Source organism: Erigeron canadensis, chromosome 1 (assembly GCF_010389155.1).
Source record: "Erigeron canadensis isolate Cc75 chromosome 1, C_canadensis_v1, whole genome shotgun sequence".
NCBI classification, from domain to species: Eukaryota; Viridiplantae; Streptophyta; class Magnoliopsida; order Asterales; family Asteraceae; genus Erigeron; species Erigeron canadensis.
In genome coordinates, this window is record NC_057761.1 from 51,655,160 (window position 1) to 51,794,884 (window position 139,725).

The 139,725-nt window shown below is 33.1% G+C and overlaps 19 protein-coding genes and 1 pseudogene across 20 annotated transcripts; 3 read left to right on the plus strand and 17 right to left on the minus strand.

The window, feature by feature from the left end:
- The first annotated feature begins 9,209 nt into the window (after positions 1-9,209).
- LOC122601538 (protein high chlorophyll fluorescent 107) lies at positions 9,210-13,350 on the plus strand. Its single transcript, XM_043774295.1, has 8 exons — positions 9,210-9,870; positions 10,576-10,719; positions 10,842-11,147; positions 11,225-11,284; positions 11,426-11,671; positions 12,236-12,346; positions 12,491-12,667; positions 12,784-13,350. The coding sequence occupies exons 1-8, from the start codon at positions 9,373-9,375 to the stop codon at positions 13,090-13,092; spliced, it is 1,851 nt and encodes a 616-aa protein (XP_043630230.1). The 5' UTR covers positions 9,210-9,372; the 3' UTR covers positions 13,093-13,350.
- Positions 13,351-20,962: 7,612 nt separating this feature from the next.
- On the minus strand, positions 20,963-30,492 carry LOC122594558 (annotated as a pseudogene).
- Positions 30,493-32,034: 1,542 nt separating this feature from the next.
- LOC122585466 (inactive protein RESTRICTED TEV MOVEMENT 1-like) lies at positions 32,035-33,584 on the minus strand. Its single transcript, XM_043757593.1, has 4 exons — positions 33,539-33,584; positions 33,373-33,445; positions 32,715-32,912; positions 32,035-32,568 (listed from the first exon to the last, which is right to left on the minus strand). The coding sequence occupies exons 3-4, from the start codon at positions 32,904-32,906 to the stop codon at positions 32,179-32,181; spliced, it is 582 nt and encodes a 193-aa protein (XP_043613528.1). The 5' UTR covers positions 32,907-32,912; positions 33,373-33,445; positions 33,539-33,584; the 3' UTR covers positions 32,035-32,178.
- A 1,017-nt stretch (positions 33,585-34,601) lies between these two features.
- LOC122606729 (aldehyde dehydrogenase 22A1) lies at positions 34,602-40,578 on the minus strand. Its single transcript, XM_043779591.1, has 14 exons — positions 40,270-40,578; positions 39,132-39,172; positions 38,882-38,974; positions 38,511-38,638; positions 38,268-38,390; positions 37,915-38,068; positions 37,723-37,826; positions 37,526-37,604; positions 37,347-37,442; positions 37,133-37,270; positions 36,716-36,931; positions 36,210-36,401; positions 35,813-35,956; positions 34,602-34,939 (listed from the first exon to the last, which is right to left on the minus strand). Exons 1-14 carry the CDS (start codon positions 40,379-40,381, stop codon positions 34,787-34,789), a joined length of 1,773 nt encoding a protein of 590 aa, XP_043635526.1. The 5' UTR covers positions 40,382-40,578; the 3' UTR covers positions 34,602-34,786.
- Positions 40,579-49,831: 9,253 nt separating this feature from the next.
- Positions 49,832-53,978, plus strand: LOC122594569 (nudix hydrolase 15, mitochondrial-like). Its single transcript, XM_043767010.1, has 4 exons — positions 49,832-50,216; positions 51,435-51,577; positions 53,029-53,148; positions 53,402-53,978. The coding sequence occupies exons 1-4, from the start codon at positions 49,832-49,834 to the stop codon at positions 53,624-53,626; spliced, it is 873 nt and encodes a 290-aa protein (XP_043622945.1). The 3' UTR covers positions 53,627-53,978.
- Positions 53,979-54,429: 451 nt separating this feature from the next.
- On the minus strand, positions 54,430-55,950 carry LOC122584726 (probable bifunctional TENA-E protein). The gene is made up of 3 exons (XM_043756777.1): positions 55,573-55,950; positions 54,916-55,133; positions 54,430-54,833 (listed from the first exon to the last, which is right to left on the minus strand). The coding sequence occupies exons 1-3, from the start codon at positions 55,705-55,707 to the stop codon at positions 54,518-54,520; spliced, it is 669 nt and encodes a 222-aa protein (XP_043612712.1). The 5' UTR covers positions 55,708-55,950; the 3' UTR covers positions 54,430-54,517.
- A 1,135-nt stretch (positions 55,951-57,085) lies between these two features.
- Positions 57,086-58,146, minus strand: LOC122586179 (DELLA protein GAI1-like). The gene is made up of 2 exons (XM_043758285.1): positions 58,023-58,146; positions 57,086-57,873 (listed from the first exon to the last, which is right to left on the minus strand). The coding sequence occupies exons 1-2, from the start codon at positions 58,132-58,134 to the stop codon at positions 57,236-57,238; spliced, it is 750 nt and encodes a 249-aa protein (XP_043614220.1). The 5' UTR covers positions 58,135-58,146; the 3' UTR covers positions 57,086-57,235.
- A 5-nt stretch (positions 58,147-58,151) lies between these two features.
- On the minus strand, positions 58,152-58,944 carry LOC122594580. The gene is made up of 2 exons (XM_043767020.1): positions 58,219-58,944; positions 58,152-58,172 (listed from the first exon to the last, which is right to left on the minus strand). Exons 1-2 carry the CDS (start codon positions 58,942-58,944, stop codon positions 58,152-58,154), a joined length of 747 nt encoding a protein of 248 aa, XP_043622955.1.
- Positions 58,945-61,710: 2,766 nt separating this feature from the next.
- LOC122594590 (DELLA protein GAI1-like) lies at positions 61,711-62,319 on the minus strand. The gene has a single exon (XM_043767029.1). It carries the CDS (start codon positions 62,317-62,319, stop codon positions 61,711-61,713), a length of 609 nt encoding a protein of 202 aa, XP_043622964.1.
- A 365-nt stretch (positions 62,320-62,684) lies between these two features.
- Positions 62,685-63,413, minus strand: LOC122594598. The gene has a single exon (XM_043767039.1). It carries the CDS (start codon positions 63,411-63,413, stop codon positions 62,685-62,687), a length of 729 nt encoding a protein of 242 aa, XP_043622974.1.
- Positions 63,414-64,676: 1,263 nt separating this feature from the next.
- Positions 64,677-65,521, minus strand: LOC122588175 (DELLA protein GAI1-like). Its single transcript, XM_043760330.1, has 2 exons — positions 65,498-65,521; positions 64,677-65,400 (listed from the first exon to the last, which is right to left on the minus strand). The coding sequence occupies exon 2, from the start codon at positions 65,339-65,341 to the stop codon at positions 64,760-64,762; it is 582 nt and encodes a 193-aa protein (XP_043616265.1). The 5' UTR covers positions 65,342-65,400; positions 65,498-65,521; the 3' UTR covers positions 64,677-64,759.
- Positions 65,522-65,973: 452 nt separating this feature from the next.
- LOC122594610 (DELLA protein GAIP-B-like) lies at positions 65,974-66,876 on the minus strand. Its single transcript, XM_043767049.1, has one exon. The coding sequence runs from the start codon at positions 66,874-66,876 to the stop codon at positions 65,974-65,976; it is 903 nt and encodes a 300-aa protein (XP_043622984.1).
- A 965-nt stretch (positions 66,877-67,841) lies between these two features.
- LOC122594620 (DELLA protein RGA-like) lies at positions 67,842-69,682 on the minus strand. Its single transcript, XM_043767057.1, has 2 exons — positions 68,749-69,682; positions 67,842-68,479 (listed from the first exon to the last, which is right to left on the minus strand). The coding sequence occupies exons 1-2, from the start codon at positions 69,680-69,682 to the stop codon at positions 67,842-67,844; spliced, it is 1,572 nt and encodes a 523-aa protein (XP_043622992.1).
- An 8,970-nt stretch (positions 69,683-78,652) lies between these two features.
- On the minus strand, positions 78,653-80,341 carry LOC122594631 (DELLA protein GAI1-like). Its single transcript, XM_043767066.1, has 2 exons — positions 79,432-80,341; positions 78,653-79,287 (listed from the first exon to the last, which is right to left on the minus strand). The coding sequence occupies exons 1-2, from the start codon at positions 80,339-80,341 to the stop codon at positions 78,653-78,655; spliced, it is 1,545 nt and encodes a 514-aa protein (XP_043623001.1).
- A 1,348-nt stretch (positions 80,342-81,689) lies between these two features.
- Positions 81,690-83,519, minus strand: LOC122594641 (scarecrow-like protein 18). The gene has a single exon (XM_043767076.1). It carries the CDS (start codon positions 83,517-83,519, stop codon positions 81,891-81,893), a length of 1,629 nt encoding a protein of 542 aa, XP_043623011.1. The 3' UTR covers positions 81,690-81,890.
- Positions 83,520-93,221: 9,702 nt separating this feature from the next.
- LOC122594653 lies at positions 93,222-96,879 on the plus strand. The gene is made up of 4 exons (XM_043767085.1): positions 93,222-94,054; positions 95,630-95,777; positions 95,929-96,006; positions 96,073-96,879. Exons 1-4 carry the CDS (start codon positions 93,222-93,224, stop codon positions 96,877-96,879), a joined length of 1,866 nt encoding a protein of 621 aa, XP_043623020.1.
- Positions 96,880-100,567: 3,688 nt separating this feature from the next.
- Positions 100,568-102,744, minus strand: LOC122608290 (UPF0481 protein At3g47200-like). Its single transcript, XM_043781381.1, has 2 exons — positions 102,667-102,744; positions 100,568-102,000 (listed from the first exon to the last, which is right to left on the minus strand). Exon 2 carries the CDS (start codon positions 101,985-101,987, stop codon positions 100,767-100,769), a length of 1,221 nt encoding a protein of 406 aa, XP_043637316.1. The 5' UTR covers positions 101,988-102,000; positions 102,667-102,744; the 3' UTR covers positions 100,568-100,766.
- Positions 102,724-107,543, minus strand: LOC122608299 (protein SREK1IP1-like). The gene is made up of 2 exons (XM_043781393.1): positions 107,368-107,543; positions 102,724-103,676 (listed from the first exon to the last, which is right to left on the minus strand). Exon 2 carries the CDS (start codon positions 103,616-103,618, stop codon positions 103,034-103,036), a length of 585 nt encoding a protein of 194 aa, XP_043637328.1. The 5' UTR covers positions 103,619-103,676; positions 107,368-107,543; the 3' UTR covers positions 102,724-103,033.
- Positions 107,544-110,179: 2,636 nt separating this feature from the next.
- Positions 110,180-112,497, minus strand: LOC122586172 (outer envelope pore protein 16-2, chloroplastic). The gene is made up of 7 exons (XM_043758279.1): positions 112,340-112,497; positions 112,153-112,204; positions 110,972-111,043; positions 110,839-110,870; positions 110,663-110,696; positions 110,512-110,579; positions 110,180-110,415 (listed from the first exon to the last, which is right to left on the minus strand). Exons 1-7 carry the CDS (start codon positions 112,466-112,468, stop codon positions 110,272-110,274), a joined length of 531 nt encoding a protein of 176 aa, XP_043614214.1. The 5' UTR covers positions 112,469-112,497; the 3' UTR covers positions 110,180-110,271.
- A 648-nt stretch (positions 112,498-113,145) lies between these two features.
- On the minus strand, positions 113,146-115,973 carry LOC122610653 (60S ribosomal protein L29-1-like). Of its 2 annotated transcripts, none has more exons than XM_043783626.1 (3): positions 115,863-115,973; positions 115,646-115,760; positions 113,146-113,402 (listed from the first exon to the last, which is right to left on the minus strand). In XM_043783626.1, exons 2-3 carry the CDS (start codon positions 115,745-115,747, stop codon positions 113,322-113,324), a joined length of 183 nt encoding a protein of 60 aa, XP_043639561.1. In that variant the 5' UTR covers positions 115,748-115,760; positions 115,863-115,973; the 3' UTR covers positions 113,146-113,321. The 2 variants fall into 2 exon arrangements, with proteins under 2 accessions (XP_043639561.1, XP_043639569.1); XM_043783634.1 differs by having other exon boundaries at positions 115,646-115,755; positions 115,863-115,965.
- Positions 115,974-139,725: the final 23,752 nt, after the last annotated feature.

The following is a 139,725-nucleotide window of genomic DNA, read 5'->3' on the forward strand; positions in this document are numbered from 1 at the left end:
AACAAATTAATATAAAACAAAATAAAAGAAAAAAAACAAATATTATGACCACACCAAAGGTGAACATTTTCATTTTCTTCCTATCCTACTCATTTTACTTACATTCATTGATAACTCCCTTACTTTACATTTTCATTTTACTTCTCTTATTCGATTGCCTTTAACAATGGTCTAAGTGTAATAGGTAGCATTGAATGATTCATAAAATATTTAGATTACAATATACTTAAAAATTGTAAGTTTCAGTCAGTACATGCGTCAAAAGGTAATCGTGGTTGATAGTCGGCTTTCACCGATTGCAGGTTATGGATTATCTAACACATGGGTATATAAAAATTGTTTCTTATTATTGTTTGAATATTTCAAAATTGAAAATGATTATGTAAATAAATTAGTAAATATACTCGCGCAATGCGTGGTATCAGATGAATTTTAAAAGTTTATATTTCATTGAACATGAAATTTATTACCTTCGTATAATACATTCATAAAAAGGGATGATGGCTAACAAAGAAATTACTAACTAGTAACTTTGGGGTATTAGCTGGTGTGCATTTTATGAGGTAGTATCGAAACACCAACTTATCAATGCATTGTATGGGGATGGATTTATGCGGACATGATTTCAACAACTAGAATCCTATTATGAATATAATTAGAAATTTGGAATGAAAAGTTTAGATTTTAGAAAGTGAGTAAAGAATAGATGGCAAAATTTCAAACTTAAACAACAAATGATATAATTATTTATTCAGCTTTTGTTGTAATCTTTTGACCTTAAAAAAACACCTGCTATATATTTAGTAAACTATGGATAGTATATATATTGAATTTAGTATTATTTTTTCAAACCATGTTGACTGGTCACTGGTGGCTACGCATGTAGATAAACTCATAAACAAACAATTTAGGTGCAAGCCATCATCTTCCAAACTTCTTTGATCGTCATTATTTTTTTAGATTAGGACCGTTGCTTTTAAATATCTTTTATTACTATTACACTATAAAACATTTGTTCTTTTAAAATTTTCAAGCAAGTAATTTTATTTATTTATTTATTTATTTTGAACAGTTAGTCAGTATTCGACATCAGAAAACACCTTGATAACCACAAAATACCTCTTTTTTTATTCATTAATTTAAACATCTTCACTTAATATATCTAAAATATCCTTAATAAAATTTAAACATATCTCCTTGAACCTTTAAAATAACTATATTACTTTCTTTTATATCAATCATTTTTACATTAATACGTACATCACTACTACCGCCACCACCACCATCACACCCGTCGCTAACACCACTATTCGTTGGCGCCGTTATCACAATGCCATATATTTTTTTAGTAAAGACAAAAATCAAACATGCACACGCTCTACTTGACTTAATTAACAGACAAAATGACTTCCTTTTATGTCTTGGTTAATGTGAAATTATTTTCATTGAAAACTATTTACACAACAATTTGCCTGCGACTCAACTTTTCATTCTTGCTGTTACTAATTTGGATTTGTTGGAAGAGTTACAAAACACTTAAATATATTATGATTAAATAAATTCCATCCGTAACCTACCCTCACAGTCAAGAGTTTTAATTGTAATTCCATTGAATTAAAATATATATAAATATATGTAATTAACTTAATTTTTATAAATGGTTCATTCAAATTTGGCGTTTGTGTATATATATTTCTAATTTCTCTTTGAACTCCATGCATGAAGGTTAGAACAAAAATAAAATAAAATAACAAATAAAAAAATTATCGGGATTTATCGTTGCACATGAACGGCTCAACAAATTTCACCATATGCATTAATCCAGGCGAGCATTTCTTAAACTCATTTCTCATTAGATTTACTATAGCTTTAACTTGTTGCTTGTTATATATAGATTTTTGCAATTGTTTGTTTAAGTTGATTAAATTAAATGATTTTAGTAGCTATTACTAATCACATTTCTTTAAATTCATTTCCCCCTTAGATATACATACTTTAAGTACCGTCAATATGAAATATATGTATTAAATAACCTTCGAATTTTGTTTCTAATTTGGAATCCTACACATATACTATTAGTTGGAAAACGATTTGAATTTCTCAAATAAATATGACCATTTTATACTCCATTACTTAATGAATGAATGTGTAATAAACATGATCCCTTAAATGAGGTTTTTTTCCAAACTGATATATGAGTAATTTATTTACGAAATAAGTTTAATTTAAAAAATACGAGCATAGTGCCTGCGTGTTGCGGCGGCTAGAAGGTGATAGACAATGTAAAAGGGAGGCGATGGAGAAGGAGGACAATGGCGGAGGGTGATAGAAGGTCGATAAGAGTGTGTAATGTTATAGAGAATGGAGAAAGGAGGGTATATAAGGGTTTTATGTTTAAGTATAGGTATTTTGGGAAGAAAAAAAAGTGCTGAATTTTAAGAAATCCAATACTCTTTATAAAGGAGTATAGATATATTAAAGGCTAGAACCTTATTTAAAATTTTAACTATTAAATATAAAAATTAAGAAACATCCTAATTCAAACTTTTAAATTAGAGTCTACTTAACTTTTCTGAGGGCCTTAAGATGGACCAAATTTAGGGGCTTAATTCATTGGCATACAAATTAATTGTATTAGGTTTTAACGTTCAACCTTGAAAGCCGTTTCATAACATCGGCACATAGGATTGATTAGAAAAATACCTACAATATGTGTTTCAAATAGTTACATATACAATACACAACAGAATTTGTATGGTTTTGTAATTCTAATTTCTAAATACAAAATACAGTATCTTGTTTCATACTTTCATTTAGCTTGTTTCTAAAAAAAATATTTTGTTGAGATTTAAGGTTATTATAAGTATATTAAGTAGAGATTTTTAAATTAATGAATAAAGAATAGGGATATATTGGGTAGCTCAAATCATTTTTTCTTAAAAAAAAAAAAAAGACAAAATAATTTATAAGATATATTACGAATAAGAATGGAGAGAGTTTCCTCACGAGTCCTTTTTTTATGATTCTGAAAGACCGCATTAGGCAAAGATCGAAAGAATATATTGGCTCAAGATTATTAGGACGAATTACATGAAAGTCTCACCACATTATGAAGGAAAATATTTAGTAACTCTCCAAAGCAATACGCATAACCTTGATGCCATTTTCGCCCGTTACAAAAAACAACATTAAATGAAGATGCGAAGAGTATATAAAAAATATTCACTAGTGAATTGATTTCGAGAGCATTCCGCCACTTTTTTGCGACAATCAATGCCACTAAAAATGAAAGAGTACATAAAAATTATCATATTAAGATAAAAAACATTATTTGATGTAATTTGTCACAAGAATTTTAATCCAATGTACTATTATCTTTAGGGGTGATCAAAATGCGGATTGACCCGTGAAACCCGTTGAACCAGTCCGTAAAAAACCGAACCCGGCCCAACCCGTTAAGTATATGGTCCGGTCTATGAGCTTATATTTTATAAAATTTCGGTCTTCCGGACTAACCCGATAAACCCGTACACCAATCCAAAATTTAGTTGGTATATACGATATTTGTCACATTATTAAGATATACACTTATATATAATATTACTATTACTATTACTATTATATTACTATTACTATACGGTTACTATTATTATTAATTGAAGTTTCCTACTCAATTAACACTTATAATCCCATCACTAATGAAGAGTAGGTGGGTTTGGAATATATAATATATTGGTATATAAGAATATAAGAACACGTGGGTTTATGGGTTTTATAGTTTTATCAAGGGAAAAATCCATAAAAAAGTAACGTTTTTACTTAAAATTCCTAATAAAGGGATCTATTTAACTTTTACCTATTAAAAGGGTCTTATTTCTAAATATTTCACGATAAAAGGAATGTCGTTAGTTTTTAACGTCAATTTTTTGTTAAGTGACATGTTACCATACCATGTCATTAAATAATACGAGTAAAATGTAAGTATTATTCTGACTTTCATCATCAAATATCAACAATCTTTTCTTTTCCAGAGTTGCTACAAAACTAGTATGGAAAATCATCAACTACAACAAGTTTTTCAATAAACTAACATCATATACAAATCTATACATCTCAATAAACTAAAATCTTAAGCAAAAAATATAGAAATCGATTTATCCAACCATTCATCTATATCTATATTACTCGTATTATATATATGATAAATTATCACAAATCGTCCTTGTGGTTTGCTCGATTAGCATTTTCGTCTTTGGACTTTTTTTTTTTTATCAATAAGTGTCCCTGTGCTTTTTCATTTCATTGTTAGACGTCCCTGCTTCAAACGTCCGTCTATTTTGAGCCGTTAAGCCCTCACGTGCTTGCCACGTGAGGGTAAAATCGTCCAAACCTTATAGTTTATAACTCACCCCCATCAACCACAAATCTACATACATATTCACACTAAATCGATATAGAAAATGAACTCACAAGATCCAAATTAATTTAAGTGAAAAACTTAAGAGTTACACAACAATCACTACAAACTCCCTTGATCATCATCCTCATCATCATTTAACCTTTAACCGCAGTCGACCACCATAAAGCCACCACTATCGTTGATTGAGAACAGTTGTCATGTAGTTTCTTGAACCAGATCCACGCCATCGGCCCACCACTATCGATTACCAGATAAGAAAATGAAGAAATTGTAAGAGAATTGGGCGTATATGTATATGATTGTTCATATTCATTTTCATCATTTTGCGTATATAGATGTATGAGTATTAATAAAAGAAAGTGATGGTTCGACGTAATAATTCACTTTGTCAGACCTTTAATGATGTTTGATTCGTTTTGGTAACATAGTAATTGATTAGTAAATTAACTTTATGCATCCTTTGGGTACAAAAACAACTAGTGTAACAATAATATGTACCTTATGCTTGTTTACTCGCATGTTGTTCTTTGTCAAGATGTTTAGATTTTTTTGAGATTTATTATCATAGATAGATACATATATTGATAAAAAAAAAAGATGAAGATGATTTGATGTTAGTGTTTTTTAATTATGTATTAGTTAATTTGTGATATGAAATGCGAATTTGATGAAATTTATTGATGTTATAAGTTATTGTAGGTGAATAAAAGTTATCAATGTAATAAATATATATATATATACGGCTTTTAATAATTTTTAGTTAACTGTTTTATTAATGAATAATGGGTTGAGAATATGAAAGCATGAAGAAGAAGGTATGCAGGAGAAAGTAAAGGCTAAGATCAATTGGAGAGAAGCAAAAAGAGGAAAAAATAAAAAGTGTTTTGGGAATGTATATGATTTTTTTTTTGTTGGATCTTAAAAAGAAGAGGAATAAGAAGAAATAAGTGTTGGAGAGGATCATATGGACCATTTTTGACATTTTCTCATATATACTATAAAGTTTGGACGATTTTACCCTCACATGGCAAACACGTGAGGGGCTTAACGGCTAAAAAGAGACGGCCGTTTGTAGAAGGGACGTCTGACAATGAAATGGAAAAGCCCAGGGACACTTAGTGATAAAAAAAAAGTTTAAGGACGAAAATGCGAATCCTAGCAAACCACAGGGACAATTTGTGATAATTTTTCTATATATATTTATATTTATATGTATCTATATTGAAGTATGTCAGCAAATATATATGCATAAATCCATCTATCTTTTTTTAGATGAATTTTTCTTTCTTTGAATTCAACATATAATGGGAGAAAAGGGTAGCACCATCTAAATTAATTTATGACTCTTCTCTGTTATGCTTCCGATCACACCACCGTATAGATATAGTCATATACTCATATAGATCTAATAAATACAGATATAGATCGACATATCGAAACCGATTGGATTTTGACCGGAAAATCGATTTCATGGATGATTTAACTCGAATAACATACAAATTGGAAGAAAGACTACCAAAAATCCCGCAGCCAAGCCTTTTCTTACCACAGTAGCAGCAACCGCCGCCTCCTAGCCGGAATCGGTTAGGTTTCCGACGACCTCAAATCTTAAGCCACAATAAACTTCCATATTTATTATTCTATTTTATTGGGCCTTTTATACGAACAAATCATGAATAATAGTGCAAGGTATTAATGTTGATATTGATTTTTGATCTATGATATATGGTGGTGGTAGATCTACGAACAAAGATCTGTTTTGGTTTTTGAAGTTATATGGTCAAAGTCATTTTCAGTATCATTTTCATTTTCAATCAAAGTATCAATTTCAATTTCAGTCCAAGTCCACAAGCAAATTTTAACGACATGGGTGACCTTTAACACATGTTTGACGTTAAAAACTAACACAATTCCTTTTATAGGGAAATTTTTAAAAATAAGATCCTTTTAATATATGAAAACTAAATAGGTTATCTTTATAAGGAATTTTGAGTAAAAATGTTACCTTTAATGTATTTTTCCCTTCCATTAAGGATGATGACGGCTATATGGAACATGTTGCTATTTGCTAGCTACTGAACTTGAATATGTGCTGCATGTACATGTCAAACTTTTCTTCCATTACTATTTCATTGTCGAATTATATGTCCTACGGGTTGGTCTGCAAAAACTCGAACCCCACTATAACCCGGACCGGACCGGACCGACCCAATGAAATATGGGTCGGTATGCGGTCCACATATTTGTTAATTTTCGGTTCATGGGCCGTGCCGGGTTGGGTCGGGTTGAGCCCATGATCACCCCTAATTATCTTGTCATACGTATTTTTAGCGGAATTTGAATGTAATTCATTCTTAAATTATTTTATTAATGGAAACTGAAAAAAGTAAAAATTATAAACATCTAATGAAATTACAAACTTTTAGCAACTTTATCACTCATGGCCTAAAACATTCCTAGTATTAATCAAAATTAAAAATTGCATTGCATTATACTGTATCATTTTATGTTTGTTTTTTTTACTTTGAAAACACCATGTAACATGTTTTTTTAGCACGTGGATGTCGACCTTCACATGTCATCAATCTATAAAGCAAATGGATGATAAGAAGAATGGTAACTTCGACACCCAACATCTGGATGACATTTTTGTGTATCAGATAATTGAGGGAAACTCAACATATATGTCGTGACAAAAAAATTGTATGTTAGTTAATGTCACATGAATTAGTGTTTGTGGATGTCATAAGAGAGAATGAATGACTTACTCGAAACGATAATCAAAAACATTTAAAAAAATGACTCATGAAGAAACTCTCAATTCTTTGCTCCTAGTATATTATATATGTTTTCTTATTCGCTAATTACTTTAGAAAATTGAAATATAAAATGTCGGTTATATAAACAATAATTTTTTAAGTCAGGTAATTGTTGCCAATGGTTTCTTTTGATTTTGATCTTTGCCTAACGCGATCTTTCAATTTGAATAAGCTAATTGTTGGCATTAACTTAGAAAATATAATTTAAAATTAGATTTCAAAACATAATGATAAAAATTTTTAAAACTATATTAATTGGTAAATACATTAGTTTGAAAAAAAAAACTAAGAGTTGTATAACAAAAGAAATTAATGGTAACAATTAGCTTAGTCAAATTAGAATATCGCAATAGGCACATATCAAAACAAACTAATGCCGACAATTACTTTACTTAAAAAGTTCTTGTCTATATAAACCACCATTTAATCTAGTAGTTTTCTTATATAATTAGCTAATAGTAAAAAAGAAACACATACTACTAGAAAGAAGAATGGAGAGAGTTTCCTCAGGAGTCGCTTTCTTTATGCTTTTGGTAATCGTTTCGAGTAAGTAATTCATTCTTTTTTTTGACACACACAAACACATTTATTCATGTTACGTTAAATAGTACACGTTTTTTTTCGTGACAGATATGTTGGGTTTCCCTCAATTATCTGGCGCACAAAAATGTAATACACATGAGTGTCGAAACGACCATTGTCCTTATCATGGCATATGTTTTGTAGATCGATGGCATGTGAATGTCGATATCCACACGCTAAGGGAAACTTGCCACATGGTGTTCTCAAAGTCCAAATCAAACTCAAATAATGATATTAGTATAATGTAATGTAATTTTAATTTTTATAATTACTATGAATGTTTCAAGGTGATGGATAATAAAGTTTCTAAAAGTTCTTTCATACTTTTTTTCTCTTCTCATTGATAAAATAACTTGAAAAAAGTGTGACATTCAATTCTCAATATATATATATATATGAAAAAGTGAATATAAGGTTGTTTGACACCTAAGCTTAGTGTGGAATCTCTCATATACTAATTTTTTATTAATGAATAAATGTTTGACCCTCTATGAATTTTATGGATTAAAAAAAAATCTATGATTATTTCACACATAAGTTTAGTTACCTAATAACTTTATATTATCATTCTCTCTCTCTCTCTCTCTCTATATATATATATATATAGAAAAGACAAGAAAATGAATATATTGGCTCAAGCCAACAAGGTTGATGACTAATTGATAAAGTATTTGATTATAAGATATTATAACACAGTTTAAATCTTACCTTATATATTTATAGGGATGAATTATTAAAAGGGGTTGGACTGGTGGAGGGTTGTTAAAAATTCAAGTTAACCAAGATATAAGAAAATATATATACATATATAGGCTTAAAATTCTTATGACAAATTACATCAAATAATGTTTTTGGCTTAATATAATGTTTATCATGTATTCATGTCTCTCTTTATTTTTCAATGACATTTGATTAGTGAATATATTTTCATGTCGTAAGTCAGATTGTTGAGCATAGCATCTGAGTCTATTAATATTTAAAATTTTTATGCGATGAGTTATAGTCATTGAAGGTACAAGCACTTTTTATATGTTGTTTATGATAAATGATATTTTGTAGAGATTAACTCTGTTACTAAAAATATTTCAAATATAGTTTTAACGTATATTTTCTTTTATATATAATTGGAGTGAAAGTTTTATGAAAAGTTTTCTCAAAAAAAATCTACACTAATTACTTTGGAAGATAACATATTAATTTTTCAAAATTAGAAAAAACAAAAACTTGCAAAAAGTGAACAACTTATCCTTCTATTCTCCAACCATCCATAATTTGACACGTGTAGATGAAAATCTATTTGTCCATATCACCCTCATCTCAATATCTCATCCACCAACTTCCCCTCAAACAACGTGGCTCATAACTAACCAGTTACTCCACTCTCTCTATAACACTAAAATGAGCACTTACCAAAAACACCCTCATCAAAACACAATCCCGTTGAATCTTGTCAAGGACAAAACCGTCATTTGACCCCTCACCCTCACTCCAAATCCCGCCAACTAACTCGTTTGTGGGGGTGTGGATGTGTGTAACAGAAAAAAAGAAAACATGAAGCTATCTTCTCCTTCAACACAACACATTCCTCTGTTCAACACAAATCTACACTTTACTACCCTCATCAAACCCTCATTTTCACATTCGCCCCTCCATTTTCCTTCCTTACCTGCTCTAGAATCTTCTCCGTCATCAACATCCTCCGCCGCCGTATCGTCTCCGGCGCCGGTAGCCCGAGATGATACAGATCCAGAGGAATACGAAGATTCCAGAAGGATCGATGAACTGCTTGTTGTTAGAAGGCCGGTGATGGAAGATGGCGGTGAGGATGATGATGACGTGGAAGTGGATGGAGGTTCCACGTCATCGGCAATTGATGATGAGCTGTCGAAGTTTGCGAAGAAGATGCCGATATTCGAGCCGATGAGAGTCGGTGGTGGTTCGGGGGAGAAAGAGAAACCTTTGGTGGTTAATTTGGATTTGGCATTGTATAAAGCTAAAGTTTTGGCTAGGAATTTTAGGTATAAGGAAGCTGAAGAAGTTCTTCAAAAGGTATTCAATTAAATCATTGTCATTTGTTATCAATGTTATTATTATTGCTGTTATATCTATGTGACATGTTATAACTAGCTAGTAAATTGTTGATGTGGTATGTTATTAGTTGAAAATGTGATACACACAATAGATGGCCCAATCGATTTTGCCTCTATATTATTAAATATCGAGTCACACTGAATCTATTGCCTCTAGGTTTGGTTCGAGACTGATCTCCCAAGCCTTGTATCTATGTTGGATTAAAGTAGTTAACCTGCAGACCTTTATTTAACTGGACTGGGTCGCACAAATCACAAATTGGTACACGAGTACATATGAATCTGATAGGAAAGTGATTTCACGGGCTAATCGGTACGGTTTTAAGCGAATATGGATTATACCACCAGTGTAGTCTATTGTCGATCTAGTTGAGTAAATAGACTTAGTGATATGCTTAACACATGTATAGTTTCTCTTTTGAATTTACCTTTTAAGAAGATCATAATGTTAGCTGCAATTGGTTTGACTTGATGAGCTTACTTGGCTTTGGTTGTGGTCAAGTCCATGCCACCTTATAGGAAGGAAACTAATATAACCTAATTTGTCAAAAAATGAGATAAAAGGCTATCTTAACTGCTATTGATCTGTTCCCGTTGTCAGAAGCTTATGTATTTATATCTGATGCTTCTAAGAGGTTTTTATATAAAACTATGTGGTTTGAAGTGCATAGCTTATTGGCCTGAGGACGGGAGGTCATATGTGGCGCTAGGAAAGATATTGGGTAAGCAATCAAAGGCAAATGAAGCAAGGGCAGTGTATGAGAAAGGTTGCCAGGCAACACAAGGTGAAAATGCCTATATTTGGCAGGTTAGTCTTTTTTTTCAAGCTGTAAAAAGTTCAATCTTTTCGATCTCGGGTTATATTTATACTCATTGGCAATCATTATCGTACACATCTGACCTTTATAAGTATTTGCTATCATAAATTAGTGCTGGGCTGTTCTGGAAAACAGAATGGGGAATATAAGAAAGGCTAGGCAGTTATTTGATGCTGCAACAGTTGCCGACAAGAAACACGTTGCAGCCTGGCATGGATGGGCGGTTTTGGAGCTTAAAGTTGGAAATGTGAAGAAAGCTAGGGCTCTTCTTAGTAAAGGTTTAAAGAATTGTGGTGGAAATGAGTACATATACCAAACACTTGCAATGCTTGAAGCCAAAGCCAACCGAAATGAGCAAGCTCGATACTTGTTCAGGCAGGCTACTAAATGTAATCCTAAAAGTTGTGCCAGTTGGCTTGTAAGTTATCAAAGCTCTTGATTTTTTAAACATAACTGTACTTTATATATTCAAATGTCTCGTGATCTCGCTTGCAGGCATGGGCTCAACTTGAGGTCCAACAGGAAAATTATCGTGTTGCCAGACAGCTTTTTGAGGTGCGACATTTGGGTTATTAATAGAGGTGTTTTCTATATGATGCACTCATTTATTGTAGTTTAACACGGATCACAAAATCCTCTACCAGAATGTTTCTGTTTGTGTGTGTGACTGTGATATGCTTTTTTGCCATGAATCAGAAAGCTGTTGAAGCTAGTCCAAAAAATAGATTTGCATGGCATGTATGGGGAGTTTTTGAAGCTAATGTTGGAAACATTGATCAAGGAAGGAAGCTGCTAAAGATCGGTCACGCATTAAATCCCAGAGATCCTGTTCTACTTCAATCACTTGGCTTGTTAGAGTACAAACATTCAGCTCCAAATCTTGCTCGAGCTTTGTTCAGAAGAGCTGCAGAGTTGGACCTGAGGCACCAGCCCGTATGGATTGTACGCATCTTGAAATGTCTTTGCTTCCATTTGTTTAGCACCCCATTCTATATTTCCTCTTACGGAATGTTGCATCAAAAATAACTCGCTTTGTTCAACTTTATATATTGGGCAACTAACTTCTACGCACCATGCCTGGAAAGTTATTTTTTCAGTATTGTCATATGAGTCAACTTTCAAGTTACCATAAAATGTGATGATTTTGAAAATTGATTGCCTTAAATTAAAAAATTTAAAACTTCAATAGTTTCAGCTTACCAAAAAAGTTGGTTACCTTTTCAACAATCATCCTTTCATTATACTTTGTGAGTCATTATAATCATGACAACATTTCCCCTCACAACACATGCACTCTGCCTATAAACTGTGTCTAAATCTTTGTTTTAAAGACATAGAAAACCATGGCCCATGGGTGACTTCTCTGTTGTAGGCCAATACTTATCTTGGTAATTTATTGAACAAGAGATATATGTTCTTGAGGCAGCAACTCCATGTAGTCACGTGTGGTTTTGTGTCAAGATTTAAGCCTTTTTTGACAGATGTGTTTGTTATCCTTCAAATTAGGCTTGGGGTTGGATGGAGTGGAAAGAGGGGAACATAAAAACAGCCAGGGAACTTTATCAAAGGGCATTGTCAATCAATTCAACTACCGAAAGTGCTGCACGTTGCCTTCAGGTCAAAATCCTAGTTTTATGCTTTTGCTCTTTATGAACCCTGATCTTACTTGTATCTTCTGCAAACTGAAGTAAGAATTGCTCACTGTTTCGAAGTATCACCCTACGGTTTATAACCTTGAATAAAATTATCTAATGTATCCAGGCTTGGGGTGTTCTGGAACAGCGAGTAGGCAACTTATCAGCTGCTAGAAGGCTGTTCAGATCATCACTCAATATAAACTCTCAAAGCTATGTAACATGGATGACATGGGCATCTCTTGAGGAAGATGAAGGAAATTCCATACGTGCTGAAGAAATCAGAAACCTCTATTTTCAGCAGGTATATCGCGTCAACTTTTTGCATCTATTTAGCTCGTGCTACTTTAGCAAAGTCAATGGAACAAAAGCAATTTTCGTACTTTTCAATACCCGATTCTTGTTTGTTACTTGCAACAGCGCACAGAAGTCACTGATGATGCTTCATGGGTGACTGGGGTATTAGACATCATCATAGATCCAGCTATTGATAGCATAAAGAAGCTATTAAAACTCGACCAGGATTCGAATAACAAGCCACCAGATTCATTAAGTGAAGAGGGATCGAATGTTGTTGGCGAAGAAAGTGGAAGTGGATTCAATTTAGATGGTTTTATTAGGGACAAACTCTCTCTTGATGCATCAAAACTGGATATTGATTTAGGATCGAAGAAAAGCACCTCTTCAAAAAATGTTTGGCGACCAAGTAAAAATAGTGTGTCAGTATAGATGTTATTCGAGCCCAAACTGTAGGTAGTAATACATTGAAGGCCATTGTTGTAAATCTTAAAGCAAGGTGGTCTAATATAGAAAGGTAAAAGAGATACATTCTTGTAAAGGCATTTGAAGGGGAAAGGGTATGGGGGGACTTCGACGTTGCCGATGCATCAGGTCAGCACTGAACCGAGCCCCATCCTGCCCCCCGATTGACGTTGGATCGTGGTCAGGGTTCACAAATTTATGCTGATCGTCAACATTCTTTGTTTATTACTTTTTATTTCAGTTTTTATTATACATTGGATTAGAATTTAGAACCCGTGACTACACTGGCTATAAAATATAAAATACATATAGTTCCACTTTGTTTCAAGAGAGATAATGACTACACAGATTGTTTGGTGCTGCAAGAGAGAAACCAGGAATCAAAGATGTATATTTCAAAACTTTGAAGGACTAATATAATTTACTCTTTGCTGCAACTAATATAGGTTTTGCATATGTGCAGCACATATCCTTTCTCCAAATGACTTGAAAAATCCACACATTTATAAATAATTTTTTGAAGGAACATACAGAATAAGATTCATACACAAACAAAACCACTTATATTGCTGAATTCGGTTTCGTAAGACAAAAACAATACTATAACAATTTAAAGGGTTAACTATTATCTTTGGAAGCCTGAAATACTTTAAAATGAAATGAAGGTACTATAACTATAGTACTTTATATTAAATTCATCCCTATATGCGAAAATAAACAATAAGGAAACCCTGCCATGTCCTCTAATTGTGCATGTACATACAACCCAATAACAACTAGATAAACACAAAATACACTCACAACATTTGGTACCTATCATTCCTTGGACAACGTTGTCATCTAGCTCAGTAGTCAATCGATCCTAGTATGTTATAAGCTACTAAGCTAGTTCTTCAGTAATCCATTCAAAACTTCATAATTTAATCTCATAAACTCAGGATTAACAAACCTGATCACAAGTACATAAAAAGGCCACCACCAGAAAAATTAATTTACGCTTTCAGTGTCATACTATCACCGATATGTGTAGGTAACAGGGAGATGGTCAACATATGAACAAAGCTTTTGGAGACTATCGACCATTCCACCTTCAAAGCTACCGCTATTAATATATTAAACTGCATAAACAACTGTATTTACCAGAAACAGAATTTCGTAGAATTAAAAAAACTTGAAATACACTTCTTGATGATTTGCACATAATCCCGATCCACATATAAGAAAACAAACTTTTAAGGACTAAAGGACATTAATGATCCAGTTTGGCTAAAAGTGAAAACTAACTTGTTGATTATATAAAAGAAATCTGCATTTGTAAAACTTGTACATAACAATTCAAATAACCAAAATGTATCTCAACCATTTTTTAACATATTTTTTGCAACACAAGTCATGGATAAAGTAAAACCTTTTCCTTTTATGATGATATCTACAAAATATCAACATATTATAGCAATGGCAGAAGTTAGTATTACTATTCCGGTACCAATGGGGTGAAACCATAGTGGTACCGCCATCATGTAAACACATGGGTCCACAGATGAAGGTTAGAGTCACAGGTTCAAAACTTGCCAAAGGCAAGTAGAGAAACTATATCTTGTGATCCCAAGTGTGAGGATGGTGACTTACCGGTCATGAGTTCTAGGCGTTGTGTGCTCTGACTTCTTTCCACGGCTTCTAATCCACAACTAACTTTTAGCTTTAATTTCACCAATCGACTTCTGCAAAGAACAATCCATGCTGTTGAACACAAGATCATTGCGATATAACGCAGTAAATATATAGTGCAAGGGTGAATTTATAAGAAGGTTGACTTTTAAATAAAAGGGCAATTAATTTTGACTTTGTATTGTGGAAGTGAGGGCAGAATATAAAGGATTGAAATTTAAAAATTTAAGAAATAGTGGGAAACAATATAGAGTTATCAGTTATGGACATTAGGGTTTGGGCTTAAAATCCCAAACCATAAACTATAAAAACTTCTGTATTGTCACTCATACGACTTCTCAAAGGGATATTCTACAATTCTCTTGACTGCAAAATCTTTCTCAAAATCCTGGAATCTGAAACCGAAGGGCAATTAATTATCTGGTGAGTAACCCAGTAATTAAATTTTAAAACTCAATTACATTGGTATTAATCAGCAGTAATTAATTTGTGGCGGATTGCAAAATTAGCTCATGATAATCCAAACTTTAATTAAGCAAATAAGCTTGATAATAAGCTAAGCCAAATATCCCCTTTAGAATTGTAGTATTATTTAGTTATTTAATCAATCGTAAGTGTTTTATTGTTAATCATACCAAGTAATTGATTCCTTCTTATTTATATAAATAATAATTTAATTAAAAAAAAGTTTATACCTGCAGAGAGATATATTGTTCGGAAATGGAGATATGCGACAAGATAAAAGATGCACTTTCCAAATTTATGTCTAGATGGTAGGGGGTTAGTTATACAGTTTTGGGCACCCATTGAAACCAGTTGTCAGAGACACGTACTTTCAACCGTTGATCAACCGTTTTCCGTTGATACGCTTGGTCGTTTCTAGGAATATAGATTATCTTGTCTAAACTATTACTATTGTATTGATGATAATAATAATAAGCTTCACAATGCACAAGAGGAGGAAGACGAGGACGACGACCCAATGATCATTAGCAGTAGTAGTTTTGGTGTACCTGTAGCCGCTGCTTTCGTTGATTGTCTACCTCAGGTAGTTATGAACCCAAGGGTGGCAGGATGCAGTGCCTTGCTTCGTTCTGCAAGCCAATGTGGATTGACTTGTTTCTTAACCATTCCCGTCTTTTTAAACCAGACTTCCTCTAGTTCCGTTGTCGTTGTTCTTGAATGCTCTTTCGACTGCTATAATCTTATTTATGAACTTGATAGAAGTTTGAAAGGACAACTTGAGGTATGTGTATTTACTTTGATTAATTATTAATTATGTATGTTTAGCCTATCTTAAATTTGTTTGGCCCAAAGCCCATATTTGGTGGCTTTTTCTGAGGTAATTTTTTCAATTTTAAGTCATGAGAAACTCGTATGTCAGAAAATAAGCACCCAAAAAACGGGCTTATGAAAAATATTCCGAACCTCAAAAGTAAGATACACCAACACCAGACCTCAATCATGTTGCTAGAAATGACACTTTGCTTACATATCGTTGCAGAATGTGGGTCTGAACACATATGAACCACCATATGACAGGCCATACAAGGTAAAAGTTTTTTCAATGTTATCATTCTGTTGTTGTTTAAGTATATGGGTACCTGCTGTAACAGCCATCATTTATTATATATATTGTGTAGTTATATGATGTATGTATGTAACACAGACTATACCAGGTCTCGGGGATGCCAAAGATGAACTTGAAGCGGGACTAGAACTTGTTTTCGCATCACTTAACTTACCTGTTGCTCAAGTTTGGATTCCTTATGAGAACGAATTAAACCATACCATTTTATCATGCACTCGGCCAAAACCACTGGCTGGGGCCTATATGATGGGTTATTTAGTAGATCCCGGTGAGGCTTTTATGCCATTCATCAGCGCTTATCATGTTACTTGTAGAAAGCTTCCTTTGAACATGCGGCATGGGCTTGCTGGGAAGACATTTCAAACTTATGAACCACACTTTTGCAGAGATGTTTATGAGCTTAGGGTTAATGGGCTGTTGGGGATGCTCCATGCTAAGGCTAAGTACAGTTGCTTTGTGATATGCTTGAGGAACATCAACACCGGAAATCTTGATTATGCGATTGAATTCTTGTGGCCCCGAAGTAGAAACTATCTTATCTTGTTAGAGTCACTACTATTAACACTAAAGAGGAGTTTGCCAAGTTTCCAGTTTGCTTCTGGTGCACAGCTTGATGATGAATTACGTGTTCTAGATGTTGAGAACTCTACAGGAAGTGGAATTGGATCTTTCAAGATTCTTGAAAAAAACAGATTATTAAAAATACCTAAAGCATTGGAAGAAGGCAAGAAATCAGTGGCTGAGGATTGCATATCCTCCTCGGAGGTGAAATTCAAGACGACTTCAATCCCATTACCACGAGAGGATATCAGACAACAAACTGGAACTACTGGTAATCATAATCCTTTTGTTTCAAAAATAATTATTTTTACACAATCCTATTCTTTTAATGCCCGCTCAACATTTTTCTTTAGAATTCTTGATCCGGTAATCAGTGACCAAAGCTCTTTATTTGCTTCTTGATATTTTTTTATTGGCATTTCAGAGTCACAAGGATCAAACTTTGTCAAGCGAAAGTTGAGTGACTTGTATCAAGAAGAGAACAGAGCAAATCAAGATCATTCTTTCAGCAGCAACAGGTGTCTGGGTGATGAGAAGTACAACTTGGGTCGGGGTAGTGACATCCTCCAGTTTTTGGATTTTGAGGATGAACAGAGAATGCTGGATGTTGACAGAGCCTCAAAGAGCTGCATTAAATGCGTGAGAACTGCGGGTACCCAAATTTTTCGGAAGAGTGCCCGACTGGTACGTATCAAATCACTTGTATTCAATACTACGCCGTGCTTACTGAAAATAACCTAAATTATTTATTAATACATAGTTCTTATATTTCACATCCTTTTTCATCTTTTGGAATTGAAGAGGTCTCCTGATTAACAATTATATTGCATTATCTAATCCACATTCATGCTTTTGTGGCATTCTTCAGTTCATGACCTCTCATCTTCTTTGGATATCAAAACTACATATTCGATTTCATGTTTGACTCTTTTCTTAGATGTCTTGGACAACATAATCCATAGAATATCTTCATATATCTTTAACCTCTGTACAAACATAAATGGTGGACATATTCATATTGACCAAAATTTACAGTGACCTTACTGCCTTGTGCTGTGTTACTTTTGCTTATGAGGCAATTTAGTGAATATCGTTGCTCCTTCTTTACTCTATTGCTGTTATTCTTAAGCAAAAGATGTCAACATATGCAACTTTCAGATCTTCTATTTATTCTGCAGTTTTCTTTCTGATACATTTCTTGCTGAAAGATTCCGTTAACAATAAATACGTGTTTTTAGTCTCAACTTCATTTAGGTGCTAATGACATTAAATCTATTTTATTTGCAGAAAGTTGGATACATGTGACGCCCACATATTTTTTTTAATACGAAATACAATAGGTATTATGCCCGGTTACTCCCTTAGTTGGATACATGTAACGCCCACATATTTTAGCATTTAATCATATAGTAATATATAAAATACTAGGTCGGGTACTTTGTTTCGTAAGTCTTTTTAATTAACTATATACACATGTATCTAATATATAGTTATGATACCGTATGTCCGTACGTACCAATATTACTAACAATATACATATACATCCGATACATGAGTATATCAGCCATACAAGGTAATAGTTATGATGTAAAATAGTGGAATTAATAACTTCGTTGATATTTTTAGTAACTTAGTTTTTGGGGAGTTACAATACATTAGATACACAAGTATATTAGCCATTTAAGGTAATCCTAGGCTTCTCAAATGTATATATGATGATTCTTTGTTTAAACTTTAAACTAACTAGTAGACCGTTGGCAGTTACATTAGCCACCATTTTTAAAAACATATACTAGTCACCTTTTTTTTCTCTTCTTTGAATCACTATCAGCTAGAAATTGGTTGTACGCTTATTATATTACAACTCTCACCTGTATATGTATGTAATTATGCAACAGATTACACCATGTCTCAAACGTGCCTCCTGTGAAATTGAAGAGGCATTAGAAATCGTTTGTGAATCACATGACATAACTCTTGCTCAAGTTTGGATCCCTTATGAGAATGACAAGCAGTTGCCATGTTCATCATCTGTGGAGGAATCTCAAACGAAACAACTGTTTGCAGTTAAACTGACTGGTTATAGTGTTGATTCTTATGGCGGCCTTTCTGCTTCCCTAAAGGAATATTATGATACTTGTGATGTGCTTCCTTGATTATAGGGGATGGTCTTAGCGGGAAAACACTTCAAACTTGTGAACCACACTTCTGCAAAAATATTTATGTGCTGGATGATAAAGGGTTGTTGGCATTACTCCCCGCCAATACTGAATGTAGCTGTCTTACGATATGCTTGAGAAGCATTCACACCGGACACCTTGATTATGCATTCGAATTCATATGGCCCCACAGACGATTCTATTTCTTCTTGTTGAAGACACTGTTTGTAACACTAAGCAGGTGTTTACCGAATTTCAAGTTTGCTTCTGGTGCACAACTTGGTGATGAGATATCAACACTTAAGATATTTTATCCAAGTGACAAGGTTGCAACTGGTGTACGACTCGGTGATGCATCACTTATTCTTGAAGGAAACACATCATCACAAACACCTGATGCATCGAAAGAAACAAGGGGAGTGTCTAAAGAGCACGCTGAAACTGTCGAGAGTGAGAGTGTGGCGTTCCTGGGTGATAATGAACTAATTATAGAAGCAGCATATGGAGATCATGGGATCTTATTTTATCTCCATAGATCATCAAAACTAGTCCATGTTAAGATGAATATATTTGAACTTTACAAGTTGGGTCCTAGTAGTTACAGGCTTGAATACCAGTGGAATAAACTATGGGAAATCCTGGATGATGATAATGATTGGAAGACTTGCATCAAAAGGCATCTACAATTTGGGTATAGAACCATTCGAATGCTTGTGTTGTCAAAAAATAGAAAAGTTAATTATTGAAATTAATTACCACATTAGGTAACAATTGCAGTAATTAGCACGACACATCTACCGAAGTCAAGTTTCTTGGGGTGGACAGGGCCGTTGACCCGTTTTCTGTTATTATTTTTAAGCTAGTACTTTACTGCCATGTTAATTATTGTGCTCATTATAAAAATAATATTAGTCTGAGCTACATATCGGTTTGATAAGAATGTAAGGTGGTGTTTGCCTTCAGAGAGTGAGGCTTTTTCAGGGATATATGAATGGCAAGGTAGAGATACAGTGACTAGACTCACCCAGTGTGACAGGGAAGTGCTTTTTGCGATTCAATATCAAGATTGCGTTAAAGCTTTGTATGTTCCTGAATCGTATACCTATTCGCAGTTCACAAAGGACGTTGAACAACTATTTAGTACTGGTTTGTATTACTCTGAAGTCTGAACGTTTGTATGACTGGAAACTGACAGAAAACTGGGTTGAGTTATGTCCCTGAGTTCGGGACACTTGTCTTAGGAAGTGGCATTATGATATGGAAAATGGAAAGTGTCTTGAGGTAAGAGTAAGAGTAACAGATAGATGCTAATTAAGTGATGGGCATGAATTGAAGCTAGTAGGTAATTTTAGGTTACAATGTCTTTTACTGCTACTTTACTTGCTTGTTTAGTTGATTCATTGAGAACTTGTACTTCAGTATTAATTGGTACTTTTTTCCATCTTCTCGTTACAAATTTATGATTATAGCATAAAGAAGCCTACTAAGATTTTGAAAGCTGAAATTTGTTCTTCCTAGCTACTTCAGAGATGTATGCACTGAATTACTGAAACTTGTTCCTTACTTTTAATATTCACTTATAAAGAATTTGCATTTTTACTAGGCATAGAGTATATATAATAACAACAAAAGCAGTGAAAACGAAAGAAACATTAATTAAACTTGAATTAAGATATATAGAAAATAACCAACAAGTAGTTCTCAAACATCATCATTAAACGAGAAATAGAAAACTCATAAGTAATAATAAGCAAAAGCAAACGACAGTACGTACGTACTACCACGGATTTCTTTATAATCCTGTCGATCTGCTCATTGGTTTCTTTGATAACAGCTCCTTGATCCTCAACATCATCTCTCACTCGTCATCAACGGCGAGTCGACGACCAGTCAACAACGAAGGTGGTGCGGGCTGAAGAGGCTTAACGTAAACACCAATGGAGTTCACAGAGCCATATATTGAGAACAGTTCCATGAAATCCACCGAAACAACACCTCTGAACGCCACCATACATCGGTCCAAACTCCAAAGTCGTACTTGAATTTATCATTAGGATAATCAGTTCCTCCAAATGGTCCATACTTGTTTTTGTTGGTCTCGAATGCAATTGAAACCAATCGACGATAGAGGTATTCACCACTTACGGATATTAGAAACTCAGAAAGTTCATTAAGTTTTACACATTTAATAAACTTCACAATTGACTTAAAAAAAAAAATACAAAACACTTACTACAAACTACCCTGATGCAAACTTCTTAATTTAACGATTAATTTAAGATTAGAAGAAAAATGCACTTAATTAAGCAAAATTTCTAAGGATACATAAATGATAATCAACAAAATATTAATTGGTTTCCTACTACTTTCCTTCACATCACAATAAATTATTAAGGATAAAGACATTTCATATATAATGCATGGAAAGGCATATATCTTACCGTGTTAAATTTCAAACCAGTAGGATTACCAAATGTGTTTGAAAGCACGTATCTCCCATCCGAATTATACAAAAACTGGATGGAATTGATGCAGTCTCGTTCATGTGAGATAAGAATTTGGACTATGCGAGTCTTGCCACCTTCATCCCACATCGTTCCTTCAACTCCTGGTAGACCAATTAAGCTTTGTCATTCCAGCCATTTGACAATAATGAGAAAAATTAAGTTGATGTTATACAAGCAATCGTACGTTATATATCTTGAAACCGATTAGAGATATGGGTGTTTTGATGGAGTATGATTTTCAAAAATGACCGAGTATATTATTTTATAAGTAAATCGTGGGTGCCGCGAGAAGTTAAAATTAGGTCGAAGCACTTAAAAGTTAGAGAGTAAAAAGTACCGTATGGCGGCATTAATTGGGAACTAGTGTCAAGAAAATATAACGGTTGCATTCAAGGAAATACACAAGAGTTTACACACGATCGAGGTTCCAAGATATCGTTATTATCAATGAAAACATAAATTTGCAATAAAAACTTAAACATTTCATTCATTAGGGGGAAGAAGTGTGTAGAGGGATGGGAGGGGGATCGGCCGCCACTCAAGAGTTTAGTCATTGGCTTTTTTGATGTATATGATTTACAATTGACAAGTATAAATGTATCGTGGGTGAGGTGAGAAGTAAACGGCAAAAGACTAAAATACCCCTAACATGTTTGTCACCTGAGGGCATTAACGGCAAAAATTAACGCCGTATGAACATGGTACCAAAACTGAAAAAAAACACAAAATTCTAAGTATGAAAGCTGTAATTTTTTGAGTTGGAGATTAAAAGTGCAAAAGCTGCCAACTTGAGGTACCAAAAATATAATTTTCTCTAGATTTACAATATTAAACAAAATATTCTTTTATACTAAATATTAGGATTTAAAACTAAGTTCTTTTGAATGATTACTTTATAAAGAAAATAATAGCTCAAGGGCTAAAATGAAATACAAATTAATGGTCTTTTGGAATCATCTTCCCCACATGAGATCTATACATATATATTTGCATATATGTATGTATATACCACATGAAATATTGTTTCTTTCAAAAAAAAAAAGTCGATTTAATTACATAAATCGTCTCTGTCGTGAACTCCCACTTGCAGCTTTCGTCCTTAAGTTCAATAAATTACAGTTTTATTCCAAAAAACTTTGCTCCGTCAATACTTTTGGTCCTGACCATAAACGTCTGTTAAAAAGGAGGTCACGTGTCAGACACGTGATGGGTAATCTCGTAATTTGGCTTGGAGTTCATTACAGATTTCGTCCCTATCGTGAACCATCACTTTCAGCTTTGGTCCTTAGGTTTTAATAATTATATTTTTAGTCCAAAAAGTCTATAAACACAAAAACAAAAATCATAACTTATTTACCAGATTATCATCATCTTTGTCTAACTACAACACCAAATTTATATAAATCTAGAAAAATTTAAATAAAAAAAAAGTTTTTCCCAACAATTATTTAAAATAATTTGATTCATCAAAAATTCATCGAACTAAACAAAATATCTTTAAGATAGATAAAACTCAAAACTTATAATCTTTAAGGATTGAACTCAAGACTTTAGGTAAAACCTGAGATGCTTCTGACCAGTTGGACTAGATGTCATTGGCTTTTTTGATGTATAACATCCTAAAATTTTTAAGACCAATGAAAATTAACTTAGGTTATAGTTTTGACACTAAAATAGTTTACTAGTATTTTATTTTTAGATATGGTGTTTAATCAGTTGGAACCTTAGTGGCTAGCGGGTATAATACCCTTTTATTTTGATAAAAAAACGTGGCTTGGAGTGGGAGTGTCCAGCCATTTCATTCTTGTTGAATCACCTCTTCACTTCTAACCTCACCACTATCTTGATTCTTCTTATTCTTCAATCTAATTCCAAGCTTAATCTTTCAAACAATTCAAGTTTCCATCAAAGATTAATAATAACAATAATTTTATAACATCTAAGAAATTTAAAGGTTAGGGTTTATGCCTAGTGGTGGTAGTTGAAATTTTGAGGAAGGAGGAGAAATTAGGGCTTGAATTCTTGATTTTTGTTCTTGAAACATTAAGGTAATTATCTTATTAATCATAGTTTTAATTATTGTAGAAACTAGGGTTCTTATTATTAAATTGAATTGGAGAAATTAAGAGTTTTCCTTATATTGAGTTAATTGCTATAATACAAGTTAGGGTTATTGAAATTTACCAAATTGGGGGTTTCTAGTTGGGTAACATGAAAGTTTTGATGATTGTTAGTGAAAACGAAATGTGACAGATTTGGGTACTGATCTTATCGTGGGTAAAACTACGTTGTAAATGATGTTTCACTTGTTGAGTTCTAAAAAAAAAATGTAGGTGTATGTGTTAGTTCAAAGTGGCAACTGGAATGAGTTTAAAATATGGAGTAGAACTCGAGTTATTAATTTTTGAAGTGAGTGTGGTCATTCTGAATTTTAAACAAAAACAATTCTATATCAGTTTTTAGGATGAGTAAAACACACTCATATGGGTCAAATCTTGTGTTGATCACTGAAAATAAAATGTACTAAAATGTGTTAAGTAGAAGTGGTCACTGGAATGAGATCAAAATATGGTGTAGAACTCAAGTTATGGTCATTTGAAGTCAGTAAGGTCAAAACTGTTTTGTTAATGAAAACAACAGCAGTGTTGGTTTTTAAAACGACCAAAAGTCATCTTTGAAGGACAATTCACATATTGGTTACTAAAGATAAAATGTAGATAAATGTGTCATATAAATTTGGCCACTGGAATCAAGTAAAAAGATTGAGTAGAACTTGAGATATGCATGTTTGAAGTCAGTTGGTCAAATCTGATTTTTAGCTGAAAAATTAGTCATATTCATGGAAGTTTAATTCCCAATTCTTGAAGATTCAGGACTTTGAACTTTTTGTGTAACATATTTCATATATCCAGAAGTTAAAATAAACTAATGGGATTTTTTCAAAGATTGCTTGGATCATGAACATGTATACAACTTTCCGTTGCGCAAACAGTAAGAAATTTGAGCTGTTGGGTTCAAAGATTTTTCAAAAATAGTAAACGATATCCATAAATTAAGGCAAAAATCATGGAAAAACTAAAGACCTTGAATTTATAGTTTTAAAAATACCATGACCCAAATCTTTGTTCTTAACCATGAAATAATTCATGAGAAACAGTAAAAAATATGAGATTATATGCATCTTGTTGAGTTAAAAAGGATTATTGTGATAATAAGAATGTTGGTGGCTTTTATAGTCAAATATGGAAATGATGCGTTGTGGCAAGTAATTGTATAACCAAATTGTTGTGTTTATGGTTATAGAAATGAAGTTTTGTAATATAAGTCAACTCAATAAAAATGTAAACTTGGGATGTGAATTCGAATTCTTGTGATTTATGACTTGTTGATGATCCTATATGTGTTTGTGATTTGTTGCTAGGTTGAAGCATACATATTTTGTGTTATTGCAGTCATCTTGATTTATGATTTTGGTTGTTGCGCAGGAGGTGAGTTTTCTTGCATACTTTTATATATGTCTTGGGTCAATTACTATATGATGGTAGATTCCGTGTGTGGTAATTGATTTAGCGTTGAGCCTAAGGAATGGCCATAGTCCATGTGGGATATAGCTCATATGGAGCATTGATATTGTTTATTGAGATTGTAATCATTTGCTTATATGGATCAATGTAATGCGTTGGCACAAAGGTGAGTATTATAGATATGGCACGACGGTGTCATAGTCTATATGCAACAGACCTTTGTGGATTGCCCTTCTTCGTGTGTATAAACGTATGCAAGATTATTCATTAAGCTTTGTTTACTTTTTAGTTGTTTACCATTTTTATAGGCTGTTCCGGAAGCGGAAGCCAATTTAAGTAATATAAAGATTGAAGTTTGAAGTTGCTTTATGGATTTTGATTGCTTTAGCTAAATGCGGATAATGGTAACGTTGATAGGACCCGTAGAGACCCCTTTGAACTATTGGCTCATGATACTTTAATTGTTTTGGTATAATTATTGATTACGTCAAGTGTATGAATTAAGAAGTTTTGATTATTTCTTTGAGTCATTTTGTATTTGAAATGTGTTGGATTGTGAGAAATGTATTTTTGGAAAACTCATAATCCGTAACAGGTCTTGACGATGATTTTACGAACTGGTCATGCCGAAATTTCTAATTTTTGTGCATTGCCTTCTATAACGAGTTTTGCTAAATGTATTTGTCGATATTTATAATTGAGTACATTAAAAAAAAAAATCTTATAAAATGATCGAGTCGAGTTTGGTCATTTCAATATTGTAGGTGAGGTGAGAAGTAAAAAAGCAAAACTAAAAAAGTACTTTAAGGCATTGGGGAGTGTCAAGAAAATTAATAGAACGATTGCATATATACTTGCATTGAAGAAAACGGAAAGTTCTCTCATCATCAAGACCATAATTTTTGGTAGGGTAGTATTATTATTTGCTATCCAGATTTAAATAAGGAATTATCAAAATATAACCAACTGAGTAGTTCGAGTTATACGAGTAACTTATATTGTGTCATTTCCCTTATGGCCTTATTTAAAATCTTGATACATATAGTCTGATCAACAACATGTCGGTTGATAAGAATGCGAGGGGTGCTTTGTTCAAAACCGAGAAAGTAATTAATCGGAAAATATAAATGAATCGGTTGTTAAACAAAATAAAATATAAATATAAATGAATCTGAATAGCAAACCACATCAACGAGTGAATACGGATTAAATATTGTTGGAAAAATAACATAGAAATTAAGAGGAAGTGGATTCATTTTCATATGGTCTTTATTGGGTAAAAACACTTTTGATGTATCAAAACTTAATCTTGATCAAGGTAAAAGAAAAGAAAGCTCGCTCCAAGATATGACCAAGTAAAAGTAGCATATCAGTGTGTAGCCTTTCATGTAGAGGTGGTAATTAATAGTGTAAATTGAAGACCATGATTGCATATATCTCAAAGGTAGAGGGTTACATCACCAGATAAAAGTCAACCCGACCACTGATAGGAGCCCCGCTAATTTCTCGTTCAGATTTGTCATTACAGACATGGGGGCCCGCAATATTAGCGGCGACGTCGCCACTAATACCCTCTGTGGCGGGGTTACACATTTTCCCCTGGTGGGGTTACACATCCCGATCTCAAAACACAAGGTAGGTAGTCTAGTATAGAATAATCAAAGTAATCTTTATATATACTAAAAGACAACTGACCTAATGACTTATTAACCAATCACAGCTCTCGATTTTATCAAATTGATTTTTGATAATGTCATTATTTAATTTTAACAAAATTTTATTTAATTAATATATTATATATAGGTAATTAAATATATAAAAAAAAAAAAAGTCGAGGAGATATATGTTTCACTGATATACATATTTAGATAAATACAATATCAAACCCATTATCTACCTAATTTATATCTTTAATTACTTAAACCTAATACAAGTATATAATATTAAAGTATGTATATATTCTAACGTTAACATATATGAAAAGGTTGGTAAGATCGAAGATTACTTTCATTGTTATAAATGTTCTTTGTATATATTTAGATTAATTAATAACCTAAAATATATATAAAAAACAATGTAGTATTACATCTTCATGTCGAAAAGAAAAGAAACTAAAAATCATGTTTGGTATACATTCCAAGACAACAAAAATAAGAAAATCAACTTTTGATTTTTGATATTCAAAATCTAGAAAAATTTGTTGTTTGTTGGATGTGTTATTGAATATTTCTTTCAATCTGTACATAATTTGTAAAGTATAATTTTTGCCTATTTTGTGAATTATTAACATGATAATTATTTTGATGTAAATTAGAAAGTGGTGGAAGACTTTAATCGTGTAAATATTTAATATTTAATCGTGAATAATATACGTACATAAACCACAAATCATATAACAACAAAACTTATACTTAATGCAAAACTTGATCAATATGAAAATCAGAAACATCGAACTCTAACATTTTAAAGTATTTAACAATAATAATAATGTTTTTTTATAATAGAGTTTTATTATGTCTTGCGAAAATTCAGGAAGGACAGTTATTGATAAATAAAATATTACTTTTTATGCATGCAATAAGCTGTTAATGACAATCTTTATGACTGTCATTATTAGGACAAAAGTAATTCATAAAACACCTTTACAATATTAATATTTATACTTCTTGATCATAAAATAAGATGATATAGTTCACTTTTTATTCCGTGGATATACACGGGCTAAAATCTAGTTAATTATTACTTATAAAGTTCACTTAGTAATTAATTTGAAAAACTATACAGAATATATAATGCATGTCCCCTTCATAAAGCATTTGCATTGTTACTACGTACTAGGTAGACAAGGAAGTGAAAATGCACCAACAACAAACATTAAACTTGAATAAAAAAGATAACCCAGCTAGAATTAAGTTCGCAAACATCATTAGACAGGAAAGAGAAAACTTACTCGTATTAGTAATGAGATCCTTCAACTCCTGGTAGACCAAGTTTTATCATTTCATCAGACATTCCACGTACACTTATTATTAATGAGATCGATCCATCCAGAAGATGTTACAACAACTTATACAGTAGTTTTTATTCCTGAGATTAATTATGTGTAGCCACTAGCCAGTATGATTCAGATCGAAATGAGTTTATAGTACCATGGTTGAGGTGACAAGTTAAAAAGGGTCAAGGAAAAAGTAATTAAAAAGTAGTAGTAGCTAGGCATATATATTGGGGATGGACTCGTGTCAAGCAAGAAACTAGAACAGTTTGCATTGCATTGAAGGAAATGAAGACTTTTTTTTTTTTTTTTTCTCTCTGTCTCATCAAATCAAATACGAGTAGTCGAGTACCATATCTTTTTTTAAACAGCAAATCATCGATCAATACCGAATATGCATGGGAAAAGTTCACTCTCATTTCCAGTCAAGAGTTCTAATCCAACCACAAAATTTGCCAAATCCAACCAGAGTTAAATGATCTCCCCCCTCCCAATGCGCGCATGACCCTCACCAAGTCAAATATGTTAAAAAGTACGTATATGTTACATTATCTATACGTGTTTTTTATTTTTATTTTCACAAACTACAAGTAGCAGTATGTTAAATATTGCACATTGATATTGTTCGTCTAATTAATACAGTAAATTGCTAAGCATATATACCTGTAAATTTGGGAATTTTACATTTTAAGAAAATTTATATATAAAATTTTTTATAAATGTTGATAACTAGATAATGAATTCCGCGCTTAGCTGTGGTTAATTTTCATATATTAGTTCATGTTAACAATAATTTAATTAACATGTATATATTGATCGAATACATTTTAGTGAACATAACTGACCATCAATATATATCTGTGATTGCTTTGTATCTAACCAAATCTTTTGAAATATCAAATTTGACAAAGTCTAAACTTACATGTAAATATCTTCTACTCCGTATTACCTTAATATCGACTGCTCCCGACGAAGAGCCCCATCGACGGGATGCTAACAATAGGGTCACCGTAGACGACCCTATTGTGGCAAGCCTTATCACTAAATAATGTAAAAGCATATATACACGGAAAAATAATATAATGCATGTAATTAAGTAACCTTGGATTAAAAGTCATTTGATCAAATTATTAATATATAGACGCAAGTAAAAATAGACTATAACAACAAAAACGGTGAAAACGAATGAACCATATTTAGGAATTCCAAAATTAACATATAACTAAACGAGAAACAGAATACCGATCATATTATATACGTACTTAACCAGTTAAAAAGCAAACAACATGCTTCTACCAATTAAAAAACAGCTAGCTAGTTTAATTAAAATCCTACATATCTGATAATTACTAGTTAATTATATATTAATTTGATAAGCAGCTAGCTAGGTAGCCAGCCAAGTGCAGGCCGGGTAGATAATATAGAGCTACTCGTGTTGAGTCGTCAAGATAGATGATCATGCGGGGGCGGGGGCGGGGGGCTCAAGGGTCTTAACATAAACACCAATGGAGTTGACGTGGCCATTGAGAACGGTTCCATGGAATCCACCGAAAAAACACTTTTGATCATTCCCGCACATGGGCCCAAAGTCGTACTCGAATTTATCGACGGTGAGACGGTCGATGGTTGTCCCACCAAACGGCCCATACGACTTCTTGTTGGTGTGAAATGTGACGGAAACCAATCTACGTTTCACGTATCCACCACTTAGGCATATTAGAAACTCTGACGGTTCATCAATCAACACCTATACATATATATATTATATAATAATAATAATGTTCGTTCATTCTTTTTGTTAATTTACAATTAGTTAATAAGAATTAATTACCGTGTGGAATCTGAAACCAGAAGGGTTGCCAAAGGTGTTGGAAAGCACGAATTGGCCATCAGAATTGTTGATGTACAAAAACTGGATGGAATTGATGCAACCTTCTTGATGTGATATCAGGATTTGGACTATGCGAGTCTTGCCACATTCATCCCACACCGGTCCTTCAGCTCCTGATAGACCTATTTTCACCATTTTATTAGCAGCGGCCATAATTGATCCTGATCACAATTTTAATTGTTAATGATTAACGAGTTCGACAGAGAAATTAACTAAGTTATATAATAATTTAATTTTATTCTTGAAATTAATCAATGTGAAGAGAGATATATGTGTACCTGTTTTGATGATGGAGCACCATATGTATTCTTGAAATTAAGGATTTGACTGGTCAAAGATAAGCCTGTTTTTGCCAGCATACTGCGTTGATTCCCTGTGCAAGATATCTGTGCGCACATAGCTACTGTATTTGCGTTGTTGGCTGGCCCTGTAGACATGCGCTTCCCAACGCCTGATCAAATCAAACCCGGCCATCTATATTTATAGACTTCTTTTTTCTCTTTTGTATAAATGGATCATTATTTATTGGCTTTCTACCAAAATCAAAAGTAAATCATTATTCATAAATTTGAACATAACTTGTCCATAAACGTACGATTAAAACTAGCTCACGTGATTCGCACATGTGGGTAATCTTGTAAATTGACTTAATAATACCAAGGGTTAATTACAGAAATCGTCCCTGTTGTGGATCATCACTTGCAGCTTTCATCCCTAACTTTCAAAAATTACAGTTTTAATCCAAAATTTTTATCCTCGATTTACATGAAAAGTAACATTTACACACAAAAAAGATCCTAATTATTTAACTTCCTCAATTTACCTTTTATTATTATTATTATTATTATTATTATTATTATTATTATTATTATTATTATTATTATTATTATTATTATTATTATTATCATCTTCGTTTTTAAGTGTTTATGGTTTTTAAGTGATTGATATCTTTTTTTACTTTAATTTTTATTTATGTTTTGAGTACTTATAAAAACAAATTAGAATCAAGAATAATAAAGATGATGAGATTTTTTAAAACTTTTTTTTTTGTTTGTGAGTTAATTGTATATAAAGAATAGATCTAATATATATAAGTGTATAATTAATATGACAGTGATGGGATTTAAATTTAATTTTCATTAGATTTGTCTTTATTAATTTTGGATTAAAATTGTGTTTGATTTTTGATTTGGGATTGTATCTGTGTTATATGTTATGCATTAGAAATCTAAATGATTTTGTGTTTACTTTTCATTTGAGATATTTGATTTTGGACCAAAACTATAATTTGAGAAAATTAGGGATGAAAGTTGCAATTGACTATCCACAACAAAGATGATTTCTGTAATTAACTCTAAGTATTATTAAGTCAATTTACGAGATTACCCATCACGTGACCTGGTTTTAAACGGACGTTTATGGCTATTACTAAAACTGTTGACGAAGCAAAGTTTTTTGGACTCAAATTGTAATTTTTAAAAGTTAGAGATGAAACCTGCAAGCTGGGTACCACGACATGGATTATTTATGTAATTAACTCTTTTCAAAATTATGTGGATATTAATAGTGAATATTGTCTGAAAAGGGGGTAATTTTTTTTTTTTTCCAAAAATGAGAAGGGTTGAGATTTCTTAAAGTTATAGTAACTTTATAGGTAAAATTAAGATAATCTCAACTATTGAATTAATATCAAAAGTTGAGATTTAAAAATGATTTTTTAATCTTAACTATTGATTTTAATTCAATGATTCACATTCATCAATTTTACCTATAAAATTGATATTAAGTTTAGGGAATCTCAATCCAAGTGAGAAACGGTCATTCACCGTTAGTGTGTAATTTTATTGTCCCCCAAATTCTTCATATAAGGTCCTTTGGGCTATTAAATAAATGGGCCGATGGCAGAAGAAAGTGATAATAATGAAACTTGCTTAACATTTTTATTCGAAATTGGTACACTTGGTCACCCATATATGGTCTTTGGAATATAAAAAGAGCATTTCGATAGAACATAAATATATAAAATAAACAGTCATATAAATTTGAACATAACTTGTCCATACATACATGCCAATATGCCATACATTATTCATAACAGCTACGAAATCTTACAAGCCTAATCACTCATTATCACTTGCAACAAACGCTAATTTGTTCATGTTATTTGATGTTGAGTTCGGAAAGCGAGTCAATGGGATTGGATTCAACCTGTTCCTCGTTGGGTTCTTGTTCGTTGATATGCGAATCGACAGGTTTGACTTGAGCAAGTGATGTTATGGGGTTAATGTAGATTCCAATGGCATTCACGGACGAGCTGAGAACACTTCCATGAAATCCTGCAAAGAAAGCCCCTGGTCCGAATTCATAGTTGAATTTATCATAAGTAGATGGGGCTAGAGCTGCAAATTCAGGAGGATCACCGGTTTTTTTGGTCATTCCAAATGGTCCATACATGCGTTTATTGCTTCCAAAAGCAATTGTAACAAGACCTTGGTAGTCATATAAACCACTCATTGATGTTAAAAATTCTGATGGGTAATCAAATGTTACCTGTTTTACCAGATATGCACAAAACGTACTCTTTTATCAGGTTAATTAGAGTAAAAAGCATTATAATTATATATTGGTATCAAATGTTTACTTATAATAGATTAGTTTCTTTTAGACATAGGGATGGTAATACTCTAAATACTCACAATATTAAATTTCCAACCATTGAGTTGTCCATGGATTTCTGAATGACGCACGTCCCCTTTTTGATCAACATATGCAAATTGGAACGAATTTATCTTTCCTTCTTCATGTGAAATCAGAATTTGCACTATTCCGGACTTCCCACCTTCGTCCCAAGCATCTCCTTTCATCCGTTTCGGATTCAGTTTCATCATTTTTCCCTTCGACAATGAGAAATATACCATAAAGAGATAATTAAAGAGAGTAAGCTAATTAAGTTGTTAGCGATTTTCTTTTTTAGATGATAACGTGCACATGTACAGGAAACTATAATCACAATAAAAAATTAACTATAGCTAGCTAGGCCGAATTATAACAAAGTGAGATGATGATAAATCGAAAACTTTGATCATAAAACTGCAAATTTAAGAAATACATGGTTATTTATTTTGTAACAATACAACGTAAAAATATCAAACGATCGATAATAGACTTTTTGGTTTCATGTATCTAGAAAATAAGATCATAAGAAAAAACCTTGGAACACATTACATTTTAAAGTAAATGGTATGCTGAATGTCGTATACAGATTTAATGAAATTAGAGGCGATTGGTGCGAATGCTGAATGTTTATCTGAACTACAAACTACAAGAATCGAAATTATATGGAAATTGGTTTACCTGAACTCCGGATATTAGAGGCGATTGGTGCGAATGCTGAATCTTTGGGACTGTTGACTTCTGATTCAAATATCTGTTAAACATAAAATATATATAGCTCTATACTTGGTGTAATCTCAACTTTTTATTTGTTAATATTGTATTCAATAAGAGATGTGATTCTTACACAAAAATATTTGGCCATACGAAAAGTAAACGCGGAAGACCATCAACTTGTGAAAGGAGAAAGGCATAACCAAATGACCTTAGTAGACAAGTTGGTAGATTCTATCAATTAAACTAAAAGAGGTTGTAAGATAGAAAGGACACTTAATTAGGTAACTAAAGAAAAAAAATATGGTTATTCTTCCTAAATATCCTTTGATAATATTCAAAATAAGAAATGACAGACATTAGATAATTAAAATGTATATTATCATGTGGGAATTTTATTTTTACCTTTTGTTTTTTTCTTTCTATTTAAATAATTGTTCCTTTCTTTTCTTCTAATCAAGACTAGGTCCGAATATATATTGAAAATCAATCAGGTATATGATGTAACTACTGCCCTAACGGTTTATTGAACCAAATTCGTTAAAAATCATTCCATTTCTCCGAACTTAACCATGAAAGCCATAAAAACTCTGATGAATAATCAAACGTTACATGTAACTATACGACAATATGACATACCAGGCCACCAGGGTCCAAGAGAGTGACGAACTGATAAGAATTCGCCACTTGTGGAAACAGAAGTACAGAACTCAAGATGATCAAAACCATGGAAAACAATATAAGATCAAAGTGACATGTAAGGTTATTAAGATCTTGATTGTTATTGTCAGATAATTTATATAAATTGTCAAATATAAAAATCAAACTTTAAAGAAAATAACAAAATCTAACACCCAACACTTTCAAGATAGTAGCTTGACAACAGCAATGCAATATAAAACAGAGATCATGGATTCCAATCCAGCCTTCATGTCACTTTAACCATTGTATTACTAATTTTTTTTGAATGGAAACCGTAGTATTCCATAACTTACCTTTTTTTAGAAAAAATCTACACAATGAGCACAGCATATGAAATCTATGATAGGTGACTAGGTGCTGTGTGGCACAACATAACTTACCTTTCCCTTAATTCAGGATAGAAAAGGGTATTTTTTTTTGTTGTAAAAATGACAATTTGCTAAAAATACTATGATTGAAACAATATGGCTGAAATAGATAGCCTAAAACAGAAGTTACGATTTCCAACTTCTTTATACATCCAGAAATCAAAAGATTTTCATGTATCGTTTTTGCTAAACAGAACATTCCAATTTGATTCTACGTAAAAGTAAAAGGGACAACCAATGTCTAGGGCAGAAGTAATGAGGCACTAGAGTTCATATCCAAAAAAATAATTGTCACAAACAAGACAGATGATTCAGTCACTTCTCTTAGTGTTAACTGGGGAATTCCGCTCTGTCAGCATTTTCACGACATTAACCAGAGCTCGCAGTCGGTCCCATACATTGAGTCCATAGAGAGCCTCCACAAGTGACTGCTGAAACTCGAAGCAGTTTTCTGCAACGGGATACTAGAGTTCGAGTAGAAAAGAAGTTAGTTCCCACATAAGCTTTTACCCAGCTAGTAGACATTGCATTTTCTATTCATTAAACTTATGAATGGGTCACTGTCAGACATATTAAATAGGTCAAATAGAACTTTTAGCTAAAATGTAATCTGGTCAAACATGTTGAATTGTTTTAATTCACCCAAAGAATGATTTATACTATTAATGTAATAATCTTGTTTCTGTAATCATAATTAAGTAATTAACTATATGAAAAATAAAATCATGAATAGACTAACGTTTCCAGGTCAGCCCATTATGTCCCGCTTTAACCCAACCCCGTTTTGACTGGCCCATCCTGTCATCTCTCTAATATCTACTCCGACACAAAAAAGGAATATAACATATTAACATGATGTGCTATCTTTATTCAACATTTCTTTCAGATAAGATGCTTTTCTAAATCTGAAAAGCATCCCATGAGAACTATAACATTTTTTCCTCCAGGAAATTCTCAAAAACCGATAAAACAATGGAAGTTGATTGGTTATATACGTGAGTATACGAAGAATAAAAATTGAAAAGGCTAAACCATCAAAGCATAGAAAGTAAGGTGGTATCTATTAGCCCATATAAACTGTGTCAAACATGATTCCTATCCAACTTCTAATATAAAAAGGTTTATGAGGTTTGATGCATATTAAAACACTTTGAATCACTTTCAAGCCATTACTCATTCAACCCATCTGCATTGTTTTCTAAATTGAGCTAATTTTTAAGTTGATCATAAATGATAAAACATCACCTGAATCGACACATTAAGTAAATGGACTAAAATTGCCAACTGTAAATCTCTTGCTAGGAAGAACTAAGAGCATTTGAATAGCAAAGTATTACCTGGATCGGCTTTGGAATTTTGGTTTTAACCAAAGGCCACCATCTATCCTCCACTACTGATTTCACAAGACAGCAAGCACGCAACCCTTCAATGCCAGCAAACCGTCCAAATCCACTGTCTTTCACACCACCAAAGGGGAGAGACTGTCGTTAAAGAAAAAACATCCATTAAAATAAGATGTAAACTACCTTTGAATAGTACAGATTCGATTTTTACATCAGTTACTTTTGGTTACATCTGCTCAAGTCTAGTAGAGTTAGGAGTAAAACCAGCCAAGATGCAAGTGAAATCTTCATTCAATAACAGGCTAGAACAGAAGATAACACCGGATAGGCAGATAACTAAAACAAGTACCTTAAAATCGCAAAAACTACGTTTCCATAAATATAAATATACCTGACACATGTAATTGGAAGCAAAGTCATTAATAGCAGCAACTCCACAATGTAATTGTGACGCTATGGCTCTGGCACGACGCTGACTGCCAGAAAAAACAGCACACCCAAGCCCATATTTTGAGTCATTTGCTAGCATAATAGCCTCCTCATCAGAGCTAAACTTCATTATTGGCATGATTGGTCCAAAAGCCTACACATGTAATTACAAAATGAAAAAATGAAGTCGAAACCAAACTTTTAAACATATAAATAAAGGGAAAATTATCCGTACTGCAGACTTTACCTAAGCTTAGGTACTGTCACTTTAAAGAAGTTACAAATTAAACATTTGAATTTGATAAACATACATAGCCCCCCCCCCCCCCCCCCCTTGAAATTTACATAACCTCCCCCTGAATTTTACATAATCCCCCCTGCTTTACCTAAGATAGGTACTGCATGCTTTACCTAACCTTTCATAATTTTCCGTCTAAAAATGATAAGTTAAGAAGCCGTGTTACTTACTTCCTCTTGCATCAACCTCATCTGGTGGTTGACGTTCACAATGACGGTAGCAGGGAAGTACTGATCAACAGCCCCTTCACTAATATTTCTCACGCTCCCTCCACCAACAATCTCAGCTCCTTTGTCTAAAGCATCATTTATGAGGCTTTGAAGCCTTTCAGAATGATCTTGCATGCAAATGGCACCCATGTCATACTTTCCAGACTGGGGTGGACCCTGTATAAACTAGTTGTGTTAACTCTGATTTAAAATAAAGCTAAACTAAAAGGAAACATGAGAAAAGTTGATCAGAATGTATTAATTAAGCATGCTTCATAGATCATTAGATTCAGTTCTGACAAGCTATTAAACAGCTGTAACAGCAACTTGTGCAACTTATATTCATATAAACTAGACAGAGCATAGGAGAATACGTACAGCTGTAACAGATTTAACGATCTTGACTACTGCAGCTACAAATGCAGAATAGACATCCTTGTGAACATAAAATCTCTCTGCCCCGGCACAATTCTGTCCACTTGATTGTAAAGCAGCTCTAACAGCAACTTGTGCAACCTATATTCAACGTGAAGTAACTATTAAACTATTGATGATACCATCATAATATAGACCTGAAGTCATTCACTCATACATGAGGCACATCCACATCTTCACACACAATAAATGGATCTTTTCCACCAAGCTCAAGTGTCACGGGTATCAATGTGTCAGCAGCCTTTCTCATTATCTGCATTTACAGATACTAGTCACAGAACACCTCAAAAATATTGTATATGATTTCCGGACACTTACTAAGATTAGAAATCATACCATTTTACCAACACCTGGAGATCCAACAAATATCATTTTGTCAACCGAGGACACCAATGCTTCTCCAGTCTCAGCAAACCTGGCAAAAAAAACTGTATATTATAATTTCCCAAGGCAACACATACTAAGATTAAAAACCATAACATTCTACGAAACATAGTGATCCAACATATATCATTTTGTCAGCTGAGGCTTACCCAGTAATTACTTCAACAAGATTTTCAGGAGCTCCTACAGCTGCAAGGGCACTTTGTAGAATCCGCACATAGAAACATCCAGACCAGCTTGCATGTTCAGAAACCTGCAAAAGCCGATAAGATCATTTCACTTCAGGCGAAGTACGAGATTCTCTTTTCAGAGGTAAATACTTTCATCCTTGAACCAAGTACCTTCACGACTATGCCGTTACCAGAGAATACAGCTGCCAAAACTGGATTAAATAAGTTGTGAAACGGATAGTTCCATGATACTATAGCTCCAACTACACCAAGGGGATAAAATTCCACCCTGGATGTCTTGTGAAGCATTGATCTTCCACACGATCTAAGAAATACCAAAATACAAGCATAATCGATCTTCAGTTATATTATTACAAACTTTCTTAGTTATTACAAAACTCAGCAAGCCATTGAATTGAAGTAGACATGGAAATGACGATTGTGATGATTGTTTAGCTTATTGATACACAAAGGCTACTAATCCCTATCATATATACTAAATGTGAAGAGAGAAAATGTAATACCTGTATTCTGGCTTTAGCCACCTCTCACCCTCTGCAAGAAGCCATGTAATCTTCTCACACGTTGTCATTATTTCTCCCATTGATGCATCCACCATTGTCTTTCCAGTATCACGTGATGAGATTCTATATATAAAAATAAGTTACCCTCACTTGAAAAATCTGGAGCTTAGCTAGTACAAAAGATGGTATGCTCAAAAGTGAAATTATAACCCATTCATCATACATTTTAAAAAGATTCCTTACTCGCATATAAGCTCTTGATGTTCAATAATGTACTTCAAAAGTATACGCAAGAACTGACGCCTTTGCTTGAAGCTACTCTTTGCCCACACTTTCTGAGATTTCCTAACCTGTGCCACTCGCTCCTTGACCTGAGCATATTTGGGTGATCATTGCAACAGTTATATAGCTAATTAAGCATGCAGGGGAATACATGTTTAATATCAACAGTTACAGCACTTGCTAAAAATGAAAAACTATAGCCCAAGGCTCGGATTTATACTACGAAAAGGCAATAATGATGACATTCACGATTCTCAAAGTCCTACAATATGTAACAGCCATCCAAGATGCTACATACTCATTGCTAAAGATGCTCTTCTCTAAAGTCTAACCTCATCAGCCTTCAGTGCAGGAGAGTACCCTAGATACTTCATCGTTGCAGGCTCATAGCATTGGACTTTGTCAGTTTGTCTTCTTGAGGGTATCTATGATATAAAAATTCAAAAAGGTGAACAGTAAGAGTTTCATATCTTAAGAACTCACAGAAACTGAATGTAAATTAACTTGAAGGATCATAGTTATTCTTCAAAATACAATTTACATTGGTTGTGCAATGTCAAGAGCTCTTAAGAAGGAACTTACATAAATGAAGCTATTCTCTTTTGGTTGCCCATCATCTATAACTGTTATAAATCCAATACATGTAACATGTTAGAGATTCAAAAAACATACATCAAAAGGGATCATCTACATTATAAAATATATATAAAAAACACTTATTTAGGTTTACACATAGCCAATGGGAAATCAAAAGGATATGGCAAGCGCAGAATAAGTACATACCAATTCAAATACTAAGGCCAATTTACATAGACATATATTGAAAAAGTATGATTCATGAAGCGTGGTGTGGCTATTATGAACTGAAAAAACCTTTTTACCCCCTAAAAAAGAGTGTGATGTGCTTTCTAATGGAAAGTGAGCTTGTGTACCGTGTTATCTTTTCTGCCATTCACTCTATGAGATGTTAGAAAATGTATATGGATGCCTACAAGTCCATCGGTTCTTCCAAGATACACATTGTGACTTCATTCTACTGAACTCAACTCGAGAAAAGATCTACTGATATGTCTTACTAAGCTTGTTTATGCTTCTTATTAGTTGCATTGGTATTCCATCTCATATAAAGTGGCACGTGATATGGCTCTCACAATCAAACATACAAACTTTTCAAACTAAACATTTTTTACTATTTTGTTACATTTCTAACAACCAATCACTATCAGAACAAATGGTGACCGCTATAAACTATTTGTCACCCCCGGTTTATGCAAACATCAAGCTAGTGTTATATAAATAATTTACCGTCCTTTCATACTTTAAGATCCTAACACCACCAATCGAGATTCCCAAATTCGAGGTCGAAAGGTTCTAACCTAGCGGAACATAACAATTCCCAAAAATAAACATAAATATAAAAATGTGACCCTTCCCCTTGTGCCATCATTCTTAATATAAATCCAATATTTGAAAAGTAAAGTCATAAAATAGGAATGTCAAAAAAAAAAAAAAAAAAACAGAATCTATTGTTAAAATCATCCAAAAAACACACATATATCTACACGCCAGATGCATGCATTTTATATCAATCAATTATTAATCAACCAACTGTATATATATGTGTATATATATAAATAACTACATATAGAAATAACAAATAATGATAGTTATACAGTGATCTTAAGTAGAGCTTAAAAAAAAAAAGAAACAGAAAGTGTACCATCAGAAGTATCAACATCGATAGAAGGAACATTAGAAGGAATGAGCATCAGTAAAAATTTACAAATCACAAATGCAAATGCAATCACCATCACCGCCCACACTAACCCCATTTCTGATCTTCCGATTATTTTTTTAAACAACTGATTATTATTTATTAATATCTATCAATGAGTAGTGGAGAAACTGGAACAAGTTTTATTATTATTTCTTGTTGACATTGAATTGAATATATGGAGGGGGTTTTTGGGAGGGTGGGTTTTTGTTGTTTTGATGTGTGTAAGGGAAAAAGAATAGATTCTTCTTCACTATGTAGCAAGCAAGAAAAGAAGGAAGAAATGTGACTCTTTGTAAACCTGTTTACTAACTAATACCCTGGTTTTCTCTCCTTTTTTACCATCATGCCACTATTACTAGATCCATATTCCATACCACCTTTATTTTTTATTTTCTATTTATTTTTTTAAGTGAATTTCTTTTGAGAATTTCAAGTCACGATTTTTGAGCTATTGAAAACTCACAAATAAAAAAGAACGCGAGAATAATTCCTGACCATTCATTTTCTCCTATTTTCTCTATCTTCTATAAAATATGTAAATTCATCCAAATCATTCAAATGTTTTATGTCACAAACCGTAAATCGTTAGATGAAAAAAAAAAGTATGAGTAGTCTTAAAATTTTGTCCTTTTTCATTAAAGATGCAATTCGATATACTTTTGACGACTTTCTAATTTTCGTTTTCTTTTTGATACTTACACATAACCTAAACATGTGTAAGTTGAACGAACATTGTGATTTGGAACGGGCTTCGCCCTTAAGGAAATTCATAAACTAAAGCTGGTGGGGGTGATAGGTCATCGAGGGTGATAGGTCATAGTAATAGGTCATAAAGGGTGATAAGTTATAAGGGGTGATCGGTGATTGGTGATCTACCTAACGGGCTCCGCTCTTAACCGCTATGGCTCCGCCATGGAATGATGGGCCCCGCCCTTGGCCACCATGGCTTCTCCATGGATTGACGAGACGTGCCTTTAACCTTCATTGTTGTGTACAGATGGTTATTTACTACTGTAATTTACATGTAAAAACAAAGATTCTACACATATGTAGGTACACAAGTACAAGGAAAATAAAAAACGAAAATTAAAAAGTCGTCAAAAGTATATCGAATTGCATCTCTAATGAAAGAGGACGAAATTTTAGAACAACCCATAATTTTTTTTTCATCCAACGATTTACGGTTTGTGAGATACAACATTTTGAATGATTTGGATCAAATAAATAAAGAAGTGAAATATCAAAGATCTGGAGCTGTCATGAAGTTTAATCCATAATTGGGCGATCCTTCAAATTTTGTGGAGATTAAAAGGACGAGCCACATCGTGCTTTCACCGGATTAGGAGTTGCACTATTCTGTAGTTGAGGTTTCCCATTAAAAAAAAAGCATTCATTCGTGTGAGAAATACATTAACTCCGGAAAATGTTATGAATGTATACCGAGAACTAAACGATTTCAAAACTTCATGGGGTGCGTCATTGATGGACATGAACTTGCACCGATTGACAGATGAGATCAAACAACTTCCCTCGAAGCCTATTTACCTAGGATGTAAGGAGCTCATTAAAAGATATATTTCCGAGACCCTTCCATTATATTACTTCTCCAAAACAACATTAATGTCATCAGAAAATCTTCGAAAGTTGAGCACCTCGCCGCATGAAAACATTCAGGCTTTTTTTTGCAGCAGACACAATTGCTACCGACTCGCCTTTAAGCCAACCACATTATGTTTGGTGGATTATATGAGGAATGTGGATGTGAAATTTTTTGGAACGTATTGGTTAGACATTTTGAGGTAAATAGTATTAATTTTATAATAAAAATTTAAAGTATATCTATATATTTACATTTTGAAAATTGTAATTGAAGGCATCAAACACATCCACAAATTGAATTTATCTCACGGGGATAGTAATCCCTGGAATACCTATATTACAAATGATATCTTCGAATTTGTGGGATTTAAGGATTGGTCAGAGTTGACATTTGAAGATACATCCGTTAGACATTTAAGGATTGATGTCAACTCCGACCAATCCTTGAATCCCCTAAATTTGAAGATACATCCGTAATAGAGGGTATTCCATGGGTTAATATCCCCGTGAAATCAATTCAGTTTGTGGATGTGTTTGATGCCTTCAATTATGCCCCTACAATTTTTAAAATATAAATATATAGAGGTACTTTAAAGAAGTTTTATAAAATTAATATCATTATCTCAAAATGTCAAACCAATACGTTCCCAAAACTTCTACATCCACGGTCCTTATATAATCCGCCAAACATAATTCGTCTGGCTCAAAGGCGAGCCGCTAAAAGTCGTACCCATACTTGCCTGCTCCAAAATAAGCCTGAAAGTTTATATGTGGTGAGGTGCTTAACTTTCAAAAACAACCATATTTTATGAAAACATTAACATTGTTTTAGAGAAGTAAGATATTGGCAGGATATCGGGAAAAAAAAACCCTTTAACGAGCTCCTTACATCCTAGGTAATTAGGCTTCGAGGGAAGTTGTTCGATCTCATCCCTCAGTCGGTGCAAGTTCATCCCCCCGAAGTTTTGAAATCGTTGAGTTCTCGGCAAACGTTCATAAAATTTCCCGGAGTTAATGTATTTCTCATACGAATTAATGCTTTTTCTCCGGAAACCTCATATATATAGGACATTGCAACTCCCAATCCGGTGAACTCATGATGTGGCTAGTCCTTTTAATCCTTACAAAATTTGAATGATCGCCCAATTGTGGATTAAAATTCATGACAGCTTTAGACCTTTGATAGTTTACTTATCTATTCATTTGATCTCTAACATCAATATAAACCCAAATGTCCATTCGTCCTCTTGCTTCTATATAACAATGAAATAGTAATTAAAGTATTGCTTCAAAATATAATAATATCCATCCTCGTTCTCATCCTCGTCGAGGAACATAAGAAAATTAATTTCAAGACATTATGTACAAAGTTTCCTTATGCGGTGTCTATCAAATTGGATGTATATGTTTATGATTATTTAAAAATTGTACATGTAGCTTTAGCTGTTGTGAAAAATATGTTACCATTTAATGTTTTTATATATATATATATATATATATATATATATATATATATTATGTACAAAATCAATGGAAAAAAATTAACTTTTTAAGTACTAAAATAAGGAAAATATTACCGACGGGAAATTTTTCCGTGACAAATTTCTGAAATATGTTTAACTACGGATTGCCGACGGATTTCCAAAATAATTTTTTTTAAATAAACATTCCTGATATCCATTTTTCGAATCTCATAAAAAAAGAAAAAAAGGAAATAAATATCTAATAATCAAATTAAACCTCGCACATAATAATATTCCATACAACTAATACAATTTTCCATTTCTTTTTCTTATCACTTAACTATGGTAATCAAGATTTGAAACAAAACATAAAACATAACCATATATTTATCAAAACCTAAAAATCAAATATATCACAAATATATAACATGAATAACAAACTTCAAGAAGAAAAAAAAACGGAAATTAAGCTAAAAAAAATACATACTTTGTGTTGAAACATATATATGAATACTTAGAAGAAAAAAAACCATTATACTCGAAAAGATAAAAACAAAGTGTAGTAAATATACACAAGTATATGATAGATTTAATAAAAAAACCCCGCAAAAATCATAAAAGATCCCTAGATATAAATCTGAATCGTGAAGAACAACATGTAACACAAAGAACTCGACCTGCTTTGACTAGATCTAATTACATCTAAGTTGTTTTTCGATTATTTATACATATAGTTTCGATTTTTTGAGATTTTCGAGCATATAAATATAAGTTTTGTCGTATAAACTGATTTTTAATGGCAATCTCTTACCAAGATCTAAAAAGAAATAAAGAAAAATATGAGAGTTTATCACCCAAACCGATTTTTAAAACGAGACCCAAACTGGTTTTTTGTACATATGAAATGTGTCTTATTCGCAAGAAAGAATAAGAGGAAAAACCGAGCAGATCTTACCCTCAACCCACCCAATCTAGTGATTAAAAACATATATTTTTGGGTTTCTTATAGTTTTTGTGAAATCCATTTCATTTCCCTTTTAAATCGATAGATCCAAAGACATATATACATATATAATACATTTTTCATAAAGATTTGTGTTAAATTTTGCTTATTTTCATAGATCTGTAAAAGAACCTTACCAAATCTTGAAGAAAAGTTATAGAGAGAGAGAGAGAGAGGAGGGGCGGACAGCCGGCTAGAGAGGGAGAATTGAGAGGATGAGTATGTGAAAATGGGGAGGAAGGGGAGTATTAGCTAGGGTTTTGTTTGGCCATTTTTTTTGCCTTAACTAACCTTATCTTCATTTGACTTTATTTGACCGTTATGATATGAGAGCTCAAAGATCTTTATGTTTTTTTCGTCGACACATTTGATTATTTTTCAATTACTTTTCAAACGACTATAAATATAACAATATTAGTTAATAAACCATCCATTTTGTTTAAATTATTAGTATTTTATTGTTTGTTTGACATTTCTAGTGGACACTACTTACCTTGTATTCTCAACCCATCTTTGCTTTCTTATTAACCGAATCTCTCTCAAACTATTAAAACTCACTCCTTTACTCAAACTTGAATATCGTTCTCAAAATAGACCCCTCATTACATATCTCTCGATCACTAATCACAAACTAAAAGTAAGACCAGACGACAATTGCTATAGTATTAATACGAATTCCATCATCATTATCACTTTTTTCTTGTTAACAGAGGCAAATTAGAACAACTCATCTCTTGTAACTTCTCGAATATATATCTAAAGAGCAAATTAGGAATAACAAGTTAGATGGAAAATAGTTTTTAATGGAAAATGATAATGACAACTTACTCGAATATATTAAGGTATAACAACAACAACAACAACAACAACAACAACGACAACAACAACAAAAGAATGGTTGGGCTAATATGTGGGTTTAATAATAAGCAAATATCAAAAGCTTTAGTTTATAGTGTTCGTCTAATAATTGGGCCTAATGAGCCCAATATGTTTCTCAATACATCGTTTGGGATAACAAACATGGCCCAATCGAGTGAAAGACGAACACACATGGCTCATTTGGCCTATTTATACAAATGATGAACATGTTTGGTCCAATAGGCCCAAACGAAAAATTGAGAAATATATTGGGCCCAATGATTAGGCGAACGTTGTAAATGAAGCTTTTGTACAAGTAAATACAAATATACAATATGTAAATATTGGTGATTGAATTCGGCTCCACACCAGGGTGAATGGAAACATTATCTTGTTAATCTTTATTGTACTTGATTAGATCAGATTTACAAAATCTGATTAAAGGTACATAAAAGATATTGAGGATTATGCCTTTTTTTATTTTAATTTGATTTATTATTATTATTTTTTTAAACAACAAATTTAGTTTAATTTTTATTAAATTTTTTTTTATGGATTTTATTAATATAGTATACAATTTAATTTAATTGTTACAGTAAAAATATTTTAATGTTTAATATGATAGATTGATAATAATATTTGCTACTGAATATTATGGTGGTAAATTGGGTACCCTTTGTAATACCGATGTTTGTAACTTATAATTTGAATAAGAAAAAGAAAATATATCTTATTAATAAATAGTTTGATAATATTTTAAAATTTTAAAATATGACAAGTATAATTTTTCTCTTTTTTTTTTTAATTTTATTTTTGAACTCATGACCATATCTCTCTATATAACTAAGAGAGGATATGCTTTTAGGTAGGTGACATTATCATTTAGCTTTCAAGTAAGATTTTTGCTTACTTGTTAATTGTTGATAAATAGTTGTTATTTAAATGTCACATTTAATTCTTAATTGGCATAATATGATAATATTAATATTAATATTTTTTTTCCGAACATTCAGTCGGTATGCGATATCGGGAAAACTTAACCGTATAATGGTGAAGCCTTGTACGTACCCTAGACAACGAGATGTTGACCATGAGCCGTTACAAGTATTCGGGGAAAAAACCCCAAGACTTGCCATCCCTAAGGATCAAACTCAAGATCTTGGGTAAAATCTGGGATGCCTCTGACCAATTAGACTAGTCATCATTGACTTAATATTTAATAATAATATAAGATTAACATCTTCATTCTTTTATATTTTAATATCATTAAATTACATAGATATCAATATTAATACTAACAATTTCTAGAGTTATCGAATTAAGATAAAAACGTATGGTATAGGATAATTCATATTTCAAACCAAACTGATCATAGATTTTATAAATATAACTGATAAACTTCAATTAAGGTGAATAAGGTTCAAAATTTTAATTTAAACCTTATTATAAACTATAAAGCATAGCTTGTGGTTTTTTTCCTACATCAACTCCCAAGTTATTGGTATTTTTTATATTTGCATGTTTATGCTTTTAAATTAACTTATCAACATAAAAGAGAAGAATAGAATATCAACAATTTTATAGTTGTACATTTTAAGGTATGATTTTATATTTCGATTACTAATCTTTTATTTCATTATTACTATTTAATATGTCGTTTTTGAAATTATTGATTATATCTATACTATATTATAAAGCAGATTCCACTTGTCTAACATTTTAAGTTTCAACATTTATTTTCCCAAAATACCCCTTCTATCAATTATATATTATCAAACACCCTTTTTCTCTCCTCAAATCTCAACCAATCGTCTTTTTTCTCTCACCTCCATAAATCATTTATTCCTCCAATTCATTCAAAATATTTTATCTCACAAACCGTACATCGATAAATTATAAAAATTATATAGGTGTTCTTAAAATTTCATGCTATTTAATTAAAGATGTCATTCAATATACTTTCAACGAATTTTTAAATCCGAGGGCGAAAACCGTACGGTTAAGGCATTTGGCTATCACACTTTATGACCTATCACCCCACTATCTCACCGCCGCACCGCGCGGGTACTTACTCTCGTCTATTATAAAGCAAATTCTCCATGTTTAAATTTTAAGTTTTAACATTTACTTTCCCAAAATGTTCTCATATCAATTATCTATTTACCTAAAATAACTATATTACCCTTTCTCTCTTCTCAAATCTCAACCAATCATTTTTTTTCTCTCTCATCCATAAATCATTTATTCCTCCAATTCATTCAAAATCTTTTATCTCAAAAACCGTACATCGATAAATTATAAAAATTATATGGGTGTTCTTAAAACTTCATGTTCTTTCATTAAATATGTCATTCGATATACTTTCGGTGAATTTTTAAATCTGAAAGCGGAGCCCGTAGGGCTAAGGGCGGAGTCTGTCAGGTAGATCACCCCGTTACCGCCGTCACCACCACCACCGTAACCATTACATCACCACCCCTATCATCGCCGCAACACGCGGGTACCTTCCTCTCGTACTCTAAAAATAAGAAAGAATGGATATTCGAATTTTATCCATGCAAATGAGTTTCTTAATCTTTGAATTTTAGAAGATGAGAATATTAATAATTTTTTTAGTTTTACTCTTTAATGTATGATCGTATATTTCACCTACTAATCGTTATTTGATTAGTGTTTATTAGATAGTGATTTTAGTGATTGCATCTAACGATTATATATTCGAAATAAATGTGTATAATACATATTTATATTTTTACTAGGTATTTTACCCCGTGCGATGCGCGGCTAGTTAAAAAAGTTATTTTATGCATTAGTAAATAGTTAATCTACAGGTTTATCTTGTGGAAATCAATTATGTTATAGTTCATGCCTTCATGGTTAATTCCTGGAACATTCTGATTACCTTTTATCTTTTCTGATTAATAACTCAATTAATCTTATAATTACATGTTTTTGTTACATCAATTTGAGAACTTACACAACAGTTAATTCAACCATGATAACAGTTAATAATTAATAAGTCAATTAATCTTAAAATTACATGTTTTTGTTAAATCAATATGAGAACTTACACAACAGCTAATTCAATCATGATATACTTGTAAAAAACAGTTTAAAATAAACAAATAAATGAATTAAAAACTTACAGATTTCGAGCAAAAAAAAGATACGGAAGGAGAAGATAATTTCAAAAACTCTTGATCGATATATATATAAGATGAACATTGATGTATTTTTTGCGTAAATGATATCATATTCCTAATTATGAAGATTTGAATTCCTATAATATAAGGGTTTATATAATTTGAAAGATTAGATATTATGAGAAAAGAGGATATATATGTGATGAATATATACGGGATATAGATCTATGAATATGTATCTATGCAATTAGAATTATATCTATTTTTTTAAAATTTAATTTAATTTAATTTATGATTATTATTATTGGTATATTGAAAAAGAAAATAATTACCAAAGAATATGATACAATGTATAAAAATGCTGAACTACTTTGTCGCCTATGGTATACTACTTTTTCGCCGTTTTCTATTTGGATGGTTTGTTTGTCTTTTATTTTTTTTAACCTTTTTTAATATATAATCAAATTTATCACTTTTTTATCATGAAATAATGAGGAAAATGTATGAGAATGACACATAAGTTTTAATCCTAAGTGACATTTTTATAAAATAGGTTATATTTTTTAGACCCTTTAGAATCCTTAGGATTCTTACTGTTTTAATAACTATATAGACATAGATATATCATCAATTTCAATATGTGTAAAAAACGAAAGGATCAAATCATAATAATTACATAATAATATGTTTTTAAAATTTATAATGTTATGGATTATATTTATTATGTCATTAGAGTTTTCTACTAAGTAGTAGTATATTTATAATTTATATGATTACTTTAATGATTTTATTAAATATATTTTTTGTGTTAATTTTGTTTTTTAATATTGAACTTATAAAATTAAATATTTTTTTTGTCTTTTTGAGGTATTGTTATGTTTAAGTTTCATATGAAAATATACTCTCAATTATTATATTTATTGTTTAGTTAATAATTATCATAACTAAATTTTTTACAGTATAACGTGTTTAATCTAGTACAAGTACTGTATGCAGGGTATAACCACTGAGTTACACCCCGATGACCAGGGGTGTTTCACTAAACCTGCTATGCGGGGCCCCGAGGGAATCCTTCGACGGTATTTTCAATTAAGGAGGTATGGTGAGAAAAACTATTTAAAATCCGCTTAGTGCGAGATCCTTTCGTTGTACGATTAGCACACATTATACGCATTTGAGTTAAAATTCACTTGTAAAATAAAAATACAATAACTGTATAAGGATTTTTAAAAGAAAAAAAGTTTGACGAGTGAGCCAAAAATAGGCTGTCCTATATTGAATTACTCGTATTTTGATTTTGATTTTAATTTTGATAGATGGAAATTAATATGTTGAGTTTTTTTTTTTTGAACAATGTGTTGAGTTAACCATGATTCAAGACACAATAACAAACACACATATCTTTATATTAAAAATTCAATGACTTTCCGACCCAAACAATGTTACTGAGAAAGTTATCATCATCATCATCATCATCGATAATATCATCTCGTGGTGTGTCAATTTCAACAATAATAACATCATCCATTTCTAAATTCAACAACAATAACAACAACGTGGCTTCAGTCAATAGCCATGGAAGGTTAGCCCAACAACAGCTCCGTCTATACAAACCAACTCCAACCATTGATGATGGTGATATCACTACAACCAATCAAGTGGGTTTTCAAGAATCTGCAAATAATCAAGAAAACATAACACCCACCACTATCAGTAATAATAACAACAGAGCGGCTGTTTTAATTTGCCTTTTTCAACAAGAACATAGTGATGGGCTTCGTGTGATTCTTACTAAAAGGTCTTCTGGTTTATCAACCCATTCAGGTTTTCTATTATTTTTCTACATACTTTTTTACCATGTGATGATGTGTTTTTATTTTGGTAGACTTGGACATATTTTGTAGACAAGTATAAGAAATTAGGATCAACTTGAATCAAGTGAGAATGTGAGATGCCTTAAAAGTAAAATTTACACACCAGTATGATAGGGTATTGTTGTTGTTTTTAGTCCCGCGATTTTAGGAATAATGCCAGCTTCATGTTGAGACATAACCTTTAATTATGGTCATTTGGCTAAAGAGTTGCCCAAAGGTGTAAACGGATCCAACTTTTATTGGCAGCTTAGCCACCAATTAGTATCTTATGTGAATCGGGACAATAGAAAAAACCTTGGACACAAACAAGCATTCCACACCTTTTTTTTGAACGGCAAAAAGATATATTATATAACTTAAGAGGCAGCCTAGCAAGACACTAGATGCCAAGATATACATTTACAATTACAATCTAGAAGGAAATCAAAAAATTCAACACCTATCTAGACTCATCCCGAATCATTAACTGCGAAGACTTCAAAAGGAGTAAAAAAAACTAGTGCCAATTATCATAAAAAGACACCAGAAAAACTCCCAACCAACAAGGGCCGAGCCACCGGTTTTCACCTCGTGTTGTTTTTGATGAAGTCTCAACCATGATTCGGGGAAAGACCCTAATAACAATTAATGCATGCAAAATTATATAAACTCCCCATACAGTCAGCGTAAAAGTGAGCATCATCAAATGAACAAGAAGCCAGCTACCATTCTTTTCCATTTGCAAACATACAGCAACAAATTTACGTGAGCAGAGCAATAACCTAGTCTCTTCCATTAGCAAACCAACAACCACATCAAATCGCAGCCTGTATTTATTAAGGTCCCAACTAATCATCCAATCTCTAAAGGGTTCACGAGCCAGTCACTCCAAACATAAGATTGTTTCCTGTCACGATTAGCATTCCACACCTTTTAATCCCTATTAGGTTGACCTTCCAGTTAGGCTGCGCACACGAAGCCGGGCCTTCGTCTTGAAGCGTTACAATAGATCCCTCTTTGTATACCCGTTTACTTGTAAAAACCTTGGACTGTCAAGTTTGAAGCTTGGTCTTACATCTAATCGCTAAAGCAATGTGGGCGTTCTAAACGTTTGATCAGAGAAACATTTTTAGATTTATCTTGGAAAATTAGCTTGATGCTGAAAATATTATATTTTTCCGAAGTATAGGTGAAGTTTCATTACCTGGTGGAAAAACAGAAGAAGGTGATGTAGATGATGCTGCCACCGCAATAAGGGAAGCACAGGAAGAGATAGGGCTCAATCCATCACTTGTAAATGTTGTGGCAGTTCTTAAACCATTCTTGACAAAGGTACATGGTGATGCATTTTTATTATGAGAAACTTCGCCAAACCATCTCTCTTGAATTGTCTAACATCAGGGTTGGCAAAATGGGTGGGTTGGGTAACAGTCATATTGGGTAAGTTTTTCAGTATGACTTAAGACGGGTTGGGTTAAGCCGAAACACTTTCTTGTTCAGAGTTTTAGGGTTTCCATTTATTTTAAAATAACTAGCATGTCTAATGTATTTACAAATGATATAGTATTTTAGAATTTCAATATCAGTTGAGCTTTCTGATATAGAAACCTCCTGATATAGAAGGTTATTTTGCATACTTTAGGCAAAATTTGAGCCCTTTGTCGATTTGACCCATATTCTTATAGTATATTATTTGTTACACCTATTAGAAATATAACATAGACTAATTGTTCCTTACTTCCGTTCATTAATAAGCGGGTAGAAATTGTCTCATGTAGTCAATAGTCATAGACTCTTATAGTGATAAAGTCTTGTTCGTTCCAATCCATTTCGCAGCCCCTCTAATCTCTATGTTCATTTCTCTTTGAATATTGAAACTACATTTAAGTTCTTAGAATGGCGTGCTTAATACACGGAGCCACGGAGGGGTTGGATTAGATAGAATAAGAATAAGCATGTAAGGTCATGCTGTTGGATATGACTTCTGTTCTTTTGCTTTCACCCAAAATTTTTAGTTACGTTTTCAATGAACCAAATCGTTCTGGTTTTGAATAGACATATTTCTGCTTCATCGTAGCCTGGCTGTGGGCTGTATCAACCAATATCTTTGGGAAAGCCGGCTCCCCTACGTTAGTGTATATCATAGAAACTACTCTTTTTCTGCCTGCTTTCTGACAAAAAAAAAAAGAAGATAGTGTCATCTTACTGAAGTAGTTATAATGTTGGTTGTATGCTTGGATTATGACCTCACGTTTCTACAAGTTATTCTTGGATGTAATTTAAAAACAATCTGGAAATAGGTGTGTAGGGCTTCTTTCTCCAAATTTCAAACCTGGTCTACATTGGGATGGATACAAACTAAAAAGTTCTGTATTCCCCTGGTATATATCAGCAGTCAAAACTCATGCATCATAAGTTTTAGGAGGTGTTTATAAGTATTTTAAAACTATTACTGCTACGTCAAGTGGCAATAATCAGTTTGGAGCATTTGACAAGCACTGACTGTGCTTTCCATTTGCCGATTATGTAGAAATATACAATATTTCAGATTTACAGAAAGTGGCAAGAAGTTGGTGGAAGAATTTGTATTATAGAGATAGATGATGATTATCTGATTGTACCTAGCTTTAATCAACTGGCTATCTGATTGTTGTACTTCTAGTTGCTATATCACATTGAAAAGACGCATGTTATTGAATATTGAACTTCATATGCATGGTTCTTTCTGTATGTTATTGTCCAATATATAAGATAGGCATACTGTCTAATATATATATTTGCAGCACCTTCTCACAGTAATTCCAGTTATTGGCATACTTTCTGATAGAAGTGCGTTTAATCCAACTCCCAACATTACTGAAGTAGAGGACGTATTTGATGCTCCATTAGAAATGTTTCTCAAGGTATTACCCTCACTAGGAACCTTGTACTAAATTTATAGATCACCTGTTAAATATCATAAGATATATGAAAGGGAAGAGAAGAGGGATGAGGGATGAGGGATGATGTTTTTCTTCATCTTCTTTGCTAGTAAAATAGAGCAAAAATTGTTATTTGAGTACTTTTCCTAGTTCTTTTGGTTATGGTAATGCTTACTCTGCTAGAAAGTTCTTGATCCGAAAATGCCTAATTATGTAAACAACTTTACTGGTTCAGGATGAAAATCGAAGATCTGAGGAAATAGAGTGGCTGGGGAGTAAGATCCTTATTCATTACTTTGACTATGAAGTGGGTGGTAAGAAGTTCATGATATGGGGTCTTACTGCTGGAATTTTGATTCGAGCTGCAGCAATTGTATACAAAAGGTCACCTGCTTTCCTTGAGCAGATACCCAACTTCAAGCTTCCTAAAGTGTTAAGCAAGGACAATAAATTGCCTTGAAACTTCATCTGCAACCTCTTTAATCTCACTCTTCGTAATATCATCAACTTTATCGTTCTCTACGCTAGTCTGATGGTCCTAAGTCCTAACACTAGTATGTACTCCCCAAGGTCTCGAGATCATGATGGGGACGACGGTGGTTTGGCAATGACAATGGATGAAGTTAACCGTACATATACATATTCATATCCATTTAATATTCAGGTCATCCATATTCATCGATGAATGGATATTCTTTAGATATATTATGTAAGAAGATTTCACCTAGACAATGCAAGACTTGGATGAAAAGAAACATTGTTTTGCTTATGCGATGAGTAATAGATTAAAACACAAAGAAAATTTCATGTTATATTGTCACCAATTTTTCCAATTAAAAGTTCGGTAGACTTAAATTATGCCAAATCTAAGTCCAATAGGCCTAACACATAGAGAAATCGAACACCCTTAGTCCGGATGCTTAGATCGGCAGAGGCTAAAGAAAGGTTTGGAAGAACACCCTGCAATATTACTCGTTGGACGGTCGACAATTCCTATATTTATTCTTTTTGTAGATGGGCTGAGAAGTTACAAAGCAACCACTTAGAATTATACAAACAGTAAATGTTAACTATTACCAAGAATGCTTAATCAGGCGGCATTTTGACAAAAAAAAAGAGACTCAACTTACAATCCCACATTTGACCATGAGAATTCTATAAATTTGTATCATCTCCCTTGATTCAGAAGATACCATTTGCAGGCCTCTTCCTATATTAACCTTGGTACAATCTGGCACAATCTGTTTTACTGAAATAAAGCAGTTGGTAAAACTTATATACAGTACATATTATTCAGAAAAATATTAACAATATCCACACACTTGTCCAAACTCGTTTTACACATACTAACTCATGCATCTCTGACACTCATGTTCCAAAACTCAACTTCATGTTCAAGAACACTCAGAAAAACCACCTCTGCTTTTGAGACAACCTCTGGCGACGCTTTTTGCAAGCAACGATCAGCCATATCTCGCAGCAATTTACAATATGCTCCAAAACCTTCGTTCCCCCATCGTTCACAAGTCCCTTGAAGCTCTTGTGGGATTTTACTTCCATCTTCAAGACAATGAGCAAAGCTTTCTTGATACACAACCTCCATGGCCCAAAACGCTGTAATCGCCACAGGGTATGCGATGTCCGGACTCATTAAGCTCTCTAGAAACCTACAACAGCAAACATAATAGCCGATCAACAAAGTTCAAATATTTAACTCCTCAACAATAGCAGATCATGCTTTTAGGTTACCTGCAATATTTAAGGTTTGCGGTTTGAGGGATGACACTGGTAAGGGAAACATGAAACTTGGGAGCTTCTTGCTTGAACCAATTGATCTCATCATTTAAAGAAGCCACACCACCCAAGATCACTTCCATATCGACTTCATTACCCGACTCCTTCCATGATTTCATCAATATACTTGCCACAAATGGGATAAACGCTCTCACGAATATGTAGTCTTGTCCCTGCATCATATATCCCCTTCACAATTATGTTTGTGTCTCAACTTACCAACTATTCATACAACCTTCTTTTCGAATCATACTTAAGTTTTAGTGATCACTTCATAAAACTTGTTTAAGGTTCAAATTAAAAAAATAAAATAAAAGCAGCCGGTAGCGTAAGTGTAACTGCAACTACTTTCATAACTTTGACTTCTATTGACTTGTGTAAAACTAAATTGACCATTACATAAATGTTTTTACAGGTTGCATAAAAATAATCCAAGCGAGGAAATAGAGACAAACAAGGAGTCTAATAAGGAAGGTGATTAAGTTTTAGACATTCAGATGCAAAACTTTAGATTAAACATGGATGTACCGTAAATATAATAATAAAATAATACACAGTATATAAAGAAAATTAAAAAAAAAAAGAAAAAGAATTGGGAAATAGATATACTACCAGCCAGGTTTTAAAAGAGGAAAAATCAAGGGAACCATCACGGATGCTGAGAATAAAAGGATGTCTGGTGGCACCCACGTACTGTAGCCGGTGTTTCCTCATCCATGTTTCTGTCACCGATATTTTCGAATCCATCCTATTCTCTTCTCTTCTGCTTCTTTCCAACAAACAAGTTGAGTATATCAAAGTGAAGTGGCCGGGTAGGTTTTACGAGTATTATTTTTGTTTATAATATCATTCATATATTCGTATATGAAAGTCAAAGTCACAAAGTGAAGCGGCGAGGAGATTACAAAAACACCTGTGACAGTTTGGATGTAGCCAAGTAATCTCCGTCTACATGACTCATCATGTGTCTTTCTTTTTCAAAGAATAGCGGTTTATCTCATTTTAATATCCTTAATTTATAGAAATGATATTTTCATCTATAAAAATATACCTAAAACCATTAAATAAAACATAATATGTGGATTGCATTAATCAAACTATTTCTTTAATTCCATTTTGTATTTTTGTTAACAATGGGGTCGTGCTAAATGAATACCTAAAAAATTTCGTTAAGGTGTATTAGATAGTTTTATATTTATTATAAATTTCAATCGATACAATTTTTTTAAACACACTAAATGATATCTAAAAGCTTCATTTAACATTTTAAGTTTATAATTTTTTTTTTTTAATTTCAGTTTTTTATTTTACTAAATATCATGATCTTATTATGAAAAATTTTAAGAAAATTAATTAGAAAAATTTATCAACTCCTCTTCAATTTTAAAACGAAGAACGGAGATTTCTCAATAAAACAATGAGATAACACAAATGATATTTAACTTGTAGCTACTAAGTTTATAAAAACAAACTTATATTAATTTATGGTCCTCTAATTGTCATATATACATACATTTAATCTTTTATTATCTTTAAAACTCTTAGATTTAGGTAATATGTAAATCATATAAGTTATTTCCATATCCGAAATCTGAACCTCTAATAATCCAACTCACAAATATTAAAAGTGAAACTCGAACCAAAAGTAGAAAGTAGGCTAGAAAGAAAGATCAAGAGCGGAAAGAGAAAAACACTAATGAAAGTTGAACTTGATACATTTTTCTCATTCATTTTATATACTACAAATAATACTAGGGTATTATTTACTTTCAGGTTAAATTTATTACGGGTATGTAAACATGGATTGGACATGAGAGTTGAAAATGGTGATCATGCATTATTGAGATTGTAGGTTGGATGGCACCTTTCAAACAGAAATTCAACTATAACATAGTGTCTCATAAAAACCTTGTTAAAGAAAACCTGGCATTACTACTTAGGCCAGATTCTCAATTTTCTTCATAAACTAATTTACAAGAACAAGTCAGAGATTCCTATTTGACAGAATGCAGACTTCTAAAATGCATATTGTTAAAGTTGGAGTTAAAATGATTTTAATAGACTAGGATATTGCAGGACATAATTAGCCAAGGTACCAAGATGTAGTTTGACTATTATCTTTTAGCAAAGATTAACAAAACTCTAATTTCATAAGCTGATAAAGCCTTGTTACATTAAGAAAACAATAACACTAGAAACATGTTTTTGCTTTTGTTGAAACAACTAAGTTTACCATCAGAAACTAGATGTCTGCACCAGATACCTCCAATAATCATCAGACAAACTTCCAAGCAGAAACAGAAAAGATCGGTATGCCTTTCCATCCAACAATAAAACATTTGTTATCAACAGAAACCATACAAGAATTCCCACAATCATAGTTGTTTATCAACAACTTTGCTTCATTCAAACACGCATCACTCAGTTCAACTTCCAGCATCCCAAAACGAGCAAAAAACGCCCTCCAAACATCAATGCCAACCTGCCGAACTGTTCTCTCCTTTCCTTCAGCAGCCACAATATTACGGATGGTTTGGCCATAGAAAATAGACTCCATAACCTTTCTATTAAACTCATCATCGGCTAAATGATCTGACATACTGTCAAAAAATGCACCGTAGAAGAAAAGTGCTTCTATGAAACGTTTCACAAATTCTGGTGAAGTGTGGTTTGCTTCAACTTCGGAAACAAGTGTTATAAAAGGATTGATTTTCCGAATTTCTCGCATGAGATGCTCAAGACGGTTTGGTGTTACAATCATAGATGATAATAGGAAAGGTGAGTAGACAGCCACCTGTTCATCATCATTGAGTTCGAGGAGATTTACATTGAAATCCAACATGTCTTCTATCATAACTATCTTGAAACTAAATGGGATGTTCATTGTCTCTGCAAATTCAGCAAGTTGATTACCTGCAGAAATCAAAAATTTTTTAACGCGTATGTTTGAATATTAACAAACTTTTAAACAACTAAATTAGTCGTTGGGGATAACCCTGAGGGCTACTGTTAGCACGCCCTTAATAAAATACGATTAGTTGTATTAGATACTTGAGACTTACATGTATCTTTTCTCTTTGATTCCAATCTTGTAGCTACAGCAGTTATCTTCAAATGCGCAATTTCACACTCACTTGCAAGATCTTGCATCAAAATTGTATATTGCATACCCATCCTGATCTCAAAATCAACTATATGAAGTTTTTTAGATTCTTTTACATGTTCAATTATTGTATGCATAGAACTGAACATGCAAACCTTTGCTAATGGGACTTTTTGGAAAAATGTAAATATGCTCTCGTCAACATTCATTAACACACTTTGAAGATCAAACATCTTGTCAAGTCCAACATTGGCCACTTTTCCCGTTTCTCGGTTAATTTTCTCAATAATCGCTTGAGAAAAGTAGTAAACCAGCCTTTGAACAGGATTCCCTTCATTTGAAGATGTCTTATTGCAAAACTCAATGAGTTTGCTTGCCTGGTCAAACTTTCCTTGACTGGTTTTCTCAGCTGAATACAAAAGAGTAAGCAGAAGTTCTACATCTTTAGCTTCATCTTCTGATATTCCAGAGAATGTGATGGGATATGGATGGCTTAGATCAGAGACTTCATCAACTTTTGAAGAGTAAATATCGATAAAATGCTGTCCTGCCATTTGAATTCTCGCATTAGTTGACATTTTTTGGTCATCCTCTTCATGTGATTCTTCGTTATTATGGGAATGAACGTGAATCTTTTCGCCATTCAACTTTTTTGCCCTGCTTGCAAAATCTTTAACAAGACCAAGTGGTGAAAAAGGTGTGGCTTTTTTAATGTCTTCCCATTGGAAATCTGTACTCTGTACCAAATCTTGGTAAGGGGGGGAGTTAAAATCAAAATAAATGTTATCCAAATTACTAAAGTCACAAATAGATGATTTCTTCTGATTATAATGAGCAACTTCACTAAGATTACATCGCTCAGAAGAAGATATCTTTGCCATCTTGAAAGTATGATATTTTGGTTAGAGTTAGAATGCAAATTCATAAATTTCAACAATGTGTGGCAATCTAGATAATAACCCAATTGTCGATTTGTTCAAAGTTATTCTGATGCTTATTTGCCTGCTCATGGGTAAACACATATCTTCAACATAGTAGAAACTAGCACAACAGAATCTAATTTGAGATCGAGTACGGCGACCGATTGGATAAACATGGTAACTCTCTATGTGGGTCATTCTATAGATTGTCTTATTTTGTTATTATTTTATGAGGTGGGGACGATTCTTTTGTCTGAAGTTAATCCAGATAAAACTTTTGCCGGACGAAACTTTCAGGATTAAACATTACATTATCCATATTAAATGCACATATAGATAACACACTAGAAACAGCTGCTTAAATCCATCAGTTTCAGTTAATAAGTATGGAAAGTTTCTAATGCTAATCAGCAGCTTATTGAAAGAATCTTGAATAAATCAAATGTACCTGTCTCCGAAATGTTTATGATCTCATCTTTGACCCAAAAGCTTTTGAACTTATCTGGACTGCTACAAAAGAACAAAAAAAAATCGACACTTTGATGTGAAATTGCCAATCGTTTCTGTATGTTTGTTCCGCCTGCACGTCAAGAGAAACTGCTAATTCAAGTGATCAGACCAGTAAAGTACTTATATCTATATATACCTCCGTCATGTGTTCTTTGTTCTCTATCGTGTGTCCCATCTTCATTACAAACCAAGCACACCCTATAACTTTCACTATAAGTTAGTGCACAGTACAAACGTTATAACGTTTGTAATAATAAACACAATAAGCTTCTTTATTACACTGAAAACTGTCACACAAAATCATACGGCAATCATAATATTCACTCCAATAATTATACTTGACACAAAAATACCCATAACTCTCACTTGAAGTTACTGCATCAGTCACTACTCGGCTACTGCTACATTGATTTTGTAATGGTCACATAAAGAAACCAAACTGTGGAGTGAACACTGTAGCTTATTAGATAACCCTACCTCCGAAACGTAAGGGGTAAGTGAGCATGACCGCGTAATTAATAAGAAGAGAAAAAATGGCAGAACATACAACATAGCTAGAATATATGAAACAAAACATACCATAAATGAATTTAAGGTATTTTCAAAAACAAAGTAAATAACAAATTTTACAAAAAGTTACATGATATCCAGAAATTTAGATACAAATAAAAGCTAAGACCCATCCCAATTTCTCAAATAAAAGTCTTACAAAAATATAATCGCCATATTTTTTTTTCTGCCAACACCCATCACAATTTCTCAGAATCAATTTCACAGATACTTCTATAATTGCAATTCACCGTAGTGTACGTACTATCTAAAGGGATCCTTCATATTTTCATAAGACATTGACACATTGCAGTTACAAAGATAGAACATTGACCTCTCATCTCATTGCTAAATAGGTGCGTAACAAAGAAGATGCTGAAAGATTAAGCGGAGAACTTAAAAACCAACTGTCGATTCAAAAGGATAATGACATAATGCACTAACCTATGCTCAAAGTAACACATGGTACTTGAAAAAGCGGAGAGGTCAAATTGCATGTTTTTTAAAGATACACCAAGAAACCAACTTCGCGGACCCTACCTCCGAAACGAGGTTGTGGGTCAACAATGCCCAATCCCAAATTGATTGTCTTTAGGTCTGGATGAATCAAATCGAATTATAGATATACTGTATTTTTCTAGTAAGAAGTTAGCATCAGAAACACCACACTGACATTCAATTGGGCAATATGCGATGTTCGAACCATGCATCCAGGACTCTCGAAAACCTCCCTAATAATCCACTCTTACAACTGTAGTAAATGAGATTCGGATGAATTTCAGCAAAGTCAAAGATCTTACCAATAACGTAGTATTGAAATACAATATGAATAATACAAGTTTTTAACTTAAAATACAACATATTTTATAAATTGAGCTAATTGTTTGGAAAATACTTTAATTTTGACTCTTTTGTTATTGTGGGGCTAAAAAAAAATGCTATTTGATTAGGAAGGAAAAAGGCTAAAATATTTTTAGTGATAACGTGACTACTTTTTGCTGTAAATAACTGGTTTTCTCATTATTTTAATACAATATCTGCCTAACTTATTTTCCATGTGGATTATTTATTTCAATACATATCTAAATATAAATAAATACATATATTATTTATTTCAACATGTAAAACTTTTATCTTCTAAGGTGAATTTCCGCCAATATGCTAACATTAGATTTTTATCCATCCAAATTAGGGCATTGGGCCTAGAAAAATTGGAAGCAAAAGAGGTAAAAAAATGTTGAGAAATGTATAGAATCCAAAGCTCAAGGTGAGAAACAATCAAACAAAAGGTGCTTTGGTGGGAAAAAGAGAAGTGAAAAGGTTGTTATTGATTGTATCGAGGAAACTATAAGACTGAAAATGTTGACCTTAAGATTTGAAAGGGCTACGAATGTTATTCAAGAGTATAGGAAATAATATATCCAACCCAAATTCAGTGACTAAATACTTATGGTCACAGACTGGGTTTGCTTGAATTGTACATTATTTGTACTAATATGATGCATGATTGCATGTGGGAATTTGAATAGAGAGTTGGTGAAAGATAGCCTTCTTGGTCCATTCTAGAGCATCGGTACTTAGCTTGTTGAATTTGTGGTTAGCTATTATTGCAACAACTAAGTTCACCATCAGAAACTAGGTGTTTGCACCAGATACCTCCAGTAATCATCATACAAACTTCCAAGCAGAAACAGAAAAGATCGGTACGCCTTTCCATCCAACAACAAAACATTTGCAATCAACATGAAGCATACAAGAATCCGCACAATCAAAGTTGTTTATTAACAACTTTGCTTCATTAAAACACGCATCACTCAGTTCAACTTCCAGCATCCCGAAACGAGCAAAAAAAGCCCTCCAAACATCAATGCCAACATGTCGAACTGTTCTCTCCTTTCCCTCAGCAGCCACAATATTACGGATAGGTTGACTATATAAAATAGACTCCATAACCTTTCTGTTAAACTCATCATCGGCTGAATGATCTGATACACAGTCAAAAAGTGCACCGTAGAAGAAAAGGGATTCTATGAAACGTTTCACAAAAACTGGTGAAGTGTGGTTTGCTTCAACTTCGGAAATGAGTGTTATACAAGGATTGATTTTCCGAATCTCTCGCATGAGATGCTCAAGACGGTTTGATGTTACAATCAAAGATGATAATAGGACAGATGAGTAGACAGCCACCTGCTCATCATCATCGAGTTCAAGGAGATTTATGTTGAAATCAAGCATGTCTTGTATCATAACTATCTTGAAACTAATTGGGATGCTCATTGTCTCTGCAAGTTCAGCAAGTTGATTACCTACAGAAATCAAAATCTTTTAAATCGTATGTTTGAATTTCAAACAACAAAGTTAGATCTTAGAGATATATAGCCATGGGGGAGACTGCTAGTGCATGGCCCAAATTTAATACTAGTTATGTTGAATATATGAGACTTACATATATCTTTTATCTTTGATTCCAATCTTGTAGCTACAGCAGTTATCTTCAAATGCTTGATTTCACACTCACTTGCAAGACCTTGCATCAAAGTTGTATATTGCATCCCCCTCCTGATCTCAAAATCAACTATATGAATTTTTTTAGATTCTTTTACATGTTCAATTATTGTACGCATTGAACTCTGCAGGTAAACTTACGCTAACGGGACTTTCTGGAGAAATGAAAATATGCTTTCGTCAACATTCATTAAAGCACTTTGAAGATCAAACATCTTGTCAAGTACAACATTGGCCACTTTTCCCGTTTCTCGATTAATTTTCTCAAGAAGTGCTTGAGAAAAGTAGTAAACCAACCTTTGAACAGGATTCCCTTCATTAGAAGAGGTGCTATTGCATAACTCAATGAGTTTGCTTGCCTGGTCAAACTTCCCTTGACTGGTTTTCTCAGCTGAATGCAAAAGAGTAAGCAGAAGTTCTACGTCTTTAGCTGCATCTTCTGATAGTCCAGAAAATGAGATGGGATATGGATGGCTTAGGTCAGAGTTTTCATCAACTTTTGAACAATAAATATCGATAAAATGCTGTCCTGCCATTCGAATTCTTGCATTAGTTGACATTTTTTGGTCATCCTCTACATGGGATTCTTCATAATTATGGGAATGAACTCGAATATGTTCGCCATTCAACTTTTTTGCCCTGCTTGCAAAATCTTTAACAAGACCAAGTGGTGAAAAAGGTGTGGCCTTTTTAATCTCTTCCCATTGGAATTGTGTACCCTGTACCAATTCATGATAAGGAGGGGGGGAGTTAAAATCAAAATAAACCTTATCCAAATTACCAAAGTCGCTAATAGACGATTTCTTCTTATTATCATGAGCAAGTTTATTGAGATCATATTGCTCAGAAGAAGACGTCTTTGCCATCTTGAAAGTATGAGTTTTTGGTTAGAAAAGATTGAATATTCATAAATGTCAACAATGTGTGGCAACCTAGATAATAACCCAATGGTCGATTTGTTCAAAGTTATTCTGATGCTCATTAGCCTGCTCAATGTTAATCACATATCTTCAACATAGAAGAAATTATTACAACAGAATCAAATTAGAGATCGAGTACGGCGACCGATTGGATAAACATAGTAAGTCTCTATGTGGGTCATTCTATAGATTGTCCTATTTTGTTAGTATTTTATGAGGTGGGGTCAATTCTTTTGTCTGAGGTTAATTCAGATAAAACTTTTGCCGGACTAAACATTCAAGATTAAACGTTACATTATATATAATACACACTAGAAACAACTGCTATAATCCATAAAAGTTTCCATTAAACTGAAGTATGGAAAGGTTCTAATGCTAATCAGTATCTCATTTGGAAGAACCTTGAATAGATCAAATGTAGTTACCTGTCTCCGACATGTTTATGATCTCATCTTTGACCCAAAAGCTTTTGAACTTATCTAGACAGCTACAAAAGAACATCACTTTGATGTTAAACTGCCAATCGGGTCTGCATGTTTGTTCCGCTTGCATGCCAAGAGACGCTGCAAATTCAAGTGATCCAGACCGATATAATACTATATAAAACAATTTAACAAAAAGAATTTGATGTCCTTCTAAATTATTAACAATTCTAATGAACATCTAATCTAATCTTATAATTACTGTTAGTATATGTAATTATAATTGTAATTGGGTCATATAATATCTTGGCCCATTGGCTCTATTGTATAGTAATAAGTAATAACCCACCATAACTGTACTAAATAAAAAGACCTTATGTCTAATTGTAAAAATACTCGTAATTCACTTTTGTAATACATGTCTTTTCATGAACATGTTGATTTGCAGTACTTTAACAATCCAAATTGGGCCTAGAAAAACTGGAAGCAAAATGGATAAAAAGTCAAAAGTGAATAGTATTGAAAAGTCAAATACCACAATCGATTTAATCAATTTCTGATTCAATTAATTCACTTTTAATCTCATCATCATCATAATCGACTTTGTGCAGTTCCTGAATATTAATCCCTAACTGAAAATATAAATGTCAAAAGTCTCACCAGTTGATCCGGTCAACATGTGACCCAATTACCATATGTGTACAAAATTTGAAAGTTCGTTTCATGATACAAGTGTATAAACACATTGTCACTTTCTATTTTAGAAGTTTTTAATTAATAACAAAACTTTTGATTCATAAACTATTAAACTGATAAGCCTTGTTACATTAAGAAAACAATAACACCAGAAATATCTTTGTTTGCGTTGAGCTACCTTACAAACTTCCAAGCAGAAACAGAAAAGATCGGTACGCCTTTCCATCCAACTAGAAAACATTTGCCATCAACTCGTAGCATACAAGAATTCGCACAATCAAAGTTGTTTATCAACAGCTTTGCTTCGTTCAAACACGCGTCACTCAGTTCAACTTCCAGCATCCCAAACCGAGCAAAAAAAGCCCTCCAAACATCAATGCCAACATGCCGAACTGTTCTCTCCTCTCCTTCAGCAGCCACAATATTACGGATAGGTTCACCATAGAAAACAGACTCCGCAAACTTTTTATTAACCTCACTATCAGCTAACTGATCTGACATACTGTCAAAAAGTGCACCATAGAAGAAAAGGGCTTCGATGAAACGATTCACAAAAGCTGGTGAAGTGTGGTTTGCTTCAACTTCAGAGATGAGTGTTATACAAGGATTGATTTTCCGAATCTCTCGCATGAGATGCTCCAGACGATTTGATCTTACTATCAAATATGATAATCGGAAAGGTGAGTAGACAGCCACTTGTTCATCATCATTGAGTTCAAGGAGGTTTACGTTGAAATCCAGCATGTCTTCTATCATAACTATCTTGAAACTAAATGGGATGTTCACTGTCTCTGCAAATTCAGCAAGTTGATTACCTGCAAAAAATCAAAATATCCTCTAAATCATATGTTTGAATATTAGTAAACTTTAAACAATTAAAGTTAGTTATTATGTTAGACGAGAGAAAGGTACCTGCGCGTTGTGGCGGTGATGGAGGTGGCGGCGGTGGTGGTGATGTAATGGCGGCGACGGTGTTGGTGGTGACGGGTGGTGGCGGCGAGCGGCGGTGAGTAGTGGAAGTTATTGATGTAATGTGGCTATGATGTATGGCATATTACTTAAAATGTTGAAATTTTAAAACATGCATTAAAATGTGTACATTGTTGAAACTTAAAGTCAATATTGAAATTTTAAGTTCAATGTTGAAAATCAAAAGTAGATTTGCTTTATAATATATAAGTAGAGAAAAGGAAATATAAGGTTGTCCGACACCTAACCTTAGGTGTAGAACCCCTCACATACTAATATTTTATTATTTATTGTTTAATAAATAAATGTCTAGGCTCCCATGATTTTTATGGTTTAAAAAATTAATATGCGAGTGTCCGGCAACCTTATATTCTCATCCCCATATAAGTATAGATATAGATAGTATAGATATAGATATATCATATATGAGACTTACATATATCTTTTATCTTTGATTCCACTCTTGTAGTTACAACAGTTATCTTCAAACGCCCGATTTCACACTCACTTGCAAGATCTTGCATCAAAAGTGTATATTGCATCCCCGCCCTGATCTCAAAATCAATTACATGGATTTTTTTAGATCCTTTTACATTTTCAAATATTGTACGCATCGAACTGAACTGGCAAACTTGCGCTAATGGGACTTTCCGGTAAAATGAAAATATGCTCTTGTCAACATTCATTAAAATTCTTTGAAGATCAAACATCTTGTCAAGCCCAACATTGGCCACTTTTCCCGTTTCTCGGTTAATTTTCTCAAGAAGCGCTTGAGAAAAGTAGTATACCAACCTTTGAACAGGATTTCCTTCATTAGAAGATGCGTTATTGCATAAGTCAATGAGTTTGCTTGCGCGGTCAAACTGTCCTTGGCTGGTTTTCTCAGCTGAATACAAAAGAGTAATCAGAAGTTCTACATCTTTAGCTGCATCTTCTGATAGTCCAGAGAATGAGATAGGAAATGGATGGCTTAGATCAGAGATTTCATGAGCTTTTGGAGAGTAAAAGTTGATAAAATGTTGTCCTGCCATCCGAATTCTTTCATTAGTTGACATTTTTTGGTCATCCTTTACATGGGATTCTTTGTTATAGCAATGAATTTGAATCTTTTCTCCATTCAACTTTTCTGCCCTGCTTGCAAAATATTTAACAAGACCATGTGATGAGGTGTCTTTTTCAATGTCTTCCAACTGGAAATCTGTAAAAGGGGGGGAGTTGAAATCAAAATAAGTATCATCCAAATTGCCAAAGTTATTAATAGACGATTTCTGCTGATTATCATAAGCAAGTTTACTAAGATCATATTGCTCTGAAGGAAACATCTTTGCAGTGTTGAAAGTATGAGATTTTTGCAATAAACGAATGCAAATTCATAAACCCTCATCAATGTGTGGTAGCCTTGATAATAACCCAATGGTCGATTTGTTCAAAGTTATCTAGATGCTTATTTGCCTGCTCAAGAGTAATCACATATCTCTAACATAAAGAAACTAGTACCACAGAATCAAATTTGAGATCAAGTACGGCAACCAAGTGGATAACGCGGTAGTGTTAAAGGGTTAAAATGCTAAACGTTTGTAACTTAAATGATTAAACCATTATTAAACTTTCATACAAGTAAGAAAGAAAGAAACTGCTCAGTGCCGCCTTCTGTAGGTTTTAAGCCCCAATACCTCGACGATGTATGAGCGAGGTTAATATGTAGACAAGCCTTATCTCTACCTAAGTAAAGAGGTTGCTTCCATTTTTTTATTGCATGGGATGATGATTGAACCCATGACCTATGTTTCCAGAGGCCAAGTTGTTTACCATTGATCCGACCATGTTGCTTAATTTTCATACAAGTATATTATAAATTTCATAGTAACTAACGAGTTTATGTTTTAGACCTTAGAAACAGAATGCAAATGAAAAAAGTTACAAAAATTTAGAATAGAATATGTATGAATACAACTAAAACAGCATTGAAACATCATTTGATCCGACAGTACATGTGAGAACACGTGGCAATTGATTCTCGGCCATTTAGCCCAATTAGCAAAATACTACCAAATCAAGACTACACTTTCTTACAAACCAAATTGTCAATAAATGACCCTTTAACCGGTGTACAGACATCAAGATTTCAAACATTTTGCCGTGAACAAGATTGCCAATAAAAACTACGAGTATATAATTGAACTACATCGAACTTAACTAACTTTTGTTAAAAAAAAAGGGCCCATTCATTCTTTATTTTATAGGAGCCATTTCTTTCATATATAAACAAACACAAAATTACATTACATCATGCAAATTTCCAAGCAGAAACAGAAAAAACAGGTACATCCTTCCAATCAATAAGCAAACATCCACCATCGACACGAATCGTACATGACTTTCCACAATCAAAGCTACTAATAGACAACTTTGCTTCAAAAACCAACTCGTCGCTAAGTTCAATCTCTGCCATTCCAAATCGTGAAAAAAATGACCTCCAAACATTAACACCAATATGTCTGATAGTTCTCTCATCTCCTTCAGCTGCCACGATATTACGTATAGTTTGCCCATAAAATAGTGACTCTGAAACCTTTCTAAGACGATTGTCATTGGCTAAACAAGATGACATACTGTCGAAAAGTGCACCATAGAAGAAAAGGGCTTCTGTAAAACGGTTTGCAAATGCTGGTGTTGTATGGTTTGCTTCTACTTCAGTGACTACTGTTATACAAGGATTGATCTTTCGTATCACACGCATGAGGAATTCTAAATGATTTGGTTTTGAGATAAGAGTTGATAAGAAGAATGGTGCACAAACAGCTACCTTTTCCTCGTCATCGAGTTCTAGGAGATCAATGTTAAAATCTAGCATATCTGTTACCATAACTATCTTGAAACTAAACGGGATGTTTATCGACTTTGCAAACTCAGCAAGACGCTTGCCTGCAGATGGCAAAAACTTTCAAAACTATTCAAGTAATTGCAAGTTAATGATCATATATAATTGACACACCATTATTGTATTTAGGAGATAGTTTATCTATCAAATTTTAAAGAAAACGGGGAAGACTATTTGTGGGTCAACCCAACCTGACCTGACCTGCTCTAACAGGCACTAAAAACTATTCGTTTTCAAATGCTAACCAACCCACCCATTTTGACACCTGCCAAGTATTGATTAATAGTTGATTAACAGAGGGACTAGGACTTACCGGCATCTTTTATCTTTGATTCTGCTCGTGTACCAACAGCAGTTATCTTGAATTGCTCAAGATGCCGTTCTTTGCTAGCAAGAGTTTGCAGCATAACCATGTATTTAATACCGGTCCTGATCTGGAGATCAATTACATGAACTTTTCTAGCCTCTCCTACATTATCAAGTATTGTATTAATCGCGCTAAATTGGTAAACTCGTGACAATGGAAGCCTGTTGTGAAACGATAAAATGCATTTATCAACGCTCGTCAGGGCTTCTTGAAGATCAACTACATGCATACTTTCGAACCAGTACTGCGCCACTTTCCCAGTTTCACGGTTTATTTTCTCACGGATAGCTTCAGAAAAATAGTAAACCAATCTTTCAACAGGATTTCCATCGTCAGAAGACATGGCGTAGCATATTTCAATAAGTTTGCTTGCACGGTCAAACTGTCGTTGACTGGTTTTCTCAGCTGAAGCTAGAAGAGTAAGTAAGAGTTGAATGTCTTTAGCCTCATCATCAGGCAGCCCGCATGATGAAACAGCAAACGGATGGGACGAGTCAGAGATTTCATCAACTTTTGAAGAATAAGATTCAATAAACCACTCGCATGCTAACCGAATTCTTGCATTAGTTGACAAAATATTGTCATTCTCCTCATGTGTTTCACTTCTAAATCTTACGACATCAAGTTCTTTCTCATCCATTTTTCTCGATTTGCTAGCAAACACATAATCATTTGTACTTTTTATCATGTCTCGATAAGGGGGAGAAGAAAAATCGACATAAAGATTATCCAAGTCCCCAAAATTAAGCCTAGACCCACCTTCAATTTCGGTTGCATTGTCCTGATGAACCACAATATTAGACGGATCAGGTGTTACAAGCTCAGAAGGATGATTATCATTTGCAAGTGTTACAAGATTAACTTGCTTGGAAGGAAACATCACTAAGATATATTATTGCAATATAATCTTGAAAGCCTGAAAATTACCTTTTAAATACAGTCAAAAGTTCTGCCGCCTAGATTGTAACCATGTCGTCGATTTCTTCAATGGGTTTTAGATTCTCACCAGTGCCAGCCAGCTCAAAAAGGACAAGAAATTTCAGATGTTATCATAACAACAAGCATAAAAAGTCTGATAATAATACATTAAATATATAAAGTCAACAAGAAAAGACAACTTATTTATGTAAACCGAATGTTGAATCAACGAATAACAAAGATTATGTCTTAACCGAATGATTGGATTAGATAAAAGCCAATTGTCTAACAAGGTGTTGTATACTACAAGTCAAAAATCATTTAGTACTTCAGGCTTGGCTAAGAAGGTCCTATACTGAACTACACTGGGCTATATATCAAAGATGCAGGATATCACTTTCCACATGGGATGCCTACGCAATCAATCTATTACCAAGGAAATTATGCGTAAGGTATATTTTGGTCAGTTTAGCCAGAGCATTGTGTGAGATAAACTTGTTTTGACGCCTTAAAATTTATCAAGTAAGGTTAATTGAAAACAAAACTGCAATTGGCATAAAAATTGAATGAAAAAAAAAGAGGGTAAATTAATGGGAATCCTTAGGCCCAAGTACCTTTTTTGTACCCACATAACCCCACAGCAAGGATAAAGATAGTGTCAAGGTAATTTGGTCACAAATTAATCCTGCATTTGACATGATTCGAACCTAGGGTTCCCCAGGGCTGGTGGCCAACGGAGTGGTTTAGGTTCTGGAATTACATCTCTAGTTGGGGCTTTCGGTTCGAAGGTTATAAAATGTGGTGCGGGTTCATCTCTCTCGACCAGTTCAGGTTCAAGGGAGGGTGATCGAGGGGACCCAGACTTTAGATCTCTTTTCTATGGCGGAAGGTCTCTTTCGTATCAGAAGTGTTTTAGGGAGGCTAGGGAAGACGGATTGGATCGAGAGGGCTTATACCTCTTCATCCCACCAAAGTGAGATTGTTAAATTTGCATAAATATTGTGTGTATTTAACTTTATGTTTTCTGTGGTAATTTTAGCTGACTGACATTCATATAAAATTACCACATTCATATAAAATTACCACATCAGCAAAAGGGTTAAATGCATGAAAATGTAACTAACTATGACCGAAAAGTTATTGTGTGCATGAACTTACAAAACCTCTATTGTATGCATGAACCCTGCTAAATATCTATTGTATCACTGTTAGTGCATTTAGACACATTGGTTAAAATTAACGTCTCCATTTATTTTGATAATGACAACAACGTACACACTTATTTGAAAATGTCAAAAATACAGACTTATGCATTCATACACTATTTCTGGACCAAAAACGTCGAAAAATGACATTTTGGTGTAGCACTGTAAAGCGCATTCTCTGGCAAAGAGCGCGTTCGCTGAGACTTGAAAGCGTGTTCTATGCCCTGTACAATGCACGCGGCTACTGACCTCGTCGGCATGTTTTCATTACCCGCTTCGTTCTATATTGAATCGTCGTGTATCTTTCACAGAAGTCTTATATCATCATAAAATGATGATCCAAATCAAAATTGCTCATTTCCTAACACTTTGATTTTCCATTGAGTTTTGAGGCAAAATTTGTGTAAGTATAAAAAGTCAAACTTGGTCAACATTTTTCAAAAGTCAAAATTGGTCAACAATTTGTGGATATAACTTAAAAATGCAGATCTATTTTTGAAAATGAAACCTTATCTTCTCATACCCATAAACTTTCATTTGACTTCTCTTTCTTCCAAATCTCTTCTCTTTTGGCAAGCTTCAAACCTTCTTTCTCCTCTACACTTTCAAGTAAACATGGAGAGGGTATTTTCTCATTAGATAGTGGAGAAAACTATGGAAAGATTCCTGGCTTTTGTGATATTCGAGATGGAGCGCGTGTGATGTATCAAAACGCGAGTTCTGGAGCGCACCCGCTTTCAAACGGCTATATTTTCAAGGTTTGGTTTATAAACAACACTTGGGTTGTTTTGGGAACTCACCTCTTGCATCACAACTACTGAATACACATACTTATCATATTATTATTCATTGTTCAAATCTATTCTTAGCAAGAGAGCAAATTTGTAGTGAGGAAACTATTTAGTGAAATAGTGAGAGCCTACAATTTGTAATTGTGCAATCATACTAATGAGTGTGATTATTGGGTGTAAACAAACTCTAGTGGTTAGAGTTGGGTTATTCTTGAAGTGTCAAGAATTGGGTTTCATCCTAGTGACTAGGAGTTGTTGATATCTTGAAGTGTCAAGGTGTATAATCGGACTCTCCACCGGATTTGGAGTTCATAGTGCTACAAATCTTGATTAGTGAATCGAGAAGTGGACTAAGGCGAATTCGTTAACATTCGCCCCAACCACTATACATCGTTGTGTTCTTGTGTAGTGAAGTGTTTCTTTCCTTATACTTTTACATTTATATGTTTGTGTATGGTATTAGTTACAAATTACTTGTCTTGCACAAATTAAGTCTCAAAACATTGTTTTTAATCTTAACATTTCAAAAAGAAGTTAAATAATTGGTTTAATGTATTCCACCTCTCTAAATTACACTTACAAGCACAAAACTGTATAAAAGCTTATGTGGGCCCAGTTTCATCAACAAACCTAGATTTCATCTTCAACCAAACAAATTTAGTGATAATTTTCCCTTTCCTAATCAACTTGGTATACGCACATAAACATAATTACATGTATTATATGGATTCCCATGGATGAAATACTTTGACCTTATATTCATTTTCACTTTTCTTTCTTTCTTTCTTTCTGTGGTCACTTTCTTTGTCTCTCTCACTGACCATATAACAACCAAACTCCATTTTCTTTTATCTTCTTTTGTTTTTATGTTTAAGCTATTAGTATGTATGTCTTTTGATGTAAATTTATCAAAGAAAAATGATTGAGATGATTGTAAGTCCAAAGTCCAAACCCGGATGATGATGATGATGACCGGAAACAATGGTGGTGATGAGAAGTGACGGCGGCGGCGGAGTGATGAGAAGTGGCCGATATCTGCTCCTTATATGTATCTATTTATTTTAATTTATTGATGATGGTGACGATTTGTTTACAAAATAACATTTGGGTGTGTTTCGATTTTCCGGTCAACATGGTTATTCCGGTCATCATCGCAGCACCACTATTCCCGGCCACTTGCACCCTCAATTTTCACCGCCTTTCACCACCTCTTAAAATCCTTCCCCACATTCCGGCGACGAATATTTATAGACATTTTACATGAGTTACAATTATGAAGTTTTACTTAACTTGGATCATGGATATCGGCATCATCAAGATCCGAATTATTAGCCATGTATGTATTTGCTTTTCCGGCCATCATCATATGAAGTTTTAGATAGATATATAGATACAGATTGTATGTATGTGTGTTTTAGATTTCTGCTAATTTTCTTTTATTATAATAATTGTTGAATATGCCAATAATTTTGTTTAGATAACCAGTCAAGTTTTAAAAGTCAAAATGGTAACCTGTTCACTATACAACCGGTCACTTGTGTACTCTTTAGAACTTTTTTTCGAGTTAATTACCTAAAATAAACGTTTTAATAGTTCATACACACAATAACTTTTCGGTCTTTTCGGTCATAGTTAATTACATTCTCATGCACTTAACCCTCAGCAAAAACATCACTAGATACATACAAATAGGTGAAAGGTAGATATACACAATAGCGGTATTTAAAGTCCGATTCTTACTATATATTCCGGGCTAATGGGTAGATATATATCCAAACACTAACCCGTGAAATTCCAACGATATACCTGATTCCCAAATTAAGGCTCAAAAACAACAGAAATGTCCAGCCAGATACAATGGCATATGTAATTATGTTAGACCAGAATCCCAATTTCCTCCATAAAATATTTAGCAGGTACAAGCCAAAGGATATTACAGAACATGGATAGCCAAGATGTAGTTTGAACATTAATTTTAGCGAAGAATAACAAAACTCTTTAATTCATAAGCTGATAAGCCTTGTTACATTAAGGAAAATAATAACACTAGAAATATTTTTTTGCTATTTTTGAAACAGCCAAGTTCATCATCAGACGCTTGGTACATACACCAGTTACCTACATTAACCATCATCCATACTTCCAAGCAGAAACAGAAAAGATCGGTACGCCTTTCCATCCAACAAGAAAACACTTTCCATCAACACGAAGCATACAAGAATTCCCACGATCAACTTTGCTTCATCCAAACACGCATCACTCACTTCAACTTCCAGCATCCCAAAACGAGGAAAAAACGCCCTCCAAACATCAATGCCAACGTGTGAGCGTGTCGAACCGTTCTGTCCTCTTCTTCAGCAGCCACAGTATTACGGATAGGTTGACCATAGAAAACAGATTCCATAGCCTTTCTGTTATAATCATCATCGGCTAAATTATCTGACATACTGTCAAAAAGTGCACCATAGAAGAAAAGTGCTTCTATGAAACGATTCACAAAAGCCGGTGAAGTGTGGTTTGCTTCAACTTCGGAAATGAGTGTTATACAAGGATTGATTTTCAGAATCTCTCGCATGAGATGTTCAAGACGGTTTGGTGTTACAATCATAGATGATAATAAGAAAGGTGAGCAGACAGCCACCTGTTCATTATCATTGAGTTCGAGGAGATTTACGTTGAAATCCTGCATGTCTTCTATCATAACTATCTTGAAACTAAATGGGATGTTCACTGCCTCTGCAAATTCAGCAAGTTGATTACCTCTGCAAAAATCAAAATATCTTTTAGATAGTATGTTTGAAATAGGGTTGTCAATCAGGTCGCCCCGCATTGGGGTGGAGAGTTGTAAAAATTTGACCCTCACCCAACCCACTAAAAATTTCAGGCCATAAATCTGGAGCCAACCCGGGTCAGCCCAATTATTATATGGGTTGGCGGGTTGACTGGTCAAACAGGTTGGCTTTGGATCAAGTGGGTCGTAATATTATAGCTTTTAAAAACAAAGGTTACTAATAGTGGACCCAAATTTGCGTAATATTACTGATGATATTATTTAGAAAACTAACCACTCGTTCTCAATATGATTAAGGAACAGTAAATTGTATAGTATGATCATTTTGCTTGTAAAATATTACTCGTAGAAAGAGTTGTAATTTTAATGATGACCACAAACTTTAATGAGTTACTTTAAGGATATAATATAATGTATATTTAATATTTTAAAAACTAATTTAAAAAGTATCGGGTTGATGGGTTGAAAATACACAATCCTAACCCGGTTTTTTTCAGACCAGGTTCCGGGTTGCGTTAAGCATTGACAACCCTACTTTGAATATTAAAGTTAGTAGTTAGCTATAACCCAGGGGGCTACTGTTAGCATGTCGCAAATTTTATGGTTCTATTAAATATCTGAGACTTACATGCATCTTTTATCTTTGATTCCACCCTAGTAGTTACAGCAGTGATCTTCAAATGCTGGATTTCACACTCACTCAGTCACTTGCAAGATCTTGCATCAAAGGTGTCTATTGCATCCCCGTCCTGATCTTAAAATCAACTACATGAGTTTTTTTAGATTCTTTTACATATTAAAATAGTGTACGCATCAAACTGAACTGGCAAACTTGCGCGAATGGGAGTTTCCAGTAAAACGAAAATATTCTCTTGTCAAAATTCATTAAAGCACTTTGAAGATCAAATATCTTGTCAAGTCCAGCATTGGCTCCTTTTTCCCGTTTCTAGCTTAGTTTGATCTTGAGAAAAGTAGTAAACCAACCTTTGAACAGGATTCCTTACATTTGAAGATGTCTTATTGCATAAGGCAATGAGTCTGCTTGCGCAGTCAAACTTTCCTCTACTGGTTTTCTCTGCCGAGTACAAAAGAGTAAGCAAAAGTTCCACGTCTTTAGCTGCATCTTCTGATAGGCCAGAGAATGAGATGCAAAATGGATGGCTAAGATCAGAGATTTCATCAGCTTTTGAAGAATGAAAATTGATAAAACCTTGTCCTGCCATTCGAATTCTTGCATTAGTTGACATTTTTTGGTCATCCTCCACATGTGATTCTTTGTTATAGCGATGAATTTGAATCTTTTCACCATTCAATTTTTTTTGCCCTGCCAGCAAAATCTTTAACAAGTGCGAATGATGATAAAGGTGTGGGGGGTGGGGGTGGGGGGTGGGAGGGAGTTAAAAACTTAAAATCAATATAAATAGTTAAATACTATCCAAATTACCATACACTCTAATAAATGATTTCTGCTGATTATCATGAGCAAGATTATTTTGCTCTGAATGAAACATGTTGCAATCTTGAAAGTATGAACTTTTAGCTACGGACGAATGCAAATTCATAAACCTCAACAATGTGTTGCAACCTAGATAATATCCCAATAGTCGATTTATCCAAAGTTATTTAGATGCTCATTTGCCTGCTCATGGGAAATCACATAAAGAACAATTACAACAGAATCAAATTTGAGATCAAGTAGGGCAACCGATTGGATAAACATGGTAATATGTTACAGGTGGTTGCTTTCCCTTTCTACTAATTCTCTACGTGGTTCATTCGGTCGATTTTCCTGTTTCGTTATTCCAGATAACTATACAAACTTTTTTCCTGAATAAACATTCAATATTAAACGTTACATTAAATGGAGGGTGTTGTGACAGAATTGTTACGTTGTTTCAACTTAAATTTAGTTAAAAACGGAATATTGGCTTTTGAAAAAAGCAAAAGAAAGTTTTTTGTGGTAAAACAACAATACTGTATTAAAAGCACATTTACTTACATTAAGGTCATTTTGGGTTGTTTTGAACTAATCTAGTCTAAGTGTACAACAACAACAAGGCCCAATCCTTGTGCGGGGTATGGGGAGGTGAGCTGTAGACAGTCAATACCTCTACCCAAAGGTAGAGAGACTGCTTCCAAAAGGACCTCCGGCCACCAAGAAGTAAAAGTCGGAAAGTGTAAAGTGTTTAGATACTATACCTGTCGGCCGATACATTATAAGAATATATACTTGTCTGCTGAGTTCAGCTACCTTGAGGGTAGTGAAGAAAAAGCATGCGACCTAACAATACCTTCGCACAAGTTCGACAATACATATACAATAGCAACCATATTGAACATATTAAACAACATAAAAATGTAGAAACATCATAACCAAGACAAACATACATGTTATGGGACCTGATGGTCCCAAAAAGATAACAGATGCTACACAACCTAAGAAACATAGCATCTTAGGCCGCCTAACTAACTGATCTAGTCCTCACACAAAACCATCAAAGCACTAAACTAAACCTAGACACCTAGTCCTCTAGAATAGTATGAACGGGTATTTGGTTTTGACTAACTGAATTTCAAATTTCATCTCATTAACTTACCAATTTGTAGACACGTCTAATCCTATCACAATTTTATCTAACTTAAGTTGGATGGTATTCATAGGTACTCTGAATGTATTAACTAGGGATTTACAAAAATTTTAGATGTATCTTAATAACAAGCATAAAATTGTTATCGTCCGTGTGATTTATCAAAAGTTATATGTTTCATTTTTACCTTTCAAAAATAATGGATTTAGTCCCTGACTTTAGAGCCTCATCAACAATTTTGGTCCACAGTGTTGACTTTTTGACCAAAATTGTTGACTTTTGGATCAAAATTGTTGACTTTTGGACCAAAAGTGTGGACGGAGGTTAAAAAGTCAGAGGTCAAATCCGTAATTCATGAAACGTAGGGATGAAACTTGTAATTTCTGACGAACCACATGGATGATTTTTGTAATTAACTTTTGTTAATAATAATACCCAATACACTAAACATAAAAAGTCAACCAGAAAAGACAGCTTATTTGTGAAAACCGAATGTTAAATTAACGAATAACAATGAATATGTTTTGACAAAAAGATTCACTTTGGGTTGTCGCATAAAGGATACAATTTTATCATTGAATCTGCATGATTGAAGCCAAGAAAACCAGTACATATTGACAGTCACATATACCAATTAAATATGAAATCTATGTTTGGAAATGCATTCAACTTTTTTTCTTTTTTTGACAGGTGCGCATCAAATATTCCAACGGAGAGTCTAGACTATATTGTCTTAACAGGAGTCTACTCGCCCAATATCTAGGGAGGAAGAAAAACCCTCCTAATGGTCCCCCAAAAGCAGATAACATATTAGGGGAAAACTTTTCACTTGAACTTGTGTCTCTCCAAATTCAAGTCCTCATAGAAGACTTCCTAACCAATGGCTATCAACTCATCCATTGATTGCATTCAATTTTACTATAGTATGTTTTCAAGTTAGAGCTTTTTTTTATTGTGTATCCAACGTTATGTTTTTTATTATAATTTTTGCCAACGTGCATTCATATAAAAATTGCCATATTGGCAAAAAAAATTTACTAGATATATACTAATAAGTGAAAGTTGGATATACACAATAATAATATTTAGAGTCGGATTCTTATTCTAGATTTCAGGCAATAGGGGGATATATTTTGAATACTTACCCATCAGATAACAGTATCTACCTGTTGCCCAAATCAAACAAAAGATATGTCCTGCTGCAGACCCTGGCAAATGTAACTATGTTAGACCAGATTCCCAATTTTCCTCATAAAATAATAAACAAGAACAAGTCAAGGACTCCTTTTGACTGAATGCAGGCTTCTAAATTGCACATTCTTAGAAATTGGGGTTAAGATGATTTTAATAGTCTAAGATATCGCAGGACATAATTAGCAAAACTACAAAGCTGTGGTTTGACCATTTTTTTTTTAATCAAAGCATAAGAAAACTTTAATTTCATAAGCTGATAAGCCTAGTTATATTAAGAAAACTAGAAATATGTTTTTGCTACTATTGCAATAACTAAGTTCACGACCAGAACTGAGTGTTCGCACCAGTTTTCTCCAGTAATCATCATACAAACTTCCAGGCAGAAACAGAAAAGATCGGTACCCCTTTCCATCCAACAAGAAAACATTTGCCATCAACACGAAGCATACAACAACCACAATTAAGGTTGTTTATCAACAACTTTGCTTCATCTAAACTCGCATCACTCAACTCAACTTCCAGCATCCCAAAACGAGAGAAAAACGCCCTCCAAACATCAATGCAGACGTGCCGAACCGTTCTCTCCTCTCCTTCAGCTGCCACAATATTCGTGATAGATTGACCATAGAAAACAGACTCCATAGCCTTTCTGTTAAAATCATCATCGGCTAAATTATCTGACATACTGTCAAAAAGTGCACCGTAGAAGAAAAGTGCTTCTATGAAACGTTTCACAAATTCTGGTGAAGTGTGGTTAGCTTCAACTTCAGAGATCAGTGTTATACAAGGATTGATTTTCCGAATCTCTCGCATGAGACGTTCAAGAACTTTTGATCTTACAATCAAAGATGATAATTGGAAATGTATGTAGACAGCAACCTGTTCATCATCATTGAGTTCGAGGAGATTTACATTGAAATCCAGCATGTCTTCTATCATAACAATCTTGAAACTAAATGGGATGTTCAATGTCTCTGCAAATTCAGCAAGTTTATTACCTGCAGAAATCAAAATATCTTTTAAATCGTATGTTTGAAATTTGAATATTAGCAAACTTTTAAACAAGAAATTTTGTTGTTTGCGAAGGCTGTTGTTAACATGTCCCAACTATAATAGTTATATGCTAGATATTTGAGACTTACATGCATCTTTTATCTTTGCTTCCAATCTTGTAGCTACTGCGGTTATCTTCAAATGCTCAATTTCACACTCACTTGCAAGACCTTGCATCAAAACTGTATATTGCATCCCTGTCCTGATCCCAAAATCAACTACATGAATCTTTTTAGATTCTTTTACATGTTCAATTATTGTACGCATTGAACTGAACTGGCAAACTTGCGCAAACGGGACTCTCCGGTAAAACAAAAATAAGCACTCTTCAACATTCATTAACGCATCTTCAAGATCACACATATTGTCAAGTCCAGCCTTAGCCACTTTTCCCATCTCTCGGTTAATTTTCTCCATAATCGCTTGAGAAAAGTAGTGAACCAACCTTTGAACAGGATTCCCTTCATTGGAAGATGTGTTATTGCATAACTCAATGAGTTTGCTTGCCTGCTCACACTTTCCTTGACTGGTTTTCTCAGCTGAATACAAAAGAGTAATCAGAAGTTCTACGTCTTTAGCTGCATCTTCTGATAGTCCAGAGAATGAGATGGGAAATGGATGGCTTAGATCCGAGATTTCATCAGCTTTTGAAGAATAAAAATCGATAAAATGCTGTCCAGCCATTCGAATTCTTGCATTAGTTGACATTTTTTGGTCATCCTCTACATGGGATTCTTTGTCGTAGGGATACACTTGAATCTTTTCACCGTTCAAATTTTTGACTCTGCTTGAAAAATCTTTAACAAGACCAAGTGCTGAAAGAGGTGTGGTTTTTTTAATGTCTCCTGATTGGATATTTGTACCCTGTACCAAGTTGTGATAATTGAGGGAGTTAAAATCAAAATAAATATTTTCAAAATTACCAGAGTCAGTAATGAATGATTTCTGCTGATTATCATGAGCAAGTTTACTAAGATCATATTTCTCAGAAGGAAACATCTTTACAATCTTGAAAGTATGAACTTTTAGCTACGAACGAATGCAAATTCATAAACCTCAACGACGTGTGGCAACCTAGATAATAACCCAATGGTCGATTTGTTCGAAGTTACTTAGATGCTCATTTGCCTGCTCAGGAGTAGTACAACAGAATCAAATTTGAGATCAAGTACGGCGACCGATTGGATATACATGGTAATATGTTACAGGTTGTTGCTTTCCTTTAGTCTCTATGTGGGTCATTCGGTAGATTGTCCTATTTTGTTATTCTATGATGAGGTGGGGTTGCTTCCTATGTTTGAGGTTAATCCGTCCAGATAACTATACAAACTTTTTCTGAACTAAACATTCAAGAGTAAACGTTATATGATTGATATTAAATGCACATATAGATAACACGCTAGAAATAACTGCTATAATCCATACAAGTTTCAATAGAACAAAAGTATGGAAAGTTTCTACTGCTAAATAGAAGGGGGAAGTATCAGTGTCCTAATTACAAGATGATAATCAACCTCAAAATATTATGTTTGGTTGATATATGTTTAAATATGTGAATAGTCAACTAATTATCAAAATAAACCCTAGCTAGTGATTAGCCATATTTCAGTACTCTACTCAATATCGGATTAACCATCACTGAATGTATGTGGGTTCAATAAGGTAAGGTAAAACAACGTTACGGGATAAGCAAATACCAAAAACTGAAAAACTCAGTTTTTTGTTATTTGGTCTTAAGAATGACCTCAATTTATGAGTGCAATATAATTATATAAGCCTCTTATATTAAATTTATACAGTAAGGTTTAACAACACAAAGGAACATGTTTGTACATGCAAACCCAAGCTGTAGGTATCCATATGGGTCACACCCATGACCCATCAATGCATTCGATCAAGCCTTATAGCATCTGCATAAATGGCTAAACGCCATGCAACAAATAAGACCTCACAACAGGTGCAGCTATACAAGGCCGTGACTCGTGACCTACACATTGCTCCGTGCAAGGCAGAGCAAGATGGGCTCCTAGACATTACAGACAATACCCATTACGTTAAGGGTGACTTGAACTAATACGTCACTAGGACATAGTACAGACAACGGAATTGCTCTCTCATCATCGTCAGATGACATATACACATAGGAATGGGAATATTAGTGAATCAAAATGACAGATTCCAATTTTTGTGTTTGGTAACACTGTTTAATTGGTTGCACATAATACTTAGCTGCTTCTTAATTGTAAACATAACTGTACTAAATTTATTAGACTTATTTAAGAAACAGAGATTGAGACACTTATGTTGTGCATCCTTTATATCTTTGTAAGAACACATGTTCGTTGTATTAAACATAACCATAACAATAGACTGATGCTCATGTCACTTATAGAGATAAACTAGAAACAGGAAGAACAGTCAACATGTGACTAAATGGCACAAGTTTCGCAGAACAATTACAAGTAAGTGCCCTCTGTGAATAGTGAGCTTTTCTAAATATGTAATATTGAACATAAGTCGGACTGCTACGGATGCCATGAGTTCATTTTCATGAGAAGGTCCAAGCCGAAACACACTGGATTGGTGTTCCTTTCCACCCAATAAGAAGGGAATTACCATCCATATCAAGCGAGCAAGAGCTTCCACAAGGAAGTTTTTCTGCCATCAGGTTTGCTTGATATAAAGCCGACATACTAAGTTCAATCTCCTTCATCCCAAACCGTGCAAAAAACTTTCTCCAAACATCAAGATTCACATGCCTAATCGCTCTCTCCTCCCCTTCTGCAGCCACACAGCTCCTTATTCCACGGCCAAAATACATAGACTCAGCAATAACACGGTTTTCATCTTCACGGCCCATACAATCTTCTAACGAATCAAAAAGCGCCCCATAAAAAAACAGAGCTTCAATAAATCGATTCACAAAGTTTGGTGAGTTAAGATTGGCTACAGCCTCAGATACCACCATAACACGAGGATTGAAACTTTTAATTCCTTTCATTAGGGATTCAAGTCTGTCCTGATGTGAAATCATGCTCCATAAACCATGTGATGAGTGAACAGCCAAAGCTTCATCTGGATCCAATTCAAAAAGTTCTTTTTTAAAATCTAACATATCTTCCACAACAACCACATGAAATGTGAAAGATAAGTTAATGGATTCAGCAAAATTCTTTAACCGGTCGCCTGTATGTTCAATTTTCTGTTTGTGGTTATTCCCCACAGCTGTTATCTTAAGATGCTTGATAGGACAATTGTGTTGAGATTTAAGAGCTTGCATTAGAATCGTACCATGTATGCCGTGTTTTATCGATAGATCAATTATATGCACATGTGTCGCCCCTGCTACACCATCAACCAAAGACTGCACCCCAGAAAAGTGACCCGCTTGAAAAAATGGTAAACTTTGGTAAACAGAGATTGTAGTTGGATTTGGGCTCATCATTCTCGCTTCAATTTCATCTACTTGTTTCTTTCCAGACCCACGGACGGAAACTCTCCCGGTTTCACCATCGATCTTTTCACGTAAAGATTTTGAAAAATAGTGTACTAATCGTTGAATTGGGTTCCCCAGACTAGGGGATAACACATCACACCAGTCGAGAAGCTTTGTTGAACGTTCAAACTGTTGTTGGGTGACTTTCTCTGCAGAAAGTAAAAGATTTTCAATGAGCTCAACATCTTTAACTTCCTGGTCGGATAGGCCCGAAAATGAAGTGCTGTATGGATGGCTCGGCATTGAGATATCGTTCACTGATGAAGATGAAGATGACTGTATAAATCGTTCACCACCTAACCGAATAATTGCATCAGTTGATAACTTCCGCTCACTCACCTCATAGTGAACTGCATCATGACTTGATGTCTCTATCCCTTTCGCTTGCGCATGTGGTTTAATAAGCTCGGAATACTGAGATTCGATATCTGCAAGCTCTTGCATCTGATCATACGAACGAAACTGAGACGTGGTGTCAAGAAACAAGGCATCCAAGTTATGGAAATTGTTCTGAGATTCAATATGATCAGTCGTGTTTATTTTGTTTGGCGGACCATCTTCTTGGAATAACCGAGGCAGCTTTCCAGGTGTCCCTATATCTGGACCCAAGATTTCGCCTTTAGAGTAAAAGGCTTGCTTGTTCTGAAGTCCTCCAAAAAGAAGAGAATCAAAAGGGACCATTTCCATATAACTTCTCAATCTTTTAGGAATGGAGGGTTCTATATGTTAAAGATGTATAAAAACTAGATTGTCACAAACAGAAGAGAGATAAACTTGCATCATCAAGTTTATTATATTATAATTGGACGGGGGACATTGAGGTTATCGTTGTCGATGTGTTCAATATTGTTTAATCTAAGATGTTAAATATTTTCTTGGACTTATTCTAAGGATGCAGCCAACAGCAAAAGTACAAACACAAATTTGCAGGAAAAGTTCAACAAAGAAAAATGCATATATCCTTTAGATACAATATATATGAAATCTGTATATGGAAGAGAGTTTGTATCTATCGATCTACAAGGATAACAAAATTTCTACTTGATAGTAAAAAGTAAGTATAAAATCAATCTGTTTGGCGTAACAAGGCAGGTTTTTCTGTTTATCAAGTCAAGAATCACTAGGCATATTTTCCTGTTCATCGAGTCAAGAATTAATGAAAATGTTGATTAATTTCTATAAACAAAACCACTAAAAGAGCAATGGGAAAGTAAGAAATGTTAACTTTTTTTAAAACTTAGGACTCTACTTTGATACTTACACATGGCTTATAAAAAATAGGTAAGTCTCAGCTACGGGCAACCCTGCAACCGGATTACATCTTGTTACTCGGGTTTCCGTTGTTTGCTTCATGTATCTGATCAAACCAATAGGATTTCGACGGCTTAAACAGAAAAGGAAACACTAACTAAGCTAAAGTTTCCCTCTCCATTTATTACATGTATAGCAAATACATGTTGTTGAAATAAACTGCAGGTACCTAATGATTAAACAATTCTAACATGAATATATAAAGAAAAGTTGTCTATAACTAAGGGTACAAATGACAAAATTATTGAAGATAACAAGGAACATGTTCTCAAGTAGAAACAAATAAAGGAACATTCCAAACTTCTTATTATATTTATCGATGATATGCCATATATCTTTCTAACTGAATAGAAGTTTACCTTTGATGCGTATATTTAAGTGACATTGGCTGGTAATGTTTCCAACCAGCAAGTCTCACTGTATGTCAATGAGACATCCAGAAACTAAGCAAGGCGGGTAACACCCAGATCTCTGGACCTGCATCATCGCGTTAGTTAGTAGATGAAATTTGCTACTAGCTAATGATTATCTGCAACATGTTACATAAGATATAGGGTTAATGTCATAAAATAGCAATATGCATAGGCCTGTAATCTGTTTTTGGTAGTTATACTCAATAATGTCCTGACATAGTACTTATACCCTTTTAAATATAGCTGCTTTGGTAGCTTGATCGCCTAATGGACTGGTTTCTTGCTTAATTATGTAGCATTTTACTTGATTATGTATTTATGTGGCTTATCACTAAAGTGCCTACCCATTCCATTGCACCAAAAAAAAAAAGGATAATTACCAAACAAGCTCATTACAAAATAACATAATTAGTAAATTAGGCACTTTCTGATTTTGGAGCTTGTGAGGCAGAGATGGAGTCAGAAAAAAGTTCCAAATGATTGGCAAAACTACATAACACATTGAAAACTTTGTTGGACAACTGCCTACACTTCTCAAGCTGTCTCTGCCCCAGTTGTGATTCTTTTATGAGCTATACCAGTTGCCTATCTACTAAGTTACCAAACTACCCATTTCAAAAATATACAATCACCCGATTATGGCATTATCAAGTATAATTACCAAAGCAAGCCATTTACCTTAGTACATTTTATTGTTATTTTATGACATTAAGGAGCCTAGAATATACTCCTTTCGTTCCAAAATAATTGTCCACTTACGAAAAAACACATAGCACATACTCCTAAGAAACCAGTTCGATAAAATATATATATATATATATATATATATATGGGAAAAGAGAATATAAGACTGTCCGGCACCTAAGCTTAGATGTGGAACTCCTCACATACTAATATTTTACTATTTATTGTTTAATGAATAAATGCATGGGCCCCCATGATTTTTATGGATTAAAAAAATAATATGCGAGTGTTTCACACCTAAGCTTAGATAACCGACAACCTTATATTACCATCCCCTATATATATATATATATATATATCAAGCATAAAATGATAAAGTTAAAAGTATAATATTTTTGAAAGTAGACAAGTATAAAATCGTAAAGCGGAAACTTAATCTAGCATGAAACAAAAAATAAAAAACACCTTGAAATGATAAACTAAAGCAAAAATGTAGATACCAACCTATGTAGTGAGTTTATTGTAAACTAAAGCAAAAATAGACTACCTGCATCAGTTTCCGGTTGTCCTTTCACCAAACAACTTAATTAGCATGTCACACACTCATATTTTCCACGAATATATTTTTTTTACCCACAACAATAACATATTCATACATCTTACACACTTCTTACAACCAATTTTGTCATCTACCTCCATTCTCATCCTTCCTCACAAACACCCCTCCACCTCATCATTCACACTAATACCCTTCCCACTAACATTTTTCACCCTTATGAAAGCCTCACACGGATAAACAATACAATATGATATAACATGATGAATAAAGTAAAAACAAAACAATTTGTTGCATTAAATTAATAATGAAAATGATGATGGAGTGGCAACAAGAAACATGTCTCCAATGTAGAGACATGTATAAATATTGTATACATTTATCTCACTCTGATTGCAACTGCTTTTTACAACTTCAAATAGTTTTTGATTTTGACCGCTTGATTAATTGATTGATTATGTTATAATTTTTCCCCCAAAATCACATCAGAACTTAAGACGACTGAGTGACGTCACATTATTTTTACCACTCTTTTTCCATTTATCCTTCTTTTTCTATATAGTAGGTGGGCCGCTCATCTTTTTCTATATAGTAGGTGGGCCGCTCATAGTAGGTAGGAGAGATTTTTAAAGGGCTAATTCCTTAAAAAGTGTTCCAAAAAAAAAAAGTTCTATTATAAGAATTGAAACCAGCTAAAACATCTTTAATGGGACTTCGAACACTTTTTGCTTACGAGTACAGTTACTAGCCAGTTTTATCATTATTTTTAATACATTATCTGCCAGCTTGGAGCCACGTGTATATTATAATTATTATACAATTTATATAAATGAATAATTTACGAAGCGCGTAACCCGACCAGGGAAAATAGTGTAACCCGACCACCCACTATTAGCGGCGACGTCGCCGCTAATAGTGGGCCCCCCCTGGCAGTCAACGTCTGCAACCCATCACGTCATGCCTGTAACCATTCCCGAATCTCGTGGGTGTGGACCCCACTATTAGCGGCGACGTCGCCGCAAATAGTGGGTCCCCCACTGGCGTTTCTCGATTTACCTTTTAAATAATTGTTTAGTGTTAATACTCATTTACCTTTTAAATAATTGTTTAGTGTTAACTATTTAGCGGCGAAGTCGCCGCAAATAGTGGGTCCCCCACTGGCGTTTCTCAATTTACCTTTTAAATAATTGTTTAGTGTTAACATTCAGTTACCTTTTAAATAATTGTTTTTATTTTAATATATGTTAATGTTAACAAATATTTTTGTTGTACTCATGCTATGGTAACTAGTATTATATGTAAGTATTTTAATATATGTTAACAAATATTCATATATGCTATGGTAACTAGTATGGTAAATATATGTTAACAAATATTCATATATGCTATGGTAACTAGTATTATATGTAAGTATTTTAATAAATGTTAACAAATATTTTAATATATGTTAACAAATATTCATATATGCTATGGTAACACTAGTATGGTAACTAGTATTATATGTAAGTATTTTAATATATTTTAAATAATATTTTTGTTGTACAAAAATTTTAATATATGTTAACAAATATTCATGTATGGTAACTAGTATTATATGTAAGTATATAATTATAAAACAGTAAACATGTTTATTTTTAACCACATCATTGTTTTTTGTTTGAAAGGAAATTGAAATTATAAAAGTTTTCAAAAGCTTAAAGTTGAAATTTATATTTTAGATGAGAAAAAAAATTAAAAACTTTTTATTTATCAACCTATTATTCATATTTTTGAATTATTCTTACACTAAAGTAAAATGTTTAATTTAATTTTAAAACATTGAACGAATTTAATCATTTATTACAATAGGAGGGCCTGGTGGTACTCTTGGCATGTTTGCGTACAACCAATTTTGATACGCATCTTCTTGATTTGCGTACGTTATTGCTAGTCGACGTGCAGGATCGGTTGCGTGAAATTCCCATTCCGGATTCTTGTAGGCCATTGGGTAGTCGCCTGCTAATTTCACTGCAACAAAATGGGTTTCGTTGTTTATCAGAGCAATACTTATCGGTTGTTTGAATAACAGCTGATCTAAGCCGTGATGCATCGGAAATACTGTTCGGGGGTCACGTAGGCTAACGCAGTTGACTATTATACCCAGCTTATTGGCTAGGAGGATATGGAACCACACTTTACTCATCCAATGATGTATGGGCCGGCTTCGTCCATAATAAGATGTTCGCAGCGCCGTCAACATTCGGTTGCCCTCTGTTTGCCCAAACATTTGCATGTACCCTTCGAGGTCAGATTCAAACTCCGCTAGCATCTGCGAACGAACCCACTCTGCACCCATCTCCTCATCTAGCCCCAAAGCTACAGCGGTAGCTCGAAATCCACAGTTACCGTCTCCTTTAACATTTTGTGCACCTACAACGTACGGCCTTAAGTATGATGGTATCTCACCTAGTACCCAAGCGTAATTTTTGGAAAGACTGGCGTTATACGGTTCTGCAACATACCCAACCCAACTGGCCGATGACTGTGCCTCTGACTCTGGATCTGACACCTGCGCCTGCCTTGATTCATATATGGGTGCATTTCTAGATTGTGTTTGTGGTGTCCCGAAGATGTCATCAACTAAATTAGAATATGGTTGATCATATTTGAGCCACTGGTCTTGGGACGTATCGCCGAATCCATATAATTTTTGTGTCACATATGGTGTACCCCCGACCCCGTAGGATTGGGACGGGTCCCCGAAAGTATATATACAATCAAGACCTGGATATGGGTGCAGGTTTCCGAAAATGTCAGGATTATCTTTGACCCATTCTGATTCAGGCTGGGATTGATCGTTGAACAAGTTTCGTTTCTCGGGATAACGACAGGACTGCGACGGCTCGTACGTACTGTGTCTGGCGGGCTGTTCAGGAGGGGGTTTGTTCAAATCTGGCACCTTGTATTCCCTCGGTCGACTGGACTTGGATTTCCATAGCCCAGGTGGGTTGGTGTTGAGATCCGGCACCTGGACCATTAGTAAGAATCAGTTTCCTTAACTTAGGTAGTTATATATTTTTAAAGACAAATACTTTTAAGATATATTATGTATACCTTTGGCGGCTTTTGTTTCGAGCCGACTGGTCTTCCGCGTGTGGTCTTTTGAACAAGAGGATCTTTCACTGGTGTCTTACCAGGCTTAAACATGTCTTTAATTTTTGACAACCAATGTTTCTTTTGGGCCTTGGGTTGCTGATCCAAGAAATTCGTAAGACCATCAACGACTTTATGTACATCGTCTTCTTCGTCTTCTACGCATGTCCACGGTGTTAAGTCAAGCTTTTTCCAAAACGGGTCTATGACATGAGGCTGTATACGAGTCCCTGCATTTTTTTGATATAAATAAGTGTACGAAATTATGTGCTTTTGATGAAAAAATACAAGTAAAAAATCGTACTAACCACGCTGCATGTACTCGGCAATCTTGCAGGCACATGGTAGCCTGCAACTGGACTGAACCTTGCACCCACATTTGTTAACATGTCTTTTAAGGACTTTGTCAAAGCGTACAATTTCATCAGCCATGATGTCCAAAGCTTTAAGTGAAACCTTTCCCAACAGGTCCTTCATACAGTTGTAATTATGTTTCCCCTTCCGGGTCTCGTTGCTATACCCCAGTTGGCCCCTTATTTCTGCTTCTTGACAGATCAGGACAGAATCAACACATTGGAGGATTCTAGTAAATGTGCATTTCCCCCTCAATTCTTCCTTCAGTAAATGGTGCTCGGCCTCCACTCTGTTTGTGGTGTGGTTTTGGTAGTTGAGGTGTTCATCGACCCAACAGGACACAAACTGCTCTCGGTATGAGGACAACCAATTATCGGTCAGGTACTTGTAGACGCCTGGAAAACCCGCAAGTTTTTCCTTTAACTCCTTCTCATTTGACTTAAACTCGTCAAAAGTCCGAGACTGATAGACTTTTTTTCACCAAACGTTAAGCCTGTCAATGTTAACATCTTTCTTCATCCGCAATGCCGGTTCGCAGTGCTTGATTATGTTTTGCCATATATGGTACCTACACAGCAGTTGTTTCGCTTCCGGCATAACAACCTTCAAAGCTCTCATCAGGGCCAGCTCCCTGTCAGTAAGAACGACACGAACGGCAAAACTATCAGCAAGGGTGGACTTGAGACATTGTAAAACCCATTGATAATTTGCCTCCCGCTCGTTTACGATAAACGCATACGCTAAACTAAAGGTCTTCCCCGTTGAAGTCACGCCGACGATCTCAACTAGCGGCATGTTGTAGATGTTAGTTTTGTACGTGGAGTCTATTTCAATAACCCAGGGAAATGCGCGCCATAGAGTCATTGATGTTGGATGAATGAAAAACAGGTTCTCCAAGCGTCCATTTTTGTTATTTGTGGTGAACTGGTAAAAGTACCTTTTCTCTTGCAACAGTGAAAACATAACCTGCGATTAGTGACCAAGATATAGTAAATAAGTCAATTCCAACAACGTAGTACAATAGAATATTTAATGTTTGTACCTGCATTGGAGTACGCCCTGCTTGGCCCGACCTTCTTCTCGCTTTTAGGAAGTTGGTAATGTCTCCTTTCCGAGTCAAGTTTCCTGGAAATTCAACTTTGAGGTTTACCAGGATCTGATGTGGGTACAAACCGCGATCTGATTGGGTCCCCACAAATTCCTTTTCTTCATCCGTCATCCGTCTGGCGTATGCATTCCCTTGCAGATTAGTAGTTGGATCATGATTGTGTCTCCAATCCTTGACAGTTAACCTCCAACCACCATCACGCCCAGGGCGGCCTATTAAAGTGAACGGACAACCTATCTTACTGGACCGTTTGGGTGGGCCTATTAACCTTGCATCGCGTGCTCCACCGTGGTGACATATAAGTGTCACTTTATTGACCACTTCTTTTGAGTTTTTGTTCGTTCGCCGTATAACTAGAACATAACCCAAATCCATTGCTGTTCTTTGAGCCCACTCCGTTAATTCTTCAAAGGAACCGAACACCTCATCAGTTTCGAAGTCCCCAGCTTCGCATTCATATTCACCGTCTACATCAGGTTGCTCAAACACATTATCCGGCACTTCAATACGTACGTTTTCTGGGTCTGCCCAAATATCCTCCAAACTATCCATCTGAAACAACTCAAGTAAACATCAACCTCATTAACTATTAATGGTGTCCATACTATATATATATATATATATATGTATATATATTTATACATACGTATAATATCTATATCTATATTCATAATACATATATATATATATATATATAAACAATAAGCTTGAAAAGGAAAAGATACACAAAACCAGCAACTACATATATGTAATAAAAACGATGATTCCTATATATGTATATATATATATATATATTTACACATACGTATAATATCTATATCTATATTCATAATACATATATATATATATATAAACAATAAGTTTGAAAAGGAAAAGATACACAAAACCAGCAACTACAAATATGTAATAAAAACGATGATTCCTATATATTTATATATATATATTTACACATACGTATAATATCTATATCTATATTCATAATACATATATATATATATATATATAAACAATAAGTTTGAAAAGGAAAAGATACACAAAACCAGCAACTACAAATATGTAATAAAAACGATGATTCCTATATATGTATATATATATATTTACACATACGTATAATATCTATATCTATATTCATAATACATATATATATATATAAACAATAAGATTGAAAAGGAAAAGATACACAATACCAGCAACTACAAATATGTAATGAAAACGATGATTCCTATGTACCCAAATTTTTTTTCGAAATACACAAAGATTCGGTATGAAAACCACGACTTTATGGTATTGTGTATCTTATTACATGAATATTGGTTTTCAAGTGTACGATAGATACTTGGACATTCCATATATTTATAGTCTAAAAGTATCGCATCGATGTTTCCTATGCGCTACATCTGTTGATGCTATTGAACAAATACAAAGAACCATTCCCGATATTGCAGACTAAGTGACAGCCTGCCACGTCATCAACATTTGCTACATCTGTTGATGCTATTGAACAAATACAAAGAACCATTCCCGATATGTCAATTCCCGATATACTCCCGATATACACATTGCAGACTAAGGTGACAGACTGACGTGGCAGTGCCACGTCATCACCATTTGCGGCGACGTCGCCGCGTCAGTCTGCAACGCTGGTCAGTCTGTGTCGGGGGTCCCACTATTAGCGGCGACGTCGCCGCGAATACCCTGGTGGGGTTGACCAGGTCCCTGGTGGTGTTACCCAATGCCATAATTTAGCCTAATACAACCCAAGCCCCCAATTACCAATTTACCACCACCAACCCTCAAAATCATTATCCACACCAAACTACAGATCTTCCCTTTGTATATAATCTATAGGCTATCTATATACCAAACAATAAAATACCGATATATATATATTGTATTACAAATCTTCCTCTGTATCTCAAGATCCAAAAACCAAGAAAACCCTTATATAACAAGATCTAAAGCTTTCTACAGACGAATCAAACACAAAAATCAAATCTTGGAAATAAACAACCTCAAACGAATATGGTGATGGCTGTAGCTGATGTTGGACAGAGATTCCATGGCGTGGCGATGACAATGATTTTAATGTGGCGATAGTGGTACCTGAATATATTCATGGTGGCTGGAGATTTCTGTTCGAGTAATGATTTTGGAGGTCATAATCTTCTATTCCTTTGAGTTTGGTTGCTGTAATGTAATGGGGTGAAAGTGGTTGCTGCAGAGGTGGGGAAGTGGGATCTGAACAGAGATGGGATTGCGGCGGCTGGCGGCGGAGGTGGGGCAGTGGCGAAGTGGAGACCATGATTTGTCCAGTTATATTGTGTAACTCCGGTAGCCATGATTTGGTTATATGAAGATGACCATGATGGGTCAAACAAAGAGTACTCAAATATTTCTTTATTTATATGTAGATGGCCATGATTGATTATATTTGATTTAGTAAACTTAAAAAGGTAGCTGCAAAAATTCACATGAACTTACCACTATGAATTATAGCTGGCAAAAAAAATCATCTAACAGAAAAGAATTTGAGGATGTTGAATGATGTTGAATAAGTTAGGGAAGAAGATAATGTGGCAGCTTATTTGGCATCATATATCATTATTTCTTTTTTAAAATTAATATAAAATGGAATGGAAATTAAAAAGTGACTGGAAACCTGATCAAGACCTCATTAAATATGTTTTAGCCGGTTTCAATCCATATAATAGATTTTGTTGTGGGATTGCTTTAAATAAAACGAACATTTGACAATTCGAGTTTTACTCAACATTTGTTCCTAAGGTTTTAAGAAGACTTGGGATATAATTGGGCCTAAGGTTTGCATGGCTGTTCAGGAATTTTTCAGTACAGGGAAATTACTTGGTGAGATTAATGCCACTACCATTGCTCTTATTCCTAAGGTGAGTACCCCTAGCAAAGTGTCAGAATTTAGGCCAATTGCTTGTTGCAATGTTATCCAAAAATGCATAAGTAAAATTCTGACTAATAGAATTCAAAGTGGGTTGGCCAATATTGTGCATTTCAATCAAAGTGCTTTTGTTCCTGGAAGGCATATTCAAGATAATATTTTGATTGCTCAAGAATTACTGAAGGGATACAATAGAAAGAATAGACCCAAGAGATGTGCAATGCAAATTGACATCCAGAAAGCTTATGATATAGTGAGTTGGGATTTTTTGGAAAGCATCTTAAACAAGTTTAGGTTTCATAGAGTTATGATAAGCTGGATTATGACTTGTGTTAGATTTACAAAATTTTCTATATGCATTAATGGTGAAATTCATGGGTATTTTAAGGGTGGTAGAGGGCTTAGGCAAGGTGATCCCATCTCACCTTACCTATTTACATTGGTTATGGAAGTTTTTAACCTGATTATGTGCAAAAATATTCAGGAGTCTAATGAATATGGTTATCATTTTGGGTGCAAGGACCTTAAGCTTTCCCACATTTGTTTTGCTGATGACTTGTTAGTTTTTTGTAAGGGTAATGTGGGGTCCATTAAGGTGGTTAAAAACACTTTGGAAGAATTTGCTAGAACTTCTGGGCTTATACTTAATTTGGGAAAAAGTGTAATTTTCTTTGGAAGTATTAAGGACAGGGATAAACCGGATATGATTCAAATTTTACCATTCAAAAGTGGTAAACTTCCTGTGAGGTATCTTGGTGTGCCTTTAATGCAAAATAGTTGGGGGTGGCTGACTGCAAGGTTCTTATTGATATGTCGTATTTTATACCCATTTCTCACGGTTTAGTTAGTTGTTTAAGTAAGTTTTACGAGTTGTTTTCGTGTATATTTGGTACGTTTATGATATTTGTTAGTGTTTCAGGAGTTAACAAGTACTTGAGCGATAATAAAAAAAACGAAGTTTCTGGAGTAATATGAGTGCTTACGGATGTTTTACGAGGCAAGAGAATGAAGATTGGAAGCAGGTCAAAGAAAGTCAATGCTGGTCAACGGGCACTGCGTCGTAGTAATTCATGTCGATGAACAAACTGCTTCGCAGTGTGCTGAGACTGCGACGCAGTCGTACCATATACAACCAAAGACCAGTCAACGGAAGTCAAAGTCAAGAAAGTCAAAACAGTAGACTACGACGCAGTATATGTCGAATCTGAACAAATTTTTTAGAAAGTATAAATAGCTTGCTAAAACATTCTTGAAACCCTACCTTCACTTTCCAGTCGACTTTTGCAGCCTTGGGAGCAGATTTTCATCCGATTATTCTCCTTCAAAGAACTTCATTACGATTGGATCAATTCCGTTATTCGTTTTTCAATTCCTTATATTCGGTAACGATGAATTATTTCTATTTGATTGGATATTCGTATTTTAATATGAGTGGTTAATCGTTTTTTCATCCATTTTGATGGAGTGAGATAATATGTAAAGATTGCACTATTTTTATAATTCAAGTTGATTCAATTTAACGTTCTGTCGTGATCTTAGTTTATTAATTTTTTATCATTTAATTATTGATTGTGGATAATTTTTGCACAATCTTAGTGGCAACTCGGGTTGGGTAGAAGTTATTTTGATCGCTTGGTTAGAAGCGATTGGTTCTATGACGGGTACGGTAGAAGGTAATTAATAATTAATAAGAATTAATGAGTTAATGATTGGGTACAATCAATAGACACATTTGTTATCTGAAATGACCAAAACCATTGTTGAATTAGTGAAGTTATAAAAAGGCGTTTCGGGGTACCGGTCTTAATAATGGAACTAGTTTAAACAAGAGAATCAAATGAAGTTGTAAACTTGACGGGTACGGGGTTAGCGATCAATATGAATCTCGGTCATTGAATCAACTAAATGGAATTTGAACTTCATCAAATGTGCAATCTTAACATGTTGACGAGGGAAATCAAGATGGATGACCTTTAAAATTACTGTTTTAAACAACAAAATCTTCTTTCGATTAATCCTGAAGGATTACTGAATTTTCTCACTAACTACTTACAACGTGGCAATTCAGCCACAAAACCCCTCATTTTACTTGAATCACTTGATTTCTACAATTGCTTATAATAGTCCTTGTGAACGATCTCGGCTTACCAGCTTTTAACTATATTGCATGCGATCAGGTACACTGTCTGTGAGTGTGTAGTAGTCAGCCTTTTGGTAATTCGTGTTTATAAATTTTATTACTCGATTTCACACATCACTTATTGATAGAGTTAAAGCAAAAATAGACTGCTGGAAAAACAAGATGTTTTCCTATGCATGAAGGATCCAGTTGATTGTTTCAGTGCTATCATCAATGCAATTATATTGGGCTTCTGTATTTCTCCTCCCTAATAGTGTTATTAAGGAACTTGAGAAGCTGTTGAAAGGCTTTCTTTGGAATTCTGGTGGTTCTGCTATAGGGAGAGCTAAGGTTGCTTGGAAAGTTGTTTGCAGACCTAAGAGTCAAGGTGGATTAGGAATTAAGGATATGAAGACTTGGAATGAAGTGTTGCTTGTGAAACAGTTTTGGAAAATATTGGAGAATAAAAATTCTTTTTGGGGTTAACATTGTCAAATTAAAGAATGCGAGTATTTGGGAGGTGGTTGAGGATAAGAATGATAGCTGGGGATGGAAAACCATATTGAATATTAGAGATAAGGTAAAACAGCATATCATCTATAAGATTGGAAATGGCAAATCTATTTCAATGTGGTATGACAAGTAGTGTGCAGATGGTCCCTTAAGCAATTTCATTACTAAGAGGGTATTGTATGATGCTAGATTGGATGCTAAAACAAAATTAAGCTCTATGATTAATGAGGGCCAGTGGAAGTGGCCTGATGGATGGAGTGAAAAATTTAGTATTCTACAAGGTATTACACCTCCTGTACTGCAAAGTGATAAGGAGGATGACGTACTGTGGGTTACTAATAGTAATCTACAAGTGGATTTTTCTACCAAACAAATATGGCAGGACTTGAAATATAATTGGCCAAATATCGATTGGAAGGATATGGTTTGGTTTAAGCATTTTAATCCTAGACATGCATTTATTTTGTGGCTTGCAGTGCAAGGAAAACTGCAGACTAAAGACAGAATTGCAAAGTGGTGCCATAATAGTGTGCAATGTGTTCTCTGCAAGGTTGAGAATGAGACACATGAACATATGTTCTTCAATTGCAAGTTCTCTGCGGATATTTGGCTCAGGTTAAGGACTTTTAGATGGAATATGAGAGATTATATTGCATTGCAGGACATTATACAGGAGAATGTGAGGATTAAAAAGCAGAATAATATTGGAACTGTTGTTAACAAAATCATTCCTGCAGCTTCTGTCTATCAAATTTGGCAAGAAAGGAATGTTAGAATTTTTCAAGAGAAGGAAAGGAATGAGGAGAGTATTTGCAACATCATCAAGGAAAGTGTTAGAAATCAATTGCTCTCCATAAAAGTTAGGCATACAAAGAATGTCATCAACTTAGGTGCTCTCTGGAAGCTAAAATGGATGAATTGCAGACTTGTGGCTGCTTGAAGTTTGGGTGTTTGGTTGGTTCTACTTTGAAATATGTGTGTGATATGGAATAGTGAGTTGTGCAAGATGAAACTACTTGGTCCATATCTAGTATATTTCAATTTTGTGTTTATAGTTGAGTTCTGTATAGAAATTGATTTGTTTGAGTTTGGGGAGTATCGTTTTTTGTTTATTGGTCATTGAATTCTGTCTAGTATACTATTGATGTTTAGTTGTTTTGCAAGAATGAGAATTGGGCCTGTCCTTTTCTCTATTGATGTATTGTACATATTTTGAATAGCAAAACAATTCACAAGTTTAATTAAATACCACAACAAAATTATGTAAATGTTCATTTCCAAAAATGACTTTAAAAAAAAGAAAAAGTTTTAAAAAAAAATTCTAGAAAATGTATATATAACAAACTATTATTGAAATAAATTAGTTTTGAGAAAATCAAAAGTTAAAAAAACAAAATGCTATAAGGAATAAATGTTAAAAATATTAAAAATCATACAAGGGATTAAAAAAATAGATATAACAAAAATAATAGAATAAAAATGGAAACAAAAATAATAAGATATAACAAATTCTATATATATAATTAAAGTGCGTTATTCTTCGTGTCATCTCTCAATACCTTCTAAGTTTTTCTTTCTCTCAAACTTCTTTCACGGAGTCTTACTTTGGGTGGGACCCACGTGCCTTTTAAGTGTTTTTATTTTAAAAACTTTTAACTTTATTAGTTTTTGTCACATAAGTTTTACTTATTTTACTTTTTGCACAAAAGTTTTATTTTATTTAGTTTTAAACTTTCATCTTTCTAAGTTTTCGTTCTTATACTTTATTTCATATAACTTTCTTATCTTTTACTTTTTACACGTACGTTTTCTTTTATTTATTTTTTTAGTTTTATTTTTTTAACTTTTGTCATGAAAGTTTCATTATCTTACTTTTCACCACATAACTTTGTCCTTTTAACTTTTGTCAACCAATAATTTTTTGGCTCTTTCATTACAAGTTTTAACCTTTTTTACTTTTTTGTCATATTACTTTAATTCTTTTACTTTTCACATAACTTTAATTTTGTTACTTTCGTACCAAAGTTTTGTTTTATTTAGTTTTTAACTTTCATCCTTCCAACTTTTGTCACGAAAACTTTAATTTCTTTAATTTTTATCGCATAAATTTACTAAAGTTATCGTCCTTTTACTTTTCGAATAAAGCTTTGTTTTATTTACTTTTTATACTTTTAATTTTTTACCTTTTGCCACGACATTTTACGTGTCGTTATTTTTCCCAAGGCAATCTCCGGGTACAAAATCTAGGTTATAACCAAATACCGTATATAAATTGTTAAAAAGAAAAGAATAAAAAAGGTAAAATATCACTTTAAAAGTCCATAAAAATAAAACAAAAACCAAAACTTGAGGAATCAAATATAAATGATAAAAATCTCACTAAAGAAAAAAAAACATGATGGAAGGAGCACTCCATCATTACCAACACATGTTTTATTTATATTTTTTCATAAGCCAATTTAACTTAGAAGATGCATGTAAAGATAAAAATATCCTTGTTTACATTGTATTTATTTTTAACTAACGAGTTATGAGTTAGTAATTATTATACAAAACATCACAGTGACATCCAATTGGACAGTATGCAATGCACAAACGATTGGCGTATGTCCTTGGGATTTAGCTCAACTGAACATTTAATGTTCCTTATGTCTTTCAGCCAAATGTTGATCACGGGTTCAAAACCTTTGAAAGACATATTGGGAAGTCTTTGCCAATGAAGTGGAGCATGGGGTTTTTTTTTTCTAGCATTAGCTAGTTTCCTCTAGAACGGTAGTGGGACTTCCACCGTCTGTCATGCCCTCGGATTGACTGTACTGGTGACGTGGTCGATTTCTACCGAACGATGAAGAGGCATGCCGCTGAGTCCAATCACCACTGCTGTTAAAAAAAAACCGATTGGTGTGTAATTTAACATAAATATTCACATATGTCTATTATCCTCATTAAATGTTCCCGATTACCTGTAATAGTTTATTTTTTTCCATAGGTGACACTAATGAAAGATATGGATACAAAATATGAGTTTAAGATGTTGAAACCACTAAAACAAAAAAACATGCATTATTCTAAATGACTAAAAATAATCCTGGATTTAAAACTCTTCTTCGTTGTCCATATAATATAATTCCTTATCTGCATATATTTATGCTTTATATAAAATAAATTCGTCTTTCTCTTTTCTACTTTTAAAATACTAAAAATGTTTTTACTAGTATGAGTCATATGTCTGCATAATGCGGCGGCGATGGTGGTAGGCGGCGGATGGCAGCGACGGTGGTGTCCAAAGCGGTGGCGGTAATGGGTGGTAGAGGCGGCAATGATAGTGAATATTAAAGTAACTGATGTTAAAGGTGGTAGTGTAGTTATTTTAAAAGTAAAGGGGTTTATGTTATAAATTATTTATTAAGGGTATTATAAATATATTTAGTATAGATGTTTAAATTAATGAATAAAGAAGATGGGTATTTTGAGTAGTTCAAAGTTTTAATTTGAGAAAAAAAATTAGGGGTTGATGCTTTATATAATAGTAGATAACTGACAATATGCATAAGACTGCTGAATACTCTTAAATGAAATTAATTAAAATGTATACACTTAATTTTTAAAATAAATACACTATCATTTTTATATAAGACTATTGAATACTCTTAAATGAAATTAATTAAAATGTATACACTTATTTTTTAAAATAACTACACTATCATTTTTATATTAATAAAATGTAGTACTCTCCACCGTCGCCAATTGCCACTATCACTATCCATTGTCGCTACTATCACGCTGACGCTATCATTATTGTCATTCGCCATTACATTGTGTAAGTATTCGTATAGTTTGTTTAATTAATCATAATATCAGCCGGCCTAAAGAGGCACCAAAGTTTGACTAAGTCGTCATGACAACATATGTTATCCAGTTTTTCCTAATTGATGTATCATATTAGTAGTAATCATATCAGATGTAGAAATATTTATATTTAAATAAATATGTGTCCTATTAGATGTAAACAATATCTTATGTTATTCCATTATGTTTTTTAATTATGAATAATAATCAAGCTAACAAATGTAACATGTTATTCATAGACGTGGTCATCTACTTAATTTTATATCTATGAGGAATTGCTTACATCTTATATCTACAAATGTGCCCCGGCTTATTTGACTAAACTCAAGAAAACAAATACGAGTAATACTGATTAGGTCATTAGGCAAATTAAGTGATATATATAACTACACGGGCTTTTTTAAATGTAGTAGTGTTCTTAATTTCTTATTATTGGGCTCATTGGTTGATTAGGAGTAGTTCACTACTCGTATTACGAGTAATTTATAGAAGAAAATTGGGATTAAATTAATCAAAATTAGGATTTATTTAGTTATTACTTTATCCGCATGTTACTTGAAATTTTAAAGTAAAAGTTGATACTAATATGATTTTTGGAACGGGATGTTTCAAATCACTTCTAACTCACCATACAAAGGTAAATGAGACTCAAGATAGGATATATTGTCTTTACCGTATCGATATTATAAGATATTATAAGTTATATAATTAATAAATGATGAGAATGTATGAGGAATATCATCCCAAGTACTCTTCCATCATAAAGGAATAAAAAACAATAATACTAAGAAAAACAAAACATGTAAGCCAAAATCAAGAGTATGATTAACATCACGTTCCTAATGATATATATATAGATATACTTATAATATAACATTATCATTTGTTAACATTGAAACTTAGGTAGCTTTTAAAAGTAATGCCACAGACCACAAGTGTATGAACTATATATGGTGCAAAGGTTAATTTGCATCAAACCTACAATTCGCTTACGCAATGTGTAACGCAATTTCGAACTTTTCTTGCATACCAAACACTTCTGCTGACTGTTGCGAAGTTGTTGAGTTTGTGGCTCAAGTCTCCATAGTAGAAATTTTCTGGTTCTAGATTCACGGATATCTTACTCAACATTGCCACTAATTCTTCCCCTTTGTCAAGGATTCCCTTCTTTTGGAGGACTTTTGCGTCTTCATTTGATTGAACTAAACTTCTCATGAGAAATACATACGATGTTATGTACTTAGTGGCATCATAACAACAATTCTCCATCGCGACAAGGTTTCTCAACGCAGCTTCCATGAGATCATGATACGCCAAAGCCGGGATTCTGAGTATGCCTTTGTTAAACTTTACTTCCAAGACACTCCTAGAGTTGCTTTTCCTGATTTCTGAACCTTTTTGAAGAAGCTGCGTCACGGTTGGAATGTTCATTTGGGAATGTGGTTGTCCTGGTTGTAGTTGAAGAATGTGTATGTTGGGTATGAAAGATTGGTGAATTAAGTCGAGTAGATGGTGGATTTCTTGACCATATCTATCTCGTACGTTGTATATGTCCTCGGGAACCGTTTTCTTGAAGAAACGAAAGGCGAGTTCAACCAATGAGTATCCTCCACATTGTTTAGGAACAGGCAAAATGTTGAATAAATGTTGAAGAACAAAAAAGGGGATTTGGTTTTCCAGCAAAACCATGTCATGCCTCAATTGATGGAAGACTTGGTATGTTGAGAGAAACGGGTCCCCTCGTCGTCTAATACCTTTACAACATGACTTGTAAAACAGCTCAATGATAAAACAGCCGTCTATCAACAACATTTCAACAAACTCATCACTGTTCATTTGAATATCTTCTCCATAGCATTTGCGAGCTCGCTCTTCAAGCACTTTTAGCACCTCAACACATCTCCCCAAACGTGTTTCCACATTTGCCACACGCGAGAGAAGTGTGGTGAGATATTGCCATTTTCTCTGTTCCATGGCTTTCAACTTCTCTTTCCCGTGATGAAAAGGACCAATAGAGACCACTTGGGGAAAATATTTATCTTCGTTTTCCTCATAGAATTTGTCTGAAACTCTGCATATACGTCTAACATCAGATGTATTCGCCATTTTCATCTTAATGGATGAAATAAGGCTCACATGCTCTTCTAATACAATCTCCTCTGAAGCGTGACTATGTGACTCATGAGGATCGAACTCCATCTTCGCGAGTATTCTAGAAAAAAAAAGACTCATGTAATTCTAAACAAAAATTAGGATTATAACCGCTGCGACACAACAAGTTGCTTATTTGTGTATACATAAGTTCAATAAAAAATATAAGGAACTTTGTTCCATTGTTTTGCCCAGGCTTATCTAATGGACCTTGACCTTATTATGACTCGAGTTAGTTATATAGTGTATGTGATTAGTAATTAGATTGATGGTTCTAACAAGTAAATCCAACCTACTGTATAAGGCTAGAGTAAAGGATAAGACTAGAAACGAATATAAGATGACTTGCTAACGTGTACTCGTATTATATTCTTTGATAGAGCATCTTATGTATACTTGCACCATAATCTAAATCATATAGTAAGTCTGTATATATAAGCTCTAGATTCTTGTTTCTTGTACTGTGTAACACCCTACTTTGATATATCAATAACTAAGTTTGAAGTTAAAGTATAGTTAAAAAGTACTCCGTATATTATTAGATAACATTCAAATCGAGGAAAGATTCGCCTCCAAGGTGGTCTAGTGGTTAACATCATGGGTTTTTTTCCAAAAGATCTCGTGTGCGAACCTACTAGGGACAATCTTGGGGCGACTAAGAAATAAATGGTTCAGAAAGCCACAGAATACTTCCATTATGCATGTTCATTTGAGTCGAAAAACTTACCCTTCCAGGATGGTTCAGAAAGCCACAGAATACTTCCATCATTACGTCATAATATCATGATTAAGCTTTGTATTTTCTATAAATGGCGAGACTATCGGTCTTTAATACAGATTACAACTCACATAAAGATAAGACTCTGAGACGTTATTATAGGATCTTCAATTTCTGATACAACTGCTGCCTATTTCTCTCTTTTGTCTACCATTTTATTATATGATGGAACACAGACTCATCTTCGCTCTTTTTTCACATACAGCATAAATCGAAGCCAACATATGTGATCAAAATGTTACTAACCAAATGAACTTGCCAGCATTGACAGCTACTTCAATACTATGACCCTACATAACACAAGTTTCTAGTCAAATTACCGACCACCATTAGACTTCCGGCTATGCCGTTTTCTCTTCCCCCTTTCATCTTCCGATTCAAAATCAGACGACTCTGAAGAACTAGACCTATGCTTTCGTTTCTTGTGTTTTCTTTTATGACTCCTTGAATCATCTGATTCAGAATCTGATGACTCTGAAGAAGAACTAGACCTATGCTTTCTTCTCTTGTGTTTTCTTTTACTACTCTTATCTTTTTTCTTCTTCTTCAAACCCTTTTCACCTTTTTCTTTCTTCAAGTCTGCATCCAAATCACGTGAATACAGTGACCCAGCTTCAACTTTAGGGGTTTCTGGTACGGGCTTTTGACACTCGTATGTCCAGTGACCTGGTTGTCGACACTTCTGACATCTTTTCTGGTTCAATGTCGCTTGCTTTTCAGTACTTTTCAGGTACATTTGTGTCTTTGCTTCTTTCTTTTCTTGCCATCTACTTGGCCCTTCTTCCTTTTGCCCGTATGCATTTACATTTCGTGTTGCATTTGCTGTAGCACGTTCAGCTTGGACACGACTAAGCCCTTTAGTAGCTGCTGATAAGGCAGCAGCCTTCATCTTTTCCGACATGGTCCCTGTTGCTTGCAAGATAGAACCGACCACGAGTTCTAGAAGTAATTGGAATTCCCTGAATACAAAGAATAATAAAAGATCAATCACAGAAAGACTACATGTCCCATGACATTCCATTTTAGCCTGAAAATTAGCATGGATTCATCACGATCAATCACTGTTCGAGACATTGTATACAATGTTTACACCATATACCCCAATCTTACACCAAGGAAATCAAACTTGAGTAATAGGCGTCAAACGAATTACTAACCAAAATCTGAGCCATTAGATACTATTATTACATCTCTCTTGTGATTGAGACAAAAAACTTTGTGATGGTTCAGAATTCTATAGCTACATAAATTTTTGAAGTTGTAACTAATTTTAGGAGTCCTCCGTCATATGAAATAAAAACATTTGACTCCATAAGTAGGTTCATGGAAGTGTGTTGTCATTGACCATGTCTTTAATGTCCATTACCAAACTTATAAGCATTATTTAAAATGGCCTCTAATAATGACCATGGAGAATAACCAACTCTTTCATGGATAACTATCAATAAAAGGAATAAAACAATCTTAGACCTGGCAATCCAAACCCGTAACGAAACAAACGGGTAAATTTGGGTAAACTTTATTGGTTGTTGGGTTGATTTGGGCATCAGGAAAGAAAAGGAAACGGGTTTCAAATACACCCCTTGAAATTCCGATATGTGATTTGCGGGTCGAGCGGGTCAAGACTACAAACCCAAACGGTTATGCATATACATAATACAGAACATCAGAATATCACCACCTCACAGGAGCCCTATCGCCGGCTGCTATCCAATTGCCGGTCATTACCCCGTCGTCTTGTTTACCCCATGGTTGTCAGAGAACAATATTCAACGTTTTTGGGTTTCATAGGCATCGTTGAACACTTAAACTGCATGAGAATTTTGACAATGTATATATATAATTTATATATATATAATATATATTATATGTATATGTTGGAGATGGTGAAAAGAAACCAAGTATGTATCTATGTTTATGGGAGATGGTGAAGTAATGTAGAAAGAAGATACACACAAATATGTATGTCTTTTTAAATTAATTTCTATTTCTATTTATATATGCTTTATTTTATATATTATGAAAAGTCGGTGAAGTGTGGCAAATAAAAGGTATACGTGTACAATGTATACGTGTAGTTGTCTTACAGTAACTTTAAATGCTTTTACTTGTTACATAAAATATGGTAGTTTTGTTTAGAAAAATAGTTCAATACAATTTAATTATCATTTACATTGGATTGTGTGGTTTTGGAAAAAAAAAGCAGGTTGATCCGCACCCAACCCGCTTAGACCCGCACCCGTTTGACCCGCTTAGACTCGCACCCGTCTTGACCCGTTACCCAAACCCGCCCGACCCGCCCATTCTGCCAGGTATTTACAATCTTCATAGAGAAGCATAGAGTTACTACTTTTATTGCCACAAAAGGTCTCAGGTTCGAACTCCCTAAGGAAACAATTTGACAATTTGTAGAGGTTAGAGAAGGGATTTAGAAACAGTCACAGGGATACCCCGGGTTAGGTCATGTAATTGCATGTACATCCGAGTCAAAGACTCGCCTCCTCGGGTACCTAAACATGGAAAGCCAACTTCATTTGCCCGTTTAACTAGGTCGGTCAAGTTGGATTCTCTTAAGAATCTCACCAAATACTCAATTGCACAGCTTTACTACCTACTCCTTACTCCTAATTCATGAAAATACTAAGGGATTTAAAAAATTCCGCAAGCAAACAGCTATAAACAGCGCTAGCTAGTGAGCTACTGCCGCTTCTGGTGAAACAATAGCCTAAAGATCCAAGAACCAAACAATGCCTTTTATATCAAAATGATCAGTAATCAGTTCATGCATTTATTTTTAACAGAAAATATAATTACTAAGTAATTTACGTAGTAGTTAAATACTTAAATTATAGGGTTCCAGTTAAATGTATGGATTAAGTAATAACACTAATCCATACATTTAACTGGAATCCTATAATTATACTAGATATGCAAAAGATTATATACTAGAATCGTGATAGAACAAGGTGAAAAATATATATTTCTAAAATTCATGTATTTATCAAGGACCTGGCAAAAATCACACCATAAATCAGATTATTACACATAAGAACCTTAATAAAGTCAACCAACTCACTGAAACATACCATAGAAGAATTAAAATGTCCACTAAACTTGTCAATTAGTTGCTAGCTTACAGACAAAACATAAACGTAAAAATCACAGGTACATGTCGGCGAGGCGGCGTATCCCCAAATTATATTGGGTTCTATTGAATCTCTACAAACTTCTAGTCATCAACACATAAACAATTAGCCTCTAGTTTGGTGTTAGCGTGCATGATTTCACTATATAGTCCCTGACTCGATAAATAATTCACTTATCTACTGTCACAAGGGAATTAACATCACAGATCTATGGTAACTTGGTAAGCGGTTATAGGCACACATGCCCTCGATCATCAACTCTCTACGTAGGATCACTAGCATTTAGCTCTTTACGGATATTGTGCATGGATTGGGGTTTTGAGAAGCACATCATCAATTAAATGTCCACTCCTAGACGGCTAACCAACGATAGTTAACCACTAATGTGACTCTTATTTGAATAGTACATGCGCATGATAAAATATCAACATTTAGACCATTTGTGACATTAATCACAACTACACTGATCAAGATATAGAGTATCATCCTTAATAAGTAAGAACTGGCATGGATCCATCAAATCCTAGATAGACAAAAATGTTTGACTTGACACGATATTTTATATTCAGGGATCCTCTTCATAGTATGATAATCGTAAAAGCAACTACCTAAATTTTGTGCCGAAATCCTGTGCACATGTTTCCCAACGTTTATAATCATAGTATTGCCCCACTCAAAAAAGAGAACCCATGTTTACTTTGCTCTTATGACCAGGCAGTTTGTCACATTGATCAATATTATGATGATCGATTTATCATGTGTTCACGCTTAAGAGGACCCTACCATGATTCCATATGGTTACCTTCATACCTTATTCCATCAAAGGTATGTGTTTCACCCCTTGCTCATATCATCGCCAAAGTGGCTACATTCATCTCCTAGCTCAGTCTTAACAGAAGATACTGGCATGTTTCAGGATAACCAATATTGACCCTACAAAGCTAAAAGACCTTGCTCTAGAGATGTTTTAAAAGGGGCATGTTGAAAGCGTAACAACCAACAAGTTAGAGGAATGTAGGTCGCAAATCTAGACGTTACTGACACACTTGGAGTAGTTATCCGGGAGTTCAAACCTCAAAAAAATAAACCCTAACACCCCGGCCCAAATGCAATATACCATTATATATGTAACTTAAACAGCCGGTGAGTAGAGGCATGACTCGGGCCTAGAATTAGTTAACCGAAAACACTTAAGCACGCCTAACATAATCTCGTGCCGGATAATTCATATTCTCTTTCAGGACTTTCATCAAACACCTTAAGAGCACTCAATCTTTACTAAAATAAGTTTTCTTTTTCTGTAAGCATACATACAATTAACTAACACGAAACATTTGATCCATTTACATTTAACATGAACCCAAACTTTTAGCTTCAATAATTTTCCAGATTCAATAATAGATATAATAATGATAATAACATATAACAAGAAACACCATATAATCAACTGGAATATTACTATTAGTAAGAAAGAAATTTACAGAAAAGAAAACTAGTAACTTACCGCAGAACGAATTTACGGTGCAGGGATGTCGTTGGAGTCTGATAGTCGACAGGAGTTGACGAGGTAAATACACCTAGATCGGTGCCGCGGGTGTCTAGTCGGTTTTATACACCTAGATACGGGTGGGTTTCACCGACTATTTCTTATGTTTCACAGTTTTAGATCACTAGATCTGTTTGATGCGATTTTTAATTAAATCTAAAAAACCAAACCAATTATTTGGATTTTTAAATTATCAAACCATTTGTGTTTATAAATTATAAAAGTTTGGCTTTTTGGTTAACGGAAAGGAATATGAGGTTGATAGGTATTTAAGTCGGGTGAAAAACCGTTTAATTATCTTTTTTTTTAAACCAAGTATAGTTTTTCACCCAAATTGAATACATAACAGCCTTATCACTTTTTTCATTTGGTTAATTGGGTTGGTTTTTTGGTTTACAATTGTTTTTTATTTCATATCGACGAGACTTGTTTTTCTTAGAAATCATGTCGCAACCAAAACTTTTTGCATTGTATCAAAAAGTCCTACTAAAGGATCGTTTAAATACAAATTAATCTAAAAGACATAAGTAATATGACTTCATATCCGTATTAATGCTAAAATAATCAAAGTTTACTTTCATAATTAATATCAAAATTTAAATTTTCGATTAAAATTTTATCGTCCTTGAAGATATACTTGTATATTAAACGCTAATGTCCATCTTTATTGGGTAATTATAATATAGTTTAATTTGGTTTTTTTGGTTTGATTTTTTATATGCACCCCATAGACCAAATCACTAATGTGGTTTTTTCATATGCATGAATCATGGAATTCGTTTCTTCCTTTTTGTGTGTGTTTGGAGGTGTTTTGGTTTTTTTTTTTGGGGGGTTTTATGGTTTTTGGTTTGGTTTTTTTCACCCCAAAACTTTCACGTTTCAACTAACAATTATCTTAAAAACTAAAATACGATGTTATTGATTTTATGTTTCACAGTTTAAAGATTTATAAGGATATGTTGTAATAGCTTTAAATGACGCATAAGGATGTCATTAACATTAGAGATAGTCTTAGTAATCTATTTTAAACTTTATTCTTCATTTTTAAATTGTTTTTAATTTCAATTAAATTCTAAAACAATACATAGAAATAAATTAGTAAAATTTCTAAGTGTTTTACACTTTTGTGACCTAAAGTGACTAATAATTTTCAAATTCGTTCACATATATATAGTACTTTATTATTGTTATCAAACTTTTAAAATCATTATGATATATGATTGTTAACTTTTAATTTTTTGTGCAAATATGATTACTTAAACATCCAAATTTCATAACGATATATAATAAACTTTGAAAGTTCACAACTCCAAAACAGCTATCGGAGTAGCAACAGCTTGAAGTTTGCATGCCCAAGATCTGCTAAGCAATAACTAAAAGTTTAATCATAGTAATAAAAATACGATATGTATATGTGACTAAATTTTGAAATTTCGTTGAACAATAGGTATATAGTTGGATGCCTTGTCGTTTACTAGTGTCGGCTCAAGCTTTTTGGGGCCTTAAGTGAGATCGAATTTGAGGGCTTAGTTAATTAACATACAATCATTATTAATATCAAATAGCTTACAACAAAAGCAAAATACACCATCTAACACTTTAAGACAAGCAAGAATACAATAACAGAAGAGACAGTTAAGAGATTACAGAAGATGAGTGGAAAAAAAGAGATTAAAAATGCAAAATATAAGGAATTGAAAATGAGGGATAAACAACATATCTTCTATAGATTTGAATGCCATGTGAATATGTGATTATGAGCCGTATGGAATCTTTGAATTTGTAGGTGATTGGAACGTACTTAGATTTCCAAGAGACAAATGTGATAGACGGTTGAAAAACTTCACAAGAATAAGGAACGGTGTTTTGTTATATTTATTACAGAAACCCTAAATATAAACTATTAAACCATAAATAAAAATTAGTATACTCCTGGCCTGATGTATATATTATAATTTTGGGGGCCTTAATAGTTAGTGGGCCTTAGGCTTGTGCCTAACCCAATACAGCTATTGGGCCAGCCCTGCGTTTACCTCTGTTAGACGCTTTAAGGCAATGTCGGGGCGATGTCACGTAGTATGTTACATAACACATGTCCCAAAAATGGGCGTTCTGGACCAAATGTTGGCTAACATTGGCACAGCCCTGCCCTGGGCCAATTTTGGAAGCCAAATTCTATGAAGAACATGTGAAAATTGTGTGGATTTGGTGGGATTATGTATGTGATGTGCGTATTGTCGGTTCAAATAAAATAAAATATATGAGAATGAAAACAGAAGCAGCTAGTAATCATTGATAGGGGATGTGTTCTGGATGTCATCTGAAAGGAAGAAATGATGCAACGATGATAATTTAAGAGTATGGTGGCATTGTTTTGTTGTTTGAAGCCTAATAGCGTATCATGTGTTGTGGACTGCCAACCCAAACATTACAAGACCATGGGACCTCCTTTTTTTGGCCTAATAAGTTCCTAGATACACTGCAAGGGCCCCTCCATCTTCTTCCCCCTAGGCTCACCAATGGACTGGTGGCATACACACACACCACTACCACCACCATCAAATGCCACAAATCTTCAAAACTGCCTTACAAACCATTACCAACAATGGTCTACCTTCTTCTAAAGTGCGTCCATGGACACATGTTAGATCCGAATGAGCACACAATCATAGACAAATGAACAAGGAATATCATCACACAAATTTAAAAGACAGGCCAACACAGAACAACAAAGAAACATGGAGATCTCCACTGAACAATTATGCAGAAATGTTATACAGTACATTTCATTTTGCACAAAATATGACTACACAGTATGGAGCTCCATATGAAACAAGACAAAAGACGCTTACATGAAGAACCCTAAAATATCCCCGTGAGAAGGTTAGCAGCAGTTGATATAGCCGCACCTGTGATGGCACCTTGCACTATTTCTTCATGAGAAGAATCGTCAAATGTCAGTGCTAAGGCCGCACCAGTTATTGCTCCTGCCATAGCACTGCTTTTCTGCACCCAACGCAGACCATGACATGTTACAAAGTGAACAAGATTAAGGCCAACTATCTATTGGAGATATAAAGGCTGAATTTTTTGAGTGTTTACCCAATCATGAACTCCACGCGCCTCTCTTAACCCATAAGTAAGCCCTGAATACATTCCAGCAGCCAAACCTGAAGTCATTAGCGTTAGCATAGCACATTTACGGATCAGATATAGTTAATTTGATTCATCTTTATAGGTACACTGAGTTTACCCCATTGTAGAGATTCTTTCCCTATGCTTTTGACCTGAAAGGATACGAATTTATGAAATATAGGAAGTCGTAAAGGAACTATCCGTACCTCTGTTTTTCTATAAAGAATGTACCCCAAGCTATAAATATTTTAAATGTAAGAAGTAAAATATTTTATTTGGTAGCAACAAACATACCAATGCTTCAACAGAGTTTCTGTTCGTTTCTCCTGTAAAGCAACAATAAATCGACGTTTACAATATACTTCGAAGGATACTAATATGCTCTTATACAATTTGAGAAAATAGTAAAGAAATGAGAGGTGCATGCCTCGAAGTTCAGAGAAGCGATGTCTCCTTTGGCTAGTTGGGATTTCTGGAGGAATAGAACTCGAGTCTCCACCTGCACCTCGTTAATAAATGATGACGGAACATTACATTAAGAACCAATTATGTCCCTACTTAAGCTAGAGCATATAATAATGTAATTCTCAAACCTGATATATACATAAAAATTGAATCCAAACAACGAAGTTCCTCAGATTAGTACAGCAATTATGTACTAATATCAACCAACATAACAACTTGAAAGTGTTTGTCTACTTTGAATAATTTTGTAACCATTATTTAATCATTTAAATTATTCTCAAAGTAATCACAATGATCTGTGCCGCTAAAGCACCTATACTACATTGCAACAAGAACAAAATTCAAAGGGAGAGAGGTTTTTCATATAAATTGAAAGAGCTCAAGCCCAAAATAAAATTTTATATTATTTCTTACAAATGTAATTAAAAGGATACATCAGATGTATCCTCTAGAACCAGTGTTCAAGTCAATTCATTAATCACACACAAGCCCGATCAACTTCAAATATGAAGCAATGTGATGACCTCAAAGTTTTACAATAAGAATCTTGTACATTTGTGATACAATGTGGTGACCTCAAAGTTTCAAGAACTACTAATGCTCTTGAATGACAGTGTAACTTAGTTCAGTCACTTATAACAGAAAATGTTCGTTTAGAGTGATTTAGTGACATTAGTTATACTCAAAATGTATATACATCTCAGTTGCAAACAATCAATTGTATTAAATATAGTGAAAATCCTCCCAAAAGTATTTCAAAATTTAAATCTTGATAAATTTCTATTTGCTACCCATACAGAGAATTTGCATTTGTTTACTAACAGGAATGTTACAAATGAATAGAAATATTGCTTACTCTTATTTTAATTTATTTTTGAACCATCTAACATGTCGCAAAATTAAATAATACAACTCTTTAAAGCATTCGTGACATATAACAAATAAAGACGTGATGGTGGTGAGGAGGTGATGCTCACATGGCATGAAAAAGGATAGGTGAACAAAGTGAGCGATTAAGGATCGTAGTGTCACCGGTTATCAACCGTTTGCCACAAATTATGGAAAACAACCATATATATTTATTTATAATAATAAAATAATATATGTAGCCGATAGGAAAAGATTTCACACACACACACACACCTTCAATAGCGGTGAAATAGGCCTCTCGGGAAACTGCCTGAACTGCTCCAATCTGCATTTACAGCGTACAATTCACTCAATGAATTCCAAGTACACAACAAAACTCTTGTACATACTAATGAAATCAACTCAAAATAATACCGAGTAAATGATAAATAATGAATAAAAGAGGGATCGAGGGACGTACACCGGCGGCTTTAACAAAACTTTCGGCCATACGATTAAGGAGAGGATGTCCTAAATCAAACAAACCACCTTTCCTATCAAAGCTTTTCAACTCGTCCAACAACGACCGTGTCTCCAAATTGTGCCCCATGATTAAATGATTCTATTAATTCCCTACGTACCTTTCTTCGATCTTTGTTTGTATGAATGTATATGAATTTGGTAAAGACTGAAAATAAACAAACTGAAACGGTGGTTACAAAATATGAGTCATGAGTGAAAAAGGAGGAGGAGATGACACGTGTAAGCTATAGTTGTATACGTGTCTCATGGTTTCGGACGAAAATTTTGGCACTTGTTCAGATCCCACTAAACGCGTGGCATTAGTAAACCGAGGGATAAACTTTGGAAGGTGAAACCTCGTGAAATATCGAGTACTTGTGACGGGACCAAAAACCAAATCAGCAAAACTTCGTTTTTAAGAAATGTTAAAAAAACTACATGTATTTGTAATCGGTTTATAGCGGTTTGGGTTTTTGCCTTATTGGATTTTGGTTTACTAACAGTTTTTTTTTCCTTTAAACGCATAAGGTTTGACTTCCTAAAAAAATTAGATCATGACAACAAACTTTTCAGATGAACAACTTTGATGAAATAATTCAATGACAAATTGGGAAAACATCATATATATATATACATTTTTTGATACAATTAACCAATAATAGAGCTTGATTTCAAAAACCAAAAAAGATGGCAATTAAAACCAACACCGATAACTTCTAACTAAATGAAAGATTTATAAAACATGGAGGTGACAATACCATGATATATAATCAAAACCTGAATAGTAAAACTATCAATGACCATAATCATTGCCATTTAAGTCACAATACCATGATATAGAATCAAGACTAGAAAATAAAATGGTTATAGCATATTTCTCAACAGTGCAAAATAACATAAAAGGGAAGACATAGCATAGACAACAGCAAATGATAAAACATCTATTCTTCAACAGCAGATTCTCCACCCTGCTTGTTGTGCTTCCTTGCATACCTCTGGTTCCTCAAGAACTTGGGATCCATCTGCATTCACAACCATTTTATTATTACACAAAAAATCAGATTTCCTCCATTGTAAACCAGAAAACAATGTTACATTGTAAAAGGGTCACAATTTTATGATAAAACTCATGGTGGTCTAGTAGTCTACAAACAACAGGATATAATACACTATCAATATAATGGTTTCTCTTTTAGATTTTGATCTAACAACACTGAAAAATCACATGGAGTACACTGCTATGTTACACAATTCTACATGACTTGTTCTCAGCCTCTCTAAAACGGTAAAACCCAACATTATACTACCACTTTGGTAAAACTTATTTACAGAAATACAGAGTCGTTGTAAACAAGATAATAGTTATGTTAAAGCACATACATATAAAGAAAGTATCAAACACCTATTCATAAGGTATAGGTTATCTAGTCAATGATACATATATAAAGAGAAGTAAATCTACAGCATAGGAACGAAGTTTCAAATAAATAAAAAACCATTACCCGTTAACAATGTTTTCATAACCGGACCGGAAGGCGAACCGGTCTCTTTACTGGTTACTGGTTCGTCCGGTTCGTCCGGTTCGTCCGGTTCGATCAGTCGAACAGGGTTATAGAACCGGAAACATTAAAAATATAATATACATTTATTTGTACACTTCAACTTTAACTTATAAAATATGAAAGAAAATACAATAAAATGAAAAGCAGCTAGCTAGCTGGATCAATGACTTTAGGAGGTGTTTGGTAGGACGGAATCATAAAGAATGAAAATGCAATAGAGAATGGATTCCGTTGTTTGGTACCCATAGAGAATGAATATATTAAAAAAATTTAAAATTTTAAATAATAATACATTTATTACATATAACATCTTAAAAAAAAAAAAAAAAAATTCCATTCTCACCAATTCTTTACAATTTGTAGAGAATGGAGAGAATGGAATTGATTCCCCTTTCTCCTTTCTCATTCCATTTCTTTTTGCAGAGAAGTCCTTCTCATTCACTTTCTCACCTTTCCATTCCATCATACCAAACACCCCCTTAATATATTTGCAACTTGCAAGTCTACGTATATACTATAAATACTATCCATAATAATATAAGAAACAAAAAAGCTAGAGTGAGAAAAGTCAGAAAACAAATTGACGGTACTCCTTTCTCTCTATCCGAGAAAAACAAAGAATCAATTTTTTTGAAACTCGCATTAAATAAATTTCCGGCAAAATGAGATAAACTCCGACGAGCTTAAGTAAGCACCCCGTCGTTCGATGTTGATGAAAACTCCAACTTGAGATCATGTGTTTCAGCTCCGCCTCTTGTTCTCTCATTTCCATTGCACCACCGTCACTGCCGACATCATCGCAGAGCCCTCCACCATCACCGTCGGCAACACCGCATAGATCTTCTCACATTCAAGTTCCTCCTCTCTTCTAACCACCACCACAGTCAAACAAAGTCAACGAATCGAAAGCACCGATTCCCGGCTCAACCGGCCGGTCCTATGCATGTTCGGTTCAACACCCTAAACTGGACCGTTATAGCTGCCGGGTCACGGCCCAATCGGTTCAGCCGGCCGGTCCGGTCCGGTCGTGAAAACACTGCCCGTTAAACAAATAGCTAAATGGCAACAACTACCTTTATAACATATATAGAATCAATAACACTTCACATAAAGGTTCGAAAAAATCTACACCATATGACGCTTTAAACAGATGTCCAGATGTAATAGCTCATTTTGAAACTTCAGACATTCAAACTTCATAGCTCATTTTGAAAAACTTATACCACAAAAATCCACATTGCAAGTGTCAGATGAATTCTGAACTAAACAATACAAAAATAAGAAAACCTATTTGTTTTAACAGTCTCGGTTTTTCTTAATGTACATTTAGCCATTTAGGGTATGTTTGGCTTAGCTTATAACAGCTTATTTGTATTTGGTTTATCTTTCGTTTTTGTGGTTTAGTTTTGAACTTACGAGCCTACCATGACTTGTAATTACAAGATAAAATCAAAAATAAGCCACAATAAGGAGGCTTAACAAATACTAACCCTAACTCAATAAGTGTTGATAATAAGCTAAACCAAACAACCCCTTAATGAATTACTACTAGACACTCATACAAGGCAACATAGTTTATATCTATATGCCCAAAAATAAAAGTATTATTAGTAGTCAATAAAGTAAATCAAAAATAAAATATAAATGATTAGCTGAAGTATAAATTTAGAACATTAGATTAAACATAGAAAAAATAAACTAACCCCTTTGGTGGAAGTGTGTCTGTGTTTCCTGGGTTTCTTGATTCCATTCCTGTGTGCCTTGTGAGACTGGTTATGCGCCGTATGATTCTTTGATTTTGCCATTTCCTCCTCTTTACTACACAAATTGTTTTATATATATATAATAAGAATTTGTTAGCTAATTAATATCAATACAGATATCATGTCAAAAGAATAGTAACGAAGAAAATAAACAGACCTGTTACGCGGCAGCTACTCTTTGGAGTGATTAGGGTTTTGTATGAATGAAAAAAAGAAATGGGGGTATTTTTTATATGAAGGCCTTTTTGTGAAACCCTAATGCATTTACGAGTTTTCCCCTAGTGATTGGGCTGGATTTAACTTAATTGTTTTGGGCCGAATTCGTGCTTTCTTTTATGGATTGGATATCTTGCTTAGAAGGTTCTTTTAGGCTTTGAAGCATTCGCTTTTGAATTTTGACAAGTTAACTACGGAACCCGTAATGGGGTTGGAGCTAAAAGTGATGATTGAATTTGTTGTTTATTTAAAGGGTGATTGGGATCGCCTTATAAAGTGATTATCTGATTATTACGTTTGTAAAACGCAAATAATCTAAATAAATGTTTGTATGAAAAAGTGATTATTGATTATGAAAACGCAGTTTTGGAGAAACATGTAGCTATATGCTTTTTCTAAACGCAGTTTTGAAAACGCATAATCTATTTTGAAAACGCATAAAAAAACCCCTTATTACAGTTTGTTTTAAAAAAAATTTCAATCCCGAACTAAAAATGAATAATCAACTCATTTTTTCCCTCATGAAAAAACTCAAACAATGAAAATGCACCTTCTAAAACGAAAAAGAAGCAAAGGGTAAGGTTTGGCGTAGCAAATGTTGCATCTTCCTTGGCCTTCGTGGAGTCGATTGCTTTTGACATGCTTCTTTGTCCTAAAGGTATTTTATTTCAAATAAAAAGTGGAGTCTTTTCACACATATGTAAAATAAGTTTTTTGTTTCAAACTTTTAATGATGGACAAGAATAGTAGTAACAAGGAAAAAGTTATGTCTTCGTCATAGAATTTGTTGTGTGTTATTCTGAGTTATACTTATCGCATATATTACTATTATATATTTATATGTCGAAGTGCTTGTATTTTGGTCTCTATGACATATGAGGATGATACTTTACTAGGTAATCGTACTTTTTGACAATAACCCATTCTCATTATAGTATCATGAGCGTGTATACAATGTTCAATATATCTATATTAAAAGAATCGATATGCATACATAAAAATGGTTCTACAGTTTTCAATTATTATGAGTATTTGGGTGATCCTCGTTGTACCTCAAATGCCATAAGCTTTTTCAAGGGGGTTGTCAACAGTTTGTTTTCTTTTTAATATTGGAATAATGGACCAGCCTTGCTTCATTAGGCACGTTTTATTTCATTTCAATGCGGCATCTAGTTCTCAAGCTAGGTTAGTTTTAGATAAATTAATTAAAGGGAGTATAAAAAAGAGAGTATGTTTTATCAAGCAAACTAATTTGAGCCTGATTTTGAGTGGTCCAAAACTCCAAAATTATTGTGTATGAGCTCGAGCCCGGATAGCACGACAGAATACAAGCACTAAGCTTTACAAACATTTGTGTCATTTTAGTTAAACATATAAAACGGTACCAAAATAAAACTTAAAATGGACAAAATTAAAAAATCTATAAAAAAATTTTTTAAAATGAGACAAGACCGAAAATTCTGTAAGAAAAATCTTAATATTCATCACAAAATTTAAATAAGAGGGTGTTGGTCCTTCTTGTCTCCAACTTGATACCGCCCATGAATATAACATGATGAATTTTATATCACTAAATGTTTTTCGTTTACGTGATTGTATATTAAAGGTACCACTTGATGTGAATAACATCAATTGAATTCGAAGGAATGACTCATTTTGGCGTTTTATTTTTGATGCTTATATTTCCCTCTAACTTTGTAGTAGTATATGTAGAGGTTTTCTTACTATGAGTTTTCTCTGGAATTGAAATTGGGTATATAAATAGGCATGCCGCTGAGCCCAAATTACGTTAAAAAGAAAAACTTTGTAGTAGTATATTTGTGTATTTAGAAAGGAGGAAACAAAAAGAGCCTAACTTGGAAAAAGATATAAAATAAAATTGGAAACAAAAATAGAATTGGCAATATTCATTGTCCTCATCTTTAAATTAGAAACAAAAAATAAAAGCTTTGTCTTTTGCTTTCAAAATAGTATATTTGTGACATAAAACACCTTGCCAAGGATAAGATGATAAGTGTGTTGTTAAAATTGTCGATGATAATATGTTATGAGAAATCCAAAATTGTTGGATAATCTATGATTGGTCCATGTCATTCATACGTATTTCAATTATTCATCAATAAAATTGCCCTTATCCATACCAAGATCAATCATATATTTTGTTCATGTGTGTATTATCCAGTTTATAACTATAACTAACTTGCATATATTTTATGTGAATCATTTATTAGGCATGTATAGCCCCCTTTATAATTTATTCTTGTATGATATCGGCTATATGTTCAGATCAGGCTTCTTTTGGATGTTTGCATGTATTGGCTATATAATTCCAGGATAGAAGAGGAATCATCATGTTATATACTCGTAGCAAACAAGAGGAATGTCACTGTTACAGGCTTACAAACAAATGATAACCAACAAGCTAGGTTTACTAACCAAGATGTCATCGATAGAATGATATTACTCTTTTTTTTAAATCTCTCTTCTTATATCATTAAAACCATCTTAGATTATAAAGTTAATCATTAAAAGATACTTATAGGTGTAACGGTTCTCTTTAATATAATCATAGTATTTTGAAACATATTTGCAAATTACCAAGAAAGGGTAAATGTTCACATTTCTTTTAATTTAGTCAATTCGAATTTTAAGAAACATTCATCATATGACAAAAAAATGTTACTTTCATTTATTCTTATGTCAAAGTTATGAATCTCTTTTCAGCTTTGTTAGTTGTAAACAAAATTGTCAACTTGCTCTCATTCCATATGTACTCCAACTTATTTAATTCTTAATTAAGCATGAGATACATCATATCACACTGACAACCTTCCAATGAAGTCATTCAATTCATTACATCTAAATGACAGTTTAGTTTAGCCCTAGTATGTCTATCATATATAAAATAATAAAAACATGTTAGTGTTACCCACTATTCATTTACGTACGTTTGATTTATAAAGGCTCGTACAAGTGCCTAAAGTTTACTTTTGTATTGTTAAAGATATCCAATTAATATAAAGTGAAAAGATATCCAATTAAGATAGTAACCAGATTAAGGGATTAGCATGTTGACACAACATCTGTAAAAATGTCACAATATTGGATGACAAAAGATTTATAGAATTTCCCTTTATTAGGCACGAAAAGTGATAGGTTCTTTTTTGCAACAAGATAAGACGCCTTAACAAAAATATCATTTTCAACATTAATTTAATTGTTTTGCCTGAGCATCTTGAAATTGCCTTCTTGTTGATAAGAATCACATCTCAAATATTATGACCCACAAACTTTAGATACCAAATTTGTGTTCAGCTAAGCTTGTCTAATCCATATCGTTAAGGTTTACTAGATTGTACCGATTAAAATATCAGCTTTTAGTGTTGTGAATAAGTTACCAGACTTGCATGAACAAAGAAACATCTATTGGGCCCATGGAAGCTTGTACTATTAATAAACTTTGTTTTCAAGTAAATGAACTTGTGGGCCCATTAAGTAAATGATCCAGTTAGGACTTTGGCAAGTGTTGGCCCACTTGTAACTATTCTAAGTTATCCCACTTTTCAATTCGAGTATCAGAACCTATCTACAACAAAGACCTCTTAGGGGCGAGATTAAGACTGACCATAGCCCATTACATAAATTTGTCACTAATATACTTCAGCGTTGCATAAATATTGGCTTTAGCTTTTTGGAATTTGGAAAGAACGCTCTATGTTTCTAGGAGTTTATAGACAAGACTAATTAAAATTTCGTAATTAAATTGGCAGTTTCCATGTCTGTGACTCTGTAGTTTAACTAGTTATGAATTGGAATATAGTATAATTATGTTATCCATAGGTGACTCAAAAGTATTATGACACTGAGCGATCGTTTTAAGCCCAGAAAGTCAAGGCCTCAATATTCTGTATACTAGATTTGATATTTGAAGTTTGGGTTAAGTATCATTATATAATTGGTATTGCAGTAACACCCTTATTGATTTTTACATCAATATTTGCATCTTTTTATTACTAATTGTTCAATAACATAAGTCGAGTTACTTTATTTTTATTACTTTTATTTGTTTACCTTAACATATATGGTAATGAACTAGGCCCCGGCCAAAATTGATTTCGCTTAATGTCTCAAAAAACTTTAAGCCGGCACTGGTATTGTTATCAATTTTAAAATTGTGATAATGTATATAGTATACGGAGTTCTATTTACGTATTTCAAAAAGTAACTTGATTTGCACGGATAAGATACAAATATGAGTAGCCTAGACCCTGTTTTATAGTTCACTACGTACAAAAAATAAGACACAATTCACTATATAGACAACTTATAAGTTAAAATCCATAGTTTGTTTGATCGATTTGTAATTTGCATGAAATTGTTTTATTAAAAATCGATTTAAATTTGTTTTACATATATATCATTCCAAGTTAATTTGTCTCAAGAAATTAATCACTTCCTATATCTTCAGATCACAAATGCATGTAATAGTAAGAATTTTTTTATGACAATATAGTGGTATGTTTTAGTATTCAAAGTTGACGTGTGGATACAAAGGACACAAGTATCGTTGTCTTCCTTAATTATTCCAACGAACATGCATGTATACATTTTTTCCACGTAATTTTTGAATTACGGTTATCAAAGAAGACAAATGGTTCAGTTGGCAATGCCCACAAGCAATGAACTATCTTTATCTATAATATAATCATCTAATTACTGGAAAGTTATCTTGTAATTCAGTCACTATCAAAAGGGGTATTTGGCCCAGCGCATTTTAGCTTACGGGTTATCTAAATGCGGCAAAAAGCTTATGACTTTTTTTTTTTAACTTAGTTTTGTTTTTTAAAGGTAAATTTCATTCATAAGTATCCATTAAAACTGGTGATATAACTATTACATCATATATACAACAATTATATTATATTAAAACTACACCAATTAGATCAGCTAATGCATTCATTCTTCTTTCTAGCTATTTAAAGCGCCTTGATGTCTTGTACAATCTTATGGATCTGGAAGTTGGACTTTAAAGACATTCTTTCGTTCCTTGTCTTCCAGATACACCAACAAGTCACCATGTTGATTCCTTATAGAGCTTTCCTTTCCTTCTTTTCAATTCCCACGTTCTACGAGTAATTAAAAAAAATATTTAAAAAAATGAAAAAGTGAGGGTGGTACTATTTGAGTCTGATTGTATATGAACATATCCAAGTTGTTCAATTCGTTAAATAACATAAACATACTGATATTCGTAAGTTTGTTACATTTGGAGATCCCAACTTTTTATAAAATAACAATGATATGGGTCTGATTGTATATTTAGGAATTGAATCAAGTTTAAAGCAAGTATGGAATATGAAATCTAATCAATCAACATGCAATTAGCTAGAAATCACTCATGCCATCTCACTATATGTGTTTCCCAGGCCATATCTTGATTTTCTTTTATTAAATATACAACCAGATGTAATTAAGGATAACATTGGAATGTTGATATGGATTACGAGGATAAAGTAGATGTGATTTGACGTTAAATAACGAATGTAGTCATTTTAATTAATGTTTAACGATTTAAGATTATTCATACGGATTTTGATTTTATCACCAAACCTTATCTAGCTAGTAGCTACGTACCCGGCTACTCGTATTATATACTTTGTCCGTGTACAGTTCAAATACTTGTTTTTTAACTGCACTTTTTCCTTAAAAAGTATCTAAAGATGTTTTATTATTATATTTTTACTAAATTATGTATACACTAATTGCATTTTATTACATATGTCATTATTACAATAGTTTACCCGACCTCACTAATTTTTCTACTATTTGTTTAGGTGAAATTAAAAGGAAAAAACAAAAGCAATGTACAAAGGTAATCAACATCCCATGATGATATAAATCATATCATATATCATACTCATATATTTCTTAAACAAATGAGCAGAAGAAGGGATTATATTGTTTGGTAATGCTTCAAAGTAAAGCGATCATATTGGGAGTTTATATATCAAATCAGTTGGTTATTGGTGTTTCATATATTCAACATTTCAATTATTGTCATCAATTATTACTCATATTATTATTCTTGACAAAAATCACTATAACAACTAATTAATCGAGCTAGCCAACTAATATCATCAACTTGGACCATATCCATATATGGTGAAAAAGGTTGCCTTCTGTTCAAAATAATACAGTAAGGTTATACAACTTAATTAGGAAATGGCTAGCTTGGATATCGTTAGTTTTAATGCGCTAATCTTTTTATTTGGTTCGACAAAATTAGAAATTGAACGCTTGTGGCCAGTGTACATATAATTACTAGTGTTCAGGGTCTCAAAATATTTAATCGAACCAAAAAAATTAGGATAGTATATTAAATCCATATGACCAATATCATAATTCAATCAATACGAAAATTAAAAAAGGAAACATATGAAAATTAACTCCATATAAGTATTGATTTCAGTTTACCCCGTTTTTTTCAACTTTAGTTAAATAAATAATTTGCAGTTTGTTATATCTAAACTTACTACAAACACAAACAACAATTTTAGATTAAACAATTTAGAGTTAAGCTTCACAGAAAGAGAAACAAAAAGTGTACAGTATATAATTTGAAACATACATATCAATTTATCAACAAGATCATTTCGAACGTTTTGATTTTCTTCGGGTTGTTACACTCCGAAACAGATGATACATGCACCACGTGGAGTCGTAGATGATGGTTAACATGTGTTGACTTAAGATCTTCAAGATGAACTAATGTGGTCTTATTTTTTGTTGTTAAATAAGAAGTCATAATGAACCTAAAATGGACAACAAACGAAATTAATAATAATAATAATAATAATAATAATAATAATAATAATAATAATAATAATAATAATAATAAGGTTGGCTTATCTAGACGTTTTGATTACTTTGAATTGTACCACTCCGGAACAGTCCTTACATGTACAACACGGAGTCGTAGATGATGGTTAACATGTGTTGGCTTAAGATGTTTAACATGTGTTGGCTTAATATCTTCAAGATGAACTAATTTAGTCTTATTTTTTTTTGTTGAAAAAGAAACCATAATGAACCTATAATGATAACAATAATTAAATATGAACAAAGTATATAAATAAACAACTTTATACTACTTTTATTTAACACAAATAGCAATAAAAGTTAACACACACACAAAAAAAAAAAAAAAAATTAATACTAATTTGCCTTAACAAATATAAATTAACCGGAGTAATGGACCATAATATAAAAAAATATATATATTGTACACATAGATTATATGAATAAATAAATTAAATATGATATTAAAAACATACTTCAGTGAGAAGACGATTCTTGGGAAGAAGCTTGGCGACTTTTGGAGGTAGAACCAAATGCTTGCTAAAATTTTATTTGCAAATAGGTTAAATATATAGATAATTGGGAGACTTTTTAAGAGAAAAAGATTTTTATTAACAATATAAGTCGGCTAGTTTTAATTATTATTAAAAAAATATTTAAAAAATATAAGATTAATTAGGAGGGAGCTTTAGGCTAAAAGAGGAGGATTAAGGGTGCCAAGTGTACCCCTAATCTTCTCTTTTAGTTATATTATAGATAGATATAAATATAGATATAGACTTAGATATAGATTTGGTATTAGATGGGGACAATGCGATATTTCTACGCTAATAGCCTAGCTAATAACTACACAATTATTGTGCAATTCCAACCCTCATATAAATTGCAATACATTCAATACTTGAAAGCTAGCTAGATATTTTATCAAAAGGCTTATAGCATATATATGTAGGATAATCATGGTTGATAAACTAAATGGTGGATATCAATACAAACAACATTCAAAATTAAGTCATCTCATTAAGTAGGGTTATTTACGGGTTATTTACTGAAATGAACCTGTACTATCCACCATATTATTGGTTTCATACCTAAAACTTTAAAATTACTCTCATCATACCCCAACTTATCAATTCTCCACTCGGAAGATATCTGAACCTGACGGGTATCAGTTTGGCCGTTAATGTAACACCCCAAGTTTTCTAAAGATAAATAAATTAACCCTTTTTGTAGTTTTGACATTAAAATAAGTTCTTAATATTATATTTTTGAATCGGGGGTTAATTTAGTTGGAACTTTAACGGATAGCGGGTAAAATACCCATAAAAGTTAGTCAAGGGCGTGGCACTCATAGGAAGTGCCAGCCATTTCCTTTTTCCACTTCTCACATTTTCACTCTTGTTCATCATCATTCCTCCATGCAACTTCATCTCAATTCTTCCAAAATCAAAGACTAATTCTTTCAATCCAAGAATAAAAATCATAATCATCATCATCATCATCAAATAATCTCCATTCAAGAATTGAAAAGCTAGGGCTTGCGGGTTTCGTGGTGGTGGCCGAAATTGCTAGAGAAAAGAAAGAAAGAAGAATTTTTCAACTTAAGTCTAAGCATTAACCTATTGTTTGTTGAAGTATTGAATTCCCCTAATTTAGTTTTTATCTTTCTTTTTGAATTTAGGGTTCATGGATGAACCAAATTGGGGGGTTTTGCTAGAAAATAAATTATGGTTAATTTCTCCCAATTCCTTAATTAACCTAGTTGTCATTGAGTTATATGATGTGTTTAATTATGAAATTGATAAGTTCAAAGTAATAATTTGAGTTTGTAAGAAAAGATAAAATTTTGCTAGTTATTGTAATGTGGTTGAAAAAGGTAAGATGAACTACCTAATATAGTTGTTAAAGGCTAGTGAATGAGAATTTGGTAATTTTGAGCAACTAGATGAAATGGTCACATGTTGGTGATAAAATGAGATTTTTAGCAAAATGATAGATAATTGAGATTGATGAGTTAGAAAGATTGAGCTTTGTTAAGTGAAACTTGATTTTAAGCCAACTCAAGGAAATTGAGTTTGGGTGAATAGGAATGCTAGTGAATCATTAGTTTGGCTAAGTGAGTTAGCCAAGATTGTGAATAAAGTCTTATGTGCATATTGTATTGAATTGATAGGTTGAAAGCTTTGCACTTGTTGTTGCATTGTTGATTGTTGATAGTCGCGAAGAAGGTGAGTACTCTTGCATACCTTTATGTATACGTTAGGTCAATCGACCACATCATGTTGAAGCCTTTTGTCCATGTGTGGTGTTGACCACATCATGTTGAAGTTTATTTATCCATGTGTGGTGATTGATTCGGTGTAGGCCCATATGGGGCATAGTGTTTATGAGGCCTAAGAACCTCCGGGGCCTAAGAATCCCGATAGTTAATCATGTTGATGATTGTTTAGCGTATGTGGATCCATGTATGTTTTGCTAGCGCAAAAGTGAGTATGCAAGTGATGATATGACGGTATCATTGGCTACATGCGATACTCTTTTGTGTTTTTGCCCTCCTTCGTATGTATATTTGTATGCAAGTTTATTCACTAAGCATTCGCTTACTTTTTAGTTGTTTACCATTTTTATAGGTAGTTAAGAAGGAACTAGTTGTTGATTAAAGCTTAAAGTTTTAGAAGTAAAAATCTTGCAAGACTTGGAGGTATTTAGGTCATTCATGGATGAATGACAATCTTGTGGTTTAGAGGCTTAGACATCTCTCTCCTCATGGCTCTTGGTATATTTAGTTTTGATAGTCTTGTTATTGTCAAATTTCTGTAAATGGTCAAGTGTGGTTTCTTGAATTTGCAAAACTTGTATTTTGACTTAAAAAGCGTCAAAATGGGTAAGATGACCCATTTACTTGTATAAACTTGGTTTGTATAAATGGATGGTATGGAGACTTTTGGAAATGTTGTGTTAGTTGATTTATGTCAAAACTAAGTTGCTAATCAGTTGTCGGAAGCTCGGTTTTGAGAAAAAGGGTCGAAAGTTGTTCAAAGTGTCAAAAGTACAAAACCTGAAGAGGACGGCCTTTGTGCAGAGGATGGCCTTTGAGGACGGCCTCTGCCGGACACAAGAGCCGTCCGCCTGTTGTAATTTTTACACTTAGAACAGGTGTATTCGATGCTTTGATGGTATTGTTAGTGGTTGCAGGCTTAGAACAGGTGAGATGGTTAGAAACGGCTTTCGGATGACTAAAAGATGCATTAGGATGGTTCATGGACGTGTACGAGTGAAGACGGAATGAAAATTACAAGTTTTGGCTGAAAACAGAGTTGGTGTGTCGCACCTGAAAGGTTGGTGCAGAGCATATTTTGATCAGAAAGTTGGAAGATATGAGAAAACAGGGAGGTGCGGCGCACCAGCCCTGTGGTGCGTCACATATCGGGCAGAGGAATTTTTGGAAACAAGGTCAGGTGCGCCGCACCTGATGCTTGGTGCGTCGCACCTGTAGGTCGGTTTGTGAAGACTTTTTGTAAACTCTATAAATACAAGACCAAAACCCACCCATTCGATAGATAATAGATAATAGAAGTCAAAGTGTTAACGGTTTGGTAAAATTGATAGACAAGATTGTTTACAATAACAATACAAATTCGTCAATGTAGTAGGTCTTAATAGTGAAGGTGGTAACCGGAACTTAGGGGTCGAAAGATTGGTTAATGGGTCGGATAGGGCAATAAGCTAGGTGCGCAACTAGTGAGTTCTTTGTTCTACCTCGTTATAAGATCAACAAGTTGAATTGGTTTTAACATATATGCAACCTAAATAATGTGTGTCATGGAGTCGAAGTGGATGATCTTTTAATTCTATTTGATATTAGACAATTCTTTTTTCGATAAATTTTTTGGAATTTCTAACTCTTTCAATCAACTAACTTTTTCAACATAAAATCAAGATGACGTGGTGTCTTTAATAATCAAAATCTTTTTAACTACTTAAAACTCGCTAGCTCTTTGTAGTCTCCGTGGAACGAACCTTTACTTGCTTTAATCTATATTGCATACGGACGAGTCCACTGCCTGATTGTGTGTGGTATTCGATTCGGAGTATTTTTAAGGATTTTAATTTAACTAGATTTTCACACATCAATTATAAAAGATCATTTTTAGTACAAAATTTTTATTTTTTATAAAATTTTATTTTTTATTTTCAATTTTCTTTTTTAAATGGGTAAACCGGAAAGAATATGTTAATTTTTTGTATTGCATTAATACCTGTACAACTACCATGTAAGGTTTGAATTAGCTCAAATCGGATTTAATCAACTTCATGTGGTGGTATCCATTCAAGATTTCAAGTACATTTATCAATGCTTTACATGAAATTATATATTTATAAAACTTTGTTTTATAAAAACAAAGTATTCTTTTATAAAATAAAAGTAAATAATAATAATAATAATAATAATAATAATAATAATAATAAATAATAATAATAATAATAATAATAATAATAATGGTTAATTACATAAATGGTACCTGTACTATGCACCATATTACTGACTACCTACCTATAGTTTAAATTTACGGTAGTCATACCCCAACTTAATGGCCAAACTGACATCCGTCAGGTTCAGGTTTCGTCCGAGTGGAAAATTGATAAGTTGGGGTATGATGAGAGTAATTTTAAAGTTTTAGATATGAAACCAGTAATATGGTGGATAGTTCATGTACAATTTCAGTAAAAAAATTTTTTTTTTTTTTAAAGGAGTGGATTAATCATCGCAGCGAAGGCTCTAGCATAAGCTAGTTTTACATACTTTCTCATCTTCCAATACCCGGCAGGAGGAATACCCCCCTAACTAGCCGCCCAAAGGCACAACACTAATTAGGGAAAAACGCTGCCCTTTCAAGTTTTGATCCTAAGACCTCACCCATCACAAAGAGACTATTACCTTATGTACAACCACTGCACTGCAATTGGAAGTAGCCATTTCAGTAAATAACCCCATTAAATATGAATCGTTATTGCAATCCTCGTATTCTCTTTTTTAAATAGATAGGTTTACTCGATATAACTTTAACGACTTCTTTTCCATGATCGTAACTAAAATTTACAATTTTTAGACTTAAGTCACATTTATAAATTGTTATCTAATTCACATGTGCTATGAAATTTTAAGTCCAAAATGTTTCTAAAAAAAACTCGATAGCCTTTTTAATTTTCCATTGTTGGATAAATGTTGAAATCCCTAAAGTTCTATCGAATGAGATTTTTACGCAAAAGATGATTTCTGAAATTAATAAGCATTATGTGATGTATAACGTAACTAGACATGAAAATAAAAAGTCCACTTCATATCATATAATATAATAATATTATATACGGAAGGTCTTGATTTCAAACTTTAAGGTGAATAAATGTTCTCAATAATAAAGACAAGGTTTTTTTCATAATGAGTTTTCTCTAAAGTTTGAGGTTGGTGTATGAAAAACCATATCGTTGTGTCTAAATTTGAAGTTAATAAAAATAATACATGATAATAATGTAAATCACACGTGAATTTAGGACATAGAATTTCAAAAGCATTATAATTTGGGGAAAAACAAGTCAAAAATATATATAATGAATACCGAGAATTGTTTGCCATTTTAAGAAAGTAAAAGATATGAGTAATTTGTTTTATTTATACAATAAGTGATTGAGATAGTTGATTTTAAATAGAAAAATGATTCATCTTCATAATATAATAACTTAAAAATCCTCTTAACTTTTAGATGAGGACATGTGAAAAAATCAGGGGATGCGATAAAAAAAAAGAATTAGTGGTATTCACATGTTATTATCTAAAACTATTAAAAGTATTTTTATGTTAATATTTTAAAAGGATAAATCATTTTACTTTTAAAAAACATATACTTCATAGTTGCATATGATGTCACCAAAATAGAAAGTGAAAACGCGATGAAAAGTCCTAATGATATCCGGAAAAATAATATTTTATGTCAACTAAAAAACAATCAAACTTCAGAAGGAAAAATAGGAATCGCCCCACTTAAAAATTAAGGCCCAATTGAATTCCTTAAAACTTTGAATTATCCGTTTCTAAAAGTCGGCCCGATGGGCCCCACGAGATTATCCTTAGATTTGTATGTAGAAGAGAATTTACACACCTTTTTATAGTATTTTCCTTAGATTTAATATTCTAACATGGCTAATACGTAAACAAAATTATAAGCAATATAAGCACACATGGTGTTAAAGCGATATGAGCACACCGATAATCTGGGTTCCGTTGATGATGTTTTTTTCTCGCGTTTCGGGTACTTGTATCTTCAGACTTTTTGGTTGTTATAGTTAGTATCTTGTTGTTGGTCACGTTTTTATATAACATTGTTTTTATTGAAAAAAAAAGCCCGAAAAATGGATACATGAAATTTTGATTAATATATAAACATATGAAATTATGAACAAACCCAAATCAGAGTAGAGAGAGTTCATAAGAAACACCTTCTGTTTTTTATGAAGTTTTTTTTTAATAAAACCTGTTAAAATATTTTGATCACCATTTGATTTTTCATATCCCATATTTTAAAAACCCATAATTTCCCCATCACTAACTTTATAAATTTTAAAACCGATATTTTAAAGATCCATATGTTAAAAGTTCCATAACTCTATTCAATGAAATAGTACCAGTTACTTTGGACTATTAATAATATATATATATATAGCAGTGAGAACTGAGAACAGTCTTAAAATAAGAACGGTGAGAACACTTAAAAAATATCATTTTGATGCATTAAAAGTCCATAAAACTAACTTAGTGCTTAACTAATTATCATTATTTAAGTGTATAACAACACATTGGCATGTCAAAATCAAGAGAATCATGTTTATGGTTTTGTGCATCCATCTTGGATGCATATTCTTCAAAATAATGCATCCACCAAAAAACGTGATTTTTTTGATTTTGGCGGATCAATGTGTTGTTAAACACTTAAATAATGATAATAAGTTAAGCACTATGTTAGTTTTATGGACTTTTAATGCATCAAAATGATGTTTTTTAAGTGTTTTCACCGTTCTTGTTTTAAAACTGTTCTTATTTGATTGTCCCCCAATATATATATATATATATATATATAATATTAGAATCTCTTTGGTTCACATAATGTTTTTGAAAAAAAATAAAAATTGAAATTTACAAAAAAAAAAATTAAAAAATTAGAATCTGAATGGATTGAAATTTGATGAAATTAAAGTTTGGATGACTTACAATATATTTGTGTTTGGTTGACTGGAATGAAATGAAATAAAATGGAATTCATAATAATAATAAAGATATATTTATAAAGTTAATACCAATAATATTTATAAGATAATAAATACTTTACTAACATTTACAGATTTTATAAAATAATAATTTGTTATAAAATAATTTAAAAAATCTAATTAATAAAGAAAGTATTTTATTAATTAAAATCTTTTTATAATATACTAACTAAAATTTATTAGAAAATATTGCAAAAAAATAATCATTAATAGTAATTTTATTTAACGAATTCTGGCATTCTGCAAATCGAATTGAACATCCCTTAATAATGTACATTTTAAACGTGATATTAATTAATAAAGTGGTTTATATATATCAAAGGAACAACTCGTACAATGGATTCCCAAATATAACCATTTTCTTTATATAAACTTGACATAATTGTTTTGTTAGAGAAAGGATCAATCTATGTAGCACCGAAACGGGTACGGCAAAGAGGTACGAGAACGGGAAACGACAAAACTAAAAAATGCAAGATACGGGTACGACAATAAAAAAAATACAAATTTAAAATATATTAATTTTTTATAGACAAGCTTGAGACTTTAGATATTATGTATAACTGTATTTGTATAATATATGCTTGATCAGTTATCACTGATCGAATTTTTAGTGTTTAATAATTGGTTTTGAAATTAAAAAAAATCGAATGTTGATCAAATTGTATATAATATAGTCTGTTTGGAATACGAAAAGTCCATTAAACTCTAATATTAATTAGACTCAGTATGGAAACTTCAAAAAAATGTTTCGGTATCTATGGAAAATTCAAGGAAAAGTTTCACTCGTGTTTCGTACACGGAAACGTTTCCATGGAGTTTCTGAAACGAGTACGGCTACTTGTTTGAAGTTTCGGTGCATCATAGGGATCAATGCCTTCAAGATATGGGAAGTTTGAGTAGCTAGGCAAGTAGTGAGAGAGATTTGTCTCTATTTCGTTGACATAAACGTCGAGTGAATAAGAAGCTAATTGATCATCATACTTCTATTTCATAATCGTATTTATTGCAATAAATTAAAATTACACATAACGACGGACCAAATGAACATGTATATCAAATACTTAAGAATGAATGCTAGATCAACTCGTTGAAGTAATTTTAAGTTTTACCCCAGGTCACATGTTTGACTATCCGGAGTGACTTACGAGTTTGATTTTTTAAACACTTGTAATGATTATTCGTGGTCTACATCTCGTAATTTGGAGTACGTGCATGACTTTACCATTATATATATAGTGATCAGTGAGATATCTCTTGACATCGAATACTGACTTAATATTAAAAAAATATAGAAAGTGTATAAATTTTCTATCTTGCGCAATGAAAAACGTAGAAACTCATAAACAATTTTGTGTTTTCAGGTTCAAATATGTGCACTTCATTCTGGAGTTGACGAGTTTTATAAGTTTCACATCCACACATGTCCACTTTCACATGTACGCCTTTATGATTTCATAATTGATTAGTGTAATAGAAACATTTAGCTTCATTTATAGTTATTACTTAATTACTAGCTAAGTACACCTATATTTTCCCTCACAGTTGCACAAAACACCAAATTTAGAGTTTTGAAAAGGAATAATAATGAGACTTGTTATCAATACAATTGTTCTAGCGAGACTTGAATTTCAATCAGCTAGTTGAAATGTTAAGTGTAAATGGACGTACAAGGCTATAAAAATTAGGGATAAGTATCTTGTAATGTAACAAACTTTGAATGAATGTCTACAGTAGGAAATAACTAAAGTTATGTGTATTGTATGTAAGAAAATGTATTCAACCAATTAAAATTAGACAAGTGGCACCTCTATATGGTTGTCACGTATGTTTTCTTACATACAATAAACATTTTTTAAAGTTATTTACATTTAATACACAAAACTTTAGTTATTTCCTACTGTAGACATTCGTCCAAAGTTAATTTGTTACATTCCAGGTTACTTATCCCTAAAAAATATGGTACAACATTATTAACGTATTTAATAACTTGTCAATATCTAACTAGGGTGTAAAAGAAAATCAAAATAATTTGTTAAATGATTAAAATAAGGGTTTTGCTAAATGAAGCTTTAAGGGCTTTCGCTAAGATGCATTAAATAGTTGTACACTTATCACAAAATTTAGGGAATGAGTTTTTGATATAAAAATGTACAAACTTTTTATATGTGAAGCACTAAGAGTTTTATTTAGTATGTTCTTTAAAATAAAAAAGTTTAAAATCTGTTATAGGATACTAGGATTCATGTATTGTACAGAACTTGATGTAAAATGCTCAAGATTTAGTAATGCAACTATATTAGTAACAAATTTAATGTCTTGATTGGAGATAGCTTTTCTACACCAAAACATTAAATTTAGGATTGTGATGTATACATCGAACATCATATTTTTTTGGTTTGTTAATTGGTTACACAACTACTAACTTTTATGTGTGATTCACTCTACTTAACTAAGGGGAGGGAGTGTTTTATTTCTACGTTCTTATATCCCTCAACTTACTCAATCAAATTATTTCATCTCATTTCAACCTTTTAATCCTTTTTCAATCTTTTTTAGTGGCAACCATAAAAGTTAATTAGATCAACTTTTTTTCCATCTCCCTCAACTATCCCCTTTAAAATTTCTATCTCCCTCAACCTTTTTTCCAACCCTCTCCCATCCCTTAGAGAGCTTCCATCTCCCTACTCAACCTTTCCTTCTCATCTCTCTTGAATGGCAGCCGATCCCCCTCCCATCTCCCTCCCCATCCCTCTACACACTCCCTCCCCCTAATGATGCACATAATTAACGATTCCATTTAAGTAAACATTTGTAATTTTGTGATAATTACTTTTATCTATTAGATTTAATTTCGTTGAAAAAACAAATTCTTCATAGAAAATACATGTATAAGGAAATAACTAAATATGATGTTTTAGGTAGGTTATTCATGCAAGTAGATAGGCTAGCAACCTTTAGTCATTTGGTAACGAAGATTACTTTAGATTAATGTCGTTATTTGATATTTAAGCTTTAAGGATTAGAAGTTAATAGATATTTTAATGCTAGACTATTACTCGTAATAGATTAGTAGATTGCTTAATTGATGAGCAGTTGAACACCGTGATGAGTTGAGTCTTTTTTTTTTCCCAAAATGTTATTGACATTATCTAGCAAGACGTTAAAATGTAAACAAAAGTTAAGTTACAAACCGGCAATAGTTAGGTCTTGCATCCAAGTTATCCAATTAAGATCGGTCAATCAATGAACAAATATTTAAGATCTTAATCAATAATCACTATGCTTCTAAAAAGCTGCGAACCGGAAGTATCTTTATATAAAGTATCTTTAAATAAAATCAATGTACAAAATCTATCATAAAATAAGACGAAACGAAAAAATCATCCATTTCCTTATACAAACAGGAAGTATCTTTATATAAAGAAATTGTTTTCATAATGCAATAGAAGCAAGTTTAATTACGGAAAATAAAAGTAGACCGACGACACATTGCCTCACAAATTTTTTAGCCTCGCTCGTAGTTCATCAATCACCTTCATCATCATTACAAGTTACAACGTACTACACATTACAATACTAACAGAATGGTGTTGATTGATCACTTAACTTTATTTTGGCTCACTTGTCATCTTCACTTTGTCAATACCGACATTACCTTTTGTAGTGGTTGTGCATCTTATATATATGAGTCTTTGTCCGAATCTAACTACCGCTGACATTGTATTAAATCGAATTAACATCTTAGTCTCGTCAAATCGTCAATCACAATGAGAACCCATACCTGAGATGTACGTAGATGAATAATATTAATAATTAAAAAAAATAAACTCAATTGAAATGAACATATATATGACTTAATTGTGGTTGTGGAGTTTCGATTTCTGAGTTTGAATTGTGATTTGGCTAGTGTTTCTACAAACTTCCTTGTTTACGCGCGTACGTAGTAGGACTAGAGATGTTGTCGTTGTGTTCGTGAGACGGAAAGTGATTTTGACCATTATACAAATAATTCCTAACGAGGGCATCATGTGTCATCTCATGATTCAACGCAACTCACGATACCATATTAGCTTTCACTATTTCATTTGAGTCGTTAAAATACAAGCATTTACCACTTTTTTATTATAGTATTGTAGATATAGATAAATATTTGGAACCGTAAAAATGGTACTGTTATAGTGTGATATTAAAAAAAATGTTTTTATCTATATCATCCGTCACGGTTTTTTTTTTTTTTAATTAACGACAAAGATTAATATTATAGATAGAAAACCGTCTAGCTAGATGCTATAAGCCTAAATATAAAAATCTAGAAAATTAGCAATTACACAAACTAGATATGACCAGGAGTTTTAACGGTTATGAATGTATAATGGTTAGAAAAAACCTTATGTTACTTATGAGAAAAAACCTTTATCAACAAAGATTAAACCACTAGTAAATTAGTAATCACTAGTAAATTAGTAAATTAGTAACCACTATTAGTCCCTCTTGTTTAACACAAGTCTTGTAACACATGTACGCCTTGCTCCCTCGAGGCTTGTTTTGTTTGTTCTTTGTTCTTCTAGTTACTTGTTAGATGGCCATTAATTTTAAATTACTGTTTTACTGTTATAAAAAAAAATAATGTGATTTGATGCAATATATAAAAACACCCGGGTTGGAGAACCAACAAGAAGCACGGAACCAAGAAAAAACACATAATGCGAAAAAACCACCAAGAGAATGAACAAATTTCACGGTTTGGTAGTTGGTGAAAACATTATAGATTCCCTCATCCGTGAATCACTTTAGTTTATTTACTCCCTAAAAAAATGATTAATCTAAAAGTTTTGAATTACTTCAGTTTATTAATTTACTCGTATGTCTTTTTTTTATGACGTGGCATAGTATAGCTTCAATGATGCTAAAATATGGTTTATTATGAGTGATGATAACCAAGTCATATGATAGATTTAATATCATGTTTTTAAATAGGGATAAGTGTATCATAATGTAAATAACTATACACGAAAAGTTATAGTATGTCTAAACTACCAAAAATCTTTTTATTATACGTACAAACTTAGTAAAAATGTTCAAATCATGTAATCAGCTATGACCGACGAATCAAAAACTTGCACATTGTAAGCTTATATGGGTTGATACATATACCATATTACATAATTTGAATATTTTTACTAAATTTGTACATACAACAAAGGTATTCAATAATTCGTACACACTATAGCTTTTCGTGCATAATTAGTTACATTCTAACGAACTCAACCCACTTAAATACATCATAAAGTTTGTAAATATGGTATGTAAAATAAAAAGGTTTATGTATTCCCTAATAACGTAATCTTGAATAATAGTATACCACTATAAAATTATTATTAATTTTCAAGTTAATAATTATATTCTCTCCCTTTTCTGCCTTTCCCCATCACATCACCTGAGAAAGTAGAGGTTTTAATGTTTTGAATACTCTTCAAGTCTTCATCTAGAAAGATGGCTCCAAAAAAGTTTGTGCTATACATCAACTAGAGTTTTCATTTTTTCTTAACGTTTGATTTCTATATTTTAGTAAAATTAAATAAATATATCTATAATATTATTCAAATAGGTGGTTCAACTTCGCACATTGCCGATCTTCTCCATTTAATAGGCAATATCACAACCATTATACTATGTTTAAATCATAATAAGAGAAGTCAGATCAAGCCGCTTCTTTTATTTCACATCTGTTTTAGTGTTTTTACATCTTGTACATGTGGTAGAGACCGTATTTTAGATAACAATATATCTCTATTCGCTATTAGGGTGATAGCCTAGTGGTTAGGGAGTTTCTACTTTGTGATTTTTTCTTAAGGGATCATGGGTTTAAATCTTGTCACATTCAAATGTGGTAAGGGGCCTTAACAATGCTATATTCATCTACACATGAGAAAACAAACCCTTTAGGGCATTGTCAAGATTCAAATCCGACATGTGCGCATCAAAGTTGGGGTTTCAGCCATTTATCCGCTATGCCTTTCAAAAATATATATATATATATATATCTCTATTCATTTAACCAGGTCTCTAATGTCAAAATTTTGTAGTAGTGGTAACTTTATCCACATCCACTACAAATATTATTGCATTTATTAAACATTTTTAGTTAGTGTGAACAAACTAAAAAAATTGTCACGCTTTTATGTGTGTAAAAATATATAAAAATAAAAGTGTGTAGAAATTTCTCCACAGGAACAAATGTGTAAAACTAAAAATTCACACTTTTTAGTAAGTTAGCGTTGACAAATGAGGTGTTACACAATAATTATGAAGGTACACATTAAAAAGTGTAGTGTGGATAAATTTCTGGACACTTTTATTTCTATTTATTTTTACACACATAAAAGCGTAACAAAATTTATAATTTGTTTACACTAATTAAAAGTATAAACAAATATAACATTGTTTGTAGTGATCCAATAATATTAATAGAGGATATAATATATTACTTAGAAGAATAATTAATTTAGTTTATTTATATCCTTTACATTTTATTTAAACAATATTTTGTCTTCGAATTTTATTAGTGTCATAAATGGTATAAATTTTATAGAAATACTATTATATTATCATAAATGATCATTGTAACTGATTTTTTTCCCCGGATACTTCTAATCAAATGTATAATATAACTAAAAAAAAAGGTTGGGGTACACTTGACACTCATAATCCCCCTCATTCAGCTTAATACTTTATCCTTATTAATTCTTATTTTTTAATATTTATTTAATGTCGACATTTAATAAAAAAATTCTATAAAAAAAATCTTTATTATTATATATATACCACTTTAAAAAAAAGTCTCACATATTTTCAACCTTAAGAAAAAAACTTACGACAAAAAAAAAGAAGCTACAATCGACTATCAAAAAGGTTTTTTTATTTATATTCTTTGTTCATATTTAATCATTATTATTATTTAACATTGAATTATTATGTTATTGTTATTATATCTATTTTAATTTAGTTTGTTGTCTATTATAGGTTCATTATGGCTTCTTCGTGAACAACAAAAAATAAGACCAGCACATGTTAACCGTCATCTACGACTCCGTGTTGTGCATGTATGGACTGTTTCGAAGTGGAACAACCTAAAGAAAATCAAAACGTTCGATATAGTCTTTGTTGATGAATTGATATGTATTTTTCAAATTATATACTCTACACTTTTTATTTCTCTTCTTATTTAACTATAGTTGAAAAAAAAAAGGTAAACTGGAATCAATATTTATATAAAGTTAATTTTCATATGTTTCTTCTTTAGCTTTTATATTGATTAAGTTGTGATATTGGTCATACACTTTTTGTTTCTCTTTTTATTTAACTAAATTTTTTTTAAAAAAAGGTAATCTGAAATCAATATTTATATGGAGTTAAATTTCATACGTTTCTTCTTTAGCTTTTGTATTCATTAAGTTGTGATATTGGTCATACACTTTTTGTATTACAATTATTATAAGATTTATTATATATTTTGAGACTACTCATCCAATGGACGGACTTGAGCATTAATATGTATCTATCTGTAGGTGATATGTTGACACATTTGATTACGAAATTATATCATAGTTGTTTTCGCAAGCCGAGTAGTTCCCGGCTTAAAAATAACAGTTTTACGTAGTTAATTTTTTTGTAAAGAATATTTTCATATTGGAACGTATTGATTGATTGCTGATCATCCATATTTGACATTTTAACTTTTAAGTATCCAAAATTCCAAATGCGTGCAATACTCATCTTCTGCTTTTTGTCTTTTGATTTGATTCTTAAACCAATAATTAAATTAATATCTTATCCATTTTTCTTGAACCACTATTCTTTTGTTTGGCCTTTTAAACCTATTTTTTTTAATGTTATTTTATTAAGTAAATTCTAATCTAGTTTAAGAATACATTGATATATATGCTTTAACTTCGTGTCTTATTTGTTTAGGATGTATGTCTCTTTGCGAGTAGGTTTTTCAGTAGCCCACATGGTTTGAGTTAATTACTCGTAATATATACTCATACTAGTCCTAATATCTGTATGATGTACGGTATCTATATAAATTGTATCATAAACAAATTTAAATATGTCTCAATTTGTGGGTATGAAATAAATTGTAGTTAAAGTAAACCGATGTTTGAAGCTAAGTTATAATAATCAATAATAATAAATATAATATATGTCTAGTTAAAGTTTTGGATTTACCTAAATTTTTACAATCACATAAAAATCGAAACTTGTAAGCATAGTGGATAACAGCATATAGCCTTATGATTTCTGATCGTAAATTCAATATTTTGAAGTCATGTTAAAAACTTATTATAAGTAATGTAAGTAATAGGAGTTGAAGAATTGAGAAAGAGAAATAGACAATTTTATTAAGGAGAAAACGATTAATAAAATAAAGTTATAATGAGTTTTGTATCTATAAGTCAAGAGTTAGACTTTAATTATAAGTCTAATAAGGAAATAGAATTCATATACACTTAAAAAAAACTAATTTAATAAAATAAAAAAATTAAATAAACTAAAAGGACACATGTCGATCAAGGTTAACTACGTGTCGTTCCAAGAATATCTTAATCCTAGCGAAGAGTTAAATTTTAATTATAAGTCTAATAAGGAAATTGAATCCATATACAATTGAAAAGGCTAACTTAGTATAATAAATAAATTAAAAAAACACATGTCAATTAAGTATTACGCCACATGTCGTTTCGGAAATACCTCAATCTTGTTTTAGTTTATTGGTAGATAGGTAACTTGATTTATTCAAACAATCCAAATTGTATATGATAACCGGAATAAGAATAAGAATTTGGATATATAGCACGGTCATTACTTATTAAAGGGTGTTTGGTTTTCCGATTACAAAATAAATTTTCTTTTTAAAATTGTGTTTCAAAAAGCGTGTATACATATGTTTTTCCAAAACTGCATTTCATAACAGATAATCGCATTTTTTAATCTGGGCATTGTTATATATTATTTTGGTTTTACAAATGTAATAATCAATAAATCACTTCAAAACGTAATATCAAACACTCTCTATTAGGGGTGTTCATCAAACCGTCAAAACCGGACCAAACCAAGGTACTTGGATTGGTTTGGTCGGATTGAGTTGTTAAATCCTGGTCTGACGTTTTAATATTTGAAAAACCGGGTTCCTTGGTCCGGTTACGGTTTGAGCAAAACGTAAACCGTCAAAAACCGGACCGGACCAAAAGATATATATGTATATATATAATATATTTACTTCACATATTTATCAACTTTTACCGAAGATATTCTACTTACATATTTTAGTATTATGCGCAATATATTATCAGGTATTTTAGTTCAGATATATTATAAAAAAAAATTGATAGACAATTATAAGATATTCTAATAAACATTTATTTATATTATATAAATATACTTTTTCTTTCATTCTTTCCTATTTTTAGTTTATCCTTTTATTTTTTTCATCTTCATTACTCCACTATTTTCCACTCAAAGATCAAAATTATAAGACTCGAGTTCTTCATCACCTTTAATATTTCATATTTTGTGAGTATAAAACACAATATAATTGTAACTTTATTAGTGTTTTTATTAAT

Excerpts from the sequence above, each read along its gene's own strand:
- LOC122594620 (XM_043767057.1), bottom strand. The coding sequence starts at position 69,682 with ATGTTTCCTTCCAAGCAAGTTAATCTTGTAACACTTGCAAATGATAAT. Across the intron at positions 68,480-68,748 it reads ATCAAAGATAAAAGATGCCG|GCAAGCGTCTTGCTGAGTTT; the intron begins GTAAGTCCTAGT and ends TGCCATCTGCAG.
- LOC122594590 (XM_043767029.1), bottom strand. The coding sequence starts at position 62,319 with ATGAGCATCCCAATTAGTTTCAAGATAGTTATGATACAAGACATGCTT.
- LOC122594598 (XM_043767039.1), bottom strand. The coding sequence starts at position 63,413 with ATGGCAAAGACGTCTTCTTCTGAGCAATATGATCTCAATAAACTTGCT.
- LOC122594631 (XM_043767066.1), bottom strand. The coding sequence starts at position 80,341 with ATGTTTCCTTCTGAGAAATATGATCTTAGTAAACTTGCTCATGATAAT. Across the intron at positions 79,288-79,431 it reads AGCAAAGATAAAAGATGCAT|GTAATAAACTTGCTGAATTT; the intron begins GTAAGTCTCAAA and ends TGATTTCTGCAG.
- LOC122586172 (XM_043758279.1), bottom strand. The coding sequence starts at position 112,468 with ATGGGGCACAATTTGGAGACACGGTCGTTGTTGGACGAGTTGAAAAGC. Across the intron at positions 111,044-112,152 it reads CTATTTCACCGCTATTGAAG|GTGGAGACTCGAGTTCTATT; the intron begins GTGTGTGTGTGT and ends AACGAGGTGCAG. Across the intron at positions 110,697-110,838 it reads GAAACTCTGTTGAAGCATTG|GTCAAAAGCATAGGGAAAGA; the intron begins GTATGTTTGTTG and ends GTATCCTTTCAG.
- LOC122606729 (XM_043779591.1), bottom strand. The coding sequence starts at position 40,381 with ATGGGGTTAGTGTGGGCGGTGATGGTGATTGCATTTGCATTTGTGATT. Across the intron at positions 36,932-37,132 it reads TCGTTAAATCTGTTACAGCT|GGTCCACCCCAGTCTGGAAA; the intron begins GTACGTATTCTC and ends TAGTTTATACAG. Across the intron at positions 35,957-36,209 it reads CTTCCAATTACATGTGTCAG|TCTCTCCCCTTTGGTGGTGT; the intron begins GTATATTTATAT and ends CTTTAACGACAG.
- LOC122601538 (XM_043774295.1), top strand. The coding sequence starts at position 9,373 with ATGAAGCTATCTTCTCCTTCAACACAACACATTCCTCTGTTCAACACA. Across the intron at positions 9,871-10,575 it reads CTGAAGAAGTTCTTCAAAAG|TGCATAGCTTATTGGCCTGA; the intron begins GTATTCAATTAA and ends TGTGGTTTGAAG. Across the intron at positions 10,720-10,841 it reads AAAATGCCTATATTTGGCAG|TGCTGGGCTGTTCTGGAAAA; the intron begins GTTAGTCTTTTT and ends ATCATAAATTAG.
- LOC122586179 (XM_043758285.1), bottom strand. The coding sequence starts at position 58,134 with ATGGGTATGCAATATACAATTTTGATGCAAGATCTTGCAAGTGAGTGT. Across the intron at positions 57,874-58,022 it reads ATCAAAGAGAAAAGATACAT|GTAATCAACTTGCTGAATTT; the intron begins GTAAGTCTCAAG and ends TGATTTCTGCAG.
- LOC122588175 (XM_043760330.1), bottom strand. The coding sequence starts at position 65,341 with ATGATAGAAGACATGCTGGATTTCAACGTAAACCTCCTTGAACTCAAT.
- LOC122608290 (XM_043781381.1), bottom strand. The coding sequence starts at position 101,987 with ATGGAGTTCGATCCTCATGAGTCACATAGTCACGCTTCAGAGGAGATT.
- LOC122608299 (XM_043781393.1), bottom strand. The coding sequence starts at position 103,618 with ATGTCGGAAAAGATGAAGGCTGCTGCCTTATCAGCAGCTACTAAAGGG.
- LOC122594610 (XM_043767049.1), bottom strand. The coding sequence starts at position 66,876 with ATGTTTCCTTCAGAGCAATATGATCTTAGTAAACTTGCTTATGATAAT.
- LOC122594641 (XM_043767076.1), bottom strand. The coding sequence starts at position 83,519 with ATGGTCCCTTTTGATTCTCTTCTTTTTGGAGGACTTCAGAACAAGCAA.
- LOC122594569 (XM_043767010.1), top strand. The coding sequence starts at position 49,832 with ATGTTACTGAGAAAGTTATCATCATCATCATCATCATCGATAATATCA. Across the intron at positions 50,217-51,434 it reads TGGTTTATCAACCCATTCAG|GTGAAGTTTCATTACCTGGT; the intron begins GTTTTCTATTAT and ends TCCGAAGTATAG. Across the intron at positions 51,578-53,028 it reads TTAAACCATTCTTGACAAAG|CACCTTCTCACAGTAATTCC; the intron begins GTACATGGTGAT and ends ATATATTTGCAG.
- LOC122594653 (XM_043767085.1), top strand. The coding sequence starts at position 93,222 with ATGGCTGTTCAGGAATTTTTCAGTACAGGGAAATTACTTGGTGAGATT. Across the intron at positions 94,055-95,629 it reads AGTGGTAAACTTCCTGTGAG|GATCCAGTTGATTGTTTCAG; the intron begins GTATCTTGGTGT and ends CTATGCATGAAG. Across the intron at positions 96,007-96,072 it reads TATTGAATATTAGAGATAAG|TGTGCAGATGGTCCCTTAAG; the intron begins GTAAAACAGCAT and ends TATGACAAGTAG.
- LOC122585466 (XM_043757593.1), bottom strand. The coding sequence starts at position 32,906 with ATGATGAAACTGAATCCGAAACGGATGAAAGGAGATGCTTGGGACGAA. Across the intron at positions 32,569-32,714 it reads ATGGTTGGAAATTTAATATT|GTAACATTTGATTACCCATC; the intron begins GTGAGTATTTAG and ends CTGGTAAAACAG.
- LOC122594580 (XM_043767020.1), bottom strand. The coding sequence starts at position 58,944 with ATGGCAAAGATATCTTCTTCTGAGCGATGTAATCTTAGTGAAGTTGCT. Across the intron at positions 58,173-58,218 it reads AAAAAGTCCCATTAGCAAAG|AATCTAAAAAACTTCATATA; the intron begins GTTTGCATGTTC and ends AACATGTAAAAG.
- LOC122610653 (XM_043783626.1), bottom strand. The coding sequence starts at position 115,747 with ATGGCAAAATCAAAGAATCATACGGCGCATAACCAGTCTCACAAGGCA. Across the intron at positions 113,403-115,645 it reads GACACACTTCCACCAAAGGG|ATGGATCCCAAGTTCTTGAG; the intron begins GTTAGTTTATTT and ends TTGTGAATGCAG.
- LOC122584726 (XM_043756777.1), bottom strand. The coding sequence starts at position 55,707 with ATGGATTCGAAAATATCGGTGACAGAAACATGGATGAGGAAACACCGG. Across the intron at positions 55,134-55,572 it reads CCTCTTTTAAAACCTGGCTG|GGACAAGACTACATATTCGT; the intron begins GTAGTATATCTA and ends TATATGATGCAG. Across the intron at positions 54,834-54,915 it reads GCAAACCTTAAATATTGCAG|GTTTCTAGAGAGCTTAATGA; the intron begins GTAACCTAAAAG and ends TTGCTGTTGTAG.